Below are 144,179 nucleotides of genomic sequence, written 5' to 3' on the forward strand. Positions count from 1 at the left end.
TCTGCTGTGAAGTTTGCCAACTTCAAAGGCAGAACTGGGTAAAAGAAGAAGACCCAAAACTCCAGACTTTTAGAACCTTTCTTGAATCAAGAGGAACCTCTGCCCAAGAGAAGAGCTGAAGAGCTGAAGGAGGATGTAATGTCCCTTTGCTGTGTTGCTTTGCTGGACTGGCCTGCAGTTGCTGCTTCTGCCTGTAGGCCTGTATGCCTGCTGAACTTTGCTGTGTGTCCTGCTTGAGAAAATTCTCCAAGGGCTTGGAGTAGAGCTTGCCTCCTGTTGGAAGTCTCAGGGACACCAAAGACTTCAGTTTCCTCGACCTGCAACACTGGTAACTGTGTGTTTTGTGCTGTTTAAGAGGAGAAACTACTGCGATGCTGCCAACGACGCCGCTGGACTGCACCGTGACCTGCCGTCACCACACGGAGTCGCATTGCCCCGCTTCGCACCGCAACCCTGGTCTCCCCGATACCGTCATCAGACGACTTCACCGATCCGGTGCTCTCACCGCGACCTGTGGGCCCCGCACTCGGGTATCGCCTGCCACACCGCAGCCTGGGCATCCCCGACGATGACGTTCCTGCTGACACCGGTGCGCCTGCCTGCACCGTGGCCTGTAAACACTGCTCGCGAGGTACACAAAGCACCGTCCCATCCTGCACTTCAGCTCCGGTCCACCGGCGCCAGCACCATCGATTCCTGTGTCGTCACGAGGCATCCTGCCTGCACCGTGGCCTGTGGACACAGCTCGTGAGGGTCACGAAGCACAGTCCCATCCTGCACCGCTGGCTTGGGCCTACTGACGACAGCGCTTCAGCAACGACGACGCTGCCTGCACCGTGACCTGTGGATATTGTATGTCGCACCGCCCCGCTTCACACCGCAGCCCTGGTGTCACCGTCACCGCTGGACGCCGTCACCGAGTCGCTGCCTGCACCGTGACCTGTGGACACCACACGTCGCATCTTCCCGCTTCGCAGCGCAGCCCAGACGCCATCCACGCCGGTGCACCTGACTTCATCAGCCTGGAGTTCGATCTGCAATGCGTGTGACCTCAAGGACCCAACGACTCCTGCACCGACTCAGAAACCGACACTGCGACGTCAGTGACGCCGCTCTACGGAACTCACTGCGAGGATCACGACACCCTGCAAATCCAAGGTACTGTTTGCGGGTCTTCCCGACACCGTAGCTGGCCCGCAATGCAGCAGCCGGCCTGAACTGTTGGTTTTGTTGATCACTATGCCGTTATAGCCCCAGGTGGAGCTATCGACTTCAAGGAACTGTAGTTTTGAGTAAATCTTGCAGAATTCATATTTTTCTTACTGTATGTTGGATTTTTATCGTATTTGGTCTTGTTTTATATAGATAAATATTGGCTATTTTTCTAAAACTGGTGTGGTGTCCTTTTGTAGTGTTTTCACGTATTACTGTGTTTTATGTGCAATGCTTTCCACATTGCTTCTCACATAAGCCTGACTGCTCATGCCAAGCTACCAAGGGGGTGAGCAGGGGTTATCTGAGCGGGTATCTCCCTTATCCTGACTAGAGTGAGGGTCCCTACTTGGACAGGATGCAAACCGACTGCCATCTAGAGACCCCATTTCTAACACAGACTAACAAGGAACAGACAGCACTTCCCTTGGACGCAAAAGAAACATTTGATCATGTGGAATGGGGCTGTTATACCAAATGGAGAGTATGGGCACTGGACCCAATTTACACTGGCTTTATCACCGCCCTACTGCTGTGATCAACTGTAATGAAGTCTTGTCTAACTCAATAAATGCCATGGGGAACCAGGTAGGGTTGCCCATTGCCCTCGCTTCTCTTCCTACATGCCCTAAAAATCCTGGCCATCACCATCCATACACAACAGGAAAAAAAAAGCATACAAATACCCATAGGTGAGATAAAACTAATGCTGTATGTTGACGATATCCTAATGGCACTTTCTTACCCCAGTATATTCATACTGGCACTGATAGACACCAATGTTTCTGTGTTCTCGGGCTACAAGATCAGTTTGTCTAAAAATGAGGCGTTGTGCATGATCCCTACAACCATTGTTCAATTTTTTTAATGGTTTACAGTTTTGGTAACTACTGACAACATAAAATATCTTGCCATTCTACTTACTAAGAACCTGCAGTCTGTGGCGAAAGACAATATGACCCTCTTATTGGGCCAAATGCAAAAAGTCTGCTAAATGGAAGTACATACAGATCTCCCTTTGGGGGAGAGTACCAATGATAAAAATGGTGGTGGCACCCCACTTCAATTACGTTTTTGGGATGCTACCTCTACTGATACACCTACCCAAGTTCAGCAGGTTGACAACCAAATTACATAGTTGATATGGCAGGGAGAGGCACCAAGACAATCAAACATAAAACACCAACCTGTCACAACAGTAGAAGGCCCGCGGCTCCCCAATACTGAATTATACAACTTAGCCACGTGTTGTTGCAACTAACTTATAATTTTCATCCTGATCCAGAACTACCTGATTGGGTGTTCTTGGCGAATCTACTTCAGGGAAGCCTCATTGGCACATTGTTTATCTACAGGAAGTACGCCACAGTACGCCACAGAAGAAGCAGGCTGGTACCCGATAATTGCTGGCACATAAAAAAATGTAGGAAAGCGGACACCAGTTTTTAAAACAGAATGGGTCCATACATAAAACTGCACCTATTTGGAACACTAGAGAACTTGCAGTAGATCACAAGCCTCTTATCTGACCCCAGTGGTACAAAAAGCTATTCTCGCAATTGGACAGGTCCTAAAGGGACTGAACCTTCAAAACATTACAAGACCTACAGACTAAATTCAACCTGGAAAACATACAATACATCCGGTATCCTCAATTAAAATACAATTCTCAGAAAGTTGTGTGGCCAAGTGGGAACTCTGTTTCACTCTATACTCCAAAATTATCAGACAAGATGAGGGACATATAAAAAAAACTGATATAAAGCCTTTACGAATCCTTGACAGTCACAACGTACGCATGCTGAAGCAAACCTCTTCCAGTGGTGAAAACCACATCTTTGTGAATCCTTTGACACAACAGACTGGTGGGAGGCATTACCTAGTCATGAGAAAAGCATTGAAAAAGCAAGACTGAAGTTCATTTTTTTTCAAAATCATTAACGACTGCCGCTGAGCTCCCTTCAAATTGCATAGACCAAAGTTAACTATCAACACCCTATGCTGGAGATGTGGCCATGCTAGAGGGGACATGGTCACATTTTATGGACCTACCCATTGGCCAACCCGTATTGGGACAAATTCTGGCACAAGCTATAGGACAACAAGGACTTACATTTTCAACCTTCAATTGATACTAAATGATGCACATGATATAGGTGTTAACAACCACAAAAATAGATGCCTGGATACTTCTCTAACAGCTGCAAATGTGTGTATAGTACAAAACTGGAAGAATGCAGCTACACCGACAGTGGATGAACAGTCTAACAACTGAGGCGGATATAGCATCCAACAAATCTCTGATATACAAGCTCAATGATCAGCTGCCAAAAATTCAAAGGCATTTGGGGATGTCTTCTACAATAAATAAAAGCATTTTTTTATACACTACGAAACGCTGGCACCAAAATCCTTATAAGGTATAATTAGTTCTAAATACTGGACTTGATAGTTGTTGAACTTTATCGCATTACCTTAGCAGGAGTGGACACAGAATTTACGTGCAGCCAATACTTATGCCATCTCTGCCTATGTTTAGGGAGTTTTTCTTGATTGTTTGGGAACAATACTTCTTCACAACAGTCCAGTAACGACGAACATTTATGATTTCCTGTTACCACACTAGGTCAGTGATATATTTGCGTTTGTTTTCTTAACAATGATTGTAATTTCTGATTGCTATTAAACCAATAGAAGTCTATAAACAAATCTCTGTAATACTGTAATTTTTTATTTCTATTAAACCAATAAAAGTCTATAAACAAATCTCTGTTGGGACCCTCTTTAGAACTTCTTTTTATTATTCTGGCCTCCTCCCTTTCTGGAGGGGAACCTAAACCACCCTTCCTGTTGTCACTCCTCAGTACCTTCATTGAAACTCTGCTGATTCAGCGTTCAGCTTTTTTCCCCAAGCTCTCTGGGCACTGAGACCTTGGTACGGTCAAGTGCTGCCACCACTCCGTACCACAATTATTTCAAATGTGCTCCTTCATAACCAAACTGTACAGCCCATTGTAATAATTTACTTTGCTGCCCTTCAATTAACGATCCAGTATGTCACTGGAAGAATCCACAAAAAACTCACCCATGACTAGTGTCGCTGTTCTTGCTATCTCTGAACTTCAAGTGATACTTCTCAGGGGTCAGACCCAACTTAGTGATAAGGACATCCTTCATGGGGGCATACCTTATTTGGGCATCTACTTCAAAGGCCAGTAAGGTATCCGTACCCACAATGAACATGTGACTATCCCCCCCAAATCCCTTACGGGACTCTGTGCGTATATGAGGCCACCTCATATACTGAAATCCACCTATGTAATCTCCTACCATATAACTAGGCATCGGGTCTTTTGGACTGTGGACAAGAGTTTCCCTCTCCTATGCACTTGTGTTGCTGCTCCCAACATCACTGAATTTAGAGGGCCTGGAGGACCTCAAGTCCATCAAGCGCTGACTCCTCTCATGAGACAGCAGGGCCGCCTTCTTTTCCAAGGCCAGAGTTAACTTTTTCTCCTCCAGTGCCCTCTCTTCGGCTAGGTCTTTCTCCTCAGCTGCCAAACTGCCTTTTTCAACTTAGTTGCCAAGCCTGCCTAATTTTTTTCCAGCAGCCAGCCTCATTTCCTTAAGGCAAAGGGTTGCTAGTTGTAAATTCAGGGACAAACTTGGCTGACACACTGCTCCGTACCTTGGGCAAGGTAGGACATGTAGCTCCTGTGGGAAAATCCTCCATATCTGCCTCATCCTTTTGCTCCAATGTGTGGAATGAAGCAGGCATACATCCTCCCAAACTCTGAGGGCAATCTGGTAGTCCTTCTTGGAGTCTGTCCCCAGTTTCAGCCATCCTGCCTTGCATGTCTTCCTCAGCCTTGTCATGCTCAGGCTCTCCATGCACCTCTATGCCTGCAAAAGTTGAAAATGACAAAACTGGCTATTTGTGATTTTTTCTAAATTAATTCCTATACTCAATTAAAAATCCCAAAAGTCAATTTTTGCTGTCAATTTGAAAGGGATTTTTAATTTCAACTTAAACCACTGCATGGTTCTACAAAACACTAGACCTGGATCCCAACGCTGAATATCAATGTTAGAAATTGGGGGCAAGATTTACAAATAAATCACACAACTGCATGTCAAGTGAAGTTGCTGGGCTACATTGCATGAACGAGAGATAGAATAGTGCCATACCTACAATGACCATGTGCCAGCGCAGACACCCTTATACCATAGAGCAAGGGGGGGGTGCCATATGCCAAAACAGAAACCCTTGCAGCATAGTCGGAGGGTCTCTGTGTAGTGGTCAGCATAGTTTCTATGCAGGAAGAGGCACTCAGGCAAAGAGGAAAAGCACATATGCAAAGAGGAAAAAACACAGAGAAATAAAAGTATTTCTCCTCGATATGCCAGCTTCCTGGAAGAGCAGGATGTTGGTTTATAAAGGCTTTGTAGATATGGATTTGCGTCAGAATGCAAGGGTGGATGCACAAGAACTCCAAGTACCACCCACGGAACGCCTTCTTGATGCAAAGTAATGCAAGGCAGAGCATTACCCTGTGTTGCTTTACATTGGTTTACAATGCATTGAAAGGTATGGTCTAAGTTAAAAAAAATAAAGCAAACAAGATAAAAAGTGTTTGTAAATATGAGCCTGGATTATTGAGGCAGGCAATGACCCAGCACAAGGAATAATCGTAAACCTTGTTAGGGTGAACCCTCAAAGTCACTAAATTAACTTGACCTCAATCCCCTGGTAGCTATGGCACAGAGCACACAGGCTTAACACAGGACAATGTGTAAAGTCACAATGCAAAGCAATAAAAATCCCAAACAGAATTAAAAAAAATAGAGTAAAATTTCATAAACAAAATTGCAAAAATGCAATAAGGCGAACTGAAGGTATGTCTTTTTAAAGAGGAATGGGGCCAAGAGGCACAAAGTGCCAGTGATAGTCAATAGTCGTAGTAGACCAGTATCTAGGTGCAATTTGAGGGTGAACATGATGGAGCAAGGGTCTGATATACAAACCAGGTTCATCCTGGTCAAAGATTTTACCTTATTATTTAGTCCTTTAACATGCAACCACAGTGGTATACTTCTAAGCTCAAAGGTCCACAGGGAAGGCACTCAGGGGCTCATTCTGAGCCCGGCGGGCACCGCCCGCCGTGCGGAAACCGCCGAAAGACCGCACCGCGGTCAATAGACGGCGGGGGTCATTTTGACTTTTCCGCTGGGCCGGCGGGCGATCGCCAGAAGATCGCCCGCCGGTCCAGCGGGAAAGCCCCTGCAACGAGGAAGCCGGCTCCGAAATGAGCCGGGGGAGTTGCAGGGGTGCGACGGGTGCAGTAGCACCCGTCGCGATTTTCACTGTCTGCATAGCAGACAGTGAAAATCTTTGTGGGGCCCTGTTAGGGGGCCCCTGCACTGCCTATGCCAGTGGCATGGGCAGTGCAGGGGCCCCCAGGGGCCCCACGACACCCGTTCCCGCCATCCTGTTCCTGGCGGGTTTTACCGCCAGGAACAGGATGACGGGAAGGGGGTCGGAATCCCCATGGCGGCGCGCCGGATCCCCTTTTCTGACCGCGGCTTTACTGCCGCGGTCAGAATGGGCACTGAAGCACCGCCAGCCTGTTGGCGGTGCTTCCGTTGCCCGTGACCCTGGCGGTTTAGGACCGCCAGGGTCAGAATGAGGGCCTCAGTGACTCACAGGATGTCAGGCAGAGGACAACAACAAGGACCTGTCCTGCCCAGGTCCAGTTGCAACTGGTCACCTCAGGAGTTGCAGGAAAGGCTTCTTGTAGCTTGCTGTATCCCTGTAAATTGAACAGGAAGTCAGCCTCATGACCCTCGGAGTCCACTTTTTTGTCCTGGATACAAGAGCGGGCAGGTCCAGTTCTTGAGGGGTCCTCTCAGGTCACAGACAGCAGGTCCAGCCCTCTTCTGTTCTTCCTTAGATGCAGCCACTGTGAAATGGGTGCGGATGTACTGCATCTATCTCTGGGAGTGGCCATAGGGTAGGAATGACTCCTGGACACACCCTAACCAATGGGGTAAAAGTTCCTAGGGCCAACCCAACTCTGAATTTTCAAGACAGCGAATGTCATCGGCCACACTATGTGGGATCCGAGGGCTGGGGTGCGAGTTCGGAGTGTACTAGGGTAATCCTAACATCCTTACACATCTAACACTAAAATCCAGATTGAGGCAGCCACTGTACCCATAATAAATCCAGAGGCTGTCTGTGGATACAGAAGAAAAGTCTTGGCATTCTTTTCCCTTACTTTAAAGTGTGCCCCATGTGTTATATGTGGCTCATCACACCTGTCATGCAGGAATTGACACTGCTGCTAAAAGGTGGGCTTCAGCCCCAAACTGCATATTCTGCCAAACTCAGAAGGGTCAACTCTGCCTATTATCTCTGACTGTTCAGGTCAGCCTATTATTTGGCCCTTTGAGGTATTTCACCATATTAAAAGGCTAATCACAGGTGAGCAGCTAGCAGAGGATTATGCTAATGAGCCTTCTGAAGGTTCAGGCAGGAAAGGGTAACTTTTTAGAGATACTTTTCCATCATATCTATTAAAAATCCAACTTCACCATTGAATTAGATTTGTAATAACTGTTAAAAAAAATAGTTTTTTATTCATTTTTCTAGCTAATCCCATTTTCGAGATACAGTATTAAGATATTAATGTGCACTTTGATTTGCTACATAGGACAGCTAGGTCTGCCACAGTGAAATATAGCTTTTAGGTGTTAGTCACTGTAAGGACATGTTAACATCAAATTTCTACATGTCCTAATTTTAAATTTGCACCCTGCCTTGTGGGCTACATGGCAGAGGGGTGACTTATTAGTATTTAAAAGGGAGGTTTTGACTTACCTTTCTTTTTGATAGGCCGAATTTCAGTTTTTATAGTATTACAGTCAGGCTAATATGGTAGGCCTGAAGCCGTGTTTGCACTGCCACAGAAGTGGATGACAAAATAGCTGCTGCAGCCCACAAGTGGCATTTAGCTTCCAAGCCCTGGGTACATCTCGGACCATGTATTAAGGAATTATATACAAGTTAAACATACCAATTAGGAGTATGCCAATTTGACCATGTTTCAAGTGGGAGCGCAGGCATTTTAAGTTTGGTTAATGGGGTAAAGAGCATAAAGGTTTTAAGTCAGCAAAAATATAGGGCTCAAAAATGGACCGAAAATCTGGGGTGACCACACAGAAAAGGCAGATTTTCTACACATACATTCAAGGTAAACTGAAGGCATTTCCAGACAGCCCTTCATCAGACAGATGGGGAACCCTTTCACAACAAGGCAGTCTTCTCTTCCGATCAGATCTTTCTTTAGAGTGAGCTTAAAGATGTTTTAGAAAGATGAACTCAGCTGTGATTGACACATGTATCTACGTTGTTCCAGCTAAAATTACAGCAACCTCTGCTTAGGTTTTACTGAATTACAACCATGTTCCAAAGGTTATAAAAACAATGCCACAGTTACAGTTTCCCAAATGGGAAATATGACTAGGGAGCTGCACTGGCAGGAAGGGAATTATGTGGACAGGGCTGTGAAGTTTGTTCACTTCACCACAGAGATAAAATGTGAAAACAGCAATTACCTCTAAATCAGAGAAAGCTGAGACAGAGGGAAGATTAAGATACCATGGGGGGCATCCTAAGACCGCCGCCTGCCAAACTTACGCCGCCAAATGACCGCTCCGCGGTCAAAAGACCGCGGGGGCCATTCAGACTTTCCCGCTGGGCCGGCGGGCGCCCGCCAAGAGAGCGCCCGCCGGCCCAGCGGGAAAGGCCCTGCAACACAGAAGCCGGCTCCGAATGGAGCCGGCGGTGTTGCAGGTGTGCGACGGGTGCAGTTGCACCCGTTGCGATTTTCACTGTCTGCTATGCAGACAGTGAAAATCATGCTGGGGCCCTGTTAGGGGGCCCCTGCACTGCCCATGCCAGTGGCATGGGCAGTGCAGGGGCCCCCAGGGGCCCCAGGACACCCGTTCCCGCCATCCTGTTTCTGGCTGTGAAAACCGCCAGAAACAGCCTGGCGGGAAGGGGGTCGGAATCCCCATGGCGGCGCTGCTTGCAGTGCCGCCATGGAGGATTCTCCCAGCCGGGGCTAATCCGGCGGGAAACCGCCGGACCTGGCTGGGCGACCGCGGCTGGAATACCACATGAAGCACCGCCAGCCTGTTGCCAGTGCTTCCGTGGACAGCCACCGTTGGAATGAGGGCCCAGATATTTAGACTGAATAGGTGGAAACGCACAAAAGATGTTTTGTCTATATCTATCTCTCTCTCTCTCTGATTTTACTCAAATACTTATGTTCTGCCAAGATGACATTCCTAGCAAAGGACAGAAAAAATGGATTTTAATCCAGAATGTTACTTTAGACACGCTGTGTGCCCAAGCAGGGCTTCTAAGACATGACAGTTTATTTGTTGCATACATTTCACTTTTCACATTTAAACGTGAAACAGCTGTAATTAACTGTGGCATTTTATAGCTAACTTTCTACTATGGGCAATCTGGCATTTTAAGTGTAACAACAACTTTACATTGTCTTATTTAAGTACATATTTCAGTCTGAGTTAAAGGTCTAAGATTACATTTGACTAAGCAAAAATATCAAGAATGCCATTTTAATTTAATTTTCAGTTTCATGAAATGGTAATTGCCGGGTGAAGTTCTTTAGCAGGCACCAAATGCCACAGGGGTCGAAATACCAGCTTTTCGGGGAAATTGATCTGGACAAATTGTGCAAAAACGTGAAATCCGTAGAAAGACTTTGGTGGTGGCTGGCATCTACATATCTCCTATGATTTCTGTTGGCTTCCACTAACCTTTGTGGTTTTGTTATACAAAGGGTAGCAGAGTTACTACTTGATACCACAAGAACTTGGACCTTGAGGTTCTTTGGCTCGAGCTCTGGAGTTACCCGAGAGCAGCTCCTGTGGTACTTCTGAATGATGCCTTCTGCAGGGTGGGTGAAGGATCAGTGGCTAGCAGTCTCACTTGTGGTCTGCGAAAATAGGAGTCTTTGTGTTGCAAAATCTGACAGAATTTCCAGGGTCATTGTCTTCATTTCTTTCTAACTTTTCATCTACTTAAATCCAAACAAATGCTCTACAGTAATGGCATATTTAATAGGGTTTTTATACGACCCAGCACTCACACAGATTACATAACATAATGAAAGTCCAGTATGGAACTTAGAGGAATATGGGATAATTGAAATCTTAATGTGCAGCAAGCAAGATCTTTACAATTGTATAATAGAAACACTTCAAATATACGTTGGAGAAATTTCTGCTGTGTGCTGACTAGCGAGTTAAGCCCAGAAGAAGTCAGCTGGGATGAAACGCATTGGCTACAAGGAATTGAAGAAAAAAATATTTTATTGGAAGATATAGGATTACAATAATGCGTTTTATTAAGAAACAAGTCTTGGGATTCTGTGCCGTCCATAATTTGAATTGAATTGTATTAGACTTTCATTATGTTTTGTAATCTATGTGAGTGCTGGGTCAAGACTCCAGCACCACTAATTTCACGTTTTTTCTGTTTTATCCACGAGTGTGGTAAGGTGAAGTAGCTTTTGCCTCCACCTTCTTTTTGATTTATTTATTGCATATTTAATAGGGGCAAAATACAGACTCTCATGGTCAGGTCTGTCAACATGACAGAAAGTTGGCTTTAGCTTGCAAGTTTTTCAAGTTCTTCTACGAATGTCCCTCTCGGTTGAGGCCTCTGTCTCCAACATTTTGTAATGAGTCAATCACCATTCTTTTCTATATTCTCTGGTTTTCTTGCACTTAAAGTCCTGAAATGCTGATACTTGGAGCCAGCGATATCCCTGGGAAAACACATTATCCAGACTTCGTTTAAATTTTTCTTGGGATGGTGGGTGTTACATTGTCACAAAAATGTGAAAGGAGTATTCTTCATTAACATCATACCCTTATGACCTGATTACGTACCTCATAGGATTGAACAAACTAGTCTTGTGCTGAGGCAAAGACCTCATGCTGTGTTACGTGTCAATGCAGAAATAAACGTTCACGTTAATGTTATATAAAGAGCATAAAACTGCATTTCCAAAATAATTTTATATGTCCAGGTGCAGGGCTGGCCTCAGGGAAAACAAGCTAGTATAATGCAGGCCCAACACTACATAGCAGTAAAGAGCAAAGCATGTGAATATGCACCAGAAACATGCTGCAAATATGCAGTTTCAAATTAATTCTGTTTATACAAACGAAGCATTCTTCCAAACCTATTTTACATACAACATTATGCAAGGATGGATGTACATATTTTGTCATATAATACAGATTCAAAACGGACATCAATGTTCATAATTAATTTTCAACAGTGAATATAGAAGTATTATTTACAATAAACCACAGATATAGCAAACAAATGACTAATTCTCAAGGAATGCATCTCAGATTCAGCTACTGTTTCCATGCCGAAATACATTAACCTTGGTTATAAGGTCGGACACAAGGCTTTTGGGGCTTCTGTTATATATTAGTGTGCATGAATGACAGGCAGTGACTGAAAACTGCAAAGATATCCATAGGTTCAGGGCAACTTTCGCAGGGGACCTCCTGTGCAAATTTGTCATTGTTGGAAAAGGTGACCGACAGCAAGGTAGTGCATCATTTCCTGCAAAAACAAACACAAGCAGCCCAATGATAAAATAAAACCAGAGATGGTAAAATGCAAGCATTATGTTAGGAAATCAAATATTTGTGTAGGTTTTCAAAACAGTTTCACAGATTTTAATCAAAAGGAGATCAATGGCCCTAACAGATTAGACACTGTCCTCACAACGGAGCATTTCACTGCAGGCAGTCATTAAGACAACTAAGGTTGGTTAGTGTTTGAATGAGTGGAAGCATGCATTTATCTTTTTTTTTCTTATTTGTCTGTTTTACATTTTTCGTCATGAGAAAGGTTAGCACCATAGAACATTCTACGTAAAGCTTGTAAGATTCAGTGAGGGACTGTGGCCCAGATTTAAGAAGGCCTAGCACCTCCTTATACCACATTAGCGTCATCTGAAAGATTTCTTTGCACCATTTTTTGTGGCATTTTTGACACCTGCACATAGCAGGCTTTTAAAGGAGGCACACTATTATTTATAATGGGACTCAATGGTCTTTGCAGGATTAGCGTCAATTTTTTTAACGATAATCCTGCAAAGCGCCAAACTAGTGCCAAAAATGTTGATGGTAGTTCCCTAACTAACACCATGGTGCGCCATATCTTAAATACGGCACACACATGGTGGTGTTACGGGGGCGATAAGTGATGCAAGAAAAGTGGCGCTGCATTGCATGCAGCTCCACTTTTCCTAAATCTGCCCCTGTATTTGGTCACCGCATAACGCATGCTGCATCAATGCAGACGGTCTGTTTGGGTTATGCAATGTTGTATAAGGTGTATGATGTCATATGAAGGTGTAAATGGTTTGTGAGATAAAAAAGCTGAAGGTAAAGAGGATACTAAAGGTGATTTGACTGGGCTACGATGCAGTCTATGTTAAGCTTGTCAGCATAACTGCAGATGAGACTGTAATGGTTTGGGCAAGTGCAGGGCCTGCCTCGTCAACCAATAAGTTGGTGGTTGCTTTATTGTTAACATGCACTGCTGTACAATTTATTTACTGTGGGTGTTCAGTTCCATTCTGAGGATTTTATAATTGTGAGGATTGACCGACAGCTATTATTTATTTGAATAAAAACAGCAGACAGCTTGCTCAGATTCTCAGAAAGTCTTTTGCACGGATCTTTCATTTTCCTCGTGATTTAATGGGGAACTCTCCTTTATAGGAGACTACTGTACTCAGCTAACAAGCTTCATTAGAGTGTTTGAATCCAATAGCTTTATCACCGACATTTGCTTTTGCTAATCTAACTTTTTTGGACTTTTGAATTTTTCATAAAAATATGATTTTGTGATGGAAATGTAAACATTTTTTAATCAACAAGTCTAATTAGGTGCAAATCATTCTCTACGGTCTGTCAGAGGGCCTTAGAACTTACTTCAATTATTAAAAATAACATTTCATCATGTGAATAATGTTATGTAATAGCAAGGCCTTCATTTAGTTTGCTGCACTAAATCTGCAATGTGTGGTATTAGGATTGCCACACATTCCCTGCATTAACACAACATTTGAGCTATGGATTAAGCATCAAAGTATTTACAATTTGTAGCCAGGTACAAAAAGCAAACGTCTGATGCTAACAGTATGCACAGAACCCGAAATCTATGGGCAAGATTCCACCTTTCAATTGTGGTGACATGGCTATCACTTCATAGATTTACCAATGGACTCTAAATGAACCCAAAAGGAACAGCAGCAAAACACATTACAGAAATCCGACAAATATTGTAGTTTCCAAAAAGAAAGCCCTTCAGCAAAAAAACAAAAGTCTCTGCAACAAGATGACATTCCAATCTTTTATTAAGAATGGTGAGTTAGTGCTCTACACCAATAAAACAGTGAATAACTCAAGGCTCTTGGAGTAGCATCCTATCACTTTTAAGCTCATTCGGCTTGCTGAAGAAAGGTAAAACAACATGAATATGAAACCGCAAATAAAAAAATAATTATTCACAACTGTCTCACGTGTACTTATAGATGGACCTCTCCTACCATCCATACTGATTGCAAGTGTATGGGGTCATTACAAATACAAATAAAAATCAACTTCGGAAGCCCCTGCTCTTGCAAGGCCCACCCTTCCCCTACAAAATATTTTTATTAAACAAAGAGGGTAAATAACCACTGTGGTACAATTGGTTGCGTGCATTACATTATCACCACAAAGTAACATGGTTAAGAGATGCATCCACCTACAACCGGTTGCAATTACATTTGTACAGCCAAGGCACTTTACATATAGACCTTAGAAACCTGTCTTTTTCCCAACCCCTCACTTGCACCCTTAACAAGTGCGAGCCTCTGTGGGCTATCCATGAGCCCTGTGGGCTATCCACGCCCCCCAGATCTTCTCCCATTTCATTGGGCAACCCCTCTCCTTATAAATCACGACTCTGCCCTCTGGCACCAATTTAAATCCCTTTCCCAGTCCATCAGTCCAGGAACCTCTTGCTTGCCCCATGCTTTGTGACTCCCAGGGCTAGTTTCAACCATGGACCTTTAGTCCTATAGCTAGGGAGTAGAATGTTATCAGGTCAGTGTGGAATCTGGGGGGCAGTTGGAGCTGTGAGGCGTTTGACAGCAGCTGTGACGGTTGGATGGGATCTTCCTAATGAGGAATAAACTCTTATCATATTTCAACAACCGTGGTGTGGTTACTGAGAGGGCACCTTAATCACACTGGCGATAAGGATGGCATACTACAGAGGAAGATCTCAACACAGTGTTTCTGGTCAGTGTCTACATCCCTGTTGGACCCTGCTCCAACCACACCTCAGTAGGGCTGGATATTTTTCCTCAGTTTTGCATTTGAATATGGGCGTTGAGCTTCACACAACCTGTATCTTTAGCCCATCGAGGGTTTGGGGATTGAGAGGAAAAAAAAAACCCTCATGCATGTATGAGTAAGGTGGCAACAGGAATATAATGGCGGAAGATGAGAGAAGTGTTGTGACTTTACAGCGGTGTTAACTATGCGGCAATCAGCCTCCCCAGAGATTTAGCTGTTGTCAGTGCTGAGGATGCAAGCTTGTATGGAAGTTTAATTATAAAAGGCGTTGCGTGGCACAAGCGATGCTCACACCCCGAGAGTCCTTGTTTGAAGCGTGTCTTGCGCTTGGTAATCATCAGCTCGAGCAGATCAGCCAGAGCAAGATCTTCAAAGGTTTGTGCAGTGATGCTGCAGAATTTGGAACACACATATTTCGAGGGGTAGCTTGCATTGGGAGAGACGCTCCTTTAGATTCCAGTGAGGCTTTGATATTTTACAGCTCTAAAGACATTGTAAAACATGTCAGTTCGCATTAGTGTTATAAACCTGTAAATTAAAGATTACTTGGGGTAAAATACTTACAGGTGGGTTTCTTTTCCCTTAGATTGAACCTCTAGCAAAGTCTCTTACAGAGGGAGAGTGTCCTCCTTATCTCTTCCTGTTTGGCAGAGCTTTTCCGGGTTGAAATAAACTAGTTGGCTGACTGTGGTGTGAAGATTGGAACAGTCAGACTGGACTGAACTCAACTAAACAGAAATTAGTTTTTTCATAGTTATTAATGTTTTTTTTTCTCTTTTTGTTGTTTTTTTTTCCACATTCTTTCTTTCTGATTAACCTAATGTTCATTTACAGGGGGATGTTTCATGTGCCAGTGAGCATATTTCAGTGGTTTTGAAACGTCCTTGTACATTCAGAGGTCATATAAGTGATTGAAAGTATAAGAAACCTAATAATTAATTAAAAGCTTTGCTATATTATTGTAATCAAACTCCGCTTTATAGGTTGCAAAGTAGTAATAGTACTGTGCAAAATATAACTGCTTCTCCATTTTTTTTTTACAACGGCTTGGGGTACCATTCATCAAATGGAAAAAATCCAGTAGATATTAATAATAAATATGAAATCTGTATAGGTAAGCTGGATAAACTCTACCTTCTTTAAGTGAGTACCATATTAGAAAGGTACCACTTTGGTACGCGTGATCAGAAAGAGGGTGAGTCAGTTGAGAACTATGTAGCGGATCGGAGAAAATTGGCTTTGTCGTGTAAATTTACAGGGTTGTTAGAAGAAAGAATTTGAGATCAAGACATGCGAGGATGCAGCATAGAGAGGAGGTGTGAAGAACTATGGCAAAAGGATGATCCAATTCTTGATGAGGTATTGATAGGAGCAAGACCATTGAAAACTCTCTTAAATGTGAAGAGATCATAAAAAAGGAAAGACCAAGTGAGGGGGATGTTTCAGTGGTTCGTAAACCCGGGAAAAGTCCTCAGAAACATAAAATTGGTATAACAGAAAAAATATGAGTTTCAAAGTAAATGTTATAAGTGTGGGAACCTAGGTCACATGGCCAATGACTAGAGCTGTCTGCGTTCAAAGCAACATGCAATGTTTTCAAAAGAAAAGGTAATTTTTCAATTTATGCAAATAGAAAGGATCAGAAGGAAAGGTATATGAAGTTGATGGTAACATCAGTGAAAATGACGAAGAGCTAAACTGTGAGTGTGGATAAATTGTGTTACAAGTTGGCAGTATTAGTCATAACAGTCCTGTGGATGACATAAAAGTGAATGGTGAGAAGACCAGTGTATTATTAGGCTGTGGAGCAAAAATTACGATTATCTCCATCACTTTTTTTTTAATGATAAACTCAAGATGAATGTTAAATTGTGAAAACCTGACATTAAATCCCATGCATATGGTGGAAAGCCTATTGAGCTCTGTGGTTACTTTGAGGGTTTAATGGAGTACAAACAAAGATATATCAATACCAAAATGTATGTGTCACAGAAAGGTGACAATATTTTAAGCTGGTCCCATCAACAAGATTTGGGGGTGATACTTGACCCAAACAATGTTCCCCCTATTACATTAAAATAGAATTATGGAATAAAAAAAAACTAAATATGTGTGGAGCATCTAGTGATGAATTTCTCCAGGAAGTAAAGTTGGAATTTTAACAGGTTTTTCCAAGAAAAACTAGGAAGCATGAAGAAGTATGTGCATAAAATACTTTTGACTGCTCATGGCAAACCTGTTTGTGGTAAACTATGAATTGTACCCATTGCTGTTAGAGACAAAGTTTGCCCAGAACTAAAAAGATTCAAGGCTGATGGTATTATTGAGGACGCTGAGAGTACGGAGTGGTTGGCGGCAGTGGTGGTAGCTAGAAAAGCCAATGGAAGTTTGCGTTTGTGTGTTTATCTTAGGAAACTCAATAAAAAATGTGGTGGTCAGATATCCCCTCCCTAATATTGCTGATATGCTTGTATTATTGGAAGGGGACAAAGTTTTTTTCCACCATTGATTTATCGTCAGCATATCATCAGATTGTTTTAGATGAAACTTCCAGAGACCTCATCTTTTATCACCCCTTTTGGAACCTTCAGATATGCCAGGTTGTCGTCTTGCTTAGTGTCAGTGGCATCTATTTTTCAGAGATCTTTGAAAAAAGTGTTGAAGTGTTGGGATGGTATAAAGGTCTATCAGGATGACTTTTTGATGTTTGGGAAGGAACCGAGTGAACATGACTTGAGAGTAAAGCAAGTCCTGGAGAGATTTACAGAATACAATCTCACAGTGAATGATGAGAAATGCAATTTTAGGAAAAGTTCCATTAATTATTGCACCATATCATCACTGGAGAAGGGATCATTCCCAGTTAACTCCATGCGCAGCTTGAGGTGACCCACTAATAAGGAAGAACTAATGAGAGTTTTGGGAATAGCAGAATGCTACAATAAGCTTGTCAAGGGTTTTGCTGACATCTGAGTAAACATGAGAAAATTGCTCAAGAAGGGTGTAGATTTTGTCTGGAATAATCATTGTAAGGCTGAATACAAGGAGGTGAAAGAGATGCTTAACTCACCTCCTGAATTCAAAAACTTTGATCCGGAGATAAAAAAATGATTCTAACTAAATTTTGCAGCAAGGTGAACATGAATGACAGAGAACCATTTTGTTTTTTTCAGGCAGTTTAAATGAGCCTGAGATGAGGTATTCAGTTATAGAAAGGGAGGCATTAGCATTGTACTGGGCTGTAAGGAAACTTAAGAAGTTTCTGCAGGAAGGAACGTTTGAGATTAGGATAGACCACAAACCCCTGTGTGAGGTTTTTAAGGAGAAAGGCATTGATGCTGTCTCTGGCAAGATCACAAAATGGGTGGTGGCTCTACAAAAGTATGATTTTGAAATGAAATATATTCCAGGAGTAGAGAACATGGTAGCAGATTATTTATCTATATGATTTTCACTAGATGTGAGTCAAATATTTGAGAAGTTTGATGAGGATGAGTTTGAGGAAGAAACGGTTTGTGGAGTTGACACTGTCTTAATTTCAGAGGAAAAATGTTGTACAGAACGGCTGGCTGATAATACCATACAGTAGTTCCTGTCATTGTTGAAAGTCGGATGGAATACTACGAACAATAGTAGTGAGGAGATTAAGAAATATTAGGGTGTCAGAGAGTCATAGATTCTTATTCCGAAGGACCAGACTGGTACCTCCAGGCACCATCAGAGAGGAACTGATGTCCCTAGCTCACTGCGATCATCAGGGTCTGTTGAAAATCGAGGAGAAACTCAGGCTGGTGAATTGGTGGCCAGGCATGGATTTATAGGTGGAAAGAGGAGTGAGAGAATGTGTGCAGTGTGCACCAAGTAAGAAAACTATGAAACCTAGCGTGCAGCCCATGGTGGTCAGACGACTTGCCCCTGGGAAAAGATTGCTTTCGACATTCTCGGAGATACTTGGAGATGTGTGCAAATGTTTTTAGATGGTTGTGATGGCTATGTAGTCCATGCGGCCTGAAATCTTCACAAGAGGGATTGAGACAAAACGTGAGAGGACTTTTAAAGGACATGTTTTTTAGGGAAAGTATAACTAAAGTGCTATTAAACGATAATGGAGTGCAAAAGGTGTCAAAGGGGATGAAGAAATTCTTGTGGGAATGTGGCATTAAGCACAACAAGTATACACTTTATTAACTCTACACTAATATGATTGTGGAGCTCTCTATAGAGTTTTGAAGCAAACCATACATATGGCCAAAAAATAATGGGTTGGTGTGGAAAGATGAAGTCTGTAAAAGAGTGGAAGCATACAGGGTTACACAACACCCTACCACAGGAGTTTCAAGGAAGACAGCTAAACACTCCAGTGATTCCAGAGTGGGTGAATGATTTTAAAAATAGGTTGGGTAGAGTGAATGCGAGTGATTGGATACTGAGAAAGGAGAAAAAAGTGAAGAATCGCAAGGAAAGTTTGACAGGAGAAAGTCAGTCATGAAAGCAGATGTTAAAACTGGTGACTGTGTTACGATAAGAAACCCAGTGGGTAAGGAAGGGAGTGTTAGACTTTGTAAACCTTTAAGAGTCACAAAACCTTTCACAAATGCTGTAAAGAAGGGCGATTCTCACATTTGGAACCTTACCGGCGTGTTTTTTCAAAGGAAAGATAAGGTAACTCAGGAGAAGGTCTTGATAGAAGACAATAAGTAGGAATTTTGGATCGTCAGTTGGGCAACTCACAACATGCTTGAGCTGTAATTCACTTCATTGTGTACAATGGCACCACTGTATTATTGATCGGATAATTGTTTTTATATATTGTTGTTTTCATATGTATATAGTTTTTTACTTCAGGGTTCTATTTGTTTAGTATTAGAAAACAAATGTTATGTGTTGCAAAGGGGAAGGTATATATTGTGGGACCTTTAGTTCTATTGCAAGGAAGTAGAATGTTATGAGGTCAGTATGGAATTTCGGAGGCTGGGAGGCAGTTGGAGCTGTGAGGCGTTTGACAGCAGCTGTGATGGGTGGATGGGATCTCCCTAATGAGCAATAAACTCTTAGTATAATTCAACAACTGTGGTGTGATTACTGAGAGGGCACCTTTGCCATACCACCCTTTTAAATGACGTGGAAAAAACTGTTAATCTGAACATTTACAGGCCATTCAAGCATCTAAGGCACATTCCAGAGAGCTCTGCATTTTATGAGTTTGTGTGCAATTACAGCCTTTCCAGCATAATCAAATTTCTTACCTGCTGCTGCAGAGAAAGATCAGGTTGTGAATGGCTGGGAGAGTGGAGTTATCGTTCTGCCCGGTCACAAGGTGCCTGTCCAATACAACATGCATAGCATCTGGTTCGCTTGCTGAACAAAGAAGCAAGAGCAGTCAATTACAAAATGTTATACAGCATGGCAATACTTGTACCTACAGTGTTTGTTTTTTCAGCTGACTCCCAAATTACACTTTTCATTCTGAAACATTCTTGCATTTTTCGCCACATGATCCAAAAGTACAAATAAGCATTTTTGTCTGGGAGGCACAAATGCAAATGCCATAGACAAGTTGTCTTTATCTCCTATTCTTATTTTTACATTAATTGTCATTGGTTTACTACTTGTACACAAAACTCAGTCAAGACAGAAACGTCAAACACTTGAACTTCTCCCTCATTATTTGAGACCCACTGTTATACAGGAATGCCGTAGATTTATGACCTTGAAAAGTTGCAACCCTATCTCTTCATTCCAAAATATTCACTAAAAAGTAAATATTCCCTAAAAAGAGCAACAGTCAAACAGTGATTCCAAAATGAATAGCTTATATTGGTGCGATAAATTTACACAAATGAAGTAAGACGCTCAAACTGAAGGCACTGTGAAAACTCAATGAAGCATTGATATATCCATTTTTAAACATTTTCCTTGAGGTTCACAACTTTTAAATTGAAGATAATGGCTTCATCAAATACGTGGACCTATCTGAAATCTCCCATTGCATTTATACAATGATAGATCATAAAGACAACAAAGAAAAAGTGCTTTGAGTATCGGCTTGCTTATGCTAGCACTCATGGGCTCTTAGGCTAAGAGCTCAAATGAAGGCACTGCAGAAAAGGATGAAAGGAACGAGTAGTTGGGGAAATTGAATCTGGAACAGATGTTTAGAACGGAACGCTGGGAAAGAATATTGTACACTAATACTAAGCAGGCACACAGGCCTGTATAAAATGCTAGCACACCACAAATAAAAATAATCTCCAAATGTTGAAAGTAGAAGCAGCCGAGAAATAGGTTTAAAGAGAAGAAAAGAAATGCACCAATGAATGTTGAGGTCAGGCCAAGCAACATTAGACAGGGAAATCAGTTATGCATTATAAACTGATTAAAAAATAAGGATCTGCACATTCACAATTACTGAAGGGTTTAGTGTAGTATTTCAGTTGGATTAGACGGACCAGTTAATTTTCCTTTTCCTGACTATTGAATGCTGCCTACTGATTGTCTGACAGCAAGACTAACAGCATGCAGAAGGAAATGTATTGTCTGATTGGACTGAGACAGAAGTCAAATGTTCTAATGTTTATCCACTACAGGCATACACAACTGACAAGAACTGTTCCTTCCCTCAAATGTCCATCCTATGATAGTTAAGATCTGTAATGCTCACCTGCCTTCCAAGTACTTGTTAAGTTTGCAGTACAGAGTTGTACTGTAAATAAGAAGCAAGCTGAAAAGTTGTAAAAAAAAAAAAAAAACACCTTTCCTCAGACATTACAATCAAGATTTAGGCATCACACAGCAGAATACAACTCACCACTGAAGGTGGCACCAGAATCTTTTACAAAGTCCTCCACAATAACAGGTAGGCTGGCAAAATCTGGCCTTCGCACAAGTTCATAAACTGATGGCTGTGTAGAGGAGAGATGGACAAGTAAAGTATGTTTTTTTTGTTGCAAGCCCAAATGGTCAAAGATACAAAGGACACGAGATAATGTTTTCTCAACAGGTGTTCTATATTGCACAATATACAGCAGTCAATATTGCAAAGACATACAGGTCACTTTCAGTTTCTCTCAAGTTACATTACTTGGTGTCAGCTACCACAAGTCCTTACAAGGGATGTTGGAGAGTTTCACCTGGAATAGTTTGTTGTTTTTAAGGGGGCCCAAACATGGTTTCAATTTTCCAAATACATTGAATATTAGAGACAAACATTTTACAACCAGTTTAGACGATCAGCTGAACAAATATTCCGTATCCATGAGAACATGGGAGTGCTGCTACATCAAGGCTGCTTTCATAACTATGTGCTGGGGATTCCTCAGCTCATGCCATCACGTAAGCAACCCTGTGTCTCATACCCTAACATGGCATTCCTCACGTTCTGTATCACTAGAACTGTGGACATCCTATGAATCATATGTTTCAATTAGTTCTCCGGAAGGAGAGGAGCCTTATTTAGTAAACCTCTCTCAACTCCACCTTTTCTGAAAGAATTACATGTGTGAACTGAAAGTGAACAAGTTCCTGTGAAATCTGCGAGAAGACATCTTAGGCGGAAATAGGTATGACACAGTTCAATGAAAGGGGAGGGGGCAATCTATTAATCACCTTTTTCCCCAAACAAGGCTTCCCCTTGTTGCAGTGGCTAATGTATCATCATACACACAATGAACTTGGAGGTGCCCAAGGTGGGTAAAGTTCATCCCATCTAAATGAGAATAACTTTATCAGTGTGGGTGCAGAAAATGTGCCACGTCTGTTTGTTGATAGAAAACTTACCATAGTAGAAGAAGTGGCACAAACATTTGGTTTCAATGTTGGGTACATTTTCAGATCAGCACGGTTGGATTGCATGTAGTCTTTGCTGATAAAAACTAAAATACACTGTGTAGCCACTTCGAGGACATCTGGTTTTAAAGCCTCAATATACTTTTCCTGTTGTATGCCGTTTAAAAAATGATTGGGAAATCATTTCCCATTTGGTATTGAACAAATACTCAACTTAGCATTACTGTTATTTACCTATTTTGCAACCTTCTAAAGATCTTTCCCAGCTTTTCTAATTGTACCGTACTACTGAGACAGATTTTATTAAGTTGTAATAGTCACACTCACGCCCTGCACAAATAATGCTATGAAAATAAAATAATTACTCAATTTAACAGCTGCTTGTCCATGTGACTTATGAATGCAATGAGAAGCATTAAACACATACCCAGTCCTCATGACATCCCACTGTTGATCTCTTCTTCTTCTAAAAAGAATAAATCCAACATGGTCTGCTTCACATTGCTCATCCAGTTTCTAATACAATTTATTACCCACCATCCCGTCCTAGGAATGTTTAACTTGTTTACAGATCTTCCACGTGGCACAGTAATGAACACTTTACTAAACTCTAATTTAAAACACAGCGATCAGCCTGTCTTGGTACATTTCCATGGTTATTTAGTCAGCTTCATGTTGTAGTCTCCCTCATATAATGACTCATTGCTAGTGGGATCTCCTACCCCAGTCAGGCTGTATCCTTGGAATAGCCAGGACCTGTTCTCATCTGTTGCACAGCACAGGGCTGCAACTCCATGTCCAATGGCACACATGGGCTCTGAGAAGAGAAGGTGATCACAAAAGAACTGTAAAATCATTTATACACACCATGAAAAAAAACTAGATATGCGCTTTTCTCTGTCTGTCATTCTGCTTACACTTATGGTGGCTAATTATCTTGTGCATTTAGATAGAGATACATAAGAAGAGGGGGCGCATCATAGCACTTTCTTGTTTCCTTTTGCCTGTTTGGAAGGAGGAGAAGAAACAGACGGAGGTGAGAGGGTTTCTGAAACAGGGACGTGGCTGTCCGCAAGGGTTACTGAAACAGGGACTAGGTGAATGGGCAGGGGTATGAAACAGGGACATTGGGTCTGAGATAGGAGGCTGAAACCGGGATGGGGAGTCTGGGAGGAATTGAAACAGGGCCGGGTGATTAAAACCGGGATGGGGTGGGTGGGAGGTGGGTCTGAAACAGGGACTTGGGTAGAAAACAGGGACATCGGTCTGAAACAAGGATGGAGCGGGTGGGATTGGGTCTGAAACAGGGTTTGGGGGTTTGAAACAGAGATGGGGGCATTTAAAACACAGTTGGGGCAGGTGGGGGGAGGGGCTCATACAGGGATGGGACGGGTGGTGGGGTAACTGAAATAAGGATGGAGCCGGCGAGGGTCTAGGTGAAACAGACGGGGCAGGTGAGGAGCTAGCTGAACCAAAGGTGAGGCAGGAGGGGATCTAGAGGTGGGGGGGGAGCTGAAAATGGCAAGTTGGTGGAGGGGCAGCTGAAACGGGCAGGAGGTTAGATGTAACAGGGGCTTAGCTAAAATAAGGGTGAGGTGGTAGCTGAAACAAGGATGCGTGTGAGTGAAGGAAAAGAAACAGAGAAGTGTGTGAGTGGAGGGAGAACAAACAGAGATAAAGGTGGGTAGAGGTAGAAGAAACAGGAACTAGGGCAAATAGGAGGAGAAAAAACAGTTACAAGGGTGGGTGGGAGGGGGTAGAAACCAGGATGGTGGTATGAGGGGGATTGAAACAGGAATGGGTGATTGAAACAGGGACGGGCGGAAGAGAGGGGGGCTAAAACAGGGACAGGATGGGAGGGTGCTGAAACAGGGACAGGGTGGAAGGTTGCTGAAACAGGGACAGGATGGGAGGGTGCTGAAACAGGGACAGGATGGTGGGAGGTTGCTGAAACAGGGACAGGGTGGGTGGGAGGTTGCTGAAACAGGGACAGGGTGGGTGGGAGGGAGCTGAAACAGGGACAGGGTGGGTGGGAGGGGGCTCAAACAGTGCAGGTAGGAGTGGGCCGAAACAGGGATAGGAAGGGAGGGGGGGTCTGAAACAGGGACATGGCAGGGACAGGGCGGAGGGAGGGAGCTCAAACAGTGACAGGGTAAGTAGGAGTTGGGGCTGAAACAGGGGCAGGTGGGCTGTAACAGGGACATGGTTGAAACTGGGACAAGGCGGGTGGGAGAGATGAAACAGACATGAGTTAAAACATTTACAGGGTGGATGTGAGGGGGGCTGAAACGGCTGAAAGTAGCAACATGGGCGGGTGGGAGAAAAAAGAAGCAACATGGACGGGTCTGGTGTCAATTAAAAGAAGAGATATGGATGGGGGGTGGGAGGGAAAAGAAGCAAAATGAACAAGGGTGAGTGGGAGGGATAAAGAAGCAACCTGGATGAGGGTGGGTGGGAGGGTTAAAGAAGGAGCAACAGGGATGAGGGTGGGTGGGCGGGATAATGAAGCAACAGGGATGAGGGCTGGTGGGCGGGATAAAGAAGCAACAGGGATGAGGGCGGGTGGGCGGGATAAAGAAGCAACAGGGATGAGGGCGGGTGGGCGGGATAAAGAAGCAACAGGGATGATGGCGGGTGGGAGGGATAAAGAAGCAACAGGGATGAGGGTGGGTGGGAGGGATAAAGAAGCAACAGGGATGAGGGCCGGTTGGATGGTTTAAAGAAACAACAATGATGAGGGCGGGTGGGAGGGTTGAAAGAAGCAACAGGGATGAGGGCGGGTGGGAGTCATAAAGAAGCACCATGGATGAGGGCCAATTGGGACAGAAACGAACAACATGAGCCATGAGCGCTGGTTGGGCTGGAAGGAAAATAAATAACAATCAAAAGAAGCACATGCTGTGGTGTTTGAGAAGCCGATATGGGAGACGGCCTAAAAACACAATCGCTCATATGGAGAGACTGAACACAAAAAAAAGTAGCTCCAAAAACGGGAGCTGTGGAAGGACACAAGTACTTTGTCCATGCTCCAAGGGAGCGCCAAACACAAGAAGAGGAAATGATGCAGGTATGCAGTGATAAATGGGATTGAAGTAAAAGAGAGTGACAGTGAAGCTAGCCAACGGTAATCTATGGGTGGGCTGTAAGCCCACTGTATGTAAACGATATGTCTTGCAGAGACAGCACATGCACTGTCTAGGGGAGACCTAAAAAGTAACTACGTCCTTAAAGATATGAAACGTCTTCATTTCCTATTCAATTATGCAATAACAAAACCCCCTAATTATGTTATTTTTGATTAGATAAGTAAGCATGCGTTGCTAAAGAAGGTATTGTGTGTACTTTTCGAGTAGTACACTAATAGAAGCAACAAAGACTTGTAATACTTTGTACATGAGAAAGCAAAGAGAGGTTTAACAATATTTGCAGATTGCATTAGGAGTGATGTCATTGAGCCTCTTCTATCTCCTCCTTATAAACCAGATTGAAATGGACTACTTACTCTTCTCTGTAGCAAAGTGCTGCAGGATGCGTGCAAGGCTGCCGCTGTTTGCAAGATCTGACATGGCACCAGGGCAGTTGGGGATCAGCAAAGCATGGTACCGGGCACCTAGTAAAAAAGCAGAAAATGGTTCACAACCGGGACCCTCCCCACAGTGAGCGGATCTGAACTAGTGAACAGAGAGCTAAGAAGCATAATGCTGAAACTCTGTGTAAAATATTCAAACCATTTGTAACCTGTGTCTAATTGTCGCAGCATAGCCAAAATGCAAAAAGAACCAGCGACCAATGGCCACACATTAGAAGGACGTGCAACCACATTTAATAAACCATTTATATCAGATTTCCAGTTGTTCAATACATTTAAACATATTATATTATAGAAGCACTGCATGATTTCTCATAAATTATTATTTATCTTCTTGAAGAAGGGCCAATAATCCTACTTTATTATTGTTACAAACAGTTTGTATTCTACCTAGTCACTACAGCCCTACTGTAGCATATATGAGGAACTAACAAAGGCATCTTGAAAAGGGAAGGTTGTCAAGGATTATAATGCAGACAAGAGTGTAGCACAAACTAGGACTGAAATTAGTCACAGAAACAGACAAGCTATGTTTTTTTATTTTTTATTTCAAATAGGTAGTAGAATACAACATTACATTATTCTGTTTCTCAAGGCGAAAAACAAATTACAATGTAGCATTTCAACTGCAAAATATGGTGGGATTACTGAAGAACCAGTTCATGTTATTTTTTAGAGGTGCGTGGAAGGAGTACGGTAGGTTGTTCCTTATCCTGCTTTTAGGAAGGAGTGTGTGAAATTTGTGTAATTTTATTTTGTGTAATTAAACAAAACGTCTGGAAAATGACATTGAATTTCGTGTAATACAAACCCATCATTAAGCAATATATTCTAATGTAGAATGCGTCTTATTCATTTAGCACTATAATTTACTGTAAAATGCGTCCTTATGCCGATTTTTGATGTGGGAAAGACTTTTGTGTTAAAAAGCTCAAAAACAATTACTGTGAACAACAGCCATTCGCGTACTGGTTGTCTGCCTTGTTCCTATACTCTTGCGCTATATTTTTTACTGCAAATGGAGATGTACTTGCACAACTTGCATAAATTCTGCCATTTGGCATAACAATCAAAATTCCCAAAATTACACGAATTACGCCAGCAAAATTTACATTTTGATGGGCCTTTTTCTGGGGAGTGGCTGAGTCACATTTTGCTAGGGAATAATGTATTTTTAATTTGACTGAACAATGTGACATGGTGTTAATTAAAGACTCCCTGGCTCCTGCAGAGGATTCTGGCTCTGGGGTTGATGGAAACTGAGGTAATAAACAGGGAACATGGGCACAGCCTCTCGGAGAAGTCTGCAGGTACCCTGAAGAAAGGTGTCTAATTCCACGGACAAGATGAGCAGAGGCGGGATCTCCAGGAGCGGTTTGCTGTAAGCCTCAAACATAGGTACACAGATGCCGTAGATATGGGTCACAGACCATGAGGAGTCTGTGGTGGAGTCCCAGTGGCATAGACAGAAAGCTCCAGGAATCATTTGTCTGGCCATTTAGAAGGATGTAGGCTGAGAACACCTTTATTGTGCATTCTGTCAAACATACCTACCTTTATCTTAAAGAAAACATTTAAAAAATGAACGCAAATAAACAGCAAAAAAGTAGAACGACAATATTTTGCCATTAACATTTTATGGGGAAAATAGTTTTGATGGGGAAAATGCTGAATTGCCTTTTAATGCAAATTTAGCTGCTAAGAGGGTTTGAGGTATGGTAAAATTACAAAAATATGTAATGGGCAGATGAAAGGAGGAACCTTCACCTTTCGGGGAAGATTTTGAAAGTGCCATCAAGGCAGGGTGACCTCTGTTTAGAGTTTAGGAAATACAACTGTAATAAACCAGGGAATTAATCATGTAAAGTGGCAATTTAAACGCTTCACTCTTAACATATTAACTAGTGAAACAGGCACCATGCTCGTGGTCGGACTCCTCAATGCTCTTATTATTGTGGATGAGATTCCAGTGAAGCCACTCCTGCCTTTCTTGTACATTCCACACACATCTTTCCAACACAGAAGAAAGGCCGCCTGTCAAAGGCATTCGTGGTGTTACTGGGACATTTTGGTACAAAGAATACCAAAGACATCTATGTTGACAACAATGCACACTAATGGTTGCACCAAACATTAGCTCAAGCACCATGCATATCACCATCCTTCAAGTAATGTTCTAGGGCTTTCAAAGTTTAATACCACCTATACAATGATTACACGCGCACCCTCTGTTTTATTGAGTGGCAAAACTACTTTTTCCGATGCAATCAAGTAAATATTACATCATTTTTTCTGTCAATACATCTGCTAGTAGGTATGGAGAGGCAGACTGTCGTTGATTGAAACTTAGAGCAGTAGAGTGAATGGAGCAAGACTGTGCTTGTTGGACACAATACTTTACAGTCACCTGGGCTAACCACATTAAGAGTGACGTTGCAATTGTTGTTTTGGTAACTATCTGGACAAATGAACTCATGATGTAACAAAATAATTTGTCAATACCAGTGAAAATACATTAGCCAACAGTACATATTTTGGCTGCAGGTGTCGGAAAAAGGCTCCCATTTAAAACTCAGTTCTGCACAGTTAGAGCAAACAACATCTTATAAATACAGATTTATTGTACTATTTTGTAGCATGGATGGACACACTGCGCACTTTGGAAATAATCGCCATAAAAATTATGTATCTCTGCAAGAGCTTTCTCTGTTCCACAGCAGAGTAATGAAAGGGCCTCCACTAACCAGAGGTTCAGTTAGGCTGAACGTCTTTCTTTCCCAAATGTTGCCTTTTAAGGTGTTCATTGCCTCTTACCTTTTCACTTTAAGTGGGGTTTCCCCTTTATGTGGACCAATTGCTACACTGCTATGCTGGTAGTTCCCTCTAACCTTGAGGGGTACATCAGAATAGTGCACACTGTTGATACTCTACTCACCATCAATTGACTCCAACTTGGCCGGGCTGGCATATGGTTTCAACTGGAAGTCCTGGATCCAACGCGAGTTGCCCTCATTCACATCCACAAAGTCAATTGGCTTTCCCTAGTAAAGGATAATAAAAGAAACACGGATACATATGGATTTGCTTGAAGTCAAGTGTGTTCAGCTATCACCAAAGATATGCATGCTTAACCAATTCAAAGCAAGGCTTGCTGACGTACACAGGAGTAAATGATGCCCAGGGGCCAAGAGAACAGAATGCCTAGGATAATCAGAAGATAAGGAGAGGCAAAGTATGAATGGGTCACTGTAGGAAAACCATCTTTGCCTCATGTATCCCTAGTCAACTGATTTTTAGGGAACTAGATAGCTGGTGTTTTGGACTTATGGGCAGGTAGGAACCACTAAACAGTCCACAGACTATATCTCCCTTTTCCTGAACTATGGTAAGAGTTCTGACTAAATAACTAGCCTATTTGACTGTAGTGAAAACACACAGCATAGGTTGTGTAAAAGGCTTCTCTCTAGTAACATTGGAGAAAACACCACATATGGGCTGAAAAGAACCATGTTATACTGTTGGCCAGATTTCAGTGTTGAACTGCCGAGTGAAACAGATTTATCATTGAAGGACTAAGTAGTGCATTATGCAAGTCAGCTGTGAGGGTACCTTGTAAATGTAAACCTTACCTGTACGATGGTTGTAGGGACAAAAGTCCCAAGTATGGCTTGGTAAAGGACAGAGCCCAGCTGCTTGAATGAGATGTGTGCACAATGCTTTATAGGTATTTGTATAGCGTTTTCGTATGCCTGAGAGGCCCAAAACGTGTTCTAGGTGGTCAAGGAAGTAGGTACTCCAACTGTATGATTTACATTATGCTTTGTATTCTTGCCAAAACTGTGAATTGCTCTGATTTGTATTTGGTTCCTGGGTGCCCTTCGGAGTGCATGGTTAATAGTGAGTTTGTTGTAGTTAGACGTGTATAGGAAATGCTTGGTGAGGTGTGTGAGGTTTGGAGATGCAGTGTAGGCATGGTGTTGTTGAACACTGCTGCGCATAAGCATGTTAATGAGTAACATAGAGCACGATGGTGAGAGGACTGCAGTAAAAAGGAGAGTCGGAGATAGAATTGTGACTTGTATATACAGACTGGTGTAGGAGACTGTAGGTTTCTTTCTAAGCCTTCTAAACTCAAGCTGGTTGCTCACTATCATTATTGTTCTCAGCCGCATGTTCCAGGGTGTGCAGGTCTGTTGAGGAGAGTTGGATTGCATTCCTTGGATCACCCGGTAGTCAATGCAGAAAGCTTTGAATGAGATTGTTCTAGTAATACAGAGCTAATACAAGGCCATGAAGGCAAAGGGTTTGATTCTGCTGACAAACTACAACACTTGTCTTGCTGCTGCATTCTGCATCCTTTGGAATTTCCTGAGTAGGTGCCTTGTGAACCCAATATGAAGCCTACTGCAATAGTAGTGTCCTGATAACACAAGATCTCTAGAGGCAGGAACCCTGGAGAATGCCAAGTGAGGGAAGATCTTGTCTTTTCAGGAGTAGAGCTTCAGGTGATTATGTTACACCCAAGCAGCTATTGCCCTCAAACTTTGAGTAAGTTGTGACATGTTCAGGTCTGACTATTTTTCCAGATTTAGGAAGAAGACCAGTGCCAACGGTCTTCCAGAGTGGAAACAGGTAAACCTCAAAAAGCGTAAGATGTGTTTCATGAGTTCTAAGCTGGAGCTGTCAGAATAGTTGTTTCTTAGCTATAATTTTCACCTGGTGCTGCCAATTGCCTCTCTGCTATGATAAGGCAGTGAATGGGATCCAGTGGAAACCATGGCTGGGGGGATGAGTCAAGAACACCACAGGGATCTGCTGAAGTATAAGCTACCAACACCCTGGTGTATGGCTTACTGACCCCAAGATGACCAAGCACACCTGCTACTAGTGATGCCAGCTCCACTTTGAAAGACTGGCTTGGAGTTCAATGTGTTTCGTCCGGACCCACAAAGTGGCATGTGACGGGTGTGCAGGAGTGGTGGGAGTTCTCCCATGGATCCGGGTTTTGAACTCTGCCCAAGAAAGGCCTCACCACACAGCACAGGAGAACAGCGAAATATAACTGTAGCTTGTGGGAGTCAACTGAGTTGAGCCTGATGGACTGCTGCTCCTCATCCACTGGGGAGCGGCTCTGGAGATTTTTCCTGATCCATTCGTTATGGCTGATGCCAGTGGGAGAGAGAGATGATCAACAAGGCCTGAAGCGCACACCTGGAGCATGCATCTTCCCCTGCAATGGGCCAACAAGAGCGAGATGAGACAGCCTATAATTTAGAAATGGAGCTACAGCTGTTGTACAAATACTGAATCTGTGCTGCTAGCTTGAGTTAGTAATTCCTAGTGAAACTGTGCCATTGATAATTCACATTAGAGCCCAAATCCAGATATAATTCTGTACAACCATATCCTGTAGTAATGAGTGCTCCTTGAGGGGTTGTTCTGACGCGACCCAAGATTGCTAATCTCAGCAGGGACCCATGAGTTGATGTTTCATATTTACCCTCCAGCCACCTAACACCTGGGACTGTACAAATGAGTTATCAAGCCCAAAACTATGAGAGATGCAGCTATCAAAGAACGCTTACAATCCTCAAAATCCAATAGGAGAGTTGAGGCAGAATGGTCTGTTCTCCTGAGTGAAACCCCGACCAGAAATGACCAACATGAAAGAGGAATATACAGTTCCTCATGCAGGAATTCAAGAAAAAACTAGTAGCCATTAGAAAGAAATAATAAATGCTTAAAAGACCATGATCATTTCCTGGAGGAAACAGAAACCCATTAGGTGGAAACGAACATGGGTGAATAGGCTCATTCCCAAAACAATTTAGCAGAGTGAGCAATGCACATGGAAAGCAAATATCTGTCACTCTTAGAGAAGTTCGATAATGGAGAGAACAGGAATAGGCACAATAACAGTCACATTTGTGAGATTAAAAATGAAATCCCCAAAGCTGACCTTAAGTCATATGCCCAACAGTTATTCTGACACATCTTGCAGGCCCTCAAAAATAGTAGCATTATTCTAGATCTCAATCACAAGGTGTTCTCATCTTTTCAAATCAATAATATCTGCTGATCTAACACAATTCTATGGCATCATAACATCCCTTTATCAAGATGTATACGTGGTGACACCACTGGAACATGCAACTGATCACCACACCCGTATAGGTAGGGCTTTCCCTTCTTGCATGATGTTTTCCTTAAAGGTAAGGCACAGTCCACTCGACCTACGGAAGAGGTAAAACAATTCTTATTCCTGAAAGCCGATGATCAAGTCACCGAACCGTCCAAGCTAGCTCTCACAGGCAGGAAATATAGATCAAGCAGAGAACAGCAAGTGACCCATGTTAGAGAAGACAAGTAAAGGATACATTACAAGCTTTAGCTGATGAAGGCTTAATGAAGGCCGGTGTCCCGGTTCCTTATTTGACTAGGCTAACTGTATTTGCTTGCTTAGGCTACTGGAGGAGCATTAGACAACTTGAGTGATATAACGCCATTGGTTGCGACTTAAGCCTAGGTTATGTACGACTATGCTAGGATAGGGGCCCCAAAGATACTGAGGAGGTACCCTTTCATTTAGGTACGCAAAACTATTGTTTCAATTGTTTTGTTGCTTATATCTTTACCATGGGTTGAGTGCTTTTTCTTTTTTCAGTCTGTCAGTGGATAGCGTTTTTATGATCTGGCTCAACAGCGCAGCTGTCGCCAAATATGTGAGAACCACCAGGCTAGGTGCTTTGGCTCTGCTCACATGTTAAGAGCCAGGGGTACATATTTTATTTGAACGGAAGGTGTGTGCTTCCACACAAAAAAAGTGCTTGTTTCAACATAGCTGTGATCAATTTGTTTATTATCCAGCTACCTGAGCTTGAACTTTCAGGATCACACACATGATTTTGTAATGCTATTAAAGTGTCTAAGATAACTAGATAATTTAGTGTTTTTCTCAGGCAACAGAAATAAAGGAGTAAGGCAGTCATTATCTATGTGGCTAACAGCTATAGGCTTGATCGGTGTGTAGTGAAAGATTATGCCAGATGCCATATGTCTGGCCTGTTTATTATGAAAATGTATGACAAAGCAGTAGGCCTGGCTTACTTATTGTGAAAAGCATATAATAAAGCTAGTAGGCCCCCAACAGTGGATTAGTGTAACATTATGTTACAGTCCCTAGAAAAGCATTTGGTTACATGTACTCTCACATACTATGATTGTAGGCAAGGGTTACGGTGTTAGTCACCAAATCTGACAAAACCTGGGAGTAAAATTTCACTGTGAGGATTCTTGTTAGACCCTACTGAGATACTGTATATTGTGTGCCAACTGTGATTTTGTACATATTTGTAATTCTATTAATGTATGCTTGAAGGCTGCCAGCCTCTGAACACTTCTTGCCAGCTTCTGCACACTTCTTTAGGTATGGGATGTATGCATTTTCAAGCCATTAGTAAAAGGTAAAGGTGTTATCAGTTCAATGGGAAAGGTTAGGTCAGGTTCCTTACATGTGATCTGTTTAAATGAAAACTTGTGACAAAGCAAGTAGGCTTTACTTATTGTGAAAAGTATGCATTAAAGGTAAGCAGCTTTTAAGGGTGTTTTTTTTAACACACAGTGCTAAATAACGCATGTCTGAAGGCACTTTGTTACATGGAATCTCGCAGATTATTGTAGTAGTCAAGGATTTTGATGCTGGTGTCCTTACCTTATCAAACTACGGGGATAGATGATTTGCATTATGGTAACACGTATTAGGATCTATTAGTAGGGATTTTTTAATTGTTTTAACAACTGTATTTTGTACATATTTGTAATTTTATAATGGTATACCTGATGGTTGCCTTGTGGGGACCAAAACAATACGTCTGAGTTGCTTATGGTGACAAGCCAATGAATGATAAAGGTTTTAGGCTTGATTGTTTATAATCAAATGTTACGATAAAGGCAGAAAGCCTGACAAACTGATTGTGAAAAGCATATTTTAAAGTAATTAGTCATTAAAGGGTAGATTGTATTTACTCTGTATTAAAGCCTACAGATAGGTATTTTCTTACATGGAATCTCACAGATTACCATAGTAGGTAAGAATTTTGGTGCTGGTTATCCGCTCTGACAAACGAAATTGTGTACAGCCAGAATCCTTGTTAGACCCTCTTAAGAGTATTTTGCTTTGCCAACTGTAATTTTGTATACTATGTAATTTTATGCCTAATATGTGCCTTGTGGGAATGCTTATGCTCAGTACAGGAGGCCTCAGTTGGTTATGGTGATAAGTCATTGATAACTACTACAGTCCTTTGGGTCCACTCTGTTCTGCCATTAGGCTGCCTGTGTGTCATTTACACTTTGCTTCCGTCCATGACAGCGAACTGCTTAGTGGTTCAGGCTGCATTAGTCATTTTCTCGTTTTTCCTGTAAATGGTGGCATTTTGTTTACCACATGTTTATTTACCTAAAAATTAGTGTGTTTCAGTATAGTACTGGGTGCCTGGTCCTTTAGTTTTAAATTGTTTCCTTTTATACTTCCCCTTTCATTTCTTTACTTTTCTTCTTCATATTTCGTAAGAACATTCTACTGCTCACCAGGCAGTGCTAATGAGTTGCTTGTTTGCCGCTCATTTCATTTGCAGTGCACCACATTGCAAGTGGGTACTTTCTCTAAACCAGGAGATCACTGAATAATGCTGCTGTCCATGGTGTATTGTTGTTTTACCATTTCAAGATGGCCAACATGTTGGCTTATATGTGGCGGCCATGCTTAAACTTGAAAACAGTGATAGACTTTTTACAATACCTTTGCAAAACATACATCTGCCTCTACGTTTAGTTTTGTTATTGCAAACATGCCCACCGTGTTTAGAAGGCAGCATGTTTTCTTTTTGATTCTTGTATTCTTTTAATTTAGCTGCCATATGTTGTTGAGTTTCGTTGTGTCACAGGGTGAATGGAAGAATGAGTCAGTGGAGTGCAAAGATGAGTGACAAAGTGTATGTATGAAGATTTACTGTGGGTCTAAACCCTTCAGTGATGCAAAAGACATATTCATTCATAAGGTGGATCTGTCAGCATTGCCAATGCTTGTTTATTGTGGTTTTGGTTGGCAGTAAAATGTAATTTGTTTTAGAAAATTTCAAGAAAGTTTCGACTTGACACAAGACACACGCTACTATCATTTTGTTAAATTATTGCAAGTGCACCCCTGCCCCCAAACTCTTCTTCCATCATTTGGAAGCAAGATAGACCTTCCACTGAGACAGCACACTGAAATAAATTTTATAGAGTCACTGCCTCTGTTGCCATTTGATGGTATCTAAGCTTGTCCAGATTCATTGCTATTTTGACATTCACGGAGTGGCTACAAGAATATCTACAATGCTTTCAGGGGTTCAGGAGCAAAACAAGAATTCTTCAGTTTCACGCAATGTGCCATTAATGGGTTCCATATTTAGCCAAATTAATTGTAGGTATCCATAAGACTGTGAGGCAGCTTCTCTATTGCAATCAACTGCCAGAGTGAGAGAAACAATTGTGCTATACCTGAAGTTGTCTTTGACTTCCAGTTGAAAGCTATCAACATCAAGCTTGGTAAACTTTGGTCCTTCTGGTATGCCAAAGCAAACTGATGAGCCCCAGGATCTCTCTTCGAAACAGTAGAATGTATGCACATTTCCTTCATAGGTGCAGGAAGATGTTCACCCTAGAATTGCATCTCCAGCATTTGTCAGAAACTGGAGGAAAGATCCTATATAGACATTGCAGGGCTAGGTATGATTGGTCCATGATTGTATATGCTGATTGCCCATGTGCTTCAATATGTGCCTGGCATAATATCCCATAGTTTAGACCAGCCCTTCCCTGTTGAGATCAAGCCAGTGATAACCCCATCTGTCTTGGTACTCCAAGTGTGTACCTGCTGATTGTCTTAAAGAACTGTATTTATGTTTGATATTAAGCCTGAAGAGACATCCTATTATCAGTGCAAGTTTCATATTTAGCTAATTGTATGGTTGCAGTTTCTATGCTGGTGTGTTAAAGGCCCCAGCGGCACGGCTGTAAGTACTGCAGTCTATCAAGCTGGGTGACCTTGAAATTAGTTTTGCACTTTCAAAATGTCTTGATGTTGACCTGATGGAAGAGGTATGATAACTTTTTGCACTCCCCCTTTTCCAGTTTTTAAATGCGTCCCCTGATATTGATGCCAAGATGTGCAGGCTGTCGGGGGTCCACATGTTGCGTGATGAGAGCAATGTCAGCTCCAAGACCCCCAGCTTTTATTTCATGGTCTATGCCTTTTTTCCCCACAGTGCAACGTCCCCTAGTAATCTGGCCATTATAGGCCAATCCTTCAACAGTTGTATTTTCTCAGTTTCTTTAGCAGGCCATACTGCTACTTTCTGAAGGTGTGTTGCATGATGATATTTAAGCATGTCTGGGCGACCTAGGCCTCCCTGCCACCCAGGTCTCTGGGTGCCATTGAGACCATCTTGCTGAGCATTGCCCTACCACCTGTCCATACAAATCTACAGGCATGGTATGGAACAAATATAACAATTGAGGTAAGTTGTGTTTTTTCCAGGATATAAATGCAGCCAAGACAAGTACAGTACAGCATCTCAGGTCTTCTAAAATTTGTTTGTGCATTTGCAGCCAGTTGGTTGCATATCAGTGCTCTAATTTGTTTATGGGGTTAGCCCTATATACCTAATCTTTGCTATTGCCCCTTATAGCAGAAAACTCTGTCTAAGTAGGTCAACACTACTACCCTGTTGCACCGATATATTTAGGATTATGGATTTCTACTTGTTAACCCGAAAACCCTAGGACCCTCTAGAAGTGGTAAAATAGGCCCAACAATGTGGGTATGAAGAGCACCTGCTCTGCCAGCTTGATTAATATATCACCAGTAGAGAGACTTATTTTGTATGTTTTGCCTCTGAATCCCATCCCTTTTATGGGTGTTTGTATGTATATCCTATAGCAATATAGCTAATGATGCCACCACCATAGCAGATACCTGTGGGGAAAGTGGGCATCATTGCCACATTCCTCATGTTAGGGGAAAGCTGTCCGATGGGCTACCACTGATTACCTCTAGCACTCAGAGTCTTGTTGCTACCTAGTACCCAAACCAAGAACTTGGGCCTGAATCCTGTCTCTTCGAGGTCCGTCTCAAGATAAGGCCAACTCACGGTGTTGAACATCTATGTACCTGAGGCTCCCAAAAGCATTGGTATGTACTTTATTGTCACCATCTCCACTAGATGTTCCACCCTCCTTTTCTATATCTAATAAAACTGAGTAGGTTTTGTTCAATTAGAAAGTGAATTAGGGCATCCTATCTGTTAGTCAAGATGTTAGTGAAAAATGTAACCACTTGATGAAGAAGGGAGACAGGCCTGTATGATGCACGCACTTCTGGGTCTTTACCCAGTTTTTGGGGATTGGAACAATATTTGTTTCTTGTATTGACTGTGTCACCCCTGGTCCATCTGCATATATATTGTTAAGATTTACTATTTCATTATCTATTTACAGAAAAAAAAATGTAAAGGGAAATTAAATTGGCGGCGGCATGTGGGAAGCACTAGTTGGCAAGTGGGGGACTTGTATTCCTGTCACATAGGGAGGCTGGACATGACTTTGGGATAGCAACTGATTATAAAGTGATGTTGCATAATCAAACAAAACAATTTAAAGTTGTCAAAGGTTTTCATATGGAATTCCCTCTATAGGCATTAAGTGAACCCAAACCAGTGTCAATTCTGAACATTTCTACTTTGAATACCCAGATACTGAATTCCTCCATGAAAAGGCACTCAGTGCTGAAATGGTTACACACTAAGGCCATAGACATGTTAGAAGAAACTCATTTGAAAAAGGAAGATGCAATAGATTATGATCATATGGCTCCACTATCTACTAACAGCAAGGGAGTGGGAATACTATTTCAGAGAGAAATTTCCTTTTCTCTAGGTGCACAATATAAAGATGAAGATGGGCGGATCATAAGCCTTCAGATTGTCCTTAATCAGAGAAAAAATACATTGTTTTTGATTTACACTACTAATGATGGGAAGGAAGAGTTTTTATAATGCTCCATTTTTAACTGTGCCTGGCTTCATCAGAGAGGATCTCGTACTGGGAGGCATCTTCAGTATTTTGCTGAATCCCAACTTGGATCGTTTGAACTGTAGGCAACACTCACTGCCAACACCAATCCCTCTGCTTTGAGATTTAGAGGACTTAAATTTGGTTCATACATGACAGAACGGACAAGGCCTACACATATTATTCAAATATGCATACATTCTATAAAAGAACAGAACTCTTTTTGATCAATCATTCACTGGCTGTGACAGTTCTAGATACTATAACAGCACAGCAACCTATCAGGTTATGATCTTTAGTCTCTCTACGATTAGATTGTGATCTAAACATCCCAGCTTCAAAGCCTTCTTGACAAGTCCACAAAACTGTGTTCTGGGTCTTGGTATAAACGCCTTTATCTGAGATAACTTAGATAATTACTCTCAGGAAAATGTATTTGAGTTATAGTGGAATATGGATGCCACAAAGTTAACATTTAACGATTTCATGTAAATCAACAATCGTGCAATTAGGAAAGCAAAGAAATAATTGCCTGAATCCCAGATCTGAGCTCTGGAGGCCCAACATAAAATTGACTGCTGGCAGGCAACTCATAAAGCCCTCTGAAAGGGTAAAATACTACAAAGGAGGAGAAAAGGCAGAACACCTGCTTGCACATAAACCTGAAAAGGTGCAAACAATAAATTATATTAAATGTATTGTTGATGGTAATAGTAGAAGATGGGATCAATGCCAGATATCATAGAAAGTTTCCATGACTACATTCCCTGTATAGCAAAAAAAGCTCAGAGTCCAGAACCTGTTATGTAAAATGCTTCAAAGTCTGCTTGTATTCCCTCTTGCCAAAGGTTTCAATCACGTCCTGCACATAGGTGAAGTCAATGACACAAAGGCAGAGTCTACACTGATATTGCTAATGAACCCTGAACAAGATCCCAAAAAGTGCATCGTGTGTAGATCTATAGCCTTGTTGAATGAACTGAGCTCAGACTCTGTTAAAAATAGATATACCTGGAAGTGTATCGGCCTCTCTGTAATTGGGATTGATTTAGGAGAGTGCACCAATACGCACTTGACAATACTGATGCGGAATGCGTTTGATAGAGTTGAATGGACATTTTTGACAACAGCTTTGGATCAAACCAGCTTGTGGCCAAACATGAAGCAATATATTGCAGCTAACTTTCAGAGTCCAAACACAAAAACAAAGGTCAACAGGTAATGTTCTGCTTTTGTTACAGTTTGCAAAGTGATGAGATAGGGTTGCCCACCTCACCCCTGCTGTTCGCGCTCTCAATGGAGCCCTTTGCCTAGAAGATATACAAACAATCCACATTTTTCAGTCTTACAAATACTCAGTCTCCATCTTAAATTAGCTTGACTCACAGATAGCATGCTTTGTTTCATAACCCTTCCAGAACACACAATCCAGCTTTGGTGTCTGAGATAATCAGAGTGACTATGGTGTCTAATATGGTCATTAAACTGGTAGTATCTACATTAGATTCTGCTTTCATTAATTTCTTGTGATCATATCAACATTACACTTAATGAACATGTTTTAGCATTTACGATATAATTAGACGGGTGAACAGACACACATCACTTACTGTTGTCATAGGTGCCAAATCGTGTGGTTTCACTTACTGTGAATTACTCAGGAGTTGAAGGGCATATGAACTCCATTTTCCACTGTCATTTTGACAAATTGACACCCACTGTCCTGGGAATAGCATGGATTCTTAGCCGTATAGGGAGGTTTCTGATACTTGTTGAGTATGACAGGAGTGAGGAATACATGGTTGATGCAATCCTGCGAGCTGGGAAGAGCGTGTACAATGTTGTTGTGGATGGTTGTGACTTCGCTGATTAAGAATTGTATGAGGATGGGCAGACTTGGTGTGAGCTGTCTTGCACTTTCAACAGTTCCTTCAAGATGTTGTGTGCATTAAAAGGGTTCTGGGACTATACTAATACTCTATCACAATTGCCATAAAGTACCCTCTTGACATTAACAAGAGAAACCCAAGGATTACAACTGGAATTGAATCTCAAACTTCGTATTCTCGTGCACAGCTGTGGTTAAGTCCAGGCTCCAAAGCTCTTGGTTTGGAACTTTTCACTAGAGGCACAGTATTCAAAAACCTATAAACAAGAGCCTAAAGATGTTTATGAACGGTGAGACTACAACAGATATTTTTTTTACATACCTTGTTTTTGGGGTAATATACCACTTATGATGAGAAATAAGAATTTTAAGTATTCTAAATGTTCTCCCATTAGAGTCAGAACATTTAAGACATGACGCATTGGGTAAAGCATAAAAGCTGCAGCATTTCTAAAAGGCTGACATTTAGGAAGTAGAAGCAGATATAAAAAATAATAAGGCTGTGAGGAGAAGATACATAGTCATTTCCCCGGCCAAAGTTCTAATCCCAGCTCTTCTGCTTTTGAATTTGTTTAAGGATGTGGGCAAATCACATTATCTCTTGGTGCCCTGATTCCCTTGTCTATTAAAACAATGAAATCCAGGTAAGATTCAGAATTAGGTGATCCTAAAGTGATGAGCATAGTAAAAAAGTGACTTTCATGTGGTCTCTTACCCCAGGTGTAGCCACTTGCAGATTGAAGACTGAACTTCCTTGATTGAAGGCATTCAGGAAAGACTGTGCAGATACACCTAGAAATCAAAAAGGAGAAACATCAGTGAAGGGGCTGGTTTGTACTTTCTAACTGGGGGAGTTGTGTTGCACTTTGCCACTTTCTGGGAGTTAAAAATCACTCAGACATTTTACTAGTTTAATGCCATTTGTCAACATCCCATGAGTAAGGCACCAACAACAACGTAAGCAGGAAAAGAGTACAGACTTATTATGGATTCCTATCATCCATCAATGAGAAAAATTCAACTCCATAAACTAATCATCAACAAAAGTCACAAGGAGTAAGAGCTGTTGGTGACACTAGAGTTAGAGCATTTTAGCTGTAAGTGGGTTAGGTACACAGACTAAGGTTGTGGCACAAAAGTGGAGCATAAAAGATACCCATTATATATTGTAATGTACAGTTTAATTTTATGACAAGACCGGAGGCTCCTATTATGCATTTCTTTTCTCGCTTTAATAAACACAGCAGCAGTCAAGAAGAAACTACAAATCCCAAAAGGCTTAACACAGACAGCCAATGGGATTAAAAACGTAGTATAACATATATCAACCAATGGAAATACTGCGATGCCATTGTGATGTCACTTGACTGCAAGCAGCCCTCTTTTCTTGCTGCTGCAGTCAAGATAAGTTGCCTTTTCATTTCTCTCATGTCTTTGGCTTCGTTATTATTGACTGAACGTTATTTTCATTGCATGTTACTTCTATCGTGCTGTATATAATTTCCATGGTGTCGGCAAGTTGCCGCATTTTGTTTTAATACTTGCTTTGTTGTTAGTTTTTGTTCGGTCCCAGGCACCAGCGGTCATGCTGCTCCTGAGCCGAACGTTTTTCCACATTCTAGCACGCTTCGTGAGTGCGGCGGCATTCCTGGAATTCTTTCGCCTCAAGCAGCAACCGTCATTCGGGTTGCTCCTGAAGAAAAGACATTCCTTAGGAAACGCTTGCACGTCTTCCGTCTTTCTTACCTGAAATTTCATTCTCCTCCGACTTACTCCGGCAAGTCCCCGTCTGGCAATAACGCTTGTTGTGCCAATGGTTTCTCTATCTTCACAAACCCCGGCCAGGGGAGGAGTTTTGGCCCTTTCACTTCCCTTTCTTGAATATTAACCCCTGCTTGCCTGACAAGTTTTTTTTTTTTCCGAAACATTATTAGAGCCTTAATTTTCTGCATTTTTACTGCGGTTTTTTCTTTGGTTTGGCTTTAGCTCCAGAAGTTATTTATTTTCCTATCATGGAGCCTGACATTTCCACAATGGAACAGGGTGTTTCTACTGATTTGGAAGACATTCGACACGAACTCTGTAATTTTATTAGTAGTTTTGTCCATCAGGCAGTTTCGTCCTCTATACAAAAATAGTCAAAAAATTTAGAAACCAATTTTTCTAATTTGTTATCCAAATCTTCGGCCCAAACTGCGGGGGAATGCAGTCAGCGTCCACCAACCAAGCCAGGTGTTGTGACGCAAAAGGAGAGTGAGTCTATCTCACACATGTCAGAGGACGCGGTTACTCACAAGGCTCCTGCCAAGGAGTTTAACAATATGGCTTCAAAACCTTCTTTAAAACATAAATCTAAAGAACGTAATGTTGTTCTTCCTGTTCCTACTACCGCCATCCAGAATACGGATGAGGACATGCCTGATGTGGATTCAGATTGTTATGTGTCTGACAAGGATGATGATGATTCTTTTTCCGTTCCTCCTCCAAAGAAACCAAAATTTGCCTCAGCTGTTCCCTCTCTTTGATTCAGAAGGTTTTCCCATGTTTGATCCCTCTCATATTCATCACCCTAACTCTACGGAATGGTTTCCAGCTGACCATGTGGGTCGTTATGTGGCTCAAAAATAATTTTCACCTCCAGACAAACAAACTATAGAACCAAGCTGAAGTCGGAATGCCCTCGCCCTGTTCTTCCGAACAAGGCTACCATTACTCCTTCTATTGACCAGCAGATGTTGACCTTCTTTACTAAGCTGGGTAAGGACCCTCGTAAAGGAGTGGACAAAGCGTGGTCCTCCTGCCAGGACAAGCTTTTGGACGTTACTGGTCCACTTACTAGGATTTTTGATCTGGTTGAGTCGGCCAGGTTGGAAGGTACTTTTTTAGACCCGGAAGAGTTATCGTTGTGGGTTCAGCGCTGCCTCTGTCTACTGGGGAACGCAAATTCCTCTCTTATTCATGGGCGAAGCAAGGGCCTACTTATCAAACTGGATCCCAAATTAATTAACTTGGCGACCGTGCAACCTCACGTGCAAACTGATGGACAACTTTTTGGGGAATTTTTCATAAAGGACCTCAGTAAATACGTGGCTACATTTACTTCATTGGACAAAGCTCAACAGTCCATGAGGAAAATGTTTCATCAACGTGTTTTTGCCAGGGCCAGTAGAGGCAGGGGTCGCTTTACCGGCCGCGGATTCGCTAATCAAGGCTCCAGAGGTTACCACAGTTCCTATCAGCAAGATTTCGGACCACAATCCTACCCCCAGCGTGGAAGAGCTTACCGTTCCAGGTCCTTCAGACATTCCAGAGCCTCCAACCCAACAGGTAAGCCCTCATGTTGGTTTCTTTCCGACAGGGGGTCGTATCTTCCATTTTCTATCAAATTGGTTAACAATTACCGCAGATGTGTGGGTTCTAGACACTGTGCAAGGTTACAAAATAGAGCTTTATTCTACTCCGGTGCAAGCTTTTTCCCACCCTCCTCCCCATTTTTCCGCAGAAATGGTCCATCTGATATCTCTCGAGGTAAACACTCTGTTACAAAAACAAGCGGTTTCAATCACTCGTCCTCATCCGTTGGGTTTTACCAGCCCAATTTTTCTAGTTCAAAAGAAGAACAAAAAGATGCGTCCAGTCATCAATCTAAAACATTTCAATCGGTTTGTGATATACCGACATTTCAAACTGGAGACAATTCTCCACCTCAGAGATATACTTCTTCAAAACGACTGGATGGTCAGACTGGATCTACAGGATGCTTACTTAGTGGTTCCTGTACATCCGGAGTTCAGAAAATTCCTTCAGTTCCAATGGCTGGGCCAAACATATCATTTTACCTCTCTGCCCTTCGGTCTATCGTCTGCCCCTTGGTGCTTCAAGCTCATGAAGCCCGTAGTTGCTTTTCTAAGGGCTCAGGGGATAAGGCTATTAATTTACTTAGAAAATATACTCATTTTAAGTCAGTCTCCTCAAACTCTTCTAGGCCACTTACAAACGGCCTGCTCTCTTTTAGAAGACCTAGGTTTCATAATAAACAGAGAAAAATCTCTCCTAACACCCTCCCAAATCATAGAATTCTTGGGATTCCAGATCAATTCCCTTTCGGCTACCCTTCTTCTGCCTACGACAAAAATACAATCCATAAAATCAGAAATTCTGCAAATTCTGCGCAGTTCTCTCATTTCTCTCAGAACATTAGCTTGAATAGTAGGCCTCCTCTCCTCTTCTATCCAGGCAATCTTTCCAGGTTCCCTTCATTACCGCTCACTTCAAAGACTGAAGATTCAACACTTGCGGAAGGGGCTATCGTATTCCGACCTCGTTCCTTTAGACGTAGAGTCACGCACAGAGCTTCAATGGTGGATAGACCATTTAGATGCTTGGAACGGGAAAAGTATATTTCCATCAGCCCCAGATCTTGTGTTAGAATCCGATGCAAGTCGTCTAGGTTGGAGAGCCCGGTGTGGTCCCATCTCGACTGGAGGTACATGGTCAACCGAGGAGTCCAAATTGCACATCAATTGTTTAGAGATGCTTGCCGGCTCCTTTGCAATCAGAAGCCTGGTAAAACACAAAGTGCATTGTGCAATCCTTCTCAGGATGGACAATATCTCTGCAGTCAGATACATAAATCATCTCGGGGTACAAAATCCAAGCCTCTGGCGGATTTAGCCAAGAGTTTTTGGGAGTTCTGCCTTTCAAACCATCTTTCGGTTCATGCAGAGTACCTTCCAGGAGTTCTCAACTCTGTGGCAGATTTGGCATTCTCGTCACCTTCGAGACTCCAGCGATTGGAGACTTCATCCTTCAGTTTTCCACAAGATACAATTATTATGGGGCCCGCTTTCCATAGATCTATTCGCATCTAGACTGAACACACAGCTTCCTCAGTTTTACAGCTGGCGCCCAGATCCCTTAGCCTTGGCATCAGATGCTTTCTTACAAGATTGGTCTCATTCCCTCAACTACGCTTTTCCCCCTTTTATCATGATCAACAGGGTCCTAGCACACGTCAGACGTCAGCATGCCTCTCTCATTCTCATAGTCCCGTTTTGGCAATCCCAGGTATGGTTTCCTACCCTGTTGGAACTCTGTAGATTTTCCCTTACTAATTCCGTCCTTCCCAGACTTACTGCTGGACCCTCTTCATCGTTCTCACCCCCTCGTTGTGGACAATATCCTCATCTATCCGCCTGGAAGATCTCAGGAATGCCCAATCTTCCCCTGTCATTTTGGCAGAGGCTTCCCAATACATCTTAAATTCCTGGGCTCCAGACACCAAGAAAGCCTATAAGGCAGCCTGGTCTTTATGGGACGGCTGGTGTTTGGGAAGGCAAGTTGATCCCTTTTCAGCAGATGTAATTTTTGTTGTCAATTTCTTAGCCGCAGAAGCCAGTAAAGGTAAAGCATTCCGCACTATCAATCTCTATAGATCAGCTATTTCTTCCAATCATATCCATGTCAATGGAAAACCGGAAGGCGAACATCCGCTGGTATGCCGATTACTAAAGGGAGTAAAATTTTCCAAACCTCCTCTACCAAAGTACAATCAATTGTGGGACGTTAATGTTGTTTTACATTTTTTGATTTCTTTGCCAGACAATCCAATTTTATCACTAAAAATTTTATCCGCTAAATTAGCAATGTTGTTATGTTTGGTTTCCATTAAACGTTTATCAGATGTTAAAGCATTAGACGTCTCCAACCGACAATTCACTCCTTCAGGGGTGCTGTTCTCGGTTGTACGACGCACCAAGACCAACTTATCATCAGTGTTTTATCCTTATTTCCCGCAACATCCGAAATTATGTGTAGGCCAGTGTCTCAAGGTTTACGAGCAAAGGACTGCAGATTTGAGAACATCCTCCTCCCAACTTCTTATCTCTTTCAGGAAACCCTATAACCTGGTTTTGTCTGCTACGTTGGCTCGTTGGGTGAGATGGATTATGTCCTTAGCGGGTATTGACATTTCCAGATTTGGAGCTCATTCTTCCAGAGGGGCTATGGCTTCCAAAGCCTTCTGGGCAGGCTCTCGTTTAGAGGATATTCTGAAATCTGCAGACTGGTCTAATGATAATACTTTTAGAGTTTTTTATTGCAAACCTGTTGATAATGTTTCATTGAATGTAATTAATATGCTTTAAACTTGCATAATAGGAGCCTCTGGTCTTGTCATAAAATGAAGATTTTCCTAGTTTATGACGGAAAGTCTTAATTTTATTAAAGACACGGAGGCGAGTATTATCCCACCTCTGGTATAACATTGTTTTCTCCCTCCCTTTCATCCAGCGCCAGTTCCGGCCACTCAACCAGCGTCCTAGTTGGACCTCCTCGCATCAATTGAATTCTCCGTTTACCTCAAGTTCTGTATCGTATCCTCCTGATTTATAGGAACATTCCTTCCTTTGTAGGATTTTGGACTTTTGTTCTGACGTGTTTGCATTTCTTATGGCATTGTTTACTCTTTGTTCACTATTCCCGTTATTCATCGATAATTGACTTTATTCGCAAGAAAAGAGGGCTGCTTGCAGTCAAGTGACATCACAATGGCATGGCAGTATTTCCATTGGTTGATATATGTTATACTACGTTTTTAATCCCATTGGCTGTCTGTGTTAAGCCTTATAGGATTTGTAGTTTCTTCTTGACCGCTGCTGTGTTTATTAAAGCGAGAAAAGAAACGCATAATACTCGCCTCCGTGTCTTTAATAAAATTAAGACTTTCCGTCATAAACTATAGTTAAGTATACCTTATAAGGCCTTGTAGTTAACAGTAACAATACAGAAAATGGCCATTTTTAGTTTTCCCACAAAATGTTACCATGTCACTCCAAAGGCACTAAAATCTACTTTTAACCATAACGCTACGTTTTTAGAATATGAGACAACAAAATGTGCATGTGTGTGTGTAACTCCAATAGATTTCAGTGATTTTCGAAAGAAAATTATTTATTGATAAAATTACACTTGACAAAAATGTCAATGGCAACATACAGAGGTTTGAGTATTTTAAGGTATATTCACATCTCAACCATCTATCCTTCTAAGTATCAAAATAATGCAATCCAATAAATAGTAACACAAGCTATTGACATATGACTGAAGTCTCCAGATCACATTTGGTTCTGGTCACAAATGTGTTGGTTCAATTATCAGAAATCCGGTCTCTGCTTTATGAGATGGTCTTGCTTATAATTCTAATTCTCACGTCACACTTAGCCTATGGGACCTGACCAGTTGTTTGTTATACCTCCTGCTCTCAGACATTTCACATTTCATGACATATGCCACCTACCCCATCAGTTGTATTCACCAAATAAGCATTTTATACCAGTGGCGTTAGGGCTGCCTCCTTTTAAAAGAAAAATAATATTCATTTGCTTGCATTTTGAAATTCTGAAAGGGCTAAAGGGTTGTAAATTAATTAGAATCCTCTTGTTGTTATGTTTCCATGGGAATGAATTCTGGCTTTGTTTTCAGTAGTGGAGATTCACTAATAATTAAGTGGATTTTAAAGGTCCCTTAATAAGAAGTGGTCTATCACTAGAGTCGTGGCTGCTGCCTGGAACTGCTTATCTTTCAGCATCAGAACTTAGCCCACCCTCCTTAACTTCAGGAATCTTGTTGCTATAAATCACTCCTTTCTGCTAATAACTGTTTACTTCCTAAATTTCAAGAAACACCTAAAGAGTCCATGCTTATGTTTATTCCTGAATTAACAATGACCTTCTTACCAATATCCCCAGCAGTTTGTCAGAATTATAATTTTTCATGTCAGTTGTTCCTATTGGCACTCCTAACCCCCTTTCCTACTGCTCATTTAAGTAGCTGAATCCTTCTATCATTCCACTATTTTTAAACATTTTATTCCACAATATTTTGAGATCTATGCACAGTGCAACAGTATTTTTCGGTGTGTGCAGAAGTGCTGTTAAATATGTAAATATGACAGCTTAAAGATACTTTCACGTCTTCTACTTTTATTTTGTAGAAAAATACCCGATTTTTTTCATTTTCCCATTTCTTTTCATTGACGTTCACATAATAATATCATCCCTGGTTAAAATATTGGCAGACTATGTGATGCTCTGAAATGGACTGGATACTTCATAAGTAGGTGAACTCAATCAGTCCAGATGGTTTTTTTTTTTTTACTTCTCACCCAAGATTACTATTCTGGGAAGTTCGACAGTTATCTTCATTGTCCTCTCTGATTTTATATTTGTATCTCCAACCACTAGGCAATGCACTTCACCAGTTCAAGATGTGGTCTCATTTGTCTGCAGACGACACCCAGGGAGGATGTGGGTGGCTGTTGTGATGGTAACGTGTACTTGCGCGTGATATTCCATTATTTCTTGTGTTTGTGTGTGTGCAATCATAACTTGTTTTCCTTCAACCCTGTATTGCTTTGTGTTACGTTCCACGTTTGGGCCTGTGAATATAAGGTGCTTCTCTCAACTGCGTAGCAATCAGTTGGAGATCACCTTGCTGGTGAGCAGTCAAGGACGTGGGCTCCTTTCTCTTAAATAAACCTACACCTTATTCTACTTGTTTGCCGCAAGCCTCGTCATTATATACTTGGCGGCTAGGAGCAGTGAAAATCTTTGCGGATGCCCACAGTCTCATTTCATGCAGGTTTGACTCACCTTCTAGCTGGGGATTAAAACAATTTACTTTGTGCTGGTTTCAAGTTTTGTCAGCTGTTGCATTGCTTGTGTAGTCTAGCAATCATGCCCATGGCGTATATATCTTGCAGCAGTGTGGCAGGGAGCTAAGCTCTGGCAACATACTCACGGAACACAGAGCTGCTGAATCTCAGCAAAGTCCACACGTCAGAGCGGCTTCATATTTGTGTGCAGCTAGTGGAAGCAGTCACTGAGTGGCAGTGTGTTTGCGAGGCTTTTGACATCAGTGCAACTGAATGTTTATGCATGGTCTGGTTGTAGCTCTGTGAGACTTTTTTTCTTGCAGCGACTTGATGTTGGTGCAGTGAATGAGGATCGATTTCGGCAGAGAGTTCGATCTTTGAAGAAATGTAACTCCCTATTTTACAGAGAGCCTTTGCAGAGATTGGCTCACTTTCAAACCTGAGGTATTGCAGTGCTTGCGTCTATGCAGACTCTGTGTGCGATCAAAGCACACAATATTAACAGCGATTGGCTCGCTTTATTGTAGTTTGTGCATCTAAGGAAGTCCTGTGGGGTCCAAACACAGAGTAAATACAGCAATTGGCTCATTTCAAGCTAGCTGACCAAGAGCATCTGTGGATTGAATTTAGGAAACTACAGTTATTGGTCACAAGTTTTTAGTGACTGTTAGCTAACTGTTTATTTGCTGTTCAATCTCTTGTCCTCATTGGCTTATCACATGTGTTTGTATTGATCTGTACTATCTATGCGGATAGTGGTAGTTGATTTCTCCCTTCAAGTCAAATGTGTTAACCTACAAATTTAAAAAGGAAAATGTATGTTTATATATTTTATACCTAGCAGGTGGTGGTAGCCGCCTATTGTGGCATACTTTTAATTGTTTTTAAAACTGGAAGGGTGCCATTTTCCTTTAGGCTTCTGTGCCTTGAGGAGACGCCAGTTTGATTGCTGGTCTAGCTGCTCTGTCTGCTGCCTCTCTGACCCTTTTATAAGGATCATGAAACAGCGGGCACGAGCAGAGGGCGCGCCAAAGGCAAGCCTGCCTGCACCTCTCCACACCCGGCCGGGACCAGGGGTGAGGGATGCCTCCCCCTGCGGCCTAGATGTAATAACATTTTCAGCTAGTCAACTCCTTGCCCTCAGAACACCTGTTTTGAACAGCTGCCAGCACTCTGTTGACCCTGGTCTCCCACACTGGGTCTGCAACAACTGCTTATGGACTTTTCAGAGTGTAGTTGTGCAGCCCCGAAGGAAGTGCAATGGGTCAGTCGGCAGGTTTCTTTTTGTCAATTGCCGATCCCTACCCACCCACAAAATTGATATCCATTTACTGGATATCAATTTAAAGCAATCAGTGCTTTTATACAGTCTTGCATTGATCTGATTTTAGGAAGTTTAGAAAAATGTGATCATGTACCCACTGTTGTACATTATATGGATAGTCACCAAGGAGATCCATGAGCGTATAGAGGAAAGAGGCTGAAGACAACAGGCTTATATAGAGTTTGGAGGATAACATACTATTTCACAAACATAGGGAATATCCCTTATGCCATATTACAAGTGCATTATACCATATGACACTTACAGTACAGTAGATAAGATATATGCTATGTTTATGATGGAGTACCAGATCTGCCAAATTCTAAATAAGGCTCTTTTATATAGTCATGGAACTCCAAAGTAACTTGCAGTATTCTTTAATGTACAGCAGGGGGTATTTTTTCTATTACAGAACATAGTCACACACTATGATTTTTCCCCCAAAAAGATTCGATTCTTGGTCTCATTCCCTTTCAGACATCTGAGTTTGGCTGCAAATATGTAATTGGAACACAGGATCTGTAGTATGATGTTAAACACATCTAAATACAGTTAATAATTTGATGAAGTTTAATGTCACATTCAAAAAGTAGCTACAGTTCATTAAGTTGTTATCAAATGCAGAGATCCCTGCTTTCTTATAAAGAACAATAATTGTGCAAAAAATGAACATGCTGTCATAAATCTTTCCTTTCTGTTACTGGCTTTATTTCGGCAAACTAGGTCAGAAGAACTTAAAAGCTTAATATCGATTTTATTTTTCAAAGGGCAGTTGACAATCTGCTCCATGACCAACTTTTCACTCTTTCTCCTTGCTCTGGAAGCAGGCATTGTGCCGTCACAACTCAACTGTAGTAATTTATTACATTTGTGCAGCTATGTTATTTTCGATTTACAGGTGACTTGCCACGTCACAACTAGACTGTAATATGAATATTATTGGCAGGTTTTAATACAGAGACTACAGGCTCTTCTGGATTTTATATTAGTTGAGAGAAAAGTAACAGTGAATAGGATTGAATGTTTTTCACCAATGGGTTGTGAATGACAACAAAAAGACAACAAGAGTGAACGTCAAGGGTCCTGGCCTGACCCTAATGGAGGATGAAGCTTCTCCGTGAGGCTCCTGCTGGTGATCCCCCCACGCCATGTCATCCGGACTCCCAGTGTGCCTCTCCGAGCCCCCCAAAGGGCAGCCGATGTCCCTCACAGGCCCCCATGAGATATAAGCTGCTCAAGCTGCGGCAGCCCTAATACTCGAAGCTGTTAACGCGGCAGAGGCCACGCTACAAACAAGATGGTGGCCGCAGCCTTTTGGGAAATGGAGGACGCCCCAGGCAGAGCACAGTGAGTGGGTAGCACTGGCGATCGGAGGATCGCGGTCACCAGCATCACTCCTCCCCTGACATCGCAGGGCTCCCCACCGAAGAGCACTCCGACGGCTGCGTGGCCCCTGTGGTGAGGTTGATCCGGAGAGGGGCACGTGGTGAGGAGGAGCCAGACGGAGCCCCCAACATCACAGCGCTTGGGCACAGCAGAGGAGGTGAGCAGCGACGGCCCCTCTCACCTACCAGCCTGAAGCAAATCTGCTGAGACACAGCGATGCCTGGGGTAAGGCTGGCTGCACGTGGCGAAGGGTAAGCAGAGAGCGGTGTCTCTGACGGCCTGGAGCTGGAACTGGAACTGGGATCTGGGCAGAAGCGTTAAGACACCTGTTCAAAGGGGCCTTGCGGTGATGCTCTGCTGTGGCTCAGGCTACCGAGAGCCCTGGAGGCCCTGACCGCACATATGCCTTAAAGCACGGGCCCAGGGGGCCTGTCCAGCACATAGAACTGAACACGTTGGGGGCATAAGTAAAACAAAAGAGTAAACAAGCTCAAAGAGAGGCCCACGGTGGGGTTTTGACAGAGGCGCAGACAACTACACACTGCTTGAATCCGGAGAGGTGGGTCACAGGGCTATACTATATCATTGGCCTACGGCGTTAGGTGCATGAACTCCTGCCGTGGGAACCTAGAACACCCTGGGACAACCATTGCGATCCTGATGAGAGACAAACATGGGGAAAACAGGATGCAAGAGAGACCCGGAGATGAGGAAAGAAGCAGCTGCAGGTTCCTCAACACCACGCCTGGAGGCTAAACGTGCCCATTCTATGGAGTGCTCGGTGAGCCCTACCCTCCAAGACATTCTACAGCCAATTTCAGCCTCTCGTGAAGCCCAGTAGGGAAAAACTGATGCACTAGCGACAGACCTGATCATACTGCGAGATCATCACCGCCGGCTGGCGGAAACAGTATCTACATCGGACAAACAGATCAAAGAGGTCCTGCCAGTTGTAAATGATTCAACTGACAAACTACGCAAGTTGGAAAGGCAAATTCATGATCTGGGATTGAGGGCAGAGTATGCCGAAAACAGATCAACGCGATATAATATCCACGTGAGTAGCTTACCTGAGCGCATAGAGAGGAACAATATGGTGGATTTCCTGGAGCGCTGGCTTCAGGAGACAGTAGCAGGAGACGTACTTTCGCCCTGGAGAAGGTACACCGGGGATTCCGCCACAGCCGGTCATAGCAAGACTGTTACATTACAGGGACAGAGACCATCTTCTAGGGGAGGCAAGGAAGTAGGGTGATTGCACAGTGGAAAACAGCACAGTCCGCCTTTTCCCCTATTTTTCACAAGAAGTGCAGAAACGGAGAGCTACCTTACAAAAGGTGAAACAAGGAGTAAGACAGATGAGCATACAATATGTTATGATGTTTCCGGCCCGCTTGCGTGTTTTAACAGAAGAGGGGACGCAATTCTTTAATTCTCCGGAAGATGTCTGGCAATTGATAGACACCCACGTGTCGACTAGGACAGACACCGAAATGGATGGCAGCTCACAACCGCAACAAAGACACACTCAAGATAAGCCTCAACACAGACCATCTGCTCTTCTAAAATAGAGGTCCAACAAGACGCCAAAAAGTGATGGAGGCAGTGGCCTCTCTGAGTGGTCGTGATCAGAGTCCAACGCTCGACAAAGAGATAGACCATTCAGGTTCTAACCAAGACTCAGTCATCACACGTATATATCAGAGGAGACCGGACCAGAGGTGACACCAGGGACGTCGGACTGCATTGTTTGACTCTCTCTCCTTTGAACTCTATGAAAGCGGAACCAACACAGTGGTCTTGTTGTGTATCTGCTCAGCAATCCCCCTAGATGAAGGGGGGATTGGTAGAGGAGATCCTGGCTGGGGGTGCCGGAGGAAGGTGACAACATAGAGAGAATAAGTCTTTAAACAACTCAAATAGCCGGCCTCCAATTTTGTGAGAACAGTTGATAATTTATTTAGTTTGAATGAGAGACATTTGTCTTTCTGTCCTGGGGAAGGGGAATTGGGAAATTGATTGTTGGTTTGTTTATAAGGGGAATCATGAGTCACGTGCATCTGAGGGAAAGCAAATAGGCCTAGGGAGGATCAATAAACATATGATGGAACTGGGGTGTAGAGGGTGGGTGAAGAGGAACTCAGGTTTTAGGCAGGATTATGGTTAAACTTGAGAAATATACATTTATATCATTGGACAACCGGGGTATGCATACGATGTCAAAAAGGTGTACGGTCTTCTCCTGTTTACAGAGACGAGGCGCTTATGTGGCAATGCTCCCAAGAAACACATATGAAACCAACTGAGGGGCGGCTATACAAAAACGTTGGAGGGGACAGGTATATTACCACTTATTCAGCTTGTGCCAGAGGTACTCTGATCTAGGTGCGGGCTGGGGTCCCGTTTCAGCCCATTGATAGTTTTATCGACCCCGAAGGGCGATATGTGGCTGTGAGAGGGAAATTAGAGGGCTGGGACTTAGTCCTGGTCAGTGTCTACATACCTGACACAGATCAAGGACCATTTTTTGCAAAACTCACTGACAGATTGGCTCCACATCTTATACAGTCAATAGTGCTGGGAGGGGACTTTAACTGCATGGCGGACCCTGGCGTGGATGAGTCCCACCATCCACTGAACGATTCCCCAGTAACAAGGGTAGCACTGGAGTTTACAACCTGGCAAGCGCAGTGGGGACTCATAGATGCATGGCGTAGGTTACATCCACACACTCAAGACTACTCATATTTTTCCCACTTACATGACCTGCACGTGCGCCTAGATTCCTTCCTTTGTACCCCTGGTGTGTTTGCAACCATTCATAATGCTGAATATTTGTCCTGTACCATATTGGACCACAACCCCATATTATTCTCACTGAGGTGGGGGCCCTCCCTTCCTCGTATCCCAACATGGAAACTAAAACCTGAATCATTAGAAGATACACGTTACCAAGAAGCAGTGAGACACCATATTGCTAATTTCTTTACCAACAACTTAGCCACAGTCAGCAGCCCATTAGTTGAGTGGGACGTTTTCAAAGCGGTGTTGAGGGGGAGATGTATAGCAGAGTCAGTGGTTGTATGGCGAGCATTCCTTAGGGACACATTAAATCCGGAAGATAAATTAATAGAGGAGGAAAAGAATAGGCCAGGACAACCTGATCTCCAGCATTGAGTATGAGAATTGAAAGAGACAGTAGCAGGCCACGTGGAGCGACTTCACTGCTTTGATTACAAGAACTACATATCATGGGCCCAAGTGGAGAGAGATAAGGCGGGTAGAATGCTTGCGTGGATAGGGTCACCGACCAAGAGGGGGTTGATCCTTATGGAAGTACAGACAGACACAGGAGGCAGACTTTAAAAACAGGAAGCGATTAATACCCATTTCCTGCAATATTATGATGGGCTATATAAAAGCGCCCTCCACTATGATGTAGAGGCCACCCATGCATATTTGGACCAGGTGCTACTCACCGCTGTCACACAGGAGACAGCTGAACAGCTGGGGGGGGCATCACATTGCAAGAGGTTAGAAGTGCTATTAAGGACTTAGCTAGGGGAAGACACCGTGAACAAATGTCTTTCCAGTTGAGTTCTATGGCACATATTTTGACCTATTGGCTCCACAGCTGGTCGCCCTTTATAAAGCTGCAAGGGAGAGGGGAATCTTGCCAGCTATGACAAGGGAGGCACTGGTTGTGCCCGTCTTAAAACCCTGCAAAGCACCGACTGAGTGTGGTGCATATAGGCCACTGTCCATGCTGAATTTGGACTATAAGATTCTTAACAAAATCCTGGCAATGCGGCTCCTCCCTCATATGGCACATTTGGTGCACCTGGACCAGGTGGGAATTAGCCCAGGACGGCACACAGCTGGCAACATCTGTCGACTGCTGGCTGTCATGATGGACCCCTCCTATGACAAGACGGAGACTGGAGGTATTGACAGTAGATATCGAAAAAGCATTTAACAGTCTTGAATGGAGCTTCCTTTATGCCATGATGGCAAAGATTGGATTGGGTGAATAATATGTACTGTGGGTAAAGTTGCTATATGCTGCCCCTGTGGCTAGGGGCCGCATTGGCCAAACAATTTCAGACAGCTATGTAGTTGAGAGGGGCACCAGGCAGGGTTACCCCCCAACTCCGCTGTTGTTTGCAATAGCTATGGAACCATTAGTGACCCTGGCTCGCAGAGCATATTTGCAGGTGGTGCGTGGCACCGCATAGCCTTATATGTGGATGACTTGATTATTTACCTAAGAAATATGCGGAGAGATCTGCCGGATGCTTGGCTCCTGTTGTCCACATTTAGCACCCTATCGGGACTCGGAGTGCACTTGCAGAAGTCCCGCCTTTTCCCCATGGGGTCCACTGGTGTGGCCTCCCACAGACCTGGATGCATTACTGTGGGAACCACGCTGCCTCTCTTATTTGGGTGTTAAAATATATCATGATATGCTCGGCATCTTGGACGCCAATGTGGGGCACGCTATGAAAGCTATTCAAGCAAATATGGCCTTCTGGCAAACACTATCCTAGTCGCTGGCCGGAAGGGTGGCACTTCTCAAAAGGATAGTATTGCTGAGGCTGCTGTACTACTTTTCAGTACTACCAGTGTGGATACCCAGGCCCATCTTCAGGGAGTTAGATACCCTGGTAATATCATTCCTATGGGGAATCAGTTGGAAACGGGTGGCTCGGTCTAAACTACAGAGACAGCTGGCAGATTGGGGGGTTAGCAGTCCCTGTCTTCGAATCCTATTATCTTGCAGTGCAACTCCAATGGTTTGCACAATGGCTGGTGAGTAGACATACCCAGGGAGTATTAGTGAAGTCCTTTACCCCTTCACTAACAAGACTGATAGAAGTCTTGTTGAGAATCCGACAAACCAGGAGGGATGACACACCAGAATTGAAGATACTTACTTTTCATAAAACTAAGACAAAAGTTCCTTACTCGCCGGACTTCCCTTTATTGTTCCTGCGAGCCTTACCACATGTGGGTAATTGGGAAGTATTAAATATCTGGAAAACAGTGGGATGTTAACAATTGGTAGCCTTTTTAGAGAGGGAACTCTGATCCCCTTGAAGATCTTAGAGCTGAGTTTGATCCACTTAGAGGGCATTTTCTGTTGCATGGCTCGGTTACTGCAGTCATTCGACACCATTGGAGTGACATCTTAGCTGAGCCCAAAGCACAGGCTACCAGTACCTATCTAACAGTTTCGTGAGGCACATTTAAGGCACTCACAAACTTATACAATAGAATACGAACAGATGCAACCATTCCCTGGAACCGCTGAAGCTTCAATGGGAAGAGGATTTGGGAACCCACAACTCTTGGAAAATTATATTGGAAAAACCCCCAAGGTTTTGAGAAATGCTAGATTTAAGTTAATCAACTTTTTCATATTACATAGAGCATACTTGACACCGGGGCAGATTAACCAACATTTCAATACAACAGGGGCGAAGTGTCCAAGATGTGGAACATTAGGGGCAGAATTCAAACATGTTCTGGGGCGTGGCCGGACCGAGATCGAAGATGGTCGCTTAACCCCGGAGCTCCGTGTCGGGTCAGACATGAGGGGGTGGCGGGGCCGAACGGCGGCAGCTGAGAACATCCATCGCCCTCCGGGGGCTTCCTGAGACACCAGTGTCTCAAATGTCTCCGCGACCAGATCCAGAGAATCGGAGGAGATAAGGCAGAGCCGGAGGGGGAGATGCAAAACCGTAATGCGACGTGGACTATGAGACCTGCGCCAGGGGCGGAGTCGCGTCTTGGCATCCGGCGAGGCCCAGCGAGAGTCGGCCTAGCAAGGAGACCCGCCTCACCGCTCCGCCGAGACCGCAACAGGACCGGACCAAGAGGTATGGAGCGGAGGGGCGGCGGGAGGACCAGCCACGTGTTTCTGCAGACGGGCCTGCTCTGCCCCGAAGACGGAGGAGCGCCTCCCGGGGCCAGAGGAGCTCGGCCCGGCGGGGTGAGGGCGGCGGCCCCCCTGCCTGTTTTCAATCGGAGGGCCTTCACAAGGCTTTGTGAAGCCACACGGCACGATCCCCCCCAGGACACAGAATTTCCCCCCCCTTTCCTCTCTTGTCGGCGGCTAGCTCTCTCCTTCTGGCGCTGCCCCCCCCCCCCCCCCGGGAGCTTGCCAATCAACGCCGGTTGGAGAGCAGAGGAAGGTGGACTTACGGCAGACAGTAAAAACAATAGGACATCACCCCTGGTGCTCCCCCCCATACGCATAAGGCAATTGTTGGAAAATCTTACAGGAAAGGGGGAAAACTAAACAAAACAAAACGAACAAGGATAACTAAAACAACTAAAAACAACTAACAACGCTCACGGGGTAGAGAGGAGGGAAGAAGGGCCCCTACTATTTACATCCCAGGAAGCTCTGACCTCAAGAGAAGAGACACAGACCCTGACCAGAAAGAGCCCTTGAGAGGAGAGGCTGGGAGTAAGGAAACTGCCACAATCCCAGAGGCTGGAACAAATTCGCCCTCCAAGAATGGGGATCATCGCCCTCTCTCAGCATCAGTAAACTGCCCAGCAGCGTTGCATATCCCAGCACAACCATCAGATACTCCCCCCCCCTCATCAGTGACTTGTAAAAGGTGACTAGAGAGGGAAAAGATATGGGGTGTCGGAGCCGCCTAGATGAACATTGACCTCTCCTCACGGCGCTTCAGCCTTCCACGCAACTATACGGGCACGAACATCACCCGCGACTGGAGCCCTCGAACCTTGCCCTTGTTGTTATCGTCATGGCTTTTACGCAGCGAGCAAAGCACCGTCCTTAAGGTTAACTAAAAGCGAGCAAGAAGAGGACCTTCTGAATACCCCTGGGTAGCTGCACACAGTAAAACGAAAAAAAAAACAAAAAAAAAAAAACACTATTCAACATAGCCCCAATAAGGAGAATATAATTCTGCAACGCACACAGGGGGACTGAACACGGGTCAGGTCACGCTCCCCCCCCCTATCAATCGCCCATAGAGACAGAACAGAAGGGACAAGGACCCCTGAATCTACAAGGCCTGCCCTACAGACTAACACTGAGATGCCCGGAGGTAAATCTGGTCAAAAACCCGTAGGTAAACCGGCACGTCAACTATTATTCTCAGAAGCACTCCAACACAAATATACCGCGTCCCCAACAACAGGACCGGCCGCGGCCCCAAAGCCAAACCCACCTTCAGTGATGGCAGGCGGGGACCAACCTGCGACTATGGAATGGATACTGCAGGAAATTACTGCTGTCAGCCGCAGGATAGAGGGAATGGATGCTTCCATCTCCTCTCTGACACTGGAAACTAAATCCATACGGACCGACATTGCAGGCTTTCATTCACGGGTGATGGGGCTGGAGAGCCGTGTGGAGACTCTGGAGACCCACATGTCCACAACACAGGATAGAGACCAAGACCTTTCTTATCTACAAAGTAAAGTGACTGACCTGGAAGACAGAAGCAGGAGGGACAATATCCGCCTCCTCGGAATCCCAGAGAATGAAGAAGGCACAGACGTACAGACCTTTCTCAGCTCAACTATACCCAAGCTAACATCACTAGCCTTTGAACCACCGCTGGAATTTCAACAAGCACACAGAGTGGGCCCGAAGCACCAGGATGGGGCCCTGAGACCCCAACCGATCATCGCCTGCTTGTTGCGTCACTCCCAGACCCGTCAGATCCTTCAAGCTGCACGAACCCACGGGCCCTTTTGGATGGACAACCTCGAGGTCCGTATAACAGCCTGACTACTCCAAAGACACCACCGAGCACAGGAAGGCCTTCTTATCCTTAAGGCCTCGACTTCGCCAACTGGAGGTGAAATACGGTCTCTTCGACCCTGCGAGAATGTGGATCACCAAAAATGGGATCTCCAGAGACTTCTATAACCCAGAGGACCTAAGACTCTTCCTGGACTCCCTTCAAACTTAGACCAAACAAACAGCTGTCCCGAACTGGTCACAGGACACTATGGAAGAAGACGGTCACACACCCTCCCCTGGGCCTGAGAAGGGAAACACAGACCGGCATGATCCAGCCACCTGTCCCAGAGGCAGGGACCTGGAAAGACTAACTAGGGCTCATGACGACAGAGGCCAAGTTCTGCATGCCGTGGTGACACACACTCAGCTATCGGAAAGAGACAAATCTCGTTCGCCATTGAAGCCGACCCTTACGCCCCGTGAACAAACTTTTGTTTTACCCCAGGGGTAACAGAGGGGTCTTGCTGAGACAACGAGAAGGGCCATGGAGCGAGATAACCGCCTACTCAGCGGACAGATGAGTATTTGTTTGGACTATATGTAGCTATTCAGCCTATCCCTCACAGCCTTTGATGCAAATGATACCACGTTGCTAATAAGTTTTCCCTGGTCTAGAGTGACAAGAGGCCTTGCGGGGCAATGTTAGAATGTTAGAATGTCAGAAAGTTAGCAGGTCATAATGTATCCATCCATGGTTTGACCTAGTAAAATTATTATTAGTAGACAGGCTAAGCTTCGCAACTACCGACTATTCTAACACAGACTGAGATTTGTCAGGCACGGAAACGCTGAATGTGTAACCAATTTGCCAAAGTATACCCCCTCCTGACAAGAAATAAGAAATAGGCCAGAACAGTAGTATAGTAGAAACCCCCACGACCCTAAACCTGTTCCCTATTGCTTATATTAAACTCACGAAATAGGGACCTCCAAAACCTGTATGTAGACCAGAGACCACCATTGAAATACACACTAATAGGTTCTTTAAATACCTCTACGGGGCTCACCCAGGGAGACATTACAAGTATAGGATGAGGCACAGGGGTATGATCGGCCCTCGAAGGAAAGTATACTTCTGCAATATCCAAGTCAGGCCATAGAAGTAACCGCTACCCATTCACAGCACAGGATTACGGACTATACTCGGCATAGACTCCAAGATACTACTGTTTGCTTGTTTGCTAGCCCCTAACTCTTCTCCTCAATATAGTATGAGGTAATGCTGTAGCAGAACTTATTTATGTCTTATGGGGGAGTTAAAGATAAAGTTAAAGTTGTCTACATTGTTTACACTGCCTATATGATGATTTAGAATTGATTTGCCCTCCACTGTTCATATATCCACCTACGGACCCCGAATAGATCCCGAAACCCAACCCAATACTATGCATATAAAGCTATGATAATAAGAAACGAAAGTCAAATGTTTTTGGTATGGGATGTATTGCAATGTATATATGTAAGTGACTGCTTGAATATCCTGTAACCCCTCCTTTGTTCCATTGCTGGACTGATTCGCTCTCCCCACCCTGCCCCCTCCCCTCCCCCTTCCTTTCTCCCCTGCCCCTTCCCCACTCCCCCCCCCCCATCAACCACACTACCTCCATAACATAGAACTCATATAATAATAACAATACAAAGACGAAAAGATCTGGCATTCAGACCAAGGTACATGTACTCACATAGAAACTGTTCTCCTTCGTCATTGACATAGCTCTCATATTTCATCTTCAACCACACCTAGCTGTTTCCCCCTCCCCTTCGTCATTGATACTGAGAGGCCCTAATCAGATAGCATCCGGAAACATATATGCCCCCCTCCCTTCACTGGTCCTTCCCCCCCTCTTTTTTTCTCCTCCCCCCCCCACTGCCCCTACCAACAAACAAATGAACAGCGACCCCAGCGCGACCATCTCCCCACATGCTCTATTCGTGCTTCATTTATTACACTCCATCCTCCTCCCCCGTGTGCCAGATAGAAGACCTCCCAGTAAAAGATGGAAGTGTCACGTCTTGAACCCACTCGCCCCACTTGATAGTTGCCCGACCGACAGCATCAGGAGCCCCTATAGGAAAGGAACCCGTAGCCTATAGATCAACCTCCCTAGGGGAATTCTTCAATTTTCATACCCAACCGTCCTTTTCTTTCATTCTTCACTTCGACCTTTGATCCTTTTCTTCTTTAACCCTTTTTCCATACCCCTTAACCTCCTTCATCCCCTCCATTTCCCTTCCCCTCCCGAGTGATCTCCTGACGTCCACCGGCTGCCCCCCTCCTCCCTCCCTCCTAAACTATAAATATTACGGCCACCCCCTTCCCTTTGCCCCTACACGACCTAAACATCCCCTAACATTCCGTGTTGCATTGGTGAATCTCAACAGCCATATCTAATATTACGGAGGCTGCTTCCGGTATGAACCCTCCACTGTAACGTACATGGTATGACGCATTATATAAAGAGGAAAAAAGTACTGTCCTTTCTTCAATCAAATCGGACATAGCCCTGATACAGGAGACACACTTAGACAACGAGGAAGCCAGTAAGCTTCTCCGAGATTGGGTGGGAAGGGTCTCCTACAGTTGCTGCTCAGCAGAATGAGATTCCGTAGGTGGTACCCCCCGTAAATGCAGAGTAGCGATTTTGATACGAAAAGGCCTCCCGATTACAACTTTTAAAACATGAAATGACCCGGAGGGGAGGTATGTATTTGCAAAACTGAAGGTAGGAGACACATCCCTATGTGTAGGCTCAGTCGATGCCCCGACTGGTTCTAAGCGATCCTTCTTTCTACGGCTCAACCGCCTCCTGACGGAAATAGGAACTACCCGTTATATTATAGGAGGGGACTGGAACCTAGCCCAAGATGCCATTTTGGATAGAACGGGACCTATCGACATGGGCAATAATCATGACCGAGTTACTGCTCACAGACCTCATTGCAGATGCAGGCTTGACAGACTACTGAAGATTATTACACCCAAAAGACAAAGAATATACATACCTGTCCTCAGTCCACGGTACCCAATCCCGACTGGACTATTTTCTAGTGTCACGAAATATAGGAACAGGGTCAAGACTGATTTGCATATGGCTGGGTCCAAACTGGGGTGGCATGGTGAGCAAAAGAACGATGGATTCAACCCAGATCTGTGACTGGGGGTGAGTGTTTGTATTGTCAACACTCCGTCCATCATCCTTTTGTGTTGCTAAAGTTGCCCTAAGTGGGAAGGGTATGCCCAGATGTGGGTCCCTCGCACACTGTGCCACTGGAATCAAGCTAGCCTGGCTGAAGAAGGGTGATACCCTGAAACCGGTCCCAGGATGCTTGTTTCCGGTCAAGGGGGGACCTGGCCTGGCAGTTCAGGCTGGACTGTTCCCATGAGGAACAGGGTCAAGACTGATTTGCATATGGCTGGGTCCAAACTGGGATGGCATGGTGAGCAAAAGAACGATGGATTAAACCCACATCTGTGACTGGGGGTGAGAGTTTGTATTGTCAACACTCCGTCCATCATCCTTTTGTGTTGCTAAAGTTGCCCTAAGTGGGAAGGGTATGCCCAGACGTGGGTCCCTTGCTCACTATGCCACTGGAATCAAGCTAGCCTGGCTGAAGAAGGGTGATACCCTGAAACCGGTCCCAGGATGCTTGTTTCCAGTCCAGGGAGGACCTGGCCTGGCAGTTCAGGCTGGACTGTTCCCATGAGGAACAGGGTCAAGACTGATTTGCATATGGCTGGGTCTAAACTGGGGTGGCATGGTGAGCAAAAGAACAATGGATTAAACCCAGATCTGTGACTGGGGGTGAGTGTTTGTATTGTCAACACTACGTCCATCATCCTTTTATGTTGCTAAAGTTGCCCTAAGTGGGAAGGGTATGCCCAGACGTGGGTCCCTTGCACACTGTGCCACTGGAATCAAGCTAGCCTGGCTGAAGAAGGGTGATACCCTGAAACCGGTCCCAGGATGCTTGTTTACGGTCCAGGGAGGACCTGGCCTGGCAGTTCGGGCTGGACTGTTCCCATGAGGAACAGGGTCAAGACTGATTTGCATATGGCTGTGTCCAAACTAGGGTGGCATGGTGAGCAAAAGAACGATGGATTAAACCCAGATCTGTGACTGGGGGTGAGTGTTTGTATTGTCAACACTCCGTCCATCATCCTTTTGTGTTACAAAATATAGTCCCCCAACTTAACGATTCTAGAATACTTGAAAGCGGACTCTCCGACCTAAACCATGGCGCTTCTCGGTACATAGGTACCGCTCCCCACAAGGAAAAGAACACCTGAAGACCCACATATCCACCTACATGGCTGACAATGTCGGCACCGTGTCCTCTAAACGGGTCCTACGGGCCGCGGCAAAAGCAACCCTAAGAGGCAGCATGATGCGTGATGCAGCCCTAGCTAACAAAGAGAGGAAATTGCACCAACGAACCCTTGAGGAGGACATCCGGAGACTCACCAGACAATACACGACACAACCATCCTTAGCACTTCGTCGTTCTCTTGCACAAGCCCACATGAATCACAATGAGCTATATACCTCACAGGCGGAGTATGCACTAGAAAGATCACGCAGTCGTCATTATGAGCAGGGTGAGAAAGAGAGCAGACTCCTGGCGGCACAACTTCAACAGCGAGAAGCAGCCTCCAGCATCCCAGCGATTACGTCCCCATCAGGAACGGTGATAACTCGACCACAAGACATAGCAAACGAATTTGCGGCCTTTTATCGCCACCTTTATACCTCCGAAACAGCAACCACCATGGAACAATCAGAGGCCTTCCTTGCTGCGGCAAACCTACCTTAACTTTCGGAGGCAGGCGGGGCTCTCCTTGAGGGTGATATAAGCAGGGAAGAAATAGCACAAGTCATCAAAACCCTCCTTTACCATAAATCCCCGGGCGAGGATGGTTTCCCGGCCAAGTTCTACAGATGGGCGGGAGAAGAGGCGACCACCGCAGTGCACGAAGCCATCACGGAAGCGTGTGAGGAGGGCTCTCTTTGCGCCCTCTCCAATAAGGCCACCATTGTTGTCCTGCCTAAGCCAGGCAAAGACCCCCTACTATGCGGTAGCTACCGCCCTATCTCTCTCCTAAATGGGGACGTCAAGCTTTTGGCCAGCGTGCTGGCAGCCCGTTTACGGAAAGTAATACCATCCCTGATCCATAACACACAAGTGGGATTCGTGCTGGGCCGCACCTTCAGAAATCATATGCGCACCCTTTGCCACACCCTCCATGAATCTCTCAACATGCCGACTGAAGCCCTGGCCCTGGATGCAGAGAAGGCATTCGATCGCATTGAATGGCCTTATCTCTTTGCCACCATGAAGCACTTCCGCCTCGGAGAACAGTTCATTTCCAAAGTCCGCCTACTATACGACCACCCCAGAGCACAAGTAAATTGCGGGGGGTTCGTATCGGACCCATTTCCTATTAGCAGAGGCACGAGGCAGGGCTGTCCCCTCTCACCGCTATTGTTCTTACTGGCCATGGAACCCTTAGCGGCTACCATACAAAACTCTCCACAGATACAAGGCGTCCCCCTAACTGGAGGAACCTCCAAAATATATCTTTATGCGGATGACATCTTGCTCACTCTATCTGATTTGGATAGCTCTCTCCCAGCACTACTCTCGATCATAGGGGATTTCGCATCCCTGTCAGGATACTGTGTGAATTGGGACAAGAGCGCATCACTACCCCTCTCCCGAATGACAACGAGGGCCGCAATCCACGGGCTACCATTTAAATGGACACCGTCACACCTCAAATACTTGGGGACGTTTGTCAACCAAGGCTAGGAACACATGATCAAGGACAACCTAGACTCCCTTATATACAGAATGAAACAGGACTTCGCTAAGTGGTCACAACTAGGACTCTCTATGTGGGGCAGGATGGTCACCCTCCCACGCTTCACATACATGTTAGGCATGCTTCCTTTACATGTCCCTCTGACCCTACTCCGGGGAATAGATGCCTCAATAAGAACCTTCGTATGGGGCTCTATACGCCCGAGACTGACACCAGCAAAAATACTAACAAGGAGGTCCCAATGAGGTTTGGGCCTGCCCTCTGTGGAGAACTACTCGTTGGCCTTACAGCTATCACAACTGGCATACCTACTCCCCGGAACTACCGACCCCCCACAATGGCTGATCATAGAGAACCTCCTACGAGGAAACAGCGAGGGACTGGGAGGAGTGTATGCAGACTGCCCTAGACGGCCAAATCCGGTTCTCACAGCAACAAATGCGGCATCGCGCAGGGCTCACCGCATTCTGGGAATACACCCCTTTCTACACTCACAAGCCCCTATAGAAGGGAACAAAGTCATCAAAATTGGGGGTAAAACCCTAAAATGGTCCCAATGGAGAAACGCTGGCATTAATAACATAGCCCAAATCGTAGATGGTGACCAACTCCGATCCTTCGCCACTTTAAGAGCCGAGTATGACATACATAAGAGTCAGGAATGGCAATACCTACAGCTTAAACACTGTCTACACAAAATACTGGGAACCCCCTCAAGGGAAGTCAAAACCTCACCAATTGTCGTTTACCTACAGAAGTGGGGCCAGCACAGAGGCGTAATGGCAGGCTGGTACGGAGTTCTAGTCAACCATTTGTATTCGCAACCCCTCCTCAGCGGCCTGCGCCGCAGATGGCAAGACCGGCTGGGAACGACATACACTGAGGAAGACTGGTCAGACATACTGGAATCATTTGATAGAGGTGTACGAGAAGCCCGGCTGAAGTTCTGTCTATTCAAAATCCTACAGGACTGGTATTGCGCCCCTATGAGGCTATGCAGGGCAGGCCTAATACCGCAGGCAAGCTGTTGGAGATGCACGGACCTCCAATGCGACCTAGTGCACATATTATGTCTTTGTCCCTCGAAGCAACCCCTGTGGGATACAGTACGCCATACTCTACAGGATACCCTCCAGATAACACACCCGTTTCCATCGACGCTTATCCTCCTCCACGACATGCGCCCATACCCTCTTATATGGAGCCCATGACAAAGATTACTGCACACTGCGCTGGCCACATCCAAGATCTGTATACTTCAACATTGGAGATCAAACGTTGCCCCCACACCGGCAAAATGGATGACGGCTATGATACAAACTGCCATGCATGAACGTGTAATCTACAACCTGCAAGATCAAGCAGCACTATTCTTGGAGGTCTGGAATCCCTTCCTGTCAGGATCATAGAGGTCCCCACTGCTGGTGCTACCTCCTTCCTCCCCCCCATCCCATCCAGGAATACGGAGGAGTGGTGGACAGCTGACGGAGGCCAACATATCCTATACCCCTACCCATCATTCCCCTCCCCTTTCCCACTCCCTTTTCCCCCTCTATATACGTATAAAAATAGAACAGCATATGGCTCGTCCTATTGCTCTAAACTTTCCCTCTCTCTTTTTCTCTAAGATAACTCTCCTATCCTCTTCTCCTCTCAAACATCCGACTTTCACATACTGGGCGTTCTTTCCCCATTTCGGAGACACTAAGTTGTAACCAATAACTTTACTGCCCCCTCTTTTCCCTCAGAATCGCTGAGCCCCTGCCCCCTCCCTTTTCCCCTCTTCCCCAATCTCCTCCCTTTCCCATACTTAATACACTTGCAGATATTTTAATACTGTCCATTGGATCAATACACAAGCACATTTGAACTTTGCACGATTCCAAGACACACATGTAGGCTTGGCCCGACTACTTCCCCAATCATTGCCCTCTTCCTCCACCTTGAACTCTATTTTACTCTTTTCTCTACACCATAAATAACTACATCTACATTGATATAATAGTCACTCTGACAGCCTGCTTCGCAACAGATATCAACAGAAATTAGTATCACATTCTCTATACCTCTTTGATGTATACGCCCTTCTCTGTTCACTAAAACCTACCTCCTTCCCTCCCCTCCCTTCCCCCCTCTCCCTCCCACGCCTTACCATCCCCCATCCTACCTTCACGCTTCCCCCATTCAACTCTATTCTACCCCTATCTTTTCCCCTCCCTCACGCGTCCCTTCATTCTATCTTATTTTATGTTTTATGTTTCGTATTCTGAGACACAATATATTCAATGTACATGTTTTATCTCTGTCAAATCCAAATAGAAGTTGCCCTGTACTGTGTACAGTATCTAATATTATTTTGTATTTTTTCTTAATTCTCAATAAAAAATTAATAAAAAAATAAATTAAAAAAACGAACACATGTTCTGGGATTGCCCACAGCTGGGGACATACTGGGAAGAGGCGACTCATAAGGTGGCAGACATTATAGATAAAGAAGCCCCTTGTACACTGGGCCATTGTTTGCTGCGATGGTTTCCGCATACACCTAAAACCAAGGCAACTAGCAGATTCCAGGACCGTGCCTACATTCTGGTCAAGAGGGAAATTGCCATGAACTGGAAAAAACCCACATGCCCAAAGGTAACTAGGTGTTACAGGAAACTAGAGAAATGGGCAATCTACAAAGGGGACTCTCTCCTTCGAGAGGCCAAGAGAGGTTTGATACCACTAGATATGGCAAGGACATGGGAGACCATGGCAGATTGTATGAAAGAAATGACCCAGGGCACTCCTGACCCTTCCCTGGGCGGTTCTCAGACCTGATGCCTACCAGATGGTATTCCTGCTCAGGCTTGAGCGGGGCACTGCCCTTTCCCACCTACAGAAATATTAGCCTCAGATGGCCCAGCAATACATCATATCCCATGCATATTGGACCGGACTCATTGGGGGAGGTGGAGGGAGGGAGAGGGGGTTTGTTGAATAATAACTGTTTATGGTGTTCCATTTACTAGGGGGCATCATTGAAAATGTGCAGACTAACAGATGTATACTGAAATTCTACTGTAATGTTGAATACAAGTCAAGGCTGCTAATAAGAATTTGTTTAAAAAAAATAAAAGTGAACCTCAAGTTTTATATAATGTCACTTAGAACCCCAAGATGAAAAACATCCCAACTATTCACTTTTTACCCATCAATAATGTTACGTTATGAATCAAGCTGATCATCTGTCCCTGCTTTTATCTGCTACTAAGGAACACATGGGTAGCCACAATTTACATGGTCTCACCTCCATGTCCTAAATCTTTTTTTTTTTTAAATAACACCCGGCCTCCTGACACCTCTGACCTTCCATCCTCCTGAAGCTGTCTTCTTAGCTCTCCACTGGAGCAGAGAGCAAAGGCTGCATTGAAACACTCTCTGAGAGCTCTGCCAGAGCAGCCTGGAATGTCTTTATGACATAGCAACAGTGGGAAACAACTTCTGTTTCTCACTGCTGCAGTCACTGCAGTGAATAACCGGACTCAGAATCTGGTATTCACGTGAGTGGCTCTTAGTAGAAACCATATCTAACAAATAATGTTCAATGCATTATATACCATATGTTTTATTCCCAAGGGCCAAAATATTTGATAAACAAGTACACAAGCTATGTCCCTTGTTGCCCATTGTGTCCATAATCACCTGATCACCATTTCTAAATCTAAGCTGAAGAGAAGGCAGTGAAAGAGCATTCAGAAGACATAGCATCCAATGATGGAAATCCATACCTTTGCTGATTCAGAATAAGCGCCCACTCTCGAAGTTTCATAAGAGAGGTGTACAACATGACTATTCACAGTGTAACAGTCTAACGTTGACTATTCATCAATCAAACTGAGTATCTTCTAATTTGTAATGCCGTGACACCTTACTCTGGAGTGCAATGCGCTAAAGAAATATCTGAAAATAAAATAAAAATACAGACGTACCTTTGTCTAAAGGTCCACTTTTTTAGCCTACCTTTGTTTCAATGGAGGCTTTTTCTGTTTCTCTGGATCAATTTAAACCCAGTTTCATGACTCCTTAAGCTTACAGACAGTTCATTTCACGCTGATGGTTCAGGGACTCCTTAAAAGAAAATATTCTGAAGGGCTTGTTACTAGAAAACCTCAAATATGGTTTGTTACTTACCAAAGACACCTTATTAATACCCCCATGCAACCTAGAAACCTTCTACAGGGTTGTTGGTCTTAGCTGACTGGCTGCCGGTCAATGGCACACATAACATCTCTGGGTGGACACTATCCATAAACTACATTACTTAAATTTTTGGCAGGATGTCCTATTGATGGATTGCAGTCATTAGATCCTGCTTGTGCTTTGGGAGCTCTCAGCTCCTGCTGATGCTGTCACCCACCAGTTCTTTTTAAACAGGGTAGCTATTATATTAAACGCCACCAACATCACCATTACCTCGTTTACGTTCTTCTTGTCATTCCAACAACAGAACGCAAAATATTGGTCCATTCTATTTGAAAGTATGACCTTGGACTGTGGAATATCAATGGCTCCTATTATGTCCCCTGTCCTTGTATTCACTTTTGTTCTTTGTTAGGCAGAGTCAAACTCAGCATACAATCACATGCTGATAATGGCCACATGTAAATTAAGATCACCAATTTGGAATTTTAGGTGAAGAAAAAAAAATACCCATCAGCAGTATATATGTGGATGAATGTCAACTGGTGACAATGAAACCGCGATTAGAAGGATATTAATTTTTATGAATCCAAGGGGAAAGCTGGGTTTTGGAATTTTCATTTCCCACCACTCCTCAATTCCTTTCTAAGATGGAAGCCCTTTACCTTCCCGAAGAAGACATGGAAGGCGAATAAAGGACATGTGCGACATCTAGCCGTGAAAAACAGCACTACAGACATGTTGGACTTTGTAACTGAGCGTGATGTTTCTGGAAATCCTTCGAGTACAGTCGTTCTTTTTTGGCTAAGATGGACATGGAAACAGTCCGTCATTTATATCTCTAATCAAGTTATTGAGCAACCCGGCGGCTCCCCGTCCAATCCACGGGCGCGCGCGTTTCATCACGTGATCACAGGAGGCTCACCTTCAGTAGCAGCGCTGGCGACGATAAGACAAGTTGGTTTTGCCCCGCTTTGCCGATCCGAGGCCACCGTCGACCCTGGACCAATCTGCTTCTTCATCGTGACAGCACCAGTCTTTCTGAAAGCCGCGACTCCTTCCTTCGGCTCCACTTCCTTTGCTATTGTCAGCGACACAACCTTTGCGTGCGCAGTATTACGTCATCACGCAGGCATTCATATAAACGATGAGCCATCAATTTCAAGTTTCTGGCGACCGTTTTAGGTCTGGCTGGACAGATGTTTACTATATTAATCAATCCATAAAAGAGCTTTAAGAGCGGGGCGTTACCTCCACCCACAAGTTGGTTGGGCGTGAGAAAAGCATTTGATAGTTCAGAAATAGTAGGCTTTGCCAAAAGAGTGATTGTTTTGGACAGGTATTGGATACTGAGTGAATGTTTCGCAATTTAGCATGCTTGTGCTCAAACTTAATGACGCAGTAGAATGAACGGGGAAAGATGTCACTCCTAATGTAAAGAAATTGCTGCATGACTTAGCCATAGTAAAACCTGCAGAAGCTTCATTGCTTGGGTTGCCTCCTTTCCGAGAGAAGAATACCAGTCATTTGTTCCATGTTTTAAGATTTTACAAAGGCCTGGGCATGATATTTAAACAGGACTTTATATAAAATAGTCTTTATTAATTTGTATCAATGCTTTTCTGACTTTGTTTAATTTAACAGTCACAGATTAGAACATGTTTTAAAGTGGGCCCTATTATGCTTGCTGTTTTAAGAACGTACTGATCTAAGGAAAAAATATCGTCTTTAGGTGGTTTTCTCCATTTTTTTGTATAGGTCAGGTCATTAAAATACTGGTCGTGCCACTGAAAAAAACTGGCAGGCAGTAAGCCAAGTCATAGTGCCACTGCTCAATTCCTCCTTGTATTGCTTTATCCGTACACTTAATGGTTATGCCCTGTAATATTCCTCATTAGCCGCTGGATGTGTGGGCGCGTCCTACCATATATTTGTTTTAATTATTTATTTTTTAAGGGGACATGTAAGGGTAGCCAATCATCTACCCTCATGAGGTTGAATGAACCTTTGGACTTGGATAGGTTTGAGTGTTTGGCTCTGAACAAAACTAAGCCAACAATAAACAAAGCCTAACAATACCATCATTAATCAACATTAGAGTCAGTAATTTAAACACACCATGACCTATTTGGCCATGAATCACCACACCAGTTTAGTAAGGTTGAAACATCTATTGTCCTTTAGATTAACAATGCCAAGATCATGTGACATTCTAACTATTACCCTCATTAGATTAAGCATGTTGGACTTCATGCAAAAAGAAAAAGAAGACAAAAACAAATTTGGAAAATATCTATCTATGGTGCTATCAAAAATAGTTTTGGGTTTATAGAAGAGAAAAACACGAAAACCTGCAAGAAAGACAAATGCAAACTATGTTATACCTCTCCTTAATGAGTTTAGCAGGCAGCAAAGGCTTCGTTAGTGGAGCATCTTCTGGTCATCTTCAGTGGACAGTGACATATATGGGAACAGATCGATAATATTTGGCCTTAATGCATCTGAACTGTAAGTGGCACATAGCACAGTATTTCACTAGCAGAAATAAAAGCATATCTGAACACAGCACAGAGAGTAACTGCAGCAAGAGAGAATCTTGAATCAGTCTGAGCTTGAGCAAGAAAGAATGTCTGCTTGACATCACCTAAACATTGCTATATCCCAGAAAATAACTAGCTACTCTACCATTGGTCAGACTATGGGGTGGTTAGGACAGAACCAATTAAAACTAAAGCACGTTTCTTTTTGTTGCATTCTTGTGTGCTTTTTCTCCATCATAGATTCAGCTTCTTTAACTGCCATCACCAGTTTCCCGTCACAGAAATAAAATGTTTCAAACTACATAAAACTACTGAAAGCCATTGTTTTCTGTGGAACACTATCTGACAGGAACTAAATAAATGTATCATAATATTCAGCATGAGAACATTTCTCTCGGACATTAGATCATCATACAAGATGTTTCAGAAATAACAGGAAACTTTCCACTGCCATAAGCATTTTCTAAGCAACACATTATTTCATTCTGAATTAGCTTAACATAGGCCTTTTTAAACACGCAGTAAAATGTGCAGTGTACAACATTTCATGAAACTCAAACTATTTATTTTCTAAACATGTAATTATTATTTTTCATTACTCTGTTAGGAAAACATAAAATACATTTAATTAGACAGTGATTTATTTTCATTTTCATAATATCTGTGTCAATTATCTGTGTAGGCCTGTGAGAAAGTAGCCTCTTTCTAGCCTTGTTACCCCCACTTTTGGTCTGTTTGTGAGTATATGTCAGGGTGTTTTCACTGTCTCACTGGGATCCTGCTAGCCAGGGCCCAGTGCTCATAGTGAAATCCCTATGTTTTCAGTATGTTTGGTATGTGTCACTTGGACCCTGCTAGCCAGGACCCCAGTGCTCATAAGTATGTGGCCTATATGTATGTGTTCCCTGTGTGATGCCTAACTGTCTCACTGAGGCTCTGCTAACCAGAACCTCAGTGGTTATGCTCTCTCTGCTTTACAAATTGTCAGTAACAGGCTAGTGACCAATTTCACCAATTCACATTGGCATACTGGAACACCCTTATAATTCCCTAGTATATGGTACTGAGGTACCCAGGTTATTGGGGTTCCAGGAGATCCCTATGGGCTGCAGCATTTCTTTTGCCACCCATAGGGAGCTCTGACAATTCTTACACAGGCCTGCCACTGCAGCCTGAGTGAAATAATGCCCACGTTATTTCACAGCCATTTACCACTGCACTTAAGTAACTTATAAGTCACCTATATGTCTAACCTTCACCTGGTGAAGGTTGGGTGCAACGTTACTTAGTGTGTGGGCACCCTGGCACTAGCCAAGGTGCCCCCACATCGTTCAGGGCAAATTCCCCGGACTTTGTGAGTGCGGGGACACCATTACACGCGTGCACTATACATAGGTCACTACCTATGTATAGCGTCACAATGGTAACTCCGAACATGGCCATGTAACATGTCTAAGATCATGGAATTGTCACCCCAATGCCATTCTGGCATTGGGGAGACAATTCCATGATCCCCCAGGTCTCTAGCACAGAACCCGGGTACTGCCAAACTGCCTTTTCAGGGTTTGCACTGCAGCTGCTGCCAACTCTTCAGACAGGTTTCTGCCCTCCTGGGGTCCAGCCAGGCTTGGCATAGGAAGGCAGAACAAAGGACTTCCTCAGAGAGAGGGTGTTACACCCTCTCCCTTTGGAAATAGGTGTCAGGGCTGGGGAGGAGTAGCCTCCCCCAGCCTCTGGAAATGCTTTGATGGGCACAGATGGTGCCCATCTCTGCATAAGCCAGTCTACACCGGTTCAGGGATCCCCCAGCCCTGCTCTGGCGCGAAACTAGACAAAGGAAAGGGGAGTGACCACTCCCCTGACCCGCACCTCCCAGGGGAGGTGCCCAGAGCTCCCCCAGTGTGCTCCAGACCTCTGCCATCTTGGAAACAGAGGTGCTGCTGGCACACTGGACTGCTCTGAGTGGCCAGTGCCAGCAGGTGACGTCAGAGACTCCTCCTGATAGGCTCTTACCTGTGTTGCTAGCCTATCCTCCTTCCTAGGTAGCCAAACCTCCTTTTCTTGCTATTTAGGGTCTCTGCTTTGGGGAATTCTTTAGATAACGAATGCAAGAGCTCATCAGAGTTCCTCTACATCTCTCTCTTCACCTTCTGCCACGGAATCGACCGCTGACTGCTCAGGACTCCTGCAAAACCGCAACAAAGTAGCAAAGACGACTACTGCAACCTTGTATCGCTGATCCTGCCGCCTTCTCGACTGTTTTCCTGGTGGTGCATGCTGTGGGGGTAGTCTGCCTCCTCTCTGCACTAGAAGCTCCGAAGAAATCTCCAGTTGGTTGACGGAATCTTCCCCCTGCAACCGCAGGCAACAAAAGACTGCATCACCGGTCCTCTGGGTCCCCTCTCAGCACGACGAGCGTGGTCCCTGGAACTCAGCAACTCTGTCCAAGTGACTCCCACAGTCCAGTGACTCTTCAGTCCAAGTTTGGTGGAGGTAAGTCCTTGCCTCCCCACGCTAGACTGCATTGCTGGGTACCGCATGATTTGCAGCTGCTCCGGCTCCTGTGCACTCTTCCAGGATTTCCTTTGTGCACAGCCAAGCCTGGGTCCCCGACACTCTAACCTGCAGTGCACAACCTCCTGAGTTGTCCTCCGGCGTCGTGGGATCTTCTATTGTGACTTCGGGTGAGCTCCGGTTCACTCCTCTTCATAGTGCCTGTTCCAGCACTTCTGCGGGTGCTGCCTGCTTCTGTGAGGGCTCCCTGTCTTGCTGGGCACCCCCTCTGTCTCCTCACACAAGTGGCGACATCCTGGTCCCTCCTGGGCCACAGCAGCATCTAAAAACCCTAACCGTGACCCTTGCAGCTAGCAAGGCTTGTTTGCGGTCTTTCTGCGTGGGAACACCTCTGCAAGCTTCTTCACGACGTGGGACATCCATCCTCCAAAGGGGAAGTTCCTAGTCCTCTTCGTTCTTGCAGAATCCACAGCTTCTACCATCCGGTGGCAGCTTCTTTGCACCCTCAGCTGGCATTTCCTGGGCATCTGCCCAATCTCGACTTTGTCGCGACTCTTGGACTTGGTCCCCTTGTTCCACAGGTACTCTCATCCGGAAAGCCACTTTGGTTGCATTGCTGGTGTTGTTCTTTCCTGCAGAATTCCCCTATCACGACTTCTGTGCTCTCTGGGGAATATAGGTGCACTTTACACCTACTTTTCAGGGTCTTGGGGTGGGCTATTTTTCTAACCCTCACTGTTTTCTTATAGTCCCAGCGACCCTCTACAAGCTCACATAGGTTTGGGGCCCATACGTTATTCGCATTCCACTTTTGGAGTATATGGTTTGTGTTGCCCCTATACCTATGTGCTCTCATTGCAATCTATTGTGAGTATACATTGCTTGCATTACTTCCTTTTGCTATTACTGCATATTTTTGGTATTGTGTACATATATCTTGTGTATATTTGCTATCCTTATACTGAGGGTACTCACTGAGATACTTTTGGCATATTGTCATAAAAATAAAGTACCTTTATTTTGAGTATATCTGTGTATTGTGTTTTCTTATGATATTGTGCATATGACACCAGTGGTATAGTAGGAGCTTTGCATGTCTCCTAGTTCAGCCTAAGCTGCTCTGCTAAGCTACCTTTTCTATCAGCCTAAGCTGCTAGACACCTCTTCTACACTAATAAGGGATAACTGGACCTGGTACAAAGTGTAAGTACCCCTTGGAACCCACTACAAGCCAGGCCAGCCTCCTACATTGATTGTGCAGTGGTGGGATAAGTACTTGTAACTGCTTACCACTTTGTCATATTGTACTTTTCATAAGAGAAAAATATACAAAAAAAGTTCAGTGTATGTACACCTAACCAAAACGTTTTGCTTTTCTTCTCTTACTCTATTGATAAGTGCTGAAAAGTACCTCTAAAACTTTCAAAAAGTTCTAAAAAGTTGAAAAAGTTTTTTTCTGTTTCCTTAAAAAGTTCTGAAACTTTTTCTTTCTTTTTCTGTCCCTTAATCCTTTTTCTGTCATGTCTGGTACAGGTCCTACTCTTGATCTGGTCAGCACTGCTTATGATATCCTTAGCTGGAAAAGTTTGAGGAGTCTCTGCATTGATAGAGGTTTAGGGGTAGGGAAGAATCCCTCTAGAGAATTGTTGATTAACATACTCATTGAAAATGATAAGGCCTTAGCTGGCACATCTGTTGAGAAGTTAGGAGATGGTTCACACTCTGATTCTGGGGCAGCCCCAGCCAGAATGTTAGATGGTATTCTTTCCAACCTGCCCCTCAGTAGACCACCTAGCATAACTGGTACTAATGTGAGCTCTCATCACAGTAGGGATGTCATTCCTGGAGGTCAAGCTGTTAGAGTGCCAACTGTTAGGGACAGGTCCCCTTCTGTTATTTCACATCATTCTTCTGTGTCAAAGCATGCCCAAACCCACCCACCCTGATGACAGAATGCTAGAAAGGGTGCTCAATAGATTGAGAGTGGAAGAGTCCAGGCTGAAGTTTAAACAGCAACAGCTGGCTCTAGACAGGGAATCTTTAGACTTAGAAAAAGAAAGACAGAGGTTGCAGTTAGGACACAATGGTGGCAGCAGCAGTATTACAGATAGTAATCCTGTGAAAGAGCATGATTCTAGGAATCTGCATAAGATAGTTCCCCCGTACAAGGAGGGGGATGACATTAACAAGTGGTTTGCTGCACTTGAGAGGGCCTGTGTTGTACAGGGGGTCCCTCAAAGGCAGTGGGCTGCTATCCTATGGCTATCTTTCAGTGGAAAGGGTAGGGATAAGCTCCTTACTGTGAAGGAAAGTGATGCCAATAATTTTACAGTTTTGAAGAATGCACTCTTGGTTGGATTTGGCTTAACCACTGAACAATACAGGATTAAGTTCAGAGAAACCAGAAAAGAGTCCTCACAAGACTGGGTAGACTTTGTTGATTATTCAGTGAAGGCCTTGGAGGGGTGGTTACATGGCAGTAAAGTTTCTGACTATGAAAGCCTGTTGTAGTGCTTTCCTCTTATTTAGTTTTAAAGCACTAACATAACACAACAGAAATGCACTTCTGAGGTCAAAGAAGACTTTTATTGTTGTTAATTCTTCCCCAACCACAATATTTTATGTATGACGAATTAGTAGCTTTCAAGTCCGCGTTAATCAAACAAAATATATCAGTTTGCAATATACACAGCAGGTTATATTTATAAGATATTGAATGCAAAGCAAAACAAATACTTCACCGTGTGGGAACTATCTACAGCTTCATCTTTCTAAGGTCTGCAAGCTGATGACCCCTGTCAGCCGCGAGAAAGAGAGATTCATCTACCCAATTGGGATTGCTGGCAGCTGGCGCCAAGCTCCAGCACGAGGTCCGGCAGATTCGAATCTGACTCTCTGCAGCCTGTTACATTCGTTACAAAGGTGTGCCCCCTCCTCTCAGACCTGGGAAACTCAGCAAGCCTTTTGGAGACTGGCCAGGTCTCCAAGACTACTCCTGTTCCCAAGCTCAAGCAGAGAGAAAAACACCCATGTACTCTCTCTTATCATGTCTAGTCTACTGTGAGAACAAAACATCTTGGTTCATCTTGTGCAAAAACACAGCTTGGAAAAATACAGCTTGGATTCTCAACTGCAATGTCTAACTCCACGTTAAAGGCAATGGGCAGCTAACCTAAATATCAAATGCAATGTCTAGTGTCATGTCAAAGCCAATAAGCATCTAAGCTGAATACAAAATGCAATGTCTTATATCATGTCAAAGCCCATAGGCAGCTGAGCTGAATACAAAATGCAATGTATAATATCATGTCAAAGCCAATAGGCAGCGGAGCTGAATATCATGTCAAAGCCAATAGGCAGTTAAGCTGAATACAAAATGCAATATATATGATATCATGTCAAAGCCAATAGGCAGAATATCTAATAGCATGTCAAAGTCAATAGGCAGCTAAACTGAATACATCATGTCAAAGTCAATAGGCATGCAATGTCAAAGCCAATAGGCGGCTAGACTGGATACAGCATGTCAAAGCCAATAGGTAGAATACAGAATGTAATGGCTAATGCAATGTCAAAGCCCATAGGTGGCTCAACTGAATACAGAAAGTAATGGCTAATGCCATGTCAAAGCCAATAGGCAGAATACAGAATGTAATGACTAATGCAATGTCAAAGCCCATAGGCGGCTAAACTGAACAAAACATACCATGTGCTACTGGTGAACATTGAGCAACTAATATGCGCAGTGGTGAAACACAAAGTCATTGGTCAAAACAAAATTTAACAAATGGCAGTACATTCCGCCCTTTGACCAATGAATTTTTGTTTCACATATCTCCTGTTTCAAACAAAAACAAAAAAAACATCAGATCAAAGCAATCCCTGTAAAGCAATAGAAGTGAATTAACATATAGATTTCATAACCTTTCACATCAGATACATCTACATAGAAAAGACTGGGCAATTTTTATACTCTGAATGAGTCTCTAATTCAACAGTGTTAGCAATTTGATGTGGCATGAGTACTACTCATGTAAAGGTGCACGGTCCACCTGAAAGGTTTGCTGGAAGGTAAGCAAAAGTCAGAGTTCCATACGAGAAGGGAAAAAAAAAAAAAAAAAAATCAGAGCTTAGTTCCAGTGGAAGAATGCAATCAAACAAGTTGAACTTGAACTGAAGGCGCAGTTTGCGCAAAATGGATCCATGGTGCTGGCACTTTACTCAGCCAGGTTCAGGTTGGGGGTTCGGTCCCTTCCCCGACCCCACACGCACACACCGGAAGGGGGACCACACAGCACACTCAGGGACAGTGGCGAAACGTGGTAGGATCTGCAAAAGAAACAAGTATGACTTTTCTTGCAAATAAAATTTTTCATTTAAACTGCACCCTTCCTCTTTCTTTCCCTGTTTTATAATCAGCAGGACGTTTTTGGGGCCCTTTGTTATATTCACTGCAGGTTCTGGAGGATCACTTGGGGCTTCAGCCCACACATCAGCACTGAGGTTTTTATCTGCTGCGCCACAGCTTCCCTTTTCTTGCACTGTCAGAAGGGCTGGGGCAGACTCCTTCTTTACCAAACCTCAATTCACTGCACTTTTGTCAATTTGGGCCATTCTGTCTCCAATTTGTATGAATGAATCAGATTCTTTTCTAGGTATCAGCATAATTTCGATTTTTCCTTGGTAATTTGCAGCAATCACTCTCCCTAAAACCTGATCAATTTGCCATTTCTGTTCTGGTAACTTTCCTCTCCCCAACTGCTCTGTGACTGCTTGCATGACAGATTGCTTTTGTGCGTGCTGCACAGTTTTTATCAAATCTAGGGGAATGTGCATCTCTCTCATCTCTGTCCACCTGTAAGTGGCTTTTTCTCTCAGCTGTTCACATTTCTGGGGCACCCACTTAGCCATCCCCACTAAGGCAGAATTCTGGGTGAACACTTCTCTCTCTGAATTTTTCTCATTAACATCTGCAAGGTAATTGAACCAGTTAGGTGCTAAAACATTAGCAATGAACCAAAAATCAGCATAAAAATGACACATCTCACGTAGCTCTTGCTTTAAAATCTGACACACATTATACAACTCCATTCCTTCTCCTGTGCCAGAAAACAACATTTCAGTCAATGAATCATTAGTAAAACAAACATGCTTTTTATCTTCAGTAGACACGAATTCAAATGGTGCACACAATTTCACCGGTAATTCTTTTATCTGTGGTACTCTAGCCCTGTCTTGCAAGTACCAGATCCATTGTATGATTCTATCTAGGGGCACTATTTTCTTTCCTTGTTCTTGATTTACATGTACATAAGTATTTCCTTCTTGCACTGCGCAGAAACCTAAAGTCTGCATTATTTCATTTGCCAAATCACAAGCGCGCAGCTGCATATTATTTTTCACAGTGACCATATACAAAAGTGTTAGGATTTCTCTCAAATGAGGGCTATTCTTTTTCCAAAAATCAAACAAGCTAATGAAAGTCGGCTCTTGCTCTAAAATCTTTCGTTTTACTTGTGCATTTTGCAACGGTAACTCGTAAATCACATTCTGGTCTCTCTCGTCCGTGTTATCAGTTAAGGAATGCATTTTGTCTGCCAAAAACCCTGGCTCACACGAAAACTCAGTGCAGCTCGGAGCTGTCTTAACCCCCTCATTACTGGAATGGGACAAGAAAGATTCTTCAAAAACAGCCTTTTTATAACTTTCAGTCGGGCTAATTTGCTCACGTAAATTCCTATTTTCATGTTCCAACTGCCTACATTTCTCCTGCATTTCTCTGTAAGGAGATAAAGGTATCCAGACCTTTCTGTCATCATTACTTCCAAAAGACACGTTTTCTACATATGTACAACCAAAATTATTTCTCAAAGCATTATCAGGCATTTTAGCTACACATGCATTTTCTTCTGTAATTCCCCAAACAGAAAACAATTCACAGTTTTTCTTAGCACCATCAGGCAGTTTATCAACACATGTATTCTCAGACATGGTCTGCCGTGCTACTGTGATTCTCCAAACAGAAAACAATTTCTGTAATTCTCCAAACAACAAAAACAATTACACTTTTAAAGTGTGCACTTAGAAATCTACTAACTTGTCAAACCCCTTCTCAATCACCTCTTAATGACCGACCCCACTCCTGGTACCAATTGTAGTGCTTTCCTCTTATTTAGTTTTAAAGCACTAACATAACACAACAGAAATGCACTTCTGAGGTCAAAGAAGACTTTTATTGTTGTTAATTCTTCCCCAACCACAATATTTTATGTATGACGAATTAGTAGCTTTCAAGTCCGCGTTAATCAAACAAAATATATCAGTTTGCAATATACACAGCAGGTTATATTTATAAGATATTGAATGCAAAGCAAAACAAATACTTCACCGTGTGGGAACTATCTACAGCTTCATCTTTCTAAGGTCTGCAAGCTGATGACCCCTGTCAGCCGCGAGAAAGAGAGATTCATCTACCCACACAGGATTGCTGGCAGCTGGCGCCAAGCTCCAGCACGAGGTCCGGCAGATTCGAATCTGACTCTCTGCAGCCTGTTACATTCGTTACAAAGGTGTGCCCCCTCCTCTCAGACCTGGGAAACTCAGCAAGCCTTTTGGAGACTGGCCAGGTCTCCAAGACTACTCCTGTTCCCAAGCTCAAGCAGAGAGAACAACACCCATGTACTCTCTCTTATCATGTCTAGTCTACTGTGAGAACAAAACATCTTGGTTCATCTTGTGCAAAAACACAGCTTGGAAAAATACAGCTTGGATTCTCAACTGCAATGTCTAACTCCACGTTAAAGGCAATGGGCAGCTAACCTAAATATCAAATGCAATGTCTAGTGTCATGTCAAAGCCAATAAGCATCTAAGCTGAATACAAAATGCAATGTCTTATATCATGTCAAAGCCCATAGGCAGCTGAGCTGAATACAAAATGCAATGTATAATATCATGTCAAAGCCAATAGGCAGCGGAGCTGAATATCATGTCAAAGCCAATAGGCAGTTAAGCTGAATACAAAATGCAATATATATGATATCATGTCAAAGCCAATAGGCAGAATATCTAATAGCATGTCAAAGTCAATAGGCAGCTAAACTGAATACATCATGTCAAAGTCAATAGGCATGCAATGTCAAAGCCAATAGGCGGCTAGACTGGATACAGCATGTCAAAGCCAATAGGTAGAATACAGAATGTAATGGCTAATGCAATGTCAAAGCCCATAGGCGGCTCAACTGAATACAGAAAGTAATGGCTAATGCCATGTCAAAGCCAATAGGCAGAATACAGAATGTAATGACTAATGCAATGTCAAAGCCCATAGGCGGCTAAACTGAACAAAACATACCATGTGCTACTGGTGAACATTGAGCAACTAATATGCGCAGTGGTGAAACACAAAGTCATTGGTCAAAACAAAATTTAACAAATGGCAGTACACCTGTACAATCTAATCTTGAGAGAGCATATTCTGAATAACTGTGTGTCTGATTTGTTACACCAATATCTAGTGGACTCAGATCTGACCTCTCCCCAAGAATTGGGAAAGAAGGCAGACAAATGGGTCAGAAGAAGAGTGAACAGAAAAGTTCATACAGGTGGTGACAAGGATGGCAAGAAGAAAGATGGTGAGAAATCTCAGGATAAGCATGGGGATAAGGGTAAAACCAAAGATCCTTCTTCAAATCCTAAACACTCTTCAGGGGGTGGGGATAAAACAAATTCTTCCTCTTCTTCACAACCTGCACACATTAAAAAGCCTTGGTGCTTTGTGTGTAAAAACAGAGGCCATAGGCCAGGGGATAAGTCCTGTCCAGGTAAACCCCCTGAGCCTACCACCACTAATACATCAAGCTGTAGTGCCCCTAGCAGTAGTGGTACTAGTGGTGGGACTGCTGGCAACAGTCAAGTTAAGGGTGTAGTTGGGTTCACTTATGGGTCCATCATAGAAACTGGTGTAGTCAGTCCCAAGACAGTTTCTGTCACACCTAGTGGCATTGGCCTTGCCACACTGGCTGCTTGTCCCCTTACAATGGATAAGTACAGGCAGACAGTTTCAATAAATGGTGTTGAGGCCCAGGCCTACAGAGACGCAGGTGCCAGTATCAATTTGGTGACTGAAAACCTTGTGCCTCCTGAACAACACATCATTGGACAACAGTACAAGATTATTGATGTCCATAACTCCACTAAGTTTCTTCCCTTAGCTATAGTTCAACTTAGTTGGGGTGGAGTTACTGGCCCTAAGCAGGTGGCAGTGTCACCTAGCTTACCTGTAGATTGTCTCTTAGGTAATGACCTAGAGACCTCAGGTTGGGCTGATGTAGAGTGTTATACCCATGCAGCCATGCTGGGTATCCCTGAGAAATTGTTCCCTCTCATTTCTACTGAAATGAAAAAGCAAAGGAGAGAAGGCCTGAAAACTCAGGATCCCTCTCCAACAACAGGTAAAAAGGGTATCACAGTATCCCCTAACCACCCTACCATTCAGGATTCCATTCCTGTGGTGGGAGAAACCTCTCCTGGGGTGGCACCTGTTCCAAGGGAATCATCAGCTGGCATAGCTGTACTCCCTGAGGTGGAAGTACCTCTCTGTGGGATAACTAATATTGGTAAGAAAAAGAGCACCATTTTAGTTAACATGGAGCATCCCTCCAACCCTCCCAGAGAAACTTTAGTGCAGAAACCCTGCACTGCCTCACAACACTTAGGACAGCAGCCCTGCCCTAGTGTGGAGCTCATAGGACAGCATCCCTGCCCTGCTCCAACTCAAGAGAAACAGCATCCCTGTTCTCTCTTCCAGCCATATGGACAAAGTTTTTGCCCAGCTATGGCTTTACTGAGACAGCATCCCTGTCTGGCATTCTCATCACTAGAAATAGGTCCAGTGAACAATTCCCACTGCTCTTAACTAAAACTTACTGATAGAAACTCTGAAAATATATCTTCACATTGTTGCTCAGCTAAAAAACTTCAAACAGGGTGGTTTACATCCCCACAGGGAAGTAACCATATAGTGGATGATAAAGGGAGTAACCAATCTATTGCAGAGCTACTCTCTACTTATCACCACTTAGACAATAAAGTCTCAACTGGCCAAGGTTAGCCTTATTGTCCTTCGTTTGGGGGGGGAGGGGGTTGTGTGAGAAAGTAGCCTATTTCTAGCCTTGTTACCCTCACTTTTTGGCCTGTTTGTGAGTATATGTCAGGGTGTTTTCACTGTCTCACTGGGATCCTGCTAGCCAGGGCCCAATGCTCATAGTGAAAACCCTATGTTTTCAGTTTGTTTGGTATGTGTCACTGGGACCCTGCTAGCCAGGACACCAGTGCTCATAAGTTTCTGGCCTATATGTATGTGTTCCCTGTATGATGCCTAACTGTCTCACTGAGGCTCTGCTAACCAGAACCTCAGTGGTTATGCTCTCTCTGCTTTTCAAATTGTCACTAACAGGCTAGTGACCAATTTCACCAATTCACATTGGCATACTGGAACACCCTTATAATTCCCTAGTATATGGTACTGAGGTACCCAGGGTATTGGGGTTCCAGGAGATCCTTATGGGCTGCAGCATTTCTTTTGCCACCCATAGGGAGCTCTGACAATTCTTACACAGGCCTGCCACTGCAGCCTGAGTGAAATAATACCCACGTTATTTCACAGCCATTTACCACTGCACTTAAGTAACTTATAAGTCACCTATATGTCTAACCTTCACCTGGTGAAGGTTGGGTGCAACGTTACTTAGTGTGTGGGCACCCTGGCACTAGCCAAGGTGCCCCCACATCGTTCAGGGCAAATTCCCCAGACTTTGTGAGTGCGAGGACACCATTACACGCGTGCACTATACATAGGTCACTACCTATGTATAGCGTCACAATGGTAACTCCGAACATGGCCATGTAACATATCTAAGATCATGGAATTGTCACCCCAATGCCATTCTGGCATTGGGGAGACAATTCCATGATCCCCCGGGTCACTAGCACAGAACCCGGTTACTGCCAAACTGCCTTTTCAGGGTTTGCACTGCAGCTGCTGCCAACCTCTCAGACAGGTTTCTGCCCTCCTGGGGTCCAGCCAGGCTTGGCCCAGGAAGGCAGAACAAAGGACTTCCTCAGAGAGAGGGTGTTACACCCTCTCCTTTGGAAATAGGTGTCAGGGCTGGGGAGGAGTAGACTCCCCCAGCCTCTGGAAATGCTTTGATGGGCACAGATGGTGCCCATCTCTGCATAAGCCAGTCTACACTGGTTCAGGGATCCCCCAGCCCTGCTCTGGTGCGAAACTGGGCAAAGGAAAGGGGAGTGACCACTCCCCTGACCTGCACCTCCCAGGGGAGATGCCCAGAGCTCCTCCAGTGTGCTCCAGACCTCTGCCATCTTGAAAACAGAGGTGCTGCTGGCACACTGGACTGCTCTGAGTGGCCAGTGCCAGCAGGTGACATCAGAGACTCCTCCTGATAGGCTCTTACCTGTGTTGCTAGCCTATCCTCCTTCCTAGGTAGCCAAACCTCCTTTTCTGGCTATTTAGGGTCTCTGCTTTGGGGAATTCTTTAGATAACGAATGCAAGAGCTCATCAGAGGTCCTCTGCATCTCTCTCTTCACCTTCTGCCACGGAATCGACCGCTGACTGCTCAGGACTCCTGCAAAACTGCAACAAAGTAGCAAAGACGACTACTGCAACCTTGTATCGCTGATCCTGCCGCCTTCTCGACTGTTTTCCTGGTGGTGCATGCTGTGGGGGTAGTCTGCCTCCTCTCTGCACTAGAAGCTCCGAAGAAATCTCCCATGGGTCGACGGAATCTTCCCCCTGCAACCGCAGGCAACAAAAGACTGCATCACCGGTCCTCTGGGTCCCCTCTCAGCACGACGAGCGTGGTCCCTGGAACTCAGCAACTCTGTCCAAGTGACTCCTAGAGTCCAGTGACTCTTCAGTCCAAGTTTGGTGGAGGTAAGTCCTTGCCTCCCCACGCTAGACTGCATTGCTGGGTACCGCATGATTTGCAGCTGCTCCGGCTCCTGTGCACTCTTCCAGGATTTCTTTTGCGCACAGCCAAGCCTGGGTCCCCGACACTCTAACCTGCAGTGCACAACCTCCTGAGTTGTCTTCCGGCGTCGTGGGATCTTCTTTTGTGACTTCGGGTGAGCTCCTGTTCACTCCTCTTCGTAGTGCCTGTTCCGGCACTTCTGCGGGTGCTGCCTGCTTCTGTGAGGGCTCCCTGTCTTGCTGGGCGCCCCCCTCTGTCTCCTCACGCAAGTGGCGACTGTAGGAAAGTACCATCTTGCCTGGCATGTTACCCCCATATTTCACTGTATATATGTTGTTTTAGTTGTATGTGTCACTGCGACCCTGCCAGCCAGGGCCCCAGTGCTCATAAGTGTGCCCTGTATGTGTTACCTGTGTTATGACTAACTGTCTCACTGAGGCTCTGCTAATCAGAACCTCAGTGGTTATGCTCTCTCATTTCTTTCCAAATTGTCACTAACAGGTTAGTGACCAATTTTACCAATTTACATTGGCCTACTGGGACACACTTATAATTCCCTAGTATATGGTACTGAGGTACCCAGGTTATTGGGGTTCCAGGGGATCCATATGGGCTGCAGCATTTCTTTTGCCACCCATAGGGAGCTCTGACAATTCTTACACAGGCCTGCCACTGTAGCCTGAGTGAAATAACATCCACGTTATTTCACAGCCATTTTACACTGCACTTAAGTAACTTATAAGTCACCTATATGTCTAACCTTTACCTGGTAAAGGTTAGGTGCTAAGTTACTTAGTGTGAGGGCACCCTGGCACTAGCCAAGGTGCCCCCACATTGTTCAGGGCCAATTCCCCAGACTTTGTGAGTGCGGGGACACCATTACACGCGTGCACTACATATAGGTCACTACCTATGTGTAGCTTCACAATGGTAACTCCGAATATGGCCATGTAACATGTCTAAGATCATGGAGTTGCCCCACCAATGCCATCCTTGTATTGGGGAGACAATCCCATGATTCCCCGGGTCTCTAGCACAGACCCGGGTACTGCCAAACTGCCTTTCCCGGGGTTTCACTGCAGCTGCTGCCAACCCCTCAGACAGGTTTCTGCCCTCCTGGGGTCCAGCCAGGCTTTGCCCAGGAAGGCAGAACAAAGGACTTCCTCAGAGAGAGGGTGTTACACCCTCTCCCTTTGGAGTAAGGTGTCAGGGCTGGGGAGGAGCAGCCTCCCCCAGCCTCTGGAAATGCTTTGATGGGCACAGATAGTGCCCATCTCTGCATAAGCCAGTCTACACCGGTTCAGGGATCCCTCAGCCCTGCTCTGGCGCGAAACTGGACAAAGGAAAGGGGAATGACCACTCCCCTGACCTGCACCTCCCCTGGGAGGTGCCCAGAGCTCCTCCAGTGTGCTCCAGACCTCTGCCATCTTGGAAACAGAGGTGCTGCTGGCACACTGGACTGCTCTGAGTGGCCAGGGCCAGCAGGTGACGTCAGAGACTCCTTCTGATAGGCTCCTTCAGGTGTTGCTAGCCTATCCTCTCTCCTAGGTAGCCAAACCTCCTTTTCTGGCTATTTAGGGTCTCTGCTTTGGGGAATTCCTTAGATAACGAATGCAAGAGCTCATCAGAGTTCCTCTGCATCTCTCTCTTCACCTTCTGCCAAGGAATCGACTGCTGACCGCGCTGGAAGCCTGCAAAACTGCAACAAAGTAGCAACAACGACTACTGCGACACTAACGCTGATCCAGCCGCCTTCTCGACTGTTTTCCTGGTGGTGCATGCTGTGGGGGTAGTCTGCCTCCTCTCTGCACTAGAAGCTCCGAAGAAATCTCCCATGGGTCGACGAATCTTCCCCCTGCAACCGCAGGCACCAAAGAACTGCATCACCGGTCCTCTGGGTCTCCTCTCAGCACGACGAGCGAGGTCCCTTGAACTCAGTAACTCTGTCCAAGTGACTCCCACAGTCCAGTGACTCTTCAGTCCAAGTTTGGTGGAGGTAAGCCCTTGCCTCCCCACGCCAGACTGCATTGCTGGGAACCGCGTGTTTTGCAGCTACTCCGGCTCCTGTGCACTCACCGAGGATTTCCTTCGTGCACAGCCAAGCCTGGGTCCCCGGCACTCTAACCTGCATTGCACGACCTCCTGAGTTGTCCTCCGGCGGCGTGGGACTCTCTTGTGCAACTTCGGGTGAGCACCGATTCACTCCACTTCGTAGTGCCTGTTCCGGCACTTCTGCGGGTGCTGCTTGCTTCTGAGTGGGCTCCTTCTCTTGCTGGACACCTCCTCTGTCCCCTCACACAATTGGTGACATCCTGGTCCCTTCTGGGCCACAGCAGCATCCAAAAACCCTAACCGCGACCCTTGCAGCTAGCAAGGCTTGTTTGCGGTCTTTCTGCGGGAAAACACTTCTGCACGACTCTTCACGACGTGGGACATCCATCCTCCAAAGGGGAAGTTTCTAGCCCTTGTCGTTCGTGCAGAATCCTCAGCTTCTACCTTGCAGTGGCAGCTTCTTTGCATCCACAGCTGGCATTTCCTGGGCATCTGCCCACTCCCGACTTGATCGTGACTTTTGGACTTGGTCCCCTTGTTCCACAGGTACTCTCGTCTGAAAATCCATCGTTGTTGCATTGCTGGTGTTGGTCTTTCCTGCAGAATTCCCCTATCACGACTTCTGTGCTCTTTGGGGAACTTTGGTGCACTTTGCACCCACTTTTCAGGGTCTTGGGGTGGGCTATTTTTCTAACCCTCACTGTTTTCTTACAGTCCCAGCGACCCTCTACAAGGTCACATAGGTTTGGGGTCCATTCGTGGTTCGCATTCCACTTCTAGAATATATGGTTTGTGTTGCCCCTATCCCTATGTGCCCCCATTGCATTCTATTGTGACTATAAGTTGTTTGCACTGTTTTCTATTGCTATTACTGCATATTTTGGTATTGTGTACATATATCTTGTGTATATTTGCTATCCTCATACTGAGGGTACTCACTGAGATACTTTGGCATATTGTCATAAAAATAAAGTACCTTTATTTTTAGTATATCTGTGTATTGTGTTTTCTTATGATATTGTGCATATGACACTAGTGGTACTGTAGGAGCTTCACTTGTCTCCTAGTTCAGCCTAAGCTGCTCTGCTAAGCTACCTTTTCTATCAGCCTAAGCTGCTAGACACCCCTCTACACTAATAAGGGATACCTGGGCCTTGTGCAAGGTGTAAGTACCCCTTGGTACTCACTACAAGCCAGTCCAGCCTCCTACATTGGTTGTGCAGCGGTGGGATAAGTACTTTGCAACTACTTACCACTTTTGTCATTGTACTTTTCATAAGAGAAAAATATACAAAACAAGTTCAGTGTATGTACACCTAACCAAAACGTTTTGCTTTTCTACTCTCACTTCTTTTCTAAGTGCTGAAAAGTATCTCAAAAACTTTCAAAAAGTTCTTAAAAAGTTTTTGAATTTTTTTTTTTCCTGTTCTTTAAAAAGTTATAAAAAACGTTTTCTTTCTTTTTCTATCCCTTAAACACTTTCTATAATGTCTGGCACAGGCCAAACTGTTGATCTGTCCAAGACTGCTTATGGTCACCTTAGCTGGAAAGCAGCAAGGAGTCTCTGTGTAGAAAGAGGTTTAGGGGTAGGGAAGAATCCCTCTAGAGAACTATTAGTTAACATGCTAGTTGAACAAGACAAGACTTTTGTTGGTACTTCTGGTGAGAAATTAGCTGATGGTTCCCACTCTGATTCTGGGGCACCCCTAGCAAAAGAGATGGGAGGGGATCTTTCCAACCTGCCCCTTAGTAAGCCACCTAGCATAGCTGGTACTGATGTGAATTCACATCACAGTAATAGTGTTGTTTCTCATCACAGTAGAAGTATCACTTCTGTAGGCCAGAATGTTAGTGTGATATCTGTTAGGGCCAGGTCTCCTTCTGTTCATTCTCACCATTCTTCTGTTTCAAGACATGCCCTACCCACACACCTTGATGACAGAGTGTTAGAAAGGGAGCTCACTAGATTGAGAGTGGAACAATCCAGGCTGAAGCTCAAGAAGCAACAGCTGGATTTAGATAGGCAGTCCTTGGAAATAGAAAGAGAAAGACAGAAATTGGGTTTAGAAACCCATGGTGGCAGCAGCAGTACTCCAAATAGTCATCCTGCAAAAGAGCATGGGGCATATTTATACTCCGTTTGCGCCGGAATTGCGTCGTTTTTTTTAACGCAATTTCGACGCAAAACTAACTCCATATTTATACTTTGGCGTTAGACGCATCTAGCGCCAAAGTCCATGGAGTTAGCGTCATTTTTTAGCGTGGACACCTACTTTGCGTTAATTATATGCAAGGTAGGCGTTCCCATCTAAAAAATCGACTCCGAGGCATGGCGTCGGATTTATACTCCCGGGCAAAAATCACGCCCGGGAGTGGACGGGTCAAAAAAAATGACGTACGGCCGCTTTTGCGCCGTTTTTTAGAGCCTGCAAAAGGCAGGCGTTAAGGGACCTGTGGGCTCTGAAGGAGCCCAGAGGTGCCCTCCCATGCCCCCAGGGACACCCCCTGTCACCCTTGACCACCCCAGGAGGACACCCAAGGCTGGAGGGACCCATCCCAGGGACATTTAGGTAAGTTCAGGTAAGTGTTTTTTTTTTTTATTTGTTTGTGGCATAGGGGGGCCTGATTTGTGCCCCCCTACATGCCACTATGCCCAATGACCATGCCCAGGGGACAGAAGTCCCCTGGGCATGGCCATTGGGCAAGGGGGCATGACTCCTGTCTTTGCTAAGACAGGAGTCATTTCTACGGGGGTTGGGAGTGAAAAAAAATGGCGCAAATCGGGTTGAGGCGAAAAAATTGCCTCAACCTGACTTGCCCCATTTCTTGACGCCCAAGCCCCATATCCCCCTACGCCGGCGCTGCCTGGTGTACGTCGTTTTTTTTAACGCACACCAGACGGCGCCGGCGGCTAACGCCGGCTAACGTCATTCAATAAATACGGCGCCCGCATGGCGCTTCAGAATGGCGTTAGCCGGCGCTAATGTTTTGGACGCAAAACTGCATTGGTGCAGTTTTGCGTCAAAAAGTATAAATATGGGCCCATGATTCTAGGAATCTGCACAATATAGTTCCCCCTTACAAGGAGGGGGATGACATTAACAAGTGGTTTGCTGCACTTGAGAGGGCCTGTGTTGTACAGGATGTCCCTCAAAGGCACTGGGCTGCTATCCTATGGCTATCTTTCAAGTGGAAAGGGTAGGGATAGGCTCCTTACTGTAAAAGAAAGTGAGGCCAATGATTTCAAAGTTCTTAAGAATGCACTCCTAGATGGTTATGGCTTAACCACTGAACAGTACAGGATGAAGTTCAGAGAAACCAAAAAGGAGTCTTCACAAGACTGGGTAGACTTTGTTGACCATTCAGTGAAGGCCTTGGAGGGGTGGTTACATGGCAGTAAAGTTGCTGACTATGAAAGCCTGTATAACTTAATCCTGAGAGAGCATATTCTTAATAATTGTGTGTCTGATTTGTTACACCAGTACCTGGTGGACTCTGATCTGACCTCTCCCCAAGAATTAGGAAAGAAGGCAGACAAATGGGTCAGAACAAGGGTGAACAGAAAAGTTCATACAGGGGGTGACAAAGATGGCAAGAAGAAGGATGGTAAGTCTTCTGACAAGGGTGGGGACAAATCTAAAAATGAGTCTTCATCAGGCCCACAAAAACACTCTGGTGGGGGAGGTGGGCCCAAATCCTCTTCAAATCAAAACAAAGAAAAGAAACCGTGGTGCTATTTATGTCAAATAAAAGGCCATTGGACAACAGATCCCAGTTGTCCAAAGAAAAGCACCAAGCCTCCTACCACTACAACCCCTGCTGCTACACCTAGTGCCCCTAGTAATAGCAGTGGTGGTGGGAGCAAACCTACTAATAGCCAATCCAAGGGAGTAGCTGGGCTCACTTTTGGTAACTTAGTTGGGGTTGGTCTTGTTAGGGAGACCACAGAGGCTGTGTTAGTCTCTGAGGGGGCTATTGATTTAGCCACCTTGGTTGCTTGTCCCCTTAACATGGATAAGTACAAGCAACTACCCCTAATAAATGGTGTTGAGGTTCAGGCCTACAGGGACACAGGTGCCAGTGTTACCATGGTAATAGAGAAACTGGTCCACCCTGAACAACACCTACTTGGTCACCAGTACCAAGTAACCGATGCTCATAACAACACACTTAGCCACCCCATGGCTGTTGTAAATCTCAACTGGGGGGGGGGGGTTACTGGTCCAAAGAAAGTTGTGGTTGCCTCAGATTTACCTGTAGACTGTCTACTAGGAAATGATTTAGAGACATCAGCTTGGTCAGATGTGGAGTTGGAGGCTCATGCAGCAATGCTGGGCATTCCAGGGCATATTTTTGCTTTAACCAGGGCTCAGGCCAAAAAGCAAAAAGGACAGGGTGACTTGGATCCTGGAAGAATGGACCAAGTGCTCCCTAAAGCTAGGGTTAGTAGAAGTAAATCACTACCTACTATCCCTCCCTCTACAGTGGATTCAACTTCTGAGGAAGAAGAATTTCCACCCTGTGCAGAACCTATACCCTAGGAGCTAGAAGCAGACACTGCTGAGCTTTTGGGTGAAGGGGGGCCTGCCAGGGAGGAGCTGAGTGTGGCACAGCATACCTGTCCCACACTAGAGGGTCTAAGGCAGCAAGCTGTCAAACAAGCAAATGGGGATGTCAGTGTCTCTCACAGAGTTTACTGGGAGGACAACCTCTTGTACACTGAAGCAAGGGATCCAAAACCTGGAGCTGCCAGGAGATTGGTGATTCCTCAGGAGTACAGAAAGTTCCTCCTAACTCTAGCCCACGACATTCCCTTAGCTGGACATTTGGGGCAAATGAAAACTTGGGACAGGCTTGTCCCCTTGTTTCATTGGCCTAGAATGTCAGAGGACACAAAGGAATTTTGCAAGTCCTGTGAAACCTGTCAAGCCAGTGGCAAGACAGGTGGCACTCCAAAGGCACCCCTTATCCCACTGCCTGTGGTTGGGGTTCCCTTTGAAAGGGTAGGGGTTGACATAGTTGGCCCCCTTGACCCTCCTACTGCTTCAGGCAATAGGTTTATCTTGGTGGTAGTGGACCATGCCACCAGATATCCTGAAGCTATTCCTCTAAGGACCACTACAGCTCCTGCAGTGGCAAAGGCCCTCCTGGGAATCTTTTCCAGTGTGGGCTTCCCAAAAGAGGTAGTATCAGACAGGGGAAGCAATTTCATGTCTGCTTACTTAAAGGCCATGTGGAAGGAGTGTGGTGTTACATACAAGTTCACCACACCCTATCATCCACAAACAAATGGACTGGTGGAGAGATTTAACAAAACTCTCAAAGGCATGATTATGGGACTCCCTGAAAAACTCCGCAGGAGATGGGATATCCTGTTACCTTGCCTCCTTTTTGCTTACACGGAGGTACCCCAAAAAGAAGTGGGCTTCAGCCCCTTTGAACTCCTATTTGGACACCCTGTGAGAGGTCCTCTAACACTTGTTAAGGAGGGTTGGGAACAACCTTTAAAAGCTCCAAAGCAAGACATAGTGGACTATGTACTTGGCCTCAGATCTAGGATGGCTGAGTACATGAAAAAGGCCAGTAAAAACCTTCAGGCCAGCCAAGAGCTCCAAAAGCAATGGCATGACCAGAAGGCTGTTTTGGTTCAGTACCAACCAGGGCAGAAAGTGTGGGTCTTGGAGCCTGTGGCACCAAGAGCACTCCAAGACAAATGGAGTGGACCCCACATAATTGTTGAGAAAAAGGGTGAAGTCACCTACTTAGTTGACTTAGGCACTGCCAGGAGTCCCCTTAGGGTGCTCCATGTCAATCACCTGAAACCCTACTATGACAGGGCTGATCTCACCCTGCTCATGGCAACAGATGAGGGACAGGAAGAAGAGAGTGACCCTCTCCCGGGTCTCTTCTCTTCCATAGAACAAGATGCTCTAGTGGAAGGTGTAGTTTTGGCAGATTGTCTTACTGCTGAGCAGAAAGACCACTGCATAAATCTCCTGGGTCAGTTTTCTGAACTCTTCTCTACTGTGCCAGGCACCACTTCTTGGTGTGAGCACACTATAGATACTGGAGACAGCTTGCCTGTCAAAAGTAAGATCTATAGGCAGCCTGACCATGTCAGAGACTGCATAAAGCAAGAAGTACAGAAAATGCTTGAACTGGGAGTGGTTGAGCACTCTGAAAGTCCATGGGCCTCTCCTGTGGTACTGGTACCAAAACCTCATTCCAAGGATGGAAAGAAGGAAATGTGGTTTTGTGTAGACTATAGAGGTCTCAACCAGGTAAACAAAACTGATGCTCACCCTATACCCAGGGCAGATGAGCTAATAGATACACTGGCATCTGCCAAGTATCTAAGCACTTTTGATTTGACTGCAGGGTATTGGCAGATCAAGTTATCAGAAGATGCAAAAGCAAAAACTGCATTTTCAACCATTGGAGGACATTACCAATTCACAGTAATGCCTTTTGGATTGAAAAATGCACCTGCCACTTTTCAGAGGTTGGTGAATACAGTCCTGCAAGGGCTGGAAGCTTTTAGTGCAGCATATCTAGATGATATAGCTGTCATTAGCTCCAGCTGGGATGATCACCTGGTCCACCTATGGAAAGTTTTGGAGGCCCTGCAAAAGGCAGGCCTCACTATCAAGGCTTCAAAGTGCCAGATAGGGCAGGGGAAAGTGGTTTATCTGGGACACCTGGTAGGTGGAGAACAGATTGCACCACTTCAGGGAAAAATCCAAACTATTATAGATTGGGTTCCCCCTACAACTCAAACCCAGGTGAGAGCCTTCTTAGGCCTCACTGGGTATTACAGGAGGTTCATAAAGAACTATGGCTCCATTGCAGCCCCTCTTAATGACCTCACATCTAAGAAAATGCCTAAAAAGGTATTGTGGACAGCTAGCTGTCAGAAAGCTTTTGAGGAACTGAAGCAGGCCATGCGCTCTGCACCTGTCCTGAAAAGCCCCTGTTACTCCAAAAAATTCATTGTCCAGACTGATGCATCTGAATTAGGGGTAGGGGCAGCCTTATCACAACTTAATTCTGAGGGCCAGGATCAACCTGTTGCTTTTATCAGCAGGAGGTTGACCCCTAGAGAAAAGCGTTGGTCTGCCATAGAGAGGGAGGCCTTTGCTGTGGTCTGGGCACTGAAGAAGTTGAGGCCATACCTGTTTGGCACTCACTTCATTGTTCAGACAGACCACAAACCTCTACTTTGGCTAAAACAAATGAAAGGTGAAAACCCTAAATTATTGAGGTGGTCTATATCCCTACAGGAAATGGATTATACAGTGGAACATAGACCTGGGAGTACCCACTCCAATGCAGATGGACTCTCCAGATATTTCCACTTAGACAATGAAGACTCATCAGGTCATGGCTAGTCTTATTGTTCTTTCATTTGGGGGGGGGGGGTTGTGTAGGAAAGTACCATCTTGCCTGGCATGTTACCCCCATATTTCACTGTATATATGTTGTTTTAGTTGTATGTGTCACTGGGACCCTGCCAGCCAGGGCCCCAGTGCTCATAAGTGTGCCCTGTATGTGTTACCTGTGTTATGACTAACTGCCTCACTGAGGCTCTGCTAATCAGAACCTCAGTGGTTATGCTCTCTCATTTCTTTCCAAATTGTCACTAACAGGCTAGTGACCAATTTTACCAATTTACATTGGCCTACTGGAACACCCTTATAATTCCCTAGTATATGGTACTGAGGTACCCAGGGTATTGGGGTTCCAGGAGATCCCTATGGGCTGCAGCATTTCTTTTGCCACCCATAGGGAGCTCTGACAATTCTTACACAGGCCTGCCACTGCAGCCTGAGTGAAATAACGTCCACGTTATTTCACAGCCATTTTACACTGCACTTAAGTAACTTATAAGTCACCTATATGTCTAACCTTTACCTTACCTTTACTTAGTGTGAGGGCACCCTGGCACTAGCCAAGGTGCCCCCACATTGTTCAGGGCCAATTCCCCGGACTTTGTGAGTGCGGGGACACCATTACACGCGTGCACTACATATAGGTCACTACCTATGTGTAGCTTCACAATGGTAACTCCGAATATGGCCATGTAACATGTCTAAGATCATGGAATTGCCCCACCAATGCCATCCTGGTATTGGGGAGACAATCCCATGATTCCCCGGGTCTCTAGCACAGACCCGGGTACTGCCAAACTGCCTTTCCCGGGGTTTCACTGCAGCTGCTGCTGCTGCCAACCCCTCAGACAGGTTTCTGCCCTCCTGGGGTCCAGCCAGGCTTGGCCCAGGAAGGCAGAACAAAGGACTTCCTCAGAGAGAGGGTGTTACACCCTCTCCCTTTGGAATAAGGTGTCAGGGCTGGGGAGGAGTAGCCTCCCCCAGCCTCTGGAAATGCTTTGATGGGCACAGATAGTGCCCATCTCTGCATAAGCCAGTCTACACCGGTTCAGGGATCCCTCAGCCCTGCTCTGGCGCGAAACTGGACAAAGGAAAGGGGAGTGACCACTCCCCTGACCTGCACCTCCCCTGGGAGGTGCCCAGAGCTCCTCCAGTGGGCCCCAGACCTCTGCCATCTTGGAAACAGAGGTGCTGCTGGCACACTGGACTGCTCTGAGTGGCCAGGGCCAGCAGGTGACGTCAGAGACTCCTTCTGATAGGCTCCTTCAGGTGTTGCTAGCCTATCCTCTCTCCTAGGTAGCCAAACCTCCTTTTCTGGCTATTTAGGGTCTCTGCTTTGGGGAATTCCTTAGATAACAAATGCAAGAGCTCATCAGAGTTCCTCTGCATCTCGCTCTTCACCTTCTGCCAAGGAATCGACTGCTGACCGCGCTGGAAGCCTGCAACACTGCAACAAAGTAGCAACGACGACTACTGCGACACTGTAACGCTGATCCAGCCGCCTTCTCGACTGTTTTCCTGGTGGTGCATGCTGTGGGGGTAGTCTGCCTCCTCTCTGCACTAGAAGCTCTGAAGAAATCTCCCGTGGGTCGACGGAATCTTCCCCCTGCAACTGCAGGCACCAAAGAACTGCATCACCGGTCCTCTGGGTCTCCTCTAAGCACGACGAGCGAGGTCCCTTGAACTCAGCAACTCTGTCCAAGTGACTCCCACAGTCCAGTGACTATTCAGTCCAAGTTTGGTGGAGGTAAGCCCTTGCCTCCCCACGCCAGACTGCATTGCTGGGAACCGCGTGTTTTGCAGCTACTCCGGCTCCTGTGCACTCACCGAGGATTTCCTTCGTGCACAGCCAAGCCTGGGTCCCCGGCACTCTAACCTGCATGGCACGACCTCCTGAGTTGTCCTCCGGTGGCGTGGGACTCTCTTGTGCAACTTCGGGTGAGCACCGATTCACTCCACTTCGTAGTGCCTGTTCCGGCACTTCTGCGGGTGCTGCTTGCTTCTGAGTGGGCTCCTTCTCTTGCTGGACGCCCCCTCTGTCCCCTCACGCAATTGGTGACATCCTGGTCCCTCCTGGGCCACAGCAGCATCCAAAAACCCTAACCGCGACCCTTGCAGCTAGCAAGGCTTCTTTGCGGTCTTTCTGCAGGAAAACACTTCTGCACGACTCCTCACGACGTGGGACATCCATCCTCCAAAGGGGAAGTTTCTAGCCCTTGTCGTTCGTGCAGAATCCTCAGCTTCTACCACCCGGTGGCAGCTTCTTTGCATCCACAGCTGGCATTTCCTGGGCATCTGCCCACTCCCGACTTGATTGTGACTTTTGGACTTGGTCCCTTTGTTCCACAGGCACTCTCGTCTGGAAATCCATTGTTGTTGCATTGCTGGTGTTGGTCTTTCCTGCAGAATTCACCTATCACGACTTCTGTGCTCTTTGGGGAACTTAGGTGCACTTTGCACCCACTTTTCAGGGTCTTGGGGCGGGCTATTTTTCTAACCCTCACTGTTTTCTTACAGTCCCAGCAACCCTCTACAAGGTCACATAGGTTTGGGGTCCATTCGTGGTTCGCATTCCACTTCTAGAGTATATGGTTTGTGTTGCCCCTATCCCTATGTGCCCCCATTGCATTCTATTGTGACTATACATTGTTTGCACTGTTTTCTATTGCTATTACTGCATATTTTGGTATTGTGTACATATATCTTATGTATATTTGCTATCCTCATACTGAGGGTACTCACTGAGATACTTTGGCATATTGTCATAAAAATAAAGTACCTTTATTTTTAGTATATCTGTGTATTGTGTTTTCTTATGATATTGTGCATATGACACTAGTGGTACTGTAGGAGCTTCACTAGTCTCCTAGTTCAGCCTAAGCTGCTCTGCTAAGCTACCTTTTCTATCAGCCTAAGCTGCTAGACACCCCTCTACACTAATAAGGGATACCTGGGCCTGGTGCAAGGTGTAAGTACCCCTTGGTACTCACTACAAGCCAGTCCAGCCTCCTACAGCGACATCCTGGTCCCTCTTGGGCCACAGCAGCATCCAAAAACCCTAACCGCAACCCTTGCAGCTAGCAAGGCTTGTTTGCGGTCTTTCTGCGTGGGAACACCTCTGCAAGCTTCTTCACGACGTGGGACATCCATCCTCCAAAGGGGAAGTTCCCAGTCCTCTTCGTTCTTGCAGAATCCACAGCTTCTACCATCCGGTGGCAGCTTCTTTGCACCCTCAGCTGGCATTTCCTGGGCATCTGCCCAATCTCGACTTTGTTGCGACTCTTGGACTTGGTCCCCTTGTTCCACAGGTACTCTCGTCCGGAAATCCACTTTGGTTGCATTGCTGGTGTTGTTCTTTCCTCCAGAATTCCCCTATCACGACTTCTGTGCTCTCTGGGGAATATAGGTGCCCTTTACACCTACTTTTCAGGGTCTTGGGGTGGGCTATTTTTCTAACCCTCACTGTTTTCTTACAGTCCCAGCGACCCTCTACAAGCTCAAATAGGTTTGGGGACCATACGTTATTCGCATTCCACTTTTGGAGTATATGGTTTGTGTTGCCCCTATACCTATGTGCTCTCATTCCAATCTATTGTGACTATACATTGCTTGCATTACTTCCTTTTGCTATTACTGCATATTTTTGGTATTGTGTACATATATCTTGTGTATATTTGCTATCCTCATACTGAGGGTACTCACTGAGATACTTTTGGCATATTGTCATAAAAATAAAGTACCTTTATTTTTAGTATATCTGTGTATTGTGTTTTTTTATGATATTGTGCATATGGCACCAGTGGTATAGTAGGAGCTTTGCATGTCTCCTAGTTCAGCCTAAGCTGCTTTGCTAAGCTACCTTTTCTATCAGCCTAAGCTGCTAGACACCTCTTCTACACTAATAAGGGATAACTGGACCTGGTACAAAGTGTAAGTACCCCTTGGTACCCACTACAAGCCATGCCAGCCTCCTACAAGGCCTCATTTTCATTTCAGCCTTGCACTTTTAAACTCACATTTTTCTTCCAGTTAATCACACAATTTTATTAGTAACTTTCACACTCTAACAGATGAAAGCTTGACTTTTGAAGATAACACATTGCTGGTTGGGCTGTCCAACTCAGCCTTTTCTTTGGCACATCTTTTTGAGTTTTAGTGTTTTTTTTTTTTTTTAGCTTTTTCCAGTAGACTGCCCGCTTATTACAGGCTTCTTTCAAAGAGGACCGTGATTTATTTTCGACTTCAGACAGGCAAATGTCAACACTGGCCCAGACACTAAAGTGAGGCAGGTTTTCAGCTTCAGTGGCCTGCATGTTTGAGATCTATGTTGTTAAGCAGATTCTGGAAAAGGGGCACTGACTTACTCTGGTAGCGGCTTCTGTGCTAGCTGGTGGCACCCAGTCATTAATGTATTAAAATGTTTGTCTTCTTCTTCCAATCTCCTAAGTAGACTGATACCATTCTGCTCATTCAGCCCACTTCAGCTCTACTCCGAGGCTGCTGCCAGAGCTCTAGTGGGACGTTTCTGGCTGACATCCAGCCCCTTCTATTGCCCTGTGACAGTAAAAACCCCTCAGCTACTCATTCAACATTCTGGCAAGGCTTCTCTTCATACCGACCACAAACCAGCCTTCAATGATTCTTTTTTATTTTATGTGCATGCGCTGAAGTATGACCCTTTCACAGGTTCGTAAAACAAGTCACAGCAAATACAATAGAGAGGAGTTCTGACAAAAAGAGCAATTTGTTTAGTAATGTTGTGTTCGGAAACACATCCCTTACAAGAATATAAACTTGCACTATGTGACTGGCTACCGCATTGACATTGACAAACAAAAACAGTACAGAAAAGGAGATAAAAAATGCATTCTGCTTGATTCCCTCAGTGTATCAGGAAAAACACTAGCCATTTTCTTCACCTAATCTAAATTCTATCTCTTTATGATTGCATGCAAAGGAATGTCGTATTGTAGTATGAATTGGGTTTGGCTTTTCTGTGACACTATAACAATATACCGTGATTTCTGATGCTAACTCAATGCTGAGAGTACCCTCTTCCCAGAATTCAGTCGGCACCCAGACTAGCAATAAATGTCTTATTTCGGGAGAGCACGCCGAGGGTAGGATAAACGGACCACGACCTCAACTACACAATAGTGACAGTTTGTTGGCAGGCTATTTCCCAAGAAGCCACCCCTAATGATGAGGGATGGGAGACTTTTTTGTTTCCATTTTTGACAAACAGTTTACCAAAATGTAAGTGACTGTATTTTTTCATATATACACTAAGTAGTTTTGTCTTTCTTTTTTCCCCTTAACTTATTATGAGTCAGGAGAAGTTTATCTGATTGTTGGTCCTGAAGAAGCGTTATAGGATCTGTATAGACCACCATACGCGAAACATGTTGACCATACTTAAGGGGTCAGGTGATAATTTCCCCAACCTCTAGGCTCTGTTATAAAGTGGTTGAACATGAATCCTCATTTTCCACTTTTTATGTGTTTTTTATCTTGGTCTCAGCCTCGCTCGTTGACACATTAAATAGAGCAGACTCTTGTGAGGTTGAGAACCAATTTTAATCTTTTCACTCTCCTGCCGCATTTAGTGTCTGACCTTCATGATTATTACGGCAGCCACTGATAAAAAGATCTCCGGCAAAGAGCCCCCGAACGGGGAGCCCGTTAGATATTGCACTGCCAGTCTGACGAGGAGCAACCCAATGATGAAGCATGACATCCATTTGGGTGTGTGAGTGCTCTTACTCCTGAACATTAATGTTCCCCTAGATTCATGGAACAGTGTACTTATTCAGTGTGTGATTAGCAATAAACGGCAGCATATTGTATTCCCAGCTGCTTTTTCTGGCTGCCTTTAAATTACATCCATTTCTAGCCTTGTCATCAAAAACTTCTAACACCCCAAAACAATAGCAGTGTCATTGATAATTTTTTTTAATTAAGTGCACATCTGCCCCAAATTGGGTGTCCTAGCGAAATAAATAACAGTCACCACCAGTTACAAAAAGTCAGTCGATCAGACCAAATACTATTTTCAACCAGGATATGTTTAAGCTGAATTTCCCCTAACTGATTTTCACCTTCCAAGAAACATACTGAACAAACAGCTTCACTCACCCTCATCTCCTTAGTATAGGGTGACCAGATTTTAAGGAGCAAAAACCAGGACAGGGAAGACATAAAAGAAGGACTTAAGACTTTACATTCACTTTTAAAGCTGGCCTGTCCCGTTTGTTTGCGTAGCTTTGTGAATGTGTGCCTATACATGTGTGTGTTATTTATATATATATATGACAGAACATTAGAACTCAGACAAATGCAATCCAAGATGATTTTACTACTTGGATCTAAGTCTCCTTGGGGTCATAATCTTGATGCTGAATTACATGTTCATTTATGAGATACTATAGGAATTGAACTCTAATCAGAATTTGGTCATATTTGAAAATTATATTTATTGATGTAGTAGTCAGCATCTATTGGATTGTGTAGAACGTATAATATCTGTAATTGCCATGATTAAGTGGGGATCTGAATTTCTATGTTGCCTTGAGAAACACAGAAGAGTATGTCTTTATTTGTTATTTTTATTTTTCTTCCTATACCTATATGGCATTAGGGTAAGAAAACTTTCCATCATTGTTTTTAACATGTGATATTCACATAATTTATGTAGAAGTGGTTTTGATATTTAGCACTTTGCACTTTATTTAGCGGCCTTTCTTCATTTTTATGCATGCATATATCAAAAATTAGAACAAAGGATTAAGAGTCAGTATATTGTGCTTTAAAATTTATTCCATATTAGAGACACTAGGCACTTTGAATGGTGATGGTAAATCATAAATTCTAGGATTTATAAGATAAAAAGCTCCCATGCATGGGTTATAGTATATGATGTTATTTGTATAGTAAGGCTCCAGACTAAACACCTTTAGCTTAGTTCAGTAGTATAGCTAGATTATTTACAAATATTTATAGCACTTGACACTTTATTATTATTTTTAAATGAAATTTTGGAAAATAATAGTGATTTTATCTATTTTCTAATTTGAATAATGATGAGAGTCAATTGAAATATTTAACTATAGGATAATGAATATTTTATTTGTTATGAATGTATTTCAAAATATTTAAAAATGTTTAAACATATTTAAAACATTTAAAAATAGTTGATCAAAAACAGTTGATAAAGTATTTGTTGATAATATTGAATAATACTTTTCATTTGTGTCAATTATGATAGGTTATTGAGCTAATAATGATACATCTTTTGTTTTTTTTTACATAGTGTAGTAGAACTACTTTGATTGAAAATTAATAGCTTTCATCTTATTTTATTGTTTATAATTATTATGACAATTGATTTGTGCCTGCAAGTGCTATAAATCTTATTAGTGTCCATGTTAGCACAAAACAATATACGTGAATCACTGTTAAGGCAGCATTTTGTTATTAAAATGCAGGCCCATTTTAGTCAATTGCATGTTAAAAGATGGGCGCATTATTAGTTCACACTAGCATTAAATGGAAACAAATGATGGTTTTTAAATTATGTATATAAGATGCAGTTTTATCGGCTTAGTTTGTCCAGTAGAAGGCGTTTGCCGAAACGCGTTGACATTCTTTGCAGGAAACTATGTCGAATCACATGGAATAAATTTGAAGAAATCCGATTTCGAATATTGATTTGTCCTCATGAGTCGGTGAAGGGATCAGTGCAGCCGTCTGATGGATATCGTTCCAGCAGTTGTGGATTATTATTATTATATATTTATATATATATATATATATATATATATATATATATATATATATATAAACATACACATGTATAGGCACACCCACACATTTACAAGACTACACATTTAAAATTAGCTATGGCTTGACCTCCCACCCAACTCTCTGCTCCCCACTCCGTCTCTCTGCTGGGAGCAGACAGGGGACTGTGTTGCCTGACAGTAACAGATAAATTACTTTAATTATTTCATACTTTACAGGTGTTTGTTAAAGGAGAGCATACCTTTAACTTATGCTTCCCTATATGATCTGACCTTTGTCCCAAAATCCGGGACATTTATTTAATGATCTGACCTTTGTCGGGACACTGGGACAGTCCTCTAAAACCCTGTCCTGGGAAATCCAGGATGTTTGGTCACCCTACCTTAGTAGAAAGTGCTGCAGGTGTGCTGGGTATACACACGTGCAGACTGCGCTTACTAGCCCATCCTAGGACAAAAAAGAACATTGGCATGGAAATTTACATTGGCCTTTCTGGAGACTGTTTTGAAACTGACTGCAAAATGAAAGCAGGTATAGGCATCACAAGAAGTTTGAAGGAACATGAGTGCTACTGTTGCAGTGGACCCCACAAAATGAGCAGGTGGCTGCCTGCAGACCTTGTAATGAGTCCCTCTGCTCTACACTTAGAAACAGTCTTGATTTAGGATACACATGACAAGGCCTTGCATACAGCAGCATAAGAATCAGGAAATTGGAATCAAGAATTGGCAAAGCCAGTAGGTCTGGCAGTGGCCACCAACTATTTTGCTTTGTCAATGCCTGTTTTAGTTTTGTGATGGTTTTTGAAAACGTTAATGTTGGGCTTTCTTCAGGTTGAAAAAAGATTTACTAAAAGCAAAAATATTTTTCTGTTCTCAGAAAGCATATATTGCCATAGTAGTCTCTGGCAGTTAAGGGGACTACTTTGTGTGTAGGTGAGCTCATTGTGAAAGGGAAGAATGATGTCACTCCCAGTGAAGTTGGCCAGTGGCTGATGTGGCCTCACCCACTGCCCCAAGTTGTATGCTGTAGAGGGTGGATGAAAAATCGGAGTGGCACAGTAACACATCAGTGGATGAAGAGGGCTGGCCACAAGCCCCTTTAAGTAAGTACATCATACATGAACTTTTAATAAAATAAAAAATTCTTGGTTAATACTATTCCTGAAAGTCATTAATATTATCCAGGCACGACAGAGGGCTGTGAGCACTCCATGGCAGCAGCAGCAGGGAGGCTGTGAAAAGATTTTTTTAAAATAAGAAAAATATCTGTGGCCTGCACAAAATATGCAGGAGATTTAGCAAAATATGAGATCATGACTAGTGACTGGGGGCCCCAGAGAAACCCTACAACCCCAGGGCAACTGGAGTCAGACTGTGAAAATAAAATATTAAGAATGGTATCTGTGTACTTTATAAGGCTATGAAATGTTCCAGCGTTGGAACAGGGAGGCTAGCAAAAATTATCATCAATTGAGAATAAGATCTGTAAATTCCATGAAGCCTCATAATCATCATCAAATAGTTTATTTTGGAACATGCATTCCTTCAAAACTCAATACAACATATAGAATTCATTAACATTGAAACTGCACCTAGCATACATTCGCCAAATTTATATTCAAACAAACCTTTTGCATGATACAATCATTCATAAAATCATATATAAACATTTCAGTTGAATACAAGAAAAAATGACAGTACAAGGTAAAAGTATCAAATCAAAAAATGTAAAGCAATAGTTCATGAACTCTACTTTTCCATTAAAAATTGTGCTCTAAGCAACAGACAGGAGATATTTGGACATACAATGTACAACTATGATGCTAGTATCAGATATGAGCATTCTTAATGCATCACTGTACCGGGTGCAGCCAATACTCCTGTCTAATGGTACTATCCTTTTTTTTCCATTGAGGGATATATTCCTTACAGTAGAGAAAAAGATGGGTCATTGTCTCATATCAGTTAGACAAGCAGGACATTTATCTAGCGATTCAGCCTGGTGACTCCAGTTTTTGCTAAAACACTTAGGGCCTCATTACGAGTTTGGCAGAGGGGATTACTCCGTCCCAAACGTGACAGATTTCCCGTCCGCTGTTTTACAAGTTCTGTAGGATATAATGGAAATTGTAATACGTCGGGCGGGATATCCATCACGTTTGAGACTGCGCAATCCCTTCTGCCAAACTCGTAATAAGGCTCTTAATGTTCAAGTTTTCATATCTAAATTGGAGATACAATGTTTTGGCTAACCAAGGTAAAGCATAGTCCATTAAGTTTTCAAATGATGGTACAATTTTAGAGTCAAGAAAATTGTCCATATTACCACCACTTTTACAATTCCTGAAGTTTTCCTCCATCTAAAAGTCCAATACTTGGTTTCACTTTTCTTCGGGTGTTGCCAGAATCTTCCCATTCCCAACCTAGGCAGTATAGATTTTACTAAATTCATCCAAGGAATCTTTGTAATATTGGTGCTTCCGAGCAGTTCTCTTAGGTCAAGTCATCCGTACACTAATGGTGATGCCAGAATAAGATTGGATGACTATGAACCTTATGTGTGATGGGGTTGTGGCCCATTTCTTGATACATTGGAATGAGTGGAGTGCTCTGGGGAAGAGCTAACAATTATCTAAAGACTATTCTCAGCAATAGAAAGCATATCACAATTCATATGCCCCCATAGTTCGGCTGCATATAACAGAATGGTCACACTAACATATAAATTCAAAAATGTGTTACAGGTCAAGCAGAATTTACTACACATTAAACAAAATATTACTTCATTTGTAGGTTAGAGTGCTATTTATACATTTCCAAAGCAAGTGAAATTGCCCTTGATACTGACTTAGTTAGGGTCGAGGTGTATTGTTTCAAGATTGCTTAACTCTTCTGTAGCTGCAGGAGCCAAGAAAAGTTGTCGGACAACTTTATCCATAAGTAATCAAAATTAGAGACACACTCAATTTCATCTGTGCCTACGCTCAGGTGTAGGATGGTGGCCTTTGTCCGAGGGAGGGGGCTTGAACATCATATATTTAGTGCGGCTGGTGTTCACTTCCATCCCTCTCTCTTTACAAAATGAGTCAAAAGCATTTAGGAGCTGCTGAAGGCCATTGGGGAGTCTTGGACAATAACAGTGTTTGGTCTGCAAATAGGTGAATGGGTACCCTCTGGCCTCACATTTTTGGTGCATCACATCTGTCCTTGTCCAACCAAGACCCCACATCTTTTATATACAAGGAAAAAAGTGCATGAGCCAGGATACACCCTCTCTGACTCCCCTTTCAATTGGAATTGGATCGGTGATTTGCCCTCCAGTGTCTCATCTTACTTGTGAATAGTTACTAATATGCAATCAAATCAATATGAAAAAAATATTAGAAGCAATACCCATATCATTCAGGGCTGCCCAAATCTTGTTCTTTGCAATCAACTCAAAGGCCTCATTATTATTGCGTGTAGCAGAAGAAAAATTTGAGGATAATATTTGTGACGAACATACTAGCACAGTAGGCCCAAAGAGCCACATTAAAAATGGATAAAATTTAAACAAGTAACAATATAGTATTCCGACATCCACAACCTCAGTCAGATACAAGAAAATGGCCATTGCCCTTACACCAAGTCCTCACGTGTCATTCCCCACACAGGACTGTTCTGACCCTTCATGCACCCCTTTTTCCAACTCCAGTAACAAAAGACAAAATAATCACAAATAAACAAAATAAAGGAAGTAATCCAAAAAGAGTACATGAACCTGGCAGGCCCTGCCCAAGACGTTGCACGTAAAGGAGGTCTTGGGGCAAGGTTACAAAGAACTGTGAATGTAGAGCTGTGCACCTACAAAGCACGGCATGGTTGGCAAAGTCTGGAAGGTAATTTTGTGTCTGGAAAAATGGGTGGGTGGTTTAACAATATTGCGGTTAGAGCCAGGGGAGTTGAAAGAGTTCTGCTCTTGACACCAGGTGGTGGATTTCATTGAAGGGGCAAGAAGTAGTTGAGAGACCAGAAACATCGTTTTTAATTTTTGGACCTTCACAGGCAACACCTCAGGGCCCCAACTCTGTAAAGGCTCCATTTCAGGCCAATGCAAAGAGAGCGTGGAAATGTCTTTATTAGTTTCTATTAAGATGCATTTCCTAGACGAAGGCCACATACAGGTCTTTTTACCGAGCTGGGCCACAACCTTTGTGCATTTGATAATTTGCCCCATTGATATTCCGCAGATTGTATCCACCCCAAAAACATCGCCCTATTAAGTTCCTAAAACCTCACACAAACATATTGGGGGTCATTATGACCCTGGCGGAAGGCGGAGAAGCGGCGGTAAGACCGCCAACAGGCTGGCGGTCTTTTTTGTTGTATTATGACCATGGCGGTTACCGCCATGGTCATCCGCCGCTTCTCCGTTCCGCCCGCTGGGCTGGAGACCTGGGTCTCCAGCCCAGCGGCCGTCACTATACTACCGGCGGTATTTGGACCCAGTTGACCGCCATGGATTTCATGCGGTTTGAAACCGCCATGAAATCCATGGCGGTGAGCACTATCAGTGCCAGGGAATTCTTTCCCTGGCACTGATAGGGGTCTCCCTCACCCCGACTCCCTCCCCTACCCCCCACCACCCCTGCCACCCCCCAAAGGTGGCAGGACCCCCCTCCCCACCCGACCCCCAACATAACATCACTCATACACACACGACATGCACGCAGGCACCACCAACACACATACACAAGCCGACATACATGCCAACATCCACACACACAGTCAGACACGCACACCCACATTCAAACATACACGCACACATCCATACAGACATACCTACAGACCTACACGCTCTCATTCCCAAACACACAACACCCCGCAAGCATACACGCACTCACACACCCCCTCTACATACACACACGCACACCCCCATGCACGCACACAACAGCCCCCCACCCCCCTCGCCTCACGGACGATCGACTTACCTGGTCCGACGATCCTCCGGGAGGGGACGGGAGCCATGGGGGCTGCTCCGCCGACACCACACCGTCAACAGAACACCGCCACACCGAATCACAGGACGTGATTCGCTGGGCGGTGTTCTGTTGGCGTGGCGGTGGAGCAAAATCCACTTCCCCGCCGCCCGCCAGTATGGCTGTTGGCGGCTCTCCGTCCGTAAAAGGACGGAGAGCTGCCAACGGTCATAATAGGCGGAGCGGCAAACCACCACCACTGGCGGTCTTCCGCACGGCGGTCCCTCTGCAGTCTTGGAAAAAGACCGCCGAGGTCAAAATTACCCCCATTGACTTAAAATGGCTGTTGCCTCTTTTTTCGTTATTTCGAATGAATCTCTCCTTACCTTCCACCTTTTCCATGCCACCCCTCTTTAAACAAAGCATACTCTGTTTCATACCTGTCTGCCTTCATCTCATTTATTGTATGTCTGCACATTTTAAAACTCCATTTCGTAGATCACATACTCTTTCTTTGAAATTATAACCCTACAACCTAATAATACCTAATCTTGTGTTAGCCTATGTATTCATCCCAAGAATCACATGCATGACCTCACATACTACCCACTAATGACCACACATAACTCCTATTTATGTAATCAGTCACAAAAACCCTGGGGCAAATGGATGGAATGGTTTCCTTGAGAGCACAAGATTTAAATCCTATATTTAAAAACCACTTGATTAATCACTAACTTTGGGTTTCAGAGTAGCAGGTTACTTGCTGTAAAGCGCATCACCATTTTGTCGGGGGTAAGCACTATATGCAATGCTGTAAAATACAGTGGAAAATAACCTTTATCACACAGCTGGAACCGTGCAGTCCCTTTCCAACACGGGCAAAACAACAAACGTCGTTACCACGTGTTTCTTTACCGTGCAAGTCGTTTCAACAACTTGCTTTAGGGAATGCATTGTTGGACTGGTGTCAGATTTGAAGTCCAACACCTTCCCTACTGTTGCACAGACTGGAGTTGGAATAGTAAATTATACTATTCCAAAGTCAAGCGCTTCCCTAAGGCAAATCATTTGGTAACTATGCCCGCCAATGCCATTCCGCCCTTAGGCCGCTTGTGTGGCCTGAACCTTGCTGGCCCTAATATGGTTTCCCCACTAGCCCAGAGGAGGGAACACCGCCTTAATTCGGGCAGTGGAATGCGCGATGGGGATGTGCATGGGGGCATATAGTGGCACCAGCAAGTTGTCTGTTTTGTCTACCTGGTAGTCAGTCATCACGCTCAAATATTCTGGGAGAAGCACTGGATGGCAGAGAGAAAGTGCATGGAACGTATATAAATATTGATGAAATCGTCCAACAACAAATCACAGATTTCTGTCAGGGTCACTTTGTAGTAATGTTTGTGTTGATTAGTTTAGGGAGACAGTAACATAGTTGACTTTAGCCTTAACAATGACCACTGCAGGAATAGCTTTCTGTGTGGTGTCCGGCTATGATGACAGATTTTGCAGAAGTTTTGTATATTAAAGACGTCCGTGCTTCCTGATGCTTGTGTCCCATTTGGAGTGAAACTGATTAGTAGGGTTGGACACGTTAGATCCCCATTGCACCATTGAGATCAGTTGGGTACTATGCCCTTTACTTTGTACTGATTGCCTGTGGTTAGGGATCAAAGGGCCTGGAAGCCTCCTTGTCAAGAGAGATGTCAAAGACGTCAGAGATATCAAAGGTTGCAACAGACACTTTTAAGTTTAAGAGAGGTCATGCATCTTCAATTCCCGTGCTTACCTATGTGTAGAAGGAGTAAAGGGGATTGTGTGACATCCTCTGGATAGGAGCCATGATGGTCTTGGTCATTTGATGGCGATCCTGATAAAATGTGAAGAACTCTTAAGATTGTGTCTGTACAACCTTTCCTCTGTGCCAAGACCCTAAGTGCAGTGAGATGCCATCTGCCCTTTGACCGCCTATGGTCCACCTATGGAGAATTCTTCTCTGCATTCCAAAATATTACTTCATTTGTAAGATAGCCATTGCATAGTTAGAGGGGCCAAGACACCTGGCTTCCACACTTTCTTTCATCCCTTCAGTCCACACCAATTCCCACCGCATCTACAGGCTGACCCGCAAATCCACTGCAGCCCAGTAACTGCCCAGACCACACACTGTGCCAGCTCGGCCTAAGCAGGAAAAATCCACTAATAAAAGAGGTACTATTCCAACTTCTGTAGAGTTTCCTCTTCCCTAGGCTGACGTGCCAGAATACCGATTAGTAAGTCTGCAACAGTGAGAAAGCGCAAATTGCCAGCGCCACAGGATTGTGTGAACAATGTCGGTGTGCTAAGGTTTTTCTATCAACACTTTGAAAATTTTTCGTAAAAGATGGTTAATGCTTCTTTCCATTTTATTAAAACAATTAGTAAATGGTTATAGAATTTCTGTCTAAAAGAAAGCCATTTTATTATTTTTCAATGGTTTATATTTAGCCATAGTTTTATATTTATACTATTTGTAGCCAAACTGTATACTACACTAACAAATGTATTAATTGTTGTGCCAAATATTGGTGGTTATTAGCCAATGCATTTTTCCTCATACGTACATTATTTGGACCTTCTTTTTTGCATTGCCTCTATTAGTGTTTGCATAGTTATATTTTGTAAGTTTTTCACATTTCCTGAGAGAAGGTCTGATCTTGGCCAATACTACGAAATGTTGAAATAATGATCATTTTAAGGATCCTTTTACTTCCTACTGGTGAGGTTCTTCTTAGCACACATAAACGTCACTGGCCGCCCTTTTTCCCCTCTCCCAGCAGTAAGAATTCATACAAAAGACTTTTTCAGAACAGGACTTCTGAGTAACTATTTGTACTTCTCAGACAAACGTCAATAATTAAGCACAGAATGGCCTCTGTATCATTGGTTATGCTCCAAGAGAAAATGACCTCAAAAACAGAAAAATCTAGTCCGAAGTAAAGCGTGAGATATTTTCCCACGGGAACGTATGACTCATATAACAGAATGGTCACACTAAAATATAAATTCAAAAATGTGTTACAGGTCAAGCAAAATTTACTGTACATTAAACAAAATATTACTTCATTTGTAGGGGAGCCATTGTATAGTTAGAGGGGCCATGAAAGCTGGCTTCCACACTTTCTTTCATCCCATCACTCGACACAGATTCCCACCATGCCAAGTAGACCTAATGGTTAGAAATAAGGAGATAACCTAGCAATGGTTCTGCCATGGCCGCACCACCTTGGCAGGTCAAGGAAAACCTTGGTCCCAGGCAGAACCTCTATGGTCACTATGTGTAGTATAAGCAGCATCAACCTGATGGCATATTGAACAATGAAGAGCAATAGAGGGCTTCCCAAAAGGGAAGGACATGCTTTGGAGCCCTTGAGAGCTACTCTCATACTTATGTTATTAGCTGTCAATCACCTAGAGAAAAGTGGGATAATGGAGACGCGTGCAAGGGTGTCTCAGCTCAATTCTGAGATGACTTGGGAAGTAGAGGAGAGAAAACTGTGTTTTTCGTGTCAAGCTTCGGTTTCCCGAAGTCTGTTGGCAGCTGACTAAAGATCGCTGAGAAGGAATGTGATATAATTCGCTCCCAAGTCTGACTTTTTGAACCCCCAGCCTGCTTTTAACTGCTGCCCTTGACATCAAAACAGAAACTGAGAAGACCAATCTTTATTCTTATGTTCCATCTCTGGTTGGAAGTGCCCAGGATCTGTATTATTACAATTTTCCTCAGAGAGCAACATAATTGTGCACCTGCTTCTGTGCTTCGGAGGTTCTTCCATATTCTAAAATGGGATAAAGCTGTGTATGTGACTTCTGTAGTAGACATTGCACTGGCTAAATCTGTACAACCACAGAATGACAAGAGAATTGCTCCTCATTTGCCTGATGGTTTGAATTTGGCCCTCTCACTTTTCATTATTTTTTTGGAGTAATCACAGAATTGTGTAATCGCTTCCCTTGAGTAGTATGTATATGATATTTCTATAGCAAAGGACAGCAGAGCGCTGTACAAGGTCAAATGCAACCATAAAGTTAACAACTGATTGGAGAGGTTGGTGGGTGGTGAACAGTAAATGCATTGTAACACATGATTTACAAAGGACTGGGTCACAAATCTCACCACACCTATCACTGTAGGAAAATTAGTAATTATTACGGCTGCACTGGGACAGGGGACAGTCCTCTTCACCCATCCATTCGGGCAAATGCCATGACTTACAATCCAACAGAATCTCAAACGCCCAAAAAAAATCAAATTGCATTTAATGATTCAAATTAAATAAACTCATGAGAAAATCATCCATACTCAGTTCTCATGTATATCTATAATTGTTTCAGTCAATGTTTTTACATAGGAAGTCATCAGAAGATTCTCCACGTTTTTATGAAAATTCTTTATTTGTGATCCCCAAATCTCTCCAATTCAAGGACTTCTTGAGGGCTATAGAAAAACACACACACACATATATATATATATATATATATATATATATATATATATATATATATATATACATAAGCCACATTACATATCCCAATAATATGAAAATTACAATACAAAAACCCCCACATATAAATAACACCTTTTAAAAACAATAAATTAGTACATCAATCCATTATCCAACCTAATAGGAGACCAGTGACAAAAACGGTATTATTGTAAAATGAAATGCATGAATTTGCATTACATCAATCAATTATAAAATCATAAAAGTCAACTTTTTCAAACACATACCAGAGGCCATATGTTATGGCTCCTGGGAAAATGTTTGTATGCAATCATGGAGCTTCAGTAAAACCCATCGGTAAAGCCAAGAGGTCCCAAAGGTGGGGCCTATTGTCTTTTACACTGCACATTAAACCTTGACCACCCTCCATAAAAGAGCTTGTACTCTATTTGTCTTAACAGCACCGTCCTCCTTAACACTTTGCATGATCTGCAATTTTAAGTCAAGAGGTTGGCAGGGTTGCCTTTGCCAGTGATAAGACACCTTCTCCAAGTCCTAGAGACAATTCTCCATCGTTTAGTAAAATATACTACATAAATTCTTGATATGGGCATAGTAGAATAGACATGTACTGCCATGCACCCAAGCCCAGTGTGAGTTAAATCATCTTTAAGTGCTTCCCCTCTACATTATTCTTTAATCTGCAGTGCCTCAAAAGTTTCAGCGAAGTCCTGGAAATAAACATCTACATCTCATAAACATTCTTGTTACATAGAATTTGTCTATAACACTGTATCATATCTATTTTAACTTGTGCACATGCTGAGACAGCCACTTGTGAATAATTTGTTGTCAACAGAAGCTATGGTGTTTCTCACATAACTTCTTTACACAAATCCTTTGGCTTTAAGCCCCAACCTACTTTGAAACATGCCTGTGCAACACACAACAGCTGTACACAGACTTTACCTTGTTTAACATTGAGTACTACTTGCACCCCAAATATTACTGCTTTATACATTTCAGTATCGTGTAATTTTCAACATGTACAATGACATGTGACTCCAGGGCTTACACTATTTCCACTCTATGCACCCACATGTTCACAAAGTAACTCTATGCTATACATGGCTATAGGCCCTTTACCAGCAACATTCTTTTTTAAAATGATGTGAGGCCTTATGGAGAAATGTGAATACCAGTATCATGCATGATGTTCTTTGAGATATTATCAACGCAGTTATCAATGATGTCATTAGTGATGTTATTGATAATGTAATTGTACATGTTATGAGTGATGTAATATGTGCATGAAGGTGTTGCAAGTTATAGTTAGTTAGTTATAGTTATTTCACCAAATTATAACTGCTGAAGTTCCATGGCTTTTTGTTTTGCTTTTTAAACATTAGTTCTTATGTCATTCAACACTTACCTATTATGCCTCTATAACCGCAGAGTTAATTACATATAGAGAGGTCTGTAAAGACGGTACCTTGGAGGAGATATCCATGAGAAAGATTTCCAGGAAATAGGAATCCAGATATTCCAATTGGTTTAAAAGGCTAGGTATGACTGGGAAGAATCCTGGATGGGAAGTGCCTGCACGTGACTGAGCATGTCCCACATACTGTCTGATTTTAACCAGTGCTCACATGGTTCTTTTGTAGCTTCCACTGGTAATTCTTGAAGAAACCCAAGGGCATAGGAAACTCCAGATTTACAAACATTTTGCTCTGTGCTTCTGTCACAAAAGGTGCACAAACAAGTGGTTCTTTTGTAGCTTCCACTGGTAATGCTTGAAGAAACCCAAGGGCAAAGGAAACTCCAGATTTACAAACATTTTGCTCTGTGCTTCTGTCACAAAAGGGGCACAAACAAGTGCAAAACGTTTTTTGTTATTTACTTGGGAGCCCAAAACATGTTTTTGAGTTGCTCTGAGTCACGGGGCATTACATGAGTGGTACGTTGGCATTCCCATGCAACCACCCATTCTTTTTGATGCAAAACCCTGTCTATTAGCACTAGTAGACAGGGAAAAAAACAGATGTCAGAGCACTCATGATATCAAATTAGAAGTAAATTCAAATGTCCAATCTCCTTGGTGAAAGTACGACAAACTCGTGTTTGTCTCAGAGTCCAGTTTAATTCATAGTGTTCTATTGTTCTCCACAAGAACAGCCAACACGTGTTTCATCCTCTGAGAAGTTTCTCTCTTGAGGACTTCATCAGGGCTGAAAATAAATAATAATAATGTCTATATATGTTGTACAGAACTAAAGTTAGAGCAGAAAATTGGGACAAATACAATTGAATATATTAGAGTGACAATGGTGCAATGAACAGAAATATAAATATTGTGACTTATGTGAAAACCAACAGACAAACAGATCAGTTGATCTGTTTGTATATATTACATCTCATAATTCTAACAACACCAAGGGAAAACCCCCTGATCAGTAAAGTATTTTGTGTCACACATCAGATATAATATAAAAGAGTCAAAGTGCCGAAGGTACATGTAGTAAGAATGTGCACGTCACCATTAAATAACCAAAAGCTTGATAAAATTCCATGTGAGTATAGCCGAAAGGGACCCCGATTAATGCGAAATAAGATAGTTAAGAGTTATAGGTAGTACCAAAGATTGGAGCCAAGGAAAAAATCCTATACTAAACATCAATCAAATATGTATAATTAGGCTAGAGCATACCTTCATTGTAATTGGATTATGAAGTTGAGAAATTCTCAATAATTAAGTGAAAAGTCTGAGAAGAGAAAAAGGGGAAAACACGCTATATCAGCCAAAGTCCCTAAGTGAGTAAGGGATATTTAACCATCATCAAGTATTTCCCTGAATAAAAAGGGGCGAGATAACCTCCACTAACCTTAATGTCATATAATCAGTCCAAAACAATTCTTATAACGAGATAGTCTCCGTCCGTATCTAAGATGGAGTGAAGAACACATGAACAGTAATGTGATCAACCCCGTAGTATAGAGTTTCAAATGTCTTTGAAAAGATTTAAGAGTCGAAAACCCGAATGTCATGGGGATGTCCAGAACCTGGACACTCGAACACTCACCTCTCGGTTGGTATCTAAATTCTATTTAGGTTCGGGAAACCGCCGCGTGGTCCGATACACCCTGCAGCGTTTCCGTATCTTAGAACAGCATTGTATCTGAGCGTCCAGGAAATGGAAATTTAATGTTAGTCCACTAGTAATACACCTCTACTTATTTCTTGTCATTATTGTATGCAGAATCATACTTACAATCACTTGTTTTGACTGGACACTCATCACCGCGTGTACTGTATGAGGCTTTTATCTATGTCTTGTTAACATACTCGTAGTCGATTCTTACACAGTTCCAATTTTTTGGACCGTGCTATGTACGTTAGACTCTTAGCATATAATGTTTATACTTCACTACTAATATGGAGGACACAACAATATTGGGATTCTCAGTATAATGTCGTTCTGACTTTATTTTGCCTCCTTATATGTTACATGGTTACATGTGATTCTAATGTTGCACGTTACCATCGTCCCCCTTTTGTGGCAGCATATCGATTACTTGGACCGTGCATTGTACGTTAGATACTTAGCATAAAATGTTTATATTTCATTACTAATATGGAGGACACAACAATATTGCGATTCTCAGTATAATGTCGTTTTGACTCTACTTTGCCTCTTTATTTGTCACATGGTTACATGTGGTTCGAATGTTGCACGTTACTATCGTCCCCCCTTTGTGGCAGCATATCGATTTTTTATCCTCTTATCCCTTCCTGTACTGATCCCAATAGCGTCACTGTCACAAGGAAGAACTCTGTACTGGTCGTGCTCACACAACAGTAGGTTTTTTCTCGTTTATATGTATCTCTTGGATAATTACATAGATGGTTATCTATATGACCTTTTTTCTGATTCCTTCTGACCCCTTATACCTCCCATTTCGACTTATTGGACATTCTCTAAAGACATATAGACCCATACGAGGATATACGGTAATGGATTTTATCCTTATAAACTAGGCTAGACATTTCAATATGGCGCCCGATTTTTTTGCTCCTTACTTCTTGCTCTTACATATATAGACCAGCGATTTAACTATTAGATAGGACTTATGTCTCAACTTATAGTATTAGAGACACTCCAATATGGCGCCCGGGCTAGATAGTCGGAGCCCTTTCTCTATTTTTACACTCAACGCGGGCAGACGTTAAATCCAAGTCCATTTCCTGGACGCTCAGATACAATGCTGTTCTAAGATACGGAAACGCTGCAGGGTGTATCGGACCACGCAGCGGTTTCCCGAACCTAAATAGAATTTAGATACCAACCGAGAGGTGAGTGTTCGAGTGTCCAGGTTCTGGACATCCCCATGACATTCGGGTTTTCGACTCTTAAATCTTTTCAAAGACATTTGAAACTCTATACTACGGGGTTGATCACATTACTGTTCATGTGTTCTTCACTCCATCTTAGATACGGACGGAGACTATCTCGTTATAAGAATTGTTTTGGACTGATTTTATGACATTAAGGTTAGTGGAGGTTATCTCGCCCCTTTTTATTCAGGGAAATACTTGATGATGGTTAAATATCCCTTACTCACTTAGGGACTTTGGCTGATATAGCGTGTTTTCCCCTTTTTCTCTTCTCAGACTTTTCACTTAATTATTGAGAATTTCTCAACTTCATAATCCAATTACAATGAAGGTATGCTCTAGCCTAATTATACATATTTGATTGATGTTTAGTATAGGATTTTTTCCTTGGCTCCAATCTTTGGTACTACCTATAACTCTTAACTATCTTATTTCGCATTAATCGGGGTCCCTTTCGGCTATACTCACATGGAATTTTATCAAGCTTTTGGTTATTTAATGGTGACGTGCACATTCTTACTACATGTACCTTCGGCACTTTGACTCTTTTATATTATATCTGATGTGTGACACAAAATACTTTACTGATCAGGGGGTTTTCCCTTGGTGTTGTTAGAATTATGAGATGTAATATATACAAACAGATCAACTGATCTGTTTGTCTGTTGGTTTTCACATAAGTCACAATATTTATATTTCTGTTCATTGCACCATTGTCACTCTAATATATTAAATTGTATTTGTCCCAATTTTCTGCTCTAACTTTAGTTCTGTACAACATATATAGACATTATTATTATTTATTTTCAGCCCTGATGAAGTCCTCAAGAGAGAAACTTCTCAGAGGATGAAACACGTGTTGGCTGTTCTTGTGGAGAACAATAGAACACTATGAATTAAACTGGACTCTGAGACAAACACGAGTTTGTCGTACTTTCACCAAGGAGATTGGACATTTGAATTTACTTCTAATTTGATATCATGACTGCTCTGACATCTGTTTTTTTGCTGTTTTGTTTCCCTTGAGACATTGGAGGACTAAGGAAGATCCTCTTGTCAGAAGCACCGTGCCATGAACGGAATGTTTTGATTTTAATGGACGTTCTGTGAGCGCCCCAAATCCTATGAATTTCTTCCTAACCGGCACTGTTTTGACTAGTAGACAGGGTGTTGTGCTAAAAAATAATGCCACTTTGAAGCAGCAATTAAAAATTAAATGCTTTTATTTCTCCTAACACTTCCCATTTTGCATGTGTGCTACACTTTACCTCCAACATGGGAAATACTTAAAAGGTAGTCTAAGCATAGTATTTGTATTGGGAGGGTACCCTTCCAGTAGAAAACCTATGCTAGACTCACGCACACACTCTTGAACTATAGCACAAAGATGTGCGCGTGGCACTCGGCAGCATGCGCTAGGGAGAGGGAAGAAGAGTGCCATATCTCTGTAGATATGGGGCTCTGTCTCGCTCCCTTTCACACAACGCATCTCAGCATTTCTTTGGATGCTGGGTTCTGTGTACGTTTCATAATCTGGGCCTCAATTTCTAAGTAAGCTTTGGGCAAAGCTGAGCCAGGAATCTGGTTGGGCTCCAAGAGCCAAAGTACGATCAGAGCTATCAAAAGATATAGATCAAGCAACAAGTGGTATGTTAAAATTATGAGAAATTGTTTCATTTGAAAGACTTAATTTTTCAACATTTCTGAGTGTCTCAATTAGGTATGCATCACTGAACTGAGTGGCATTTATTGAAAGTAAAAATAAAAGATAAAAAAATACTCCTGTGCCCTGATGTTGCCACAAGTTACTCAGATTTGTCTGGTTGTCTCTATTTATATAGCCTATATCATTATGGAATGTGAAGGAAGAATATTTTATGATAACCATTTATAAGTGAGATGTTTATAGAGCGCAGATCCTGTGCTGAATTACTTCAGTGTGCTCTCAAAGTTGATTGTTAAGGAAAGTGAAGTAAATGGAACAAACAATTTGTTCAATTGGGGAAGCTGGGATTTGAGTCCAAAACTGCATACTCTACAGTTCAGACAATGTAGGGGTGCATCCTTTTTTCCCAGTTTAACTTCAAAAGTCAGTGCTTTGTGTTCAGTTGTTTAGTTAATGTTAACATGTGGATATTACACCTTAAATAAAACAGACTTTATATTCACATATATACATTTGTGTAGTCATAAGATTTTAAGGTGCACTTTTCTGGTTGGCATGCTGCTGCCGACAGCAGGAAGCAAACACAATGACAGAACACGCCTGTCTGACTTCATGTAGCAGGAGAAAACTCTGGGAGTTCCCAGACCTCTTTGTTTTTTACTCATCATTTAATTGCAGACATTGAGGTGTTGAACCTCAATGCCCAGTAAGGCCCTCAAGTTCATAACACACTCAGATTTCCACTATTCCAAGTAAGACAAACTTTCACAGGAGCAGTGTGGAGGCATGGTGGTACTCTTCTCAGCTAAGAATAACTCACAGTGAGCCCAGTCACACATTCTACATTCCACCACCACGTCTTATACTCTCACATGCTCAAACTCACATAACACACATCATACATTTTATTAACACAACACTCTCTACATTTACAAGTACAACACCACACTCCTTCCCCTTTTCAACAACATACAATAACACACTACAACCAACTCCAAATATATCAGAGAAGTCATAATGACATGCAATACTGCACTGTGCAACAACTACTATTCCATAATAAAGTCCCTAAACTTTCCAGGAATCCTTATTGGGTGAGTACTGTGTTTTGCTAATCCCTCCCCTGATACAGATGTTCTCTTCTCAGGTGCACTACTTCCATCATCAGCACCTCCAGCTGCACACCTTGTTCCCAACTATCACACACCACACATATCTAAACAGACAAGGACAGTACCACAGTTAACCTTAGCCGTTGGTGATACTTTTAAATGTAGTTGTATTGGAGCAAGGACCTTACTTAAATATTTGGTTTACAGTGTAATCTTAACAACACATCAGAAGTCCCTGCTGTCCAGGCCAACGGGACCTTGGACGCAGACAAGATTAACCAACAGCTGTAGCTCAAATCAATTAGTCATCACAGTTTCAATTTCTGTCTCTTAGGAGTTAATGATGGGAGCTAGTGTGAGTTTCAAAGCTTTATTTAAAGTCTGTCTTTTAATCTTTATTAGAATCAATATTAATCTAATCAGTTCAATCAGAGCAATTAATCAATCACAAATGATCAATAACAGAGTGTTAGCAATTAAGTGTGTTCCATAAAGGAAAAGTCCATATTCTAAGTTTGGAGAGTACAAGAGAAAGTATCAGTCAGAACTTATAAAGAGCTCAAACTCCAGCGACAAAAGCATAAAGCTTTAGCATCAAATTTCAAGTATTTATCAAAGCAGAACTTCCTATTAAGAGAGGTTTAAGAAACTCAGCAGAGTCTCAGAGCAGCATAGATTCAGACAGGGAAATGAAAGGGTCTCTCAGAATGAATCTTAGAAGCGTCTCAGCAAAGGGCTCCGCAGAGAAGTCAAGAGAGTGGATCTGAGGGGATTTCTTCAAAAGGAGTCTGAAATGGGGTCTGCGATGGGATCTGCTGCCTAATCTAGGAACATGTAATTATTTCAGCTTTCATATCAAAATTTTAAACATTTTGGGCCAGATGATCGTACATTTAGAATTGCTAATTCCTAATTGTGATTCAATGCGAATCGCAATTAGGAAATCACAATTCCAAATATTCAAAACTCCACTGAGTTACATTTGTGATTCCCACTGGGTTGCAAATAGACCTACCTCATTAACATTCATGAGGTAGGTCTCGCTTTACGACCCACTGGGAATCGCAAAACATCACAGGGATGGTGGCCTGCTGGGATCATTAGACCACCATGTCTATGATTGCTTTTAAATAAAGCAATCATTTTTTTCAAATTCAGCCCGTTTTCCTTAAAGGAAAACAGGATGCATTTAAAAAAAGAAAATAGAAAGTTTTCCTTTCATTTTTTAAGAGCAGGCAGTGGTCCGCTTAAAAACTGCTTTTACAGACATTCACAAAGGGGAAGGGGTCCCTTAGGGATCTCTTCCCGTTTACGAATGGGTTACCATCAACTTGAAGTTGGTAGTAACCTGCAAATGTTTTGCGACTGCATTTCGGTCCGAAAATATTCAGTCATACCAGTGCGATTCGGTTTTAGGAAGGGACGCCCTAAACATGCCCCTTTCTAATACCGATTCACAATTTTGCATTTGGAACATGCCAGCTTTTTAGCGGTCGCAAAAGGCCTGATTCTGCGAATCGGACCATTTGCGACCGCTAAATAGCTTTAATCATCTGGCCCTTAGTCCATTTTCAATCTGCTAATCCATCCAATCAGTTTGTGGTGTCTTCTGTCTTCATGGGAACAGGAAAGCTTCCGTTGTCTAAGCAGTCAAAAGACAATAGTTAACAGATATCAACATTCAAATGAAACATTTTGTGAAACACTGTGTAGAAACTCGAGAGTTCCCACCATTACTCTACTATAAGAAAACTAAAGTTCATGGTTAGGCCTTTACATTACTGTGATATGTAAAATGAAATGTTGTTTGTCTCGAGACGTGTTAGTCGCAATGTAACCGGCGTAACCTGCATCATGTTATTGTTTGAAAGATTTTGTTCTGGCGTGTGGAGCGGACTCTGGTAGTGTTTCGAACGATGAGTCATACATAGTTGGACTACCCGGCCAGGACACGTTAAGTTGTGGGTGATGTCATTGACTCAATAAACCGGATGCATCCCTTTTTGTGGAATGTTTGTTGAAACCACATTTGAACGTCACCCACGGCTGTACCCACAGCGGCATTTCTGAGAATTACAGGTCACCTTTTGTGTTGGTCTTCTGCAGGGAGATGAGGCTGGTGATGTTGCACTGTCCGATTGGATCAGAGTAGAGGAGATCTCGCCGCAGAAGCTTACTATGAGGACTTCAGCGATGCTGTCTGTTTTGGGCAGGATCAGCAGTAAAGAGTAAGCAGTAGTTAACCACGGGAGTGCAAATGCACTCGTACAACATCACACGTAATCCAGTCAGTATGCAACTCCCTCATTGGTTGTGGTCGCGCACCTGCGCATTCTCGCACTCTGTGAGCCAACTTGGTCATTGCATGTTACTCCGCACAGGCTTTGCTTCTTAGAACGGCCACTGCAGGCCACCCACCGTGTTTTCTTCAGGGGAGCACACTTGAGTGCATTTTCTAACTCCGCGACTGGAAGGGGAGGTAATGAATAACTTTCATGACTGGCAGTTGTTTTAATTTTAATTATACCACTTTGATTCCCTCCTTTTCATGTACTGCATTATACACTAATTTTCAACAGCCTCCAAACTAGCAAAGTTATTTGCTCTTTGTACAATAGTCATTATGGCAACTCCACAGCAAATTACCCTGCCACCACCATTCCTCAACAAACCAGGTAAACCAGTAATGAAATGGTCACAGTGGATCAGGTTATTTGAAACCCACTTGGTAGCAATGGTCAAGCAGCACAGCAGATTTGTGACAGCATACCACACATTCCCCCTCCTTCTGGTGGTGGTCAATGGAATGTGTATCAAGAGGCTATAGCTAGGCTAAAGAAACAGTTTCCAGATGGGCCTAGTATCATCTTGAAGCGCCATATTTTTTATAAATAAAAACAACAAACTGATGAAAATGTAGAAGAGTACATCTTTTCATTAGGAGTATTGGCAACAACGTGCACATTTGGTCCCAGCTTGGTTTATTACATTAGGGACCAATTTGTATTCAATTGCACATCAAGGAAGATACAAGAGAGACCACTAAGCTGTAGAAATCCATCGCTTTCAGAAGTTGTTGACCTGACTTTAAATATTGAAAGATTGCTAAGATCTACCAAGGTTATGCATGTGGAACATACTTCCGGAGTCAATGTTCTGTCCACTACTGATGTACAAGATGACTCATTGTGCTTAGTGACCCCTTCAGGAAAAACATCAAGGCTCAATACAAACCATCATCAGCATTGTGTTACAGATGTGGATCAAAGAGTCATTTGGGCAATTGTCCCAACTGCCCAGCTATTGGGAAGCATTGTTTAAGTCCCTTTGGCACTTACAAATTCCTAAGGCTACCTTTTGAATTTCAGTCGGTGCCAGCGTAATCCAAAAGTTAATGGACACCCTGTAAAAAGACATAAAAGGGATACAGGCCTATCAGGACGACATCCTGATATTTGAAGAGAGTCTGGAAGAACACAATGACATTTTAAGGAAAACGTTATCCGTTTTACAGAACAAAGGTTTGAAGGTCAAATTTGATAAATGCAAGTTCTCTACGAATAAATTAGATTACATAGGTCACACAGTGTCAGCAACAGGCACAAAACACACATTTTCAGTCTTAAAAGCAATTAAAAGAGCCAAATCACCCACAGGCAAGGACTCCCTACGCTTGTTTCTTGGTTTAGCAGACTACTACGCATGCTTTCTACCAAGCTATGCTCAAGCTGTTGAACCATTATGCGCATTACTAAGAAAGGGGCAAAAATTTGAATGGGCAAAGGATGCGGACAGGGCATTTGTGGAACTAACAGGGCCAACCATAAGCTTTTTGTGACCACTGCATGTCAATCATAAGGGTTGATGCCAGCACATATAGATTGGGCGCCGTTCTTGACCACAGGGTTAATGGAAGTGACCACACAGTGGCTTTTTCCTTCTAGAACACTAAAGCAATATGCGCGTCAATACAGTACGATTGAATGCGAAGCACTTGTGTGTGGATGGGCAGTGCAAATTGAATGCAAAGCACTTATGTGTGCATGGGCAGTGCAAAAATATTAAATGCAAATTTGGGGAAGCAAATTCGAGTTGTGCACTGACCATAAACCTTTTTTTTACATTTTCAGCAACTTTAATAGTAATAATTTGTCTGCAAGGCTCACAAGATTGGTGTCAAAATTGCAGGCGTATAACTTTGTAATCAAGCACATACCAGGAGAAAAGGACTTCCGTGCTGATTGCTTATCTAGAATGCCATTGGATGGTGAGGATGAGGAGTTGTACGTGGATGGTATTGAATGTGTAGCACTTGTTGATGCATCAGCTAAGCATGAGCCAGTCATAACTGAAAAGGAGTGGTTGGAAGCATATGCAAAAGATCAAGCATTGACAAAAACTATTGAATATATCACTCACAAGCCGCCAGATGCTAGATGTTTGGAGGGTGAGTTGAAAACCTTTTCTCAAATAGCTGATGAGTTGTCTTTAGAGAACGGCATTGTACTGCTCTGTGATAAGTTTGTTCCACCAGCTGCATTGCATCATACAATCATAACCGAAGCACACCAAGGACATCGTGGCACCACAAAAACTAGCACGAGAATTAAAAACCCTGTAGTTGGTCATCTATGGACAACCAAGTCAGAATCTTGGTAGACAAGGGTCCAGAGTGTCTGCCTTCAGATACAGACTCGAAGACAGTTCAATGACCTCTGCATCCCGCTCAGTTTCCCAGTAGAGCATGGGAAAAAATAGGCTTAAGATTTTTCAGGACTGTATTCAACACTGGCAAAAGACATGAAATATTTAATGTTAGCTGTTGATTATTTTTTCAAAATGGATGTATTATACTTTTGTAGAAACACCATACACCGAGAGAAGCATTGGGTTTCTTACGAATATATTTTTTATAGCGGGGACTCCTAAGGTCATTGCCACTGACAATGGGACACATTTCGTGTCTGACCAAATGTGAAAGTTAATGGCCAGTCAAGACATAAGACATCTTAAGGTTGCACTATACTCATCTTCATCTAATGGCCTGATTCAGCGCAGAAATAAGGTTATTAAATAGGGTGTGCAAACTCATTGCTTCAGGATTGAATTTAAGTGAATTTGTCAAGCAGAAAGTATGAAATTACAGTACGTCACCACATTGCACCACAGGAGTCACACCATTTCTTTTACTTAGAGGTAGAGAAGTACACACATCTCGATTCCCATTGTGGTTGAGTGAGAAGGTGGTAAGAGAGAAAAAGTCATGCAAAGATGACATCACATCCAGGGTGGTCATGAAACAAGCAGCGATGAAGCATACTTTTGGCAAAAAGCATTGCCTTGCTGATACCAACCTGTCAGTTGATGATTTGTTTTTCATCACGAGCCCTCTTAGAGTAAAAAAAAGGAGTCCAAGTATTCCTGGCCAACACAAGTTAGTATGGTCAGTAAGGGGACAGCATTAATTGCAGAGAAGGGTTGGTGGAACAAGAGGCAACTGGTGAAAGTCACACCTGAGCAAGCTGATATCATGCAACGCAGAACAAAATCAGAGGAAGACTCTGATTGAGTGCATTGGCTAACAGATAATGTGGAGGAAAAAGACAAGTCTTGGAGGGGTGTGGGGTCGAGTACACAAAATTTGTTGTCTAGGTCTATTTACAGTGACTTAGCAGTAGACAAGCAACCAGTACACGAGTAGTAAGGATCCCAAAAAGGTTTGATGATTTTGTAAGATATTAGCATATTTGCATGCTTGTATGTTTGAGTTTTCTTTTTGTTCTCTCATAGAGGGGAAGGTGATGTGGTATGTAGAATATAATGTATTTCCTCAAGACATGTTGTTTGTCTCAAGACGGGTTGGTTGCAGTATAACCCGTGGCATGTTATTGTTTGAAAGGCTTTGTACTCGTGCATGGAGCCAGCTATAGTAGTGGTTCCAACAGTAAGTCATACACAGTTGGACTACCCTGCCAGAAGGACGCGTCATGCTGTGGGTGATGTTTGCTGACTCAATAAACTGGATTTATCTCTTTCTGTGGAGTGTTTATTGCCATCACAATCACTTCATTAGATAATACGCTTATCATCCATTTCACATAATTAAATTATTATACATGTAGAAACATTCTATGGAAATTAAGCTAAACTTTTTAATACATTATTATAATTATGAAAAATAAGCCTATGGGTAGGTTAAAACTACCATTTTCTATTAAGTCATGCATTTCTCAACCTTTCAGCTTTACTGCATATTAACATTTCATCATTCTTAACCTAGGTCGGCTTCTGTAAAAAGTGCCCTCTGCAGCTCTTCAAACTTAATACATTTACTATAGTAGCCTAGTCCTTTCAGTTGCTTTAAAATATAAGGCCTACACGTTATTTTACATGTGGATTGCATTCATTTTCATTGTTTAAAAAATCTTCCATAGCTGTGTGCCATCAGCAAACAGATGGATGAGTACTCCAGATTCTAATGATGTATATCACTGATGTCATAATCACGGAACTTCAGCCAAAGTCATGGCTATTTCCCTTGAGCCTGCTTGTACATGGCCCACTAGTTTGTGTACTGACTGCCCTTCCTTATACCAACTGCATAGAGAGTTATCCTGACAATACGTAGGTGGGTCACTTTCATATCATTCACTCTCTCGCACCACTTATCCTACCTTCTGTACCTGAGAGCTAGGGCTCATCTGCTATCTTGAAATTTACATAATTGCATACAAAAGAATGACCTAAAAGTAAATGTGTTGCCTATTTTTTCCAGCACCACCCTGAACTATACTAGTGTGGCAGTGCTTGTACATATTGGTGCCGTTGTATATTGTGGGACAGGGCCAGCTGGAAGTAAGGCTCAGATTTGGCCAGATACCATGTTGTATTGTCTGATGAAATGGTAGGTGCATTCTATGCACTGGAGTTTTGTACAGTATCTTTTTAATCTTTGGACACAGTGAGTGTGACATTCTCAGCTCACACTGGGCCCTTAGCATCCACTCTTAGACAATTGAAACTATCATGTGCAATTTAACAGCAGTAAGAGAAGTTCCCTATGTGAGAATTAATTGAGTCTTATTCTGGTATGTATTTTTTGGCTCACTTTACCACTACAGACTAAGTATACCAAAATCAGCATTAGTTCTGCTTCAATAGGAACAGTTTAATTGGAAGTGCTAGACTACATCTGGTTTGAAATAGAATGCAAACATTCCAGAAATAGGTCAGCTTGGCTGTGCCACATCAGGTAGGTGAAGCGTAAGACATATGGCATAGTATACAAAAACAATGGACTGGATTGCAGTCCAGAATAAAGAAAAACCAGACTGTTGGCTTTAAAATTCATGCCGAATTTCACAACGCCTATCTAAAGCCTATTTTTCAACATTAATTTGTGGGCCTCTTCAGAGCAAACAAAATTCGATTAAGTTTCTTGCTTGAAAACACTAAATGGTATGTAGCATGCAGCACAGCTCGAACAATGCTGGAATGGTTAAGGAAGACCTGTTAGGATGGAATCAAAATGTAACTTTGTACATTTGACACCTCCAATACTATGGCTGGTATGTTCCCATATGCAACTTCAACACTTTGATGAGCGTGTTGGAGAACGTGAAGAGTTGACAGAGGTAGAACCTTGTCATATTCCACTCTTATCCTAATGAAAATCCTTGAACTTGGTTTACTTCCCAAAATCATTATAAGTGGTAAGGTTTAGGGATTCATTGTCATTAATAAGAAAAGAAGGAGAAAGGAAAGGCTGTATTTACTTTGTGGTGAAGTTGGGCGTTTTATGAAAGAGAGAAAGACAAGAAGCAGTACTTTTCAGTGCAACAAATATCACTCGCCAAGAGAATAAGGGTTGCTGCAAGGGCAGTGTGAAAGCATTTGAAATCTATATTTTTGTGCAATAAATAATAATAAGTATTACTAATTTTATGTTGGATTTAATACACAATGGTCAAGTTAATATGATTATAGTTTAAACAAGTTTGAAATGAGGTATAGAAGTGTGCTTGTTAACATAAACTTGTTGTGCCACATAATTACACGTGGCACTCCATCTTGTATAAAATGGATTCTGATTCTGTCATTCATTCCTGTATTCACCCACTCCCATCATGTCCCCTGTGCATCTTCTCTCCTCACAAGCTCTTTAAGAGAGAAGATAGCAGATGCAATTGTTCTGATCTACAGTTATCTTCTTTGCATATCTTTGCATATCTACAGTTATGAATGTGAGGATTCAAATTAAAATGTCTAGTGTTCCTGATATGTTGCAACTTACAAGGCCTTTCTGTTTTAGTTTTGTTCGGTAAATTACTCTTATTAATTTGTGTGAATTTATATCTTTGAAATGTTTCATATTTAGTTCAACATCCCCGGATGGCAGTAGCATGGAAGATGCTGGGTGTTTTCTGAAAATGGGATATTGCCTATGTATTTAAGGTACTGATGTTTTTCCTTCTGATGTGCTAAAGAGTTGTCATTTATGATCATAATGTGATGAATTTGTTATGTACAAGAAGTGTGCATAAGAACCCTTTTTATTCTGTGGGTGAGACATATTTTATAGAGCTTTTTCCTCTTCTATTAGAGATACTGTCTGATCTTTTCCTAATTTTGCTATTCATTTCAGACTTAGAATGATTTCAAATTTTTGACTACCCTGTAATAACTCTGCATTTGAGCTTTAATTGCATTTAATCTGTACCGCTTGATTTTAAAATTTTTGCAATAAAACCCTTTAATTTTCCCTTCGAGTGGACCCAGTACCTTATTTGATACTCTGCTTAACAGATGTTGGGGAGGGTGCCTTTTTGTAAAAAAGATTTTGGTGGGATAACCATATGAGGTAATTTTTGGGATTCTAAAATTTTACGGTGTCATAAAATATTGGGGTACAGTTTTTGCTTCCAAAGCAGCAAGAACAAATTCATATTATTTGTTCAGCTGCCTATTTTGTTCCTCACTTCTCTATACAGGCAAATTTTGTGTAATCTACAGAAGGTACTTTAGCACCTCTGTCACTACCATAGTTGTGTGCATTGTTTGCAATGTTATTGCTATGAAATGTGTACATCAATTTCTCCTTCAACGTATTGAAAACCATCCACTCAGCTGTGACTTAGGAATGATATCCCATCAAGTTGTAGCATTAGCAATCTTCTGTGAACCCTTGCATAACTAAAGAACCTCCTTCAATGTCATTGATTATACAGTTATAGATTGTAGACAGAACTACATTATCTGATGGTGACTTCTGTTGCAGTCATGACACATTCAGTAAGTATAGTGCCTAGTCATGTGCATACTATTTTGCAAAGACAAAGAGTGGCTGTTTTGTTATTGGAATACAAGATAATATGGGTGCATGTTTGGGTGCATTTGAAGCAAAATAAATAGGCAAACTGCCCACGTACTTACCACAGCGTTGTGATATCCATTTGATCCCAGGAATAGAAGGATCTATTCTTTGCCTGAGAGGGGAATTAATTCCCTTCACCAAAATGTTGTCAATCTTGAAAAACGGTTGTTCCAATCTATTACTGTCCAGTAAGAGCCTAATTATTGTCTATTCCTAATTAAAAGGGTGAGGATCAGCATTGGTTGATTATGAGCATATTAATATTATCACTAGAACAATTTAACCAATTTTCACTATCGTTGATTAATTCACTAATTTTGGGAGAATCAAATGTTTATGATGGCATATTTAACAATCAATTTCAATGTGTTCTTGTAAGTCAATGAATGAATGAAGAATAGTTAATAAATGAAAGGGTTCACTCAATATATGATTGAGACCCTTTTAGATACATTAAGAAACATTTTTTATCCTGACATGAGGGTGTAAGTTGAACTGCATGCTGCAGTATTCTTCATACTACAGGTGGAATGCCAGCGGGACCACTTGCTACTGAACATTCTAGCACTGCTATTTATGGTGTCAGTTGCTAATTTCTGCTGCTGACACATGGTTTCCTTCCAACAGCCTCTCCACGTGCTACCCGCAAAAGTGTTCCTTGCACTGGTGGCCCTCAACAGTTTGAAAAAGGTGCAGCACCAAAGCCAGGATGGGATAGCACCTGGTGTTTGTGAATTTAAAACCTTTTTGAAGAGGTTGCCACCTGTGTGCCTGTAAAGAGCATAGTTACTTTGGCTGTGGTTGGGCTGATCCATATAACAATGACCTGCGATTTAACAGCTACTTCTCAATATCTGGAAATCTTGGGACTTTCAAGATGCCGATCTGGAATATTATGTAAATTAGTTTGGTGTCAGAACACTCATATTTACTAATCAACGACCTATTGATTCCCCTTAGTGCATTAAGCACCCACTCCAGAGACCTGTCTCTAACCTGCATTGTCACTCATGACTTAAATGTACATGTTCTGTGACCGAGAATGGTTTGTACTGGATCTGTTCTGCTAGAAATGAAAGATAACACTTGCTGCCTTTTGTGAGAATGGGATGCTTGCGTTGCTACTGCCATCTTATACCAGTTCTGTGAGGAAGCAAAACTTGCACTGCTGCTGCCTGATTTGTATGTGCACTGTGATGAGGGAAGTGTAGAAGAAGAAGGTTCTCGCAATGATTCAACAGGAGCGATTTGCAGGTAACACTTTTTAATGAGCATCAAAAATCAAGTGTACAAACAGCTTCTCAACTTCCAGTAACTGATCCCAAATCTCAAACTCCATTCCTTTTTTTATCCAACACCCTCTCTCTACCGCATGTTCCTGCTCTCTTCAATTGAAAACAGTGACAACAACTTAATAATTCAAATATCAATATGCAACACATCTTCCACCTTTGAAAAACAACAAAAAAAATTGCCTCTCTAACAAATACAATACAAAGTATTATATAAAATTTCAATGCAGAATATAATAATTGAATTTTACATGCAATCTGCGTCTTCTACCTCTGTCCACCAAATCCACACCTGAATTACTGTGATCAACAGAAACATTATTCTGTGGTATAGTATTAGTATTGACAATTTCCTTATTTTGTGGTATAATATTGCAGGTGGCAATTCCGTCTGATAATGGTACAGAATTATTGCACAGTGGTCTCTCCCCCATCTTAATTTCAGGGAACCTCGAAAAATACATTGCTCCTGCTCTTACTACCATCCACATATTCTGCAGTCATCCTGTCAAACAGACACAATAAAGGTTCCACACTGTACCACCTTCCACACTAACAGCATTTTTTAAAACTTCAATGACCCTCTCAGAATCAGACCAACACACTGCACCCTTTCCTATCAGTTTGTTTTCTTGAGACTTTCTGTGTTTATATTTCTCCACTGCCTTCCTCATATACAAAATATCAGTTTCAAAATTGCTGTCCTTCTTATTCTTCATCCACCAAGGCACCAACTTGGTACTCGCCTTCCTTCCTATCAACAACTCCAAGTGACTTACCAAGGTTACAGAATTAAGTGTTGCTCTATATGCCAACAACATAGACTGTAACTCTTTTCTCCAGTTGAATCCACCCATGACAGCAAGCTGAATCGCATCCTTAACCACTCTATAAAATCTCATAACCTGACCTCTGCACTCAGGATGGAAAACTGAGATCCTCCTGTGTTTAATACAACATTTGGCCAAATACCCTTAAGTATATGTGCTATCAAATTGTGGACCAATATCTGACTCAGTCTCCTCAGAGATATCTTCCCTGCAAAACAATCCATCCAAAAATTCAAGCATCATTTCCAAAGTTACCTCTGTAACCATTCTCGTTTCAGGCCATTTTGGAAAATAATCCACCTCAACAATTTCATAGGTTTCTTGTCTAGACAACACCACAAATGAGCCATTATTAACCACACATAATTTCCTCCAGGGTCCATAGGGAAATGCATCAGTAATGAGTGATTAGCTGGTTTATCACTAGTGGCACAGATCCGACCATGTAATGATCCACCATCACATCCATACCCTGTCACCAGAAATTCTCTCTAACCCACAATGATTTTTTTCCTCAGCCCAAACGATGGAACAAATGTTTCTAAACTTATTTTCACACTAATCTCAATAGCCAGTTCTTCACTTATTTGAAAAACCCATCAATTCTCCTGAAACATTACATTCTTCTGGCCAACCTTCATTGACAAATTTGGCCACAACACTCAAAGTAGAATACAGTGTTATCTCTTCACTCCATGTAATTTCATCAATTACTGTATTGTCAACATTAATCACATGAATATCTTCACACGTGTACACCACTTCACACTCATCTGAGTCTTCTCTAGTTAAATCTCCATCCAATAAAGGTAGCCTTGACATACAGTCAACATGGACATTGCTCTTACCTGGGACATATACAATAGTATAATGGAAAACCTGCAGTCTGTCATAGTACAACCTCCACCTGAACAACATAGAAACTAAAAGTTTTTGGTCTGTTTTAATAACACATAATTTCATGCAGATTAAGAAGAGCATGAGAATCAACCCAAATGGAATTGCTGAGCCTGCGCAAATCAATACACAGCCTTAACTCTCCTGACACTTTCACCGAGATCACCACAGCAGGCACCCATGGAGAAGACTCCACTGGTTCAATAATACCTTCTTTGCGTAAGTAATTTAACATTGGTTTAAGTTTCCTTCTATAAGAAAGAGAAACATTCCTCACTCTCTGATAAGCTGGCACAGCATCCTCCTTAAGAATTATGCAATTTGTAAGCCCACAGAATTTGCTCAGCTTCTCACTGAACGCATCCTTATATTTTTCTCTTAAAACCATAACAAAATCATCCTCCTGAAGAATTGTATTACTGATTCTTGGTAACTCATTACTTAATTTATCAATCACATATACATGAAGATCCGACCCAGGATCCAGTTGGATCCCCATGATTTGGTCATCCTAGTAAAAATTGTCCCCTCATTGCCACATAATTCTTCCATCGAATGTGCCACCCTGAAAAATCCAGATATGCCCAGAAATAACCAATTAACCTGACCTGTATATCCTCTTGGAGATGTATCAGGAGGTAATAATATGTTTAGGCCACAATTTATTAACAATGTCATGTCCTATTATTGTGTTCCAAACATAAGAATCAACCAGTACAGGAATGCGTTTCCCATCAATAGTAATGCTTCAAGAGGAAAAGCAATTTCTCATAGCCTCACTCCTCACACTAAAATACTATTGAGATCTTGTTCAATAGTCCCCCAATTAACCATCACTTAATTAGGTTTACTTGTCTAGTGTTGGATCTACATACTTCACTAAAATGTCTTTTCTTATTACACTTTGAGTAGACTTTCTCAACAGCTGCATATATTTTTAAATTGCCAATATATGAAGAACGTCCACATCTACAACATGAAGGAAGCATTTTATTTGTATCCTCTTTTCTAAGTGAGGTTTTCTTTAACTTGTCAGGAGCAATGTTCAATTGCTTTGGCTATTTCAATAGCAGCATGAAGAAACATGTCTGTATTTGTCCACAGTTTTTCTTGTACCTTCTTATTATTAGTTTTCATTAATATCTGATCACATAATACTTCTTCATAACTAATGTGCTCAAAATCAAGCCTAGTAATGATCTTAATGCTGATACATTGCCACCCCAATAATTTTTTTAAGGACATGTAAGGCGCACACATGCCGAAGGGGCATGTGTGCTTTACATGTCAATTTTAAAAATGCATTTTGAATGCATTTTTAAAATTTGCACATGGTTACCACCAAGTTCAACTTGGTGGTAATAGCGATTCCTTAATGCCCAATTTGCATTAAGTGATTGCTTGTTACATGTGGTTTAGAAATCGCAAATAAGGATTCCTTATTTGCGATTTCTTATTTAGAGAATCACAATTTGCGATTCTCTAAAAGGGCTCGCAATTTTAAGGAATCGCTATTTTAGCCATTCCTTAAATTTGCATTGCAAATGCCTTTCATAAATACTGAAAGGCATTTTTGCATTTGCAAACGGCCATTCGCACCGTTTGCGAATGCAAAATTGGATGATACATCTGGCCCAAAATCCCATAATAGATTACAGCCGCCTGTCAATCTGTGATCCAAATAATATGGCCATCAGCCATAAAACATCAGAGGGTAATTCACGTTAGTACGCTAGCTTGTAAGTACATTGAACTGTACGTCGATCTGTTAGCCCCACAATTCAATATGGTTTTCAACTGACGTTAGGGACAGATGATGTGGACACTGACGAAGACGCAATGAAAATCTTAGAAATCCTTCTGAAAAATGTTCCAGCACAGAAATTCACAACACATGCAGGGTCCACTCCTGGTCTTCACCAGTGTAGTAAAAGAAGGTCTGTAGAATGAGTCTACAACAACGATCTGCAGGTAACCCTAATGAACAGCAGAAATCAAGGGCCAGATATATCATCCAGGCCCTTTGCGATTCGGAAATAGCGATTTTTAAGAAATCGCTATTTCCGACTCGCAAAGTGCCATGTATCACACTTGCGAATCGGTAATAGCGATTTCTTAAAAATCGCAAATGCTATTATCGAATCGCAAATTGCAATACCGGCCCCATTCGCAGCTATGGGCCTGTTGGCCCGTATCTGCGAATGTTTTGCATTTCCAAAAATGCGATTTCTGAACCAGAAATCGCAATTTTGGAAATGCAAAACCCCAGGGTTCTGGGGGGCTAAGGCCCCCTCTGCTGCACCCCAAGAATGTTTTTGGGGACATGTAAGTTGCACACATGTCAAAAGGGCATGTGTGCTTTACAAGTACAATTTAAAAATACATTTTAAATGCATTTTTAAATTTTGCACATGGTTACCACCAAGCTCATCTTGGTGGTAATTAGCGATTCCTAAATGCCAAAATCGCATTTAGGAATTGCTTCATACATGTGCTAAGGAATCGCAAATAAGGAATCCTTATTTGCGATTTCTAATTTAGAGAGTCACAATTTTAAGGAATCGCTATTTTAGCGATTCCTTAAAATTGCGTTCAGAATGTATTTCATACATTCTGAAATGGCATTTTGCATTCGCAAACGGGCATTCACACCGTTTGCGAATGCAAAATGCGTTCATACATCTGGCCCCTAGTGTACAAACAGCTTCCATTAACTGATCCCGAATCTCCAACTCTATTCCCTTTTTATTCACTACCCACACTCTACCCCATGGTCTCGTCAGATTCAACTGAAAACAGCTGCAACAGCCTAATTATTCAAATGTCAGTATGTAACAGAAAACTTGCCCTTCTGCTGCCCTACTGAGATTTGTCCTCTGCAGGAGGAAAAAATGCACTATTTCCATCCAAGGGGTGCCTGTTTTGTGAAGAATGGGTGTTTCCATTGCTGAATTAAGGTGTCTCCTCTGCCCATGAAGAAAAAAAAGGATATATAGAATGCACTTGCATAGCACGGCCTATGATCAGAGACTGTAGTCCTGAGGATGTTATTATCCACAAAGGGCAATAAGTGAGTGCCAAAACATGTTGATGAAAAAGATAAGCCGGGTCCATTGGTCTACCCTCTAATTTTAATCTTGAGGCAGGGCGACATCAGTAACACAGTTTTAATATAGCTTTGAGAGTTTAACAAAGTGGGAACATAACTGTTCATGTAAGGGACACAACCTTAAGAAAACTAGAGATCTCCTAACTGGGAGACTGCAAAACTAGTGAACAGTAGTGCTTGTGGTTGTTTACAGTGCTAGTTGTGGAACCCACGGATAAACCATACCAGACTAGGTAGGTTTCATTCTTTTATATGGGTACATTTTGTATGGTAATTCGATTACAGGGTTAGCTCTTTCTTCCAGAATGGTTGGACTTCTTGTTTCTTTATGTGTGTTTATGGAGAGTGTACAGCAATCCTTTAACTCTTTCCATTGGCTCTTTAGTGTGTTAGCTACCTGTGCCTTACCTGTCCTGTTTAAGTGAGAGATTTCAGGAGTGCAAGTAGTTTTTAGCCATGCAATTTGAGCTCAAGGAGATCACTCTTGCTATTTCAGGGAGCACTAGCAGCAAAACACCTAGACCCAATGGTGTCCCTATTGATCTTTATAAATCCAGTGTGGATTATTTCACTCTCCTTATTACCAAAGTTCTGAATGCTGCCTACTTTACTGAATTTCTATCTTCCTGGTGTTCCACCATTATTGATCCAGTGTAAAAAAAGGGTGATAGGCAGAATCCCTATTGCAATAGGCCTAGATTACTCATTGATTCAATTGTGAATGTCCTGGGTTGGGGGTGTTTTGTAGAATTCAAACTTGGTGCAGTAAGGCTAGCATTTTGTCAGAAGTCCAATATGGCTTTAGGCTTGATGTCAATTAAACATGGGAAGGGTGGAGAGTGCACTTGGTCTTTTAATTTGAATTGTGGTGTAAGATAGGGGTGTGTGATGGCCCCCATCTTAATCTTATTGTATATCAACACACTTAGGCCCTCATTCTGACCTTGGAGGTCTTTTCGCAAGACCGCCGAGTTACCGCCGCGGTGAAGACCGCCGACCGCGGCGGTATGCCGCTGTGCGCATTCTGACCGCTGGGAGCGTTCCGCCGGAAAACCGCCAGCAGCCACACTGGCGGTCGGCGGGAAAGTGGAGACTGGTCAACCTCCACCGCCACGCCAGCAGAACACCGCCCACAGAATTACGACCCACATTTCTGTGTGGCGGTCTTCTGTTGGCGGTCTTCTGTTGGCGGTCACCTCCCCATGGCTCCTGTCGCCTCCCGGAGGACCAACGCACAAGGTAAGTTGATCGTCCGTGAGGGGAGGGGGTGGGGGGGTGTTGTGTGATGTGTGCGTGCATGGGGGTGTGCGTGTGAGTGTGTAGAGGGGGTGTGTGAGTGCGTGCATGCGGGCGGGGAGTGCTGCTGTGCCTATGGGCAATGTGTGTAGTTCGGCGGGTGCGCATGTCGGCATGTATGTGTGCGGGTATGTGTCCCCGTTGTGTATGTGTGTGTGTAGGGGGTGTGTATATGTGCATGTTGGGGGTGTGTGCATGTCGGGGTGCGTGTATGTGCATGTCGGGGTGGGGGTGGGGAGGGGGTTCGTACCACCTCTGGGGGGTGGCAGGGGGGTGGAGGGTGTGGGGGGAGGACTCGGGGGGGCAGTGGGGGGTGGGGGAGACCCCTATCAGTGCCAGGGAAGGAATTCCCTGGCCCCGATAGTGCCTACCGCCATGGTTCGCATGGCGGTTCCCGACCGCAAGAAACCGCGGCGGTAAGCAGGGTCATGATACCGTTGGCGGTCTTGGGTCGACCGCCGGACCGGAGTGCGCAGACTCCAGCCCGTCGGTCATGACCGCCGTGGCTGTCGGAGTGGGGAAGTGGCGGTCGGTCGCGGCGGTGACCGCCGCGGTCAGAATGCCATTTTTAATACCGCCGGTCTGTTCGCGGTCCGACCGCCGCCTCTCCGCCGACCGCCAAGGTCAGAATGAGGGCCTGAGTGTCTGATGTAGATCTTGGCAGATCTGGTCCCACTGCCGTTCTTTTTCCGTTGGATAATTTGTCTGCCGAATAAGCGGTCCGCCGGCATTATTTAGATGCTGGCGGGCCCATAAGCGAAAGTCAGTTGGCGAACCACCGTCACCACCAGTATTTTGCACCCAGGTCTATGGGGCTGTAGGCGAAAGCGTCTGGCGGCAGGACCACAGCCAATTTTACTGCCAGGTCAATCATGATGTGCTTTCCCAGTTTCATTAATGGGGCGGCTAAGCCTCCACATCCAAGTAAGCGGATTCTAAGTCATATAAGGCGAAACTTACCTTTTTTCTTCTCTTCACTTCCCTTTCCACCATGAACCCAATCGTACAAGTCCTTCTTTTGCTACTGCTACTTGACCATGACACAAATCAACCCCGTCCTCACCGGAACCGAAAGTAAGTGACTTATTTTAACTGTTGCCATTGGAATTGTCTCTTTACATTAGCTCTGGACTTGTGAATTTTTAATAAATACTTACAAGCAATAGTATAATAATGTCAAATGAATGTGTGTATAGTGTGGTGGTTTAAGAAATGTAAAGAAACACACCTGTATATTTTGTTTACATTTACCAGTTTGGTCCAAGGTGCCCTCATGCTAATGGACACCTACACAAAAAGTCACTTGAATCCAAAATTTAAATGTGTCCATACAGGTGTGTTTAATCTTTTTCCCTAAACTATCAAATCCAATACATATGCATTACACATTATTTGAACAACATAAATCTAATAAAATGTAGTAATTGCACTACGCGATGCAACAAGTTAGTTTACAAGAAATGTACTTTCAATGTCACTTCTAAACTTAAACCATTTCATATATGTATTCATTTCCCTTTGTCTAGTACATTTTCTGTATATTATTAAATTTCATTTAACTCTAAAGTTTTTATGTGTAATGCTTATGTGTATATTATTAACGTCATTTTAAAATAAGCAACCTTGTATTAACAAGTTCAATTTTTTTTAAATGTTTAATTTTTGTGTAAGTGTCCATTTTCATGATGAATGCTTGCACCAAAATCACCATGTCCATTACAAATGTTCATCACTAATGTATGCACTATACAAATGTGTCATAGATAAAACCTGTTTTGTTCACTGTCATAAATGAAATTAAGTTCATTTTACTCACATTTTCATAAATGACATTGTCATTAATCAATGTCTTTTAAATAAAACATGTGAGAACAAACTTTGTGAAAATAATTCTTTTTTTTAACTGAGATCCGTCTCTCAAAAACGTTAATAATAAATAAAACATAAATGTCCCAAAAAAAACAGGATAGGATGCACATTATCAAGGGTTGGGTTTTTGCCCAAGAATGTGCCTCCTAATTACTCTGCCAAGGAACAACCTCCTCAGGAAGGGACACTTACTGGGCACAGAGCAGGCACCTCAAGTATCCTTCTTGGGAGGGGTGGATTTGGGTTTCACAGCGGTCAGGGACGAGTAAGAAGTGAACTTGAGTGGATGAGAAGCGTTAGGAGGGGTGGGAGCGGATTGAGTTTGGAAGGTAGAGAGAGGTGAAGTGGGTGATGTGTGTGTCTGTCTGTTTTGCAGGTGCATGTGGTCTGGTTTATGTGGAGTATGTTTGGGTGTGTGTTTCTTGGAAGGTGTTAGATATTCGGGTGACTGTGCATTTGCGTTTGGTTGGTGTTGTGTGTGTGCTTTTGTGTGAGTGTGTCTGCTTAAATGAGTGTGCTGTTAACGTGGTTGGTGTGGTTGTTGTGTGTTTGTATGTTTTGCAGATGCATGTGTCTCTGGTGCATGTTTTAATGTGTGTGGTTTAGCAGGTGTTTGGTGTGTGTGTTTGGGTTTGGTGGGTGTTGTTTTGAGTATACATATGTGTTTGAATTAGTCTGTTTGGATGAGTGTGCTGCTGAGGTGGATGTTGTGGTTGTTCATGTGGGTGTGGTGGTGGGTGTGCTGCTTGTTGTAGTGATTGTAGGTGTGCTGGTGGTTGCGGTGCTCGTGTCTGAGGTGGTGGGGTGGTGGTTGTGGTGGTGGTTGTGGTGCCTGTGGGTGTAGTGTTAGTAGTGTGTGTATGTTGGATGGGTGTTTGTGTTTTTTTGTGCATTTGTGTTTATGTGTGGATGTGCTGCTTGTGTCTTCAAAGAAGTGAGTGTGCTTGGGATAAGGATGGGAGTTGGGATGAAGAAGGGACTAGAGCGGGGGGCAAAATGCTGGGGGGCGTTGGGGGCTGCAGTCAGTGCAGAGGCTATTTTTGCAAGCGATCTCTGCATGCCAGACATTGAACTATAAATGGCATCCAGAAATGCAACCATTTGTTGCATTTGGCAACAAAGGCCCTGGATGCCATTCGCGATTGCGGTGTGTCCTACAGAGATGCTGTGCAACAGGTCAATAGTCTCTTCACTGAGCACAGCCGGGGGGACAGGGGAAGGGGGAGGTGCTGGCAGCAAAGGAGGCTCCAGCCCTTTTAGGGGAGCGGGCTTGGCCAACTACTGGGGTGGGGAGCAAGAGTGACGGTGCATATGGGAATCTGGATTGCAGACAGGGATGCAGATGCTAAAGATCCTGTAGGATCTGTAACCTCTAGGGACTGGTCATTTGTGGAGGCCTCCAAAGAAAATGAAGAACTGATGGCCTCCATTCTAGCCCCCTCACCCTCCATGCCACTGTGTCCATCAGTGTCTGAAGTCTCACCACCTGACACACAGGTCAGCTTCTTCCCCATCTTTGTGGCTAATGTCCCCTTTGCCTGCTCCCGAAGATGCTGAAAAGACAAGATCTGGGCAAATAAAAATGATCATGAGGTTTTTTTAACAAAACATTTCCTAATTTTCCTATTTCACTTGCTTCAAGGCTTTCAAACGTAGGTGTACTTTACCATTACACCATGCATGTAAGGAACATCTTAACTCACAGCTTTGTAATTTACCATCATTACTCCCATTTCATTTTTGATCATTTGTCTTAAACATCTCAAATTTCTCCTGTAATTGTTTAACACCTCTGAATGGTACAGATTGGTTGTTTGGAATAATGAACACATGTCATAAAAATCAGTATGTAGCAAGAAACCATTATATAATTTACATTGTACATCTGCAAAAGTCCCTTTCAATAATCCCTTCCTTTAATTTTGATTTATCATGTGGACAAAACAAAGGACACTAAAATGTTGTCTTTGGGTATGTGTCACCAATGTGTACACATTTCTGTCTGTTTCATTTAAAATGTTTGCCTACCACATTCATGTTTGTAAAAACAGACTGGCTTACATGCACATTTGTGAAGGAGTAAGGCTTCATGCCAATCTACAACTGTTAACATGAATTGACTTAAAGTTCGAAGTAAAAGCATATATTTGATATATTTTTGCTTAACAATGTTGCTCCTGTTCTCGTGTTCCTAGTCATTGTGGATTGCATGCTCACCCTGTTTGTTTACTACACCAACTCACCAGTGTGAAGTTTGGAACATCCACTGTATCATAAGTGCATTGTATGCTATGTCACCTGTAATTGGGTCAATATGACCTCTTCACATTTGTGATATAGCATCACACCTGACACGATCATAAATTGTGGCAGACAAAACAAAAAATGGTGGTTGATGCTAAATGTTCGCACATCCGCATTCAGATGTATGACTCAGTAGTTCAAGTTCAAAATGATTGTTGGGGGTGCCAACCTGGTAAGACACCCAACCACCACAGGTGTTGGTGCACTGATCGGAACACCAATCTGTGCTGAAGCAAAGTCAAAGAAAGCCAGGGCACACCAGAAGTAGTCCGAGAAATAATTCCGAAGTGGAAAAAAAAGTTGAGAGTCCAAACAACGTGTAGAGGTTGATGAAGGTTTTATTCCTTGTAGACAAAGTATGGTCTGTGAACAGCCGACACGTGTTTCGTCACATGGACTTTTTCAGGGCTGTAGGTCAAAACCGTGGACACATAAATTGTTGCCTGTTTGGTACAACTGTCCCTCATAACATAGAAACAATTCTGGTGCCTCTTTTTATTTAGGCAGGCACGTGTCTGCTCAAAACAGTACTTTGGTAGTGATCAGAAAGTAGTAACATTTTCCAAATATTAATATGCAAAACACATCTTCATGCACCTTGTGAAAAACGTACACCTTCCAGAACTCTTTTATTGCATTGGACATGTGTCAACCTTTATGTTCATGCCATAGTTTTTTGTGTAACAAAAAATAGTTGTCTCACAAAAAGAACTTACCTCCTTGATGCTGCTCTTGGGCTTTCAACTGCCAATCAAGCTGGGGATAGGCCACCACAAGTATGCAAGCCATTAGGGGAATCAAGAAGCGGCACACATGCTTCCCACATTGGAAGGTCTAGCCAAGCAAAACTTCTTCTGATTTCTTGTTACAGCGTCGTAGGACCTCCCACCTCTTCCTACATTGAATGCTGTGCAACTTGTTGACCCCCATGGTCCGCACTTTCTTTGTGAGGGCTTTCTATATATTCTTTTTCTGATGGGTTTTGACCTGAATGGGTACAAAAAAAGAAAGAAAAAATGTTTTGTGAGGTTTTGTTTGTATTGATGTCTCCCAATTTTGATAAATCTATCACAAGCATTTCTAAAAAGTTAGTACAGCATATTTTCTAAAATTTATTTTTAAATTAAAACTACCACCTTTTTGTGACCTGTTCAGTACCCTCATCACTTTTCATATCCTTATTTTGCAAATCCAGGCCACTAACATCATCTAAGCCTGGGGTCTGAACCATTTCCTGTAGTGAGAGCTACCTCTGATCAGTGCAAACCATTGTGAGCTACTGAAGTCTAAACAACTTGTGCATTGTTACCACACACCCCCACGCCCAGCTGCATTGGCATAATGCCGAATGTCCATAGAGTCAGATCCTATGGTTAGAAACCTATACTATGACTAAGGGCACTATGAAAGGGCTACAGGTGTGTCCGAGAGAGTGTGGTCTTTGGTGATGAACATGTGTGTGTAGGAATGGGATAGATTTGTATGTGTGACCGAGAGCCTGTGTTGTATGTACTTGCAGCACAGGACATGCCTTTCACCATATGTGGTACCATTACAAATACACAAACAAACACTCATTATTTTGAAAATGAGATAAATTCAAAGGGCAGAAAGACAAGTTTGTCTACGTCACGTTTCTCTCATTTCAACATATACCTGTATTTTTCAATGATACTTATGGCACAGTGTCTACTGCCCACTGGGAGTAAGGGGCCTGCAGTTCATAAGTGCAAAACATTTATATGTGAGTAAACTGAAATGAAGAGTTACCTTAATCTTCTAAGTAAATTTTCATTCACATTTTTTGACATTTAGAAGCATACAGAAACATCATTTTGTTCACAGCTCCAATTTTACGTTGAATTCACTCCATTCACTACATTTTGGAACTAAAAGTGACATTCTAGCCTCCGTTTCAATAAAAAAAACAAGTTAGTGACAGTTATATTTTTATGTTAAACATGCACCTGTTCCTCTGGTGAGCCGTACAGCTTGCTGTACAGGGACTGGTCCTCCGTGGCCAGCAAACTCTTCTCCTCAGCTGAAAAGTCAGGGGCCCCATCAACTGCTCTTTCTGGCATTGTGGCTTCCAGGGTCCCGCAACAGCAGCAAAAGTGGAGGAGATGTTATTGGCTGTGATGTTAGGAGGCAAGTGAGCTTTTTTACAAATGCTCTGTACATGTACACAACGTATGTTATTGCCACCGAAGATAGACATATCCATTGGCTGTCACCCATGTTAGCCTATGGCTGTGTCTGTCATGGAGTTTACACCCACTATGCGGTCGACTTCCACCAACTGACATGTTTTTGCAAATGACCTGACGGCAAGATCAGGCAGCTGCCATTGTAGATTGTGAAACAGTGTACTTTTGAATAAGTGCGCCACCACCACTCAAAATGGTGGCTAGTTTGTTCACATGTACAAAATGCGAGCCTTACTAATTTTTGTTAAATTAAAACAGTATTATGTAGTGTGTTACTGTGTTTAATTGCGATGGTTGTGTTGTTTAGTTTATACTTCCGTTGACATATTTTTTGAGAAAAAAACTGAGAAAAAGAATGTGTAAATAATACATTTAATATGTATTATCTACACATTTTAAACACATTATCAGACATGTCAAAAATAGTTATATTAATTTCCAACATCACTAAAACTGTTGTGTACAGATATGTTACAAAAACAGACAGAATTTTACAAAGACATGAGATTTGAAAGAAATGTTTGCACCTTTAAATGAACCCAGGTAGAGGTAGAAGACAACAGCCTCGCGTCTTTAGACCATTTCCAGTCCTCATGGAAGACTGGGATATTATCAAAAAATTCAGATTGAATAGGCCAACTATTCTTGATTTATGTCATGAGCTGGAGCCAGATCGTCTGCCTCTCAATAGGAATCCCACATCAATAGCACCAATAGTCAAAATCATGGCAATAGTATATATTGTGGCCACAGGATCATTCCAGTATGCTGTGGCGGTATCTGGTGGCATGTCACAACCAACTTTCAGTGGCATGCTGCAAGACGTTCTTTCTTCAATGATGAGACACATCAACAGCTTCATCCAGTTTCTATGGAATGAGGATTTTGCCAATGTGAAGGGAGATTTTCATGCCTTGGGTGGCATACCATATGTGGTTGGAGCAATGGATGGCACACATATTGCTTTAGTGCCACCACATGTCAGAGAACACATCTACCACAATGTGAAGAATTTCCATTTTATCAATGTGCAAGTTGTCTGCTTACCTGATTTGTACATCACAAGCATATGTGCGTGTTTCCCAGGATCAACACATGATTCATTTGTACTATGGAACAGCAACATACCCCTGCAAATGTCACAGGCTGGACCTGAGAGGACCTGACTTGTTGGTAAGCACAATCTGTCAATATGATTATTTAGTTAATTTCTAGTTAAGGATCTACAATGGGATTATTTATATTGGCTCATTTTATTTTTTTAAATCATATAGGAGACTCCGGTTATCCTAACCGACCATGGTTGTTAGAGGAATCCAACAACGTCAGGGGAAGTCCACTTCTGTGAGGCCTGTGGAAGAACACAGAGGCCAGTAGAGACTTTTGGGTGCCTAAACACCAGATTTAGATGTCTGGATAAGACTAGTAGAGCACTCCTCTCCACACCCGACAAGGTGAACAAAATCACCATGTCCTGCTGCATATTGTACAACATTGCCCTGCGACGGAACATCTCGTACATTGCAGAGGATGGAGACCATGATGAGCCACCAGAAGAGGATGTTGAAATGCCAAATGAAGATGATAGTGTTGAAGAGGAAGGAAATGACGTACATCAATATGTTATTGACAACTTCTTCACATAAGCGTGAGTATATCTTTACATGTTACATTAAATGTCAAAAACGTTTCATATAATGAGTAAATACATCTGTGTTTAACATTCCTGTGGAATGGGAAGTTAAGGAAATTCCAGGCAAAAGATGTTTGTTGATCAAATTGTACACACAATGACTACTGTGTTCATTTCCATGGTTTATTTTTGATTGTTCTTAGTAGATGTGTCCTCATTATTGATCATTTGTAATGTGCCTATTCTG

The 144,179-nt window shown here is 43.2% G+C and overlaps 1 protein-coding gene across 2 annotated transcripts; it reads right to left on the bottom strand.

Moving 5' to 3' along the window:
* Positions 1-11,446: 11,446 nt before the first annotated feature.
* GATD1 (glutamine amidotransferase class 1 domain containing 1) lies at positions 11,447-70,333 on the bottom strand. 2 transcript variants are annotated; one of them, XM_069223101.1, is made up of 8 exons: positions 70,145-70,333; positions 40,777-40,853; positions 28,995-29,100; positions 25,973-26,080; positions 23,193-23,287; positions 21,494-21,587; positions 19,932-20,043; positions 11,447-11,890 (listed from the first exon to the last, which is right to left on the bottom strand). In XM_069223101.1, the coding sequence occupies exons 1-8, from the start codon at positions 70,239-70,241 to the stop codon at positions 11,884-11,886; spliced, it is 696 nt and encodes a 231-aa protein (XP_069079202.1). In that variant the 5' UTR covers positions 70,242-70,333; the 3' UTR covers positions 11,447-11,883. The 2 variants fall into 2 exon arrangements, with proteins under 2 accessions (XP_069079202.1, XP_069079203.1); XM_069223102.1 differs by lacking the exon at positions 11,447-11,890 and having other exon boundaries at positions 19,928-20,043.
* Between the last annotated feature and the right edge of the window lie 73,846 nt (positions 70,334-144,179).

The sequence above is a fragment of the Pleurodeles waltl genome, chromosome 3_1, assembly GCF_031143425.1.
Source record: "Pleurodeles waltl isolate 20211129_DDA chromosome 3_1, aPleWal1.hap1.20221129, whole genome shotgun sequence".
NCBI lineage: Eukaryota > Metazoa > Chordata > Amphibia > Caudata > Salamandridae > Pleurodeles > Pleurodeles waltl.

Excerpts from the sequence above, each read along its gene's own strand:
- GATD1 (XM_069223101.1), bottom strand. The coding sequence starts at position 70,241 with ATGAAGAAGCAGATTGGTCCAGGGTCGACGGTGGCCTCGGATCGGCAA. Across the intron at positions 40,854-70,144 it reads CGCCAGCGCTGCTACTGAAG|GTGTATCTGCACAGTCTTTC; the intron begins GTGAGCCTCCTG and ends TTTGATTTCTAG. Across the intron at positions 29,101-40,776 it reads TGCAAGTGGCTACACCTGGG|GGAAAGCCAATTGACTTTGT; the intron begins GTAAGAGACCAC and ends ATCCTTTACTAG.